Source organism: Phascolarctos cinereus, unplaced genomic scaffold, assembly GCF_003287225.1.
Source record: "Phascolarctos cinereus isolate Bilbo 61053 unplaced genomic scaffold, phaCin_HiC Scaffold_726;HRSCAF=1367, whole genome shotgun sequence".
Lineage (NCBI taxonomy): Eukaryota > Metazoa > Chordata > Mammalia > Diprotodontia > Phascolarctidae > Phascolarctos > Phascolarctos cinereus.
The window spans coordinates 413,616,779-413,738,423 of NW_027556098.1; the positions used below are offsets into that span (position 1 = coordinate 413,616,779).

A 121,645-nucleotide genomic window follows, 5' to 3' on the forward strand; every position below is an offset into this window, starting at 1 on the left:
TTTCAAATGCCCTAGGAAGAACAGTAATTATAAAAATAATTCTCCCTTATCAGCTAAGGCACACTCTGTGTCAGCTCTAAGAGTAGGCACAAGCTTAAAATAATATTATAGTGAGGAACATGTAAGGAGTACAGATGGTCAAAATAACTTCATGATCTTGGTACTGAAGGGCCCTGATGCCATTTTTTTCTGCATACCACCAACCTTGATCCTTAATGATCAGGAGTAGTTTTTTTACACCATTACTTTGATCATCAGCTAACATACTGCTGTGTCTTTCCAGGAAGAACAGAAACTTAGTCTAGGAATGGTAAAAACATACCTAGATGAGTTGTCTCAGACACTTAACTCTGAAACCTGATATTTCTTCAAGGTCTCTTAGGAAAAGGTTTAAGCTTTCTTTTTGACAAAACTCCCCATTTCAGGGGTAGGTCCCCCCCAGTGAGAGATATCATACTAATGTATGGTGATCATACTGCACATTTCTCAAATCTTCATCACAGTAGGCTAGGTTATAAGTAGGCAATAGACATTTTCCTAATATTACCAAATATGTCTGGGAGTATGGGTTCAACAGATTTTTAAAAATTTCTATCCTATTGGTCAACCTAAGCCATAGGGGCTATAACATTGTTTCTGTTGGCCTTTTCACATACAAATGAGACACTCAAAGCCTTGGATCCTTTACTAGATATAGAATAAGTCACCTTTGAAAGTACCTTGCCATTAAATCTTATTTTTTCCCTCTTTGATCCTTCTGAACTGTAAATTTGCTGAAGTCTAAAAGGGGCATATTCATATAAAATAAAGAGGTTGGACTGTTGTGGTTTAGGGGTGCTGGGAACCCCAAAATTCAAAGGCGAAAGACATGAGTCCTGCCTCAAAAGAATTCAACTCAAATCTTCTTTCAGTAAGAGACAAGGTTTATTGTTTTGCCAATAGAAGTGGGTGGGACTTTTAAGAACTTGTGCTATCCTGACTCTTGTATTGACAAGCAGGCCAGACTCTTAAGGAATATAGGCAATTTGGTAGATGAGACTGGCCTTTTTTATAGTGTAGCCAATAACCTGGGGTGACCGGGAGGTAACAGAAAAAGGTTCTAGGTGGAATGAAGGAGTGTCAAATAACCTGAAAACAGAAAAAGAGTCTGGGGTGGGGCCAGGTGCAGACAAAGAGGGCCACACTGAAAGAGCAGTTGAAAGGATTATTAACTGAGAAGGGCCAGGTGCCCCAGGCAAAAGTCAAGGACCTGGGCCAAGTGGGAAAGTCCAGGGCGTTTTAGGGGTCCATCATTAGCAGCCCATCATTTAATGAAGGAGACCCCACATACAGAAGGATGGTGGCCAGGGAAGAGTATTTTGGATTGTTGGTGAGTGGAACCAATAGGGGAGTCAATTGGCACACCCTTTCAGAAACCAAGGCAGTATTCATTTGATTAGAGTGTAAGCTAATTACTAGTAGAGGTAGTTTCACTCTTAGCACTTAGTATCCTTATCACCTAAAACAGTACCAGTCTTGAAGCTGTTCACCCTTCATTTTCAAAGAAGACCAATGACATCACAGAGTGATGTCTTGACTTGTGAATGAATTGGATTTAAGTGAGGCAGAGTTACACAAAGTCATCAGCCTCACTCTTGTCCAGTCACCAAAGTTCAGTGGCAAGACATAAGTCAAGAGACTGTTTTGTAGTAGGAGCTTAATAAATACTCATTGATCAATTATGCTTCCAGAACTGGACATGGGGGTGGGGAAAGGGAAAATTGATGTGCCTGTTCATAATGGCAGATGGTGAGTAAAATCAAGTAAGACTGGGGCAGCTGGTAAATCATGTAAAGCACTCAAAATAATGCCTAATTACTTATACCTCTCTGTTCTAAAGCCTTCAAGATAATTTCCTTATCTCTTCCTTTAATTCTATGCTGAAGGGTATTTACAAGTTGCTCTGGGGCATCAAGACTACTGAAACCCATAAGGCTTTTCCTACCAATAACTGAATTTTAAGTTTTAGTTTCTTCCATAAGACAACATTTTTACTCAATTCTCTTATTCCGATTATTGCTTCTCCTAATCCTAGGATAGCATGTTGTAGATTTCCTCAGGTCAATCTACAAAATTTAAACTTTCCATACACTTACTGACTGGGGGTTGGGAATCTTCCAAAGTGGTTATCCAAGTCTGTTTTTGTTTGTTTTTTTCATTTTTTTCTTACTGAGTCTGGTCACTTGTGAACCAGTATCTAACAGTGTCCATATGTGATCATCTCTGCCCTTGAGTATGCCAAATGTTTGTTGTTGTTGTTGTCTGTCCTTTGTTCTTGAAGAGGACCATGACATCAGGAAGGTGACGTCATTGACTTGCAAGTGACTTGGATTTAAGTGAGGGAGGGCTGTGCAAAGTCATCAGCCTAACTTTTTCCTCTAGAGCCATCTGGCAAGATATAGATCAGGACAACTGGAGATGGCTCCCTTGTGCCAAATAATTAGTTCTAGAAAGGGGCATTTACTAAGTGCTTACTATGTGCCACGTACACTTTACAAATATTATTTATTCTTCACAACCTTGGGAAGTAGAGGCTATTATTATCCTTATTTTATGATTGAGGAAACTGAGGCAGACAGGAGTGAAATGACTTGCCCTGAGTCACACAATACTGTATGAGGCTGGATTGGTACTCACGTGTTCTTGACTGGAGATCCATTGCTCTATCCACCGTATCCCCTAGCTGCCTCAAAAGACAAGGCAAAAGGCAAAAGATAGTCCCTGCCCTTAAGGAGCTCACCATTTAATGGGGGAGACAAATTGAAAACAACTAGACACAAACAAGATATAGACAGAATAAACTGAAGATAATAAATTCAAAAGATATTCTTCTTTGTCTTAATTTGTACCATAGCTCTGCCCAGCAGGATCTTGTTCATTTCATGACCTATCTTGTTCTTTCCATAATTCCTAAGACTGCCTTGCTTACTATCATTTCACCCCTGAAAGACATTATTCCACCTGTTGGGTTTCCTATTTTGTGAATATTTAGCTTCTGAGCTAACATCCTCACTTAATCTTAAAGTTGTCATGGCTTGTTCTACAATATCTGCTCCTCTCAAAGTGGAAAAGGAGGAAAGTTTTGTCGCTGTTCAGACCCTCTCTAATTTAGATTCTCTTCATCTACTCAGAGAAATATATCAGTGCTGGCCTTTCAACATCCTGGTTTAAACCCATGTACTCCTGTTCTAGGATGGCTGGTTTTTTAAAAAATTTTTAATTAATTAATTAATTTTTTGTTTTCAATATTTGCTTCCATAAGCTTTTAAGTTTTCAGTTTTCTCCCCTCTCTTCCATCCCCCCTTCCCCAAACAGTGTGCAATCTGATATAGCCTCTACATATACATTATTAAATACATTTTCACATTAGTCATGTTGTAAAGAAGTATTAGAATAAATGATGAGAAAGAAGAAATGAAACAAAACAAAACAACAAAAGAAAAAAAGAGAGCAAATAGTATGCTTCGATCTGCATTCAGACTCCATAGTTCTTTCTCTGGATGTGGATAGCATTTTCCATCAAAAGTCTTTTGAAGTTGTCTGAGATCCTTGCATTGCTGAGAAGAGCCAAGGCTATGAAAGTTAGTCACTACACAATGTGGCTGTTACTGTGTACAACATTCTCCTGGTTCTGCTCACTTCACTCCGCATCAGTCCATACAAATTTTTCTGAAGTCTGCCTGCTCATCATTTCTTATAGCACAATAGTATTCCATTACATTCATATACCACAACTTGTTCAGCCATTCTCCAGTTGATGAGCATCCCCTCAATTTCCAATTTCTTGCCACCACAAAAAGAGCTGCTATAAAGATTTTTGTACTTATGGATCTTTTTCCCATTTTAATGAGGATGGCCATTTTTTAATAACAGCTGTACTGCCTCAGGCAGAGTTTTCTACGGCTTAATTGTCCTTTCATTAGTGGGCCATTACTTCTCCAAGCACAAAAAAATCTAATGCAGGAGAGTATCTCCTGCTAACCTCTTGATTATGCTGCTTATTAACAGTTTCTCCTTTCTTAATAGTTTGGGTCAGCCTTTTGTCCTTACTAATCATCCCTAAATTTTTAACCTCAGTCTGAGCTAATGGACTCACCACCTGAGTAATAGACTCTGAATAACTAGGTAAGGCAGCTAGGTGGTCCAGTGGATAGAGTGCAGAGCCTGGAGTTAGGAAAACTCATCTTCCTGAGTTCAAATCTGGACCCAGACGTTTCCTAGCTGTGTGACCCTGGACAAGTCACTTAACCCTATTTGCCTCAGTTTTCTCATCTGTAAAATGAGCCAGAGAAGGAAATGGCCAACTACTCCAGTATCTTTGCCAAGAAAACCCCAAATGGGGTTATGAAGAATCAAACATGGCTGAATAACAACGATAACTAGGTGGCTTCTTTCTCTTTTATAAAGTCTGACCCAGGTCAATTCTGTCATAGGTTCTAAGTTAGTGGCTCTTTCCTCTCTAAACTTAAAAATCTTATGGGTTGATAAAGGGCAAAAGACCTATAAGGCATCATCCATATCCTGAGCTACTTTCAAATAAATCATGATTCTTTCTTTGCCTTCTATTGACTGTTCTGGCTTTCCTATGTCTGAGATCTATTTGGCATAACACCTGTCATTAAACTCCAAATCATAAAGAGAGAGACATTTTCCCCTGTAATCAAGTCTATTCTTTTCTCCTCATTTTTTAAGTAGGAAATTCTCAACATCTTGCAAAGGGGTATTATCAAATTTTATTCTGGTGGTTTTAACTTTATCAAAGTCATATAAGCTTGGACCACTGGTCTAGTATCCTTATCTTTGTCACCCCCACCTCTTGGACCTCTTCCCATATCTATATTCTGTCTGCATCTGCTTATCTCTGTTCCCCCTGGGGACATGGGCTTAATATGATACTTTCTTTTCAAGTTTCCTTTCCTAAGTTTAGACAAGTCTCTTTTTAGGATTAAATATGGGTTTGTTTCCCTCCTTTATCTACATTGAGAGAAACACTAAATCAGACTTACAATCATCAATGTATACAATCATTCTTTATTAATCAGCAGGGTTTAATGATCTATTCAACAATACAGACATCAATCCCATAGGAACAACCACTAACTGGTCCTATCAGTGTGTCTCATACTGGGACTTACAATATTCCCTCTCTGCTCAGATATAGGCAGTATGTCTCCCTTCAAGGTGATATTCTGGTGGCCATCAACACTGCTCTTTGATCAATTGTGGGATGCAGGGAAGGTAGAGGAGTTAATTCTTGTGTCCACCCAGAGGCAGACTGATAGCTGGGACCTGCCATGAGTTTTTATGGTGCTGTAAGGGTGTTTAAAAATTACATCCTCAATTCTGCTTGGTGATCAATTACCTAAGCTTATGATGAAAGGGCACTACTAATTAAAGCATTAGTTTTCTGATATCATTAGCAAGTGCTTATCAGTTGTTTACCAGGTTTGGGGGACAAACACACTACATTACCAAACTATACACAAGGATTTACCTTATTTCAGAAAAATCATTTACATAATGACCACTTAATCACAAAATGGAAACTTAAAACAAAATGGAGTTGTTCACACTAAGTTAATATACTTATTTCCATTTTACTCACCAATCAAAACTTGGTGAGTCTTGATTGGGGGTGGGGCAGGGTGATGAAAGGTTTAAGTCCACCAGGGGACAGTTTCTGGTCCAGGGATCCAGATAGTTGTCAAGGAGATGGCAGGGCAATAAACAGGAAGGACATTGATAAATTGGAGCATGACCAGAAAAAGGTCACTAGGTTAAGAAGAGGCCTCAAGATTGTGACATATAAGAATTAGTTGAAGGAACTTGGGATGTTTAACCTGAAGAAGAGGAGACTTAGGGAGCATGATCATCATTATCTTTAATTATCTTCCCAGATGAGTGGTGTGTCCCTAGACTGGATAGTTTACATTATTTCCCCAAGGGAAAAAAAATCACAGTCCTTGAAATTACCTGGTGTACACTTGAACACCTGTGGACTTCCATCATAAATAACATAAATTGACATATTCTGTTATCTCTGGAAGTCATCTCAATTTCACAGTATAATTCACATGAGTGTACCTAATACATGGTTTTCACATTGGGAACATACATCAAGTTCATATGACAAAGAGATAGATAGATAGATAGATAGATAGATAGATAGATAGATAGATAGATAGATAACCAGACAGACAGGTAGATAGATAGATAGATAGATAGATAGATAGATAGATAGATAGATAGATAGATAGATAGATAGATATAGATAGACAGACAGGTAGATAGATAGATGATAGATAGACATACAGATAGATAGATAGATAGATAGATAGATAGATAGATAGATAGATAGATAGATAGACATAAAGGTAGATAGATAGATAGATAGATAGATAGATAGATAGATAGATAGATAGATAGATAGATAGATAGATAGACAGGTAGATAACCAGACAGACAGGTAGATAGATAGATAGATAGATAGATAGATAGATAGATAGATAGATAGATAGATATAGATAGACAGACAGGTAGATAGATAGATGATAGATAGACATACAGATAGATAGATAGATAGATAGATAGATAGATAGATAGATAGATAGATAGATAGATAGATAGACATAAAGGTAGATAGATAGATAGATAGATAGATAGATAGATAGATAGATAGATAGATAGATAGACAGGTAGATAGATGATAGATAGATAGATAGATAGATAGATAGATAGATAGATAGATAGATAGATAGATAGATAGATATAGATAGACAGACAGGTAGATAGATAGATGATAGATAGACATACAGATAGATAGATAGATAGATAGATAGATAGATAGATAGATAGACAAGTATATAGATGATAGATAAATAAACATACAAATAGATAGACAGGTAGATAGATAGATAGACAGACATAAAGGTAGATAGATAGACAGGTAGATACATAGATGATAGATGATAGATAGATAGATAGATAGATAGATAGATAGATAGATAGATAGATAGACAGACATAAAGGTAGATAGATAGATAGATAGATAGATAGATAGATAGATAGATAGATAGACAGACAGGTAGATAGATGATAGGTAGATAGATAGATAGATAGATAGATAGATAGATAGATAGGCAGAGGTTCTTAACCAGGGTTCCACAATCTTGTTTTTATTTTAATATTCTGCTATTTCAATACAATTGGTTTTCCTTATAATCTTGTGCATTTTACTTGATGTATTTGAAATCATGAGCCTGAGAAGGGTCCATAGGCTTCACCAGATGGCCAAAGGGGTCCTTGACAGAAGCAAGGTTAAGAATCCCTGACATAGAGCATGAATGAATGAAAAACAAACAAATAACAACCAGTTATTAAGCCCTTATGTGAAAAGCATTGTGTTAAGCCTTAGGGATACAGAGAGTAAAGAAAGACATTCCCTGCAATCAGGAAGCATACATTCTCAGAGGGTAAGACAGAGAGCATAGAGGAGATTTCAACTGTAAGTCAGATGGAAATGTCCCATGATCCTTAGGGTGCAGCAGCAAAGCAGATGATAATACATTTGTTCCTGAGATGAAACCATTTGATAATACCAAGGTCTTTGGTGCTGAGAACTTTCTTTTCTGGCAGCTGTTGAGGACAAGGAGGGTTTTAGTCAAGTCAAATCAACAAGCATTTACTAAGCACCTATTATAATAGTAACTAACATTTATATAGCATATATTATGTGCTAGGCACTGTGCTATGTGTGAGGGATACAAAGAAAGGCAAAAATGTGGCTCTACCCTCTAGGAGCTCACAGTCTAACATGCATAACATAGTAGAGATAGGACCCTGTCTGTTTCATTAATATAGGGGAACTCCCAGGTGAGGAAACACCTCCTTCCCAAGACAAGTTAGTACCTTCTCTGCAAGTTACAGAATTGTTTAGAACAGTGGTGCCAAACTGAAGTAGAAACACATGTAAGTATCCCTTCAGGCAAGCTGCATATTGAATTAGAAAACCACATGTTAATATTTTCTGTTTTATTTCATTTTATTTGTTTTGTTAAATGTTCTCCAATTACATTCTAACTTCATTCCATCCTGCACTTGGAAGGGTTGTGGGCTACCTGTGACCCCATAGTTCTCCTGTCTGACACTGCTGCCCTAGATTATTGAGAAGGTACTCGAGCACATTGTCTAGAAAACAAGGGTTATAACTAACACACAATAGTCTACACTGCAGTAACATACAAAGCACATATCACAGGTACTGTAGTAATGTGTGTTGTTTAGCTATGTAACCACTTTTCCCATTTCTCCTAAATATTAATTGTGGTAATAATAGCTAACATTTTTATGGTGCCTTAAGAGTTGAAAGGGCAGAGCCAAGATGGAGGAGTAAGAAGTAAATCACTTTCACCCTCCCTCATTGACCTCTGAAAGCCCAGAAAATATCAACCCAGGAAAAACCCTGGGCCAGAAAAAAGATAGGGCACCCCAGGAAGCTTGAGGGATTAACAGGAAAGGCCCCTCTTGCTCTGAGAGAGGGAGAGCAGTACAGAACCAGAGGCATCTCAGCAAACCAGCGGCAAGCCCCACCTCAGCATACTGGGGGAGATCCTGAGACCCAGATTGGTGGAGCAGGCAAGTGCCAACACCAGGACCTCCTCCCCCACCTCACCCAAAGCCTCAATACAGCAAGGGGAACTAATAGACATCAGCTCAGTAAAACAACCATGGGTGACAGCATTCTCCAGCAGTGAATCACCGGGTGCCTTAACACAACTCTGGGAAGCACAACTCCAGAAGGCAAAGTTCTAGGCTGACAGAAATCCACCAGCATTAAACATCCCTGTGCAAGGCCCAGGTGACCAGAAGCAAAACATTCAAGTGCAAGGCCCTGGTGAGCAGGAAAAGAAGCTTGGGTAAGTGCCCCTTTCTCTCCAGCAGGAGAAATTAACTTTTTTTTAAAAAAAAAGTCAGAAAAATAGGCAAACACCATAAACAAAAAGCAGAAATGGAAAATGACCATAGATTCTTATTTTGGGTAAAGAGAAGATCAAGGCACAAATTCAGAAGAGGATAACACTGTTAATATACCCACATTTGAAACCTCTAAGGGGAATATGAACTGATCTCAAGCCCAAAAAGCTTTCTTGAAATAGCTCAAGAAAGGTATGCAAGACAGAGTCAATAGCTTGGAAAAGGAAGGACAAAAATTAACTGTACAAAACAAGTCCTTAAAAAGTATAACTGGTCAAATGGAAAAAGAGGTACAAAATATAATAGAAGAAAACAACTTCTTAAAAATTAGAATGGGGCAAGCAGAAGCTAACAACTCTGTGAGAAAGCAAGAATCAGTCAAACAGAAACAAAAGAATGAAAAAATACAAGAAAATGCAAAATACCTCATTGGTAAAACAACTGACCCGGAAAATAGATCCAGGAGAGACAATTTAAAAATTATTAGTCTAATTGAAAATCATGATTTAAAAAAAAAAGAGCCTAGACAACATCCTTCAGGAAATCATCAAAGAAAACTGGGCTAAAGTCCTGGGGCCAGAGGGTAAGTTAGCAATCAAAAGAATCCACTGATCACCTCCTGAAAGAGATCCCAAATTGAAAACACCAAGGAATATTATAGCCAAATTCCAAAATTACCATATCAAAGAGAAAATACTACAAGCAGTCAGAAAGGAACAATTTAAGTATCATGGAACCACAGTCAGGATTATGCAAGACCTTGCAGCTTCTGCATTAAAAGATCAAAGGGTGTGGAATACAATATTCTGTAAGGCAAAGGAGCTTGGATTACAATCAAAGATCAACTACCCAGAGAAAGTGAGCATAATCTTTCAGGGGAGGAGATGGAAATTCAATGAAATAGGGGACTACTAAATCTTCCTGATGAAAAGACCAGAGCTCAACAGAAAATTTGACCTTCAAATACAAGACTCAAGAGAGACATAAAAAGGAAAACAGGAAAGAAAACAACAACAACAACAACAACAACATACTATTAATAAGGGCAAAGTGTTTACATCCCTACAAGGGAAGATAACACTTATAACTCTTAAGAACTATAATGTCATTGTGACATTTAAAAGGGGGTATACTTAGACAGAGGGTGTGAGTTTAAGTTGACTTTGATGTGATGGTAAAAAATCTAATTAAGTGGTGAAAATGAATTGTACTAGGAGGAGAAGAAAGGAGGAGGCAGACAATGATAAATTACATCACATGAAAAGGCGCAAAAATCAAATATAGTAGAAGGCAAGAAGGGAGGGAGATGAGCATTGTTTGAACCTTACTCTCATCAGATTTGGTTCAAAGAGGGAATAACATAATCCGTTAGGTATAAAAATCTAACTTACCCTATAGGAAGCAGAAAGGGTGAAAGGAAAAGAAAAGGGAGGGGGCTGATAGAAAGGAGGGCAGACTTAGGGAGGAGGTGGTCAAAAGCAAAACTCTGCAGAGAAGGGAAAGGGAAAAGGGAGAGAAAAAAGCATAAATGGAAGGTGGAGAATAGGATGGAGAGGAAGACACAGAAAGTAATCATGACTGTGAACGTGAATGGGATGAACTCTACCATAAAACTGAAATGGACACCAGAGTGGATTAAGAACCACAATCCTACAACATGTTGTTTATAAGAAACACATTTGAAGCAGAGGGATACACACAGAGTAAAGTAAAACTGAAGTAAAAAAAAGCAGGGGTAGTAATCCTGATCTCAGACAAAGCAAAAGCAAAAATAGATCTAATTAAAAGAGATAAGGAAAGAAACTACATTCTGGCAAAAGGTACCATAGATAATGAAGTAATATCGCTACTAAACACGTATGCAACAAGTGGTATAACAGCCAAATTCATAAAGGAGAAGTTAAGGGAGATACAGGAAGAAATAGACAGCAAAACTATTCCGGTGGGGGACCTCAACCTCCCCCTCTCAGAACCAGATAAATCTAACCACAAAATAAACAAGAAAGAAGTTAAAGAGATCAATAGAATCTTAGAAAAGTTAAATATAGTTGACCTCTGGAGAAAACTTAATGGGGACAGAAAGGAATATACCTTTTTCTCTGTGGTACATGGCACCTACACAAAAACTGACCATGTGCTAAGTTATAAAAACCTCACAATCCAATGCAGAAAGGCACAAATATTAAATGCATCCTTTTGAGATCATGATGCAGTAAAATTTACATGTAATAAAGGGCTGTGGAAAGATAGACTAAAAATTAATTGAAAACTAAATAATCTATTCCTAAAGAGTGAGTGGTTCAAACAACAAATCATAGAAACAATCACTTCATCCAAGAGAATGACAATAATGAGATAACATAACAAAACTTATGCGATGCATCAGAAGTGGTCCTTACGGGATGTTTTATATCTCTAAATGCTTATATGAATAAAATAGAGAAAGAAGAGATCAATGAATTAGGCGTACAACTAAATAAGCTAGAAAAAGAACAAATTGAAAATCCCCAATTAAATACCAAATTAGAAATTCTGAAAACCAAAGGAGAGATTAATAAAATTGAAATTAAGAAAACTATTGAATAAACAAAACTAAGAGCTGGTTTTATGAAAAAACCAATGAAATAGAAAAACCTTTGGTTAATTTAGTTTATTTGTTTTTCTGGGGTTTTTTTGTATATGTGTGAGGCAATCAGGGTTAAGTGAGTTGCCCAGGGTTACACAGCTAGTAAGTGTCAAGTGTTTGAGGTCAAATTTGAATTCTGGTCATCTGGACTCCAAGACCAGAGCTCTATGCACTGTGCACACCTAGTTGCCCCTGGTTAATTTAATTTAAAAGAGAAAGAAGAAAACCAAATTACCAGTATCAAAAATGAAAAGGGTGAATTCACTACCAATGAAGAAGAAATCAAAACAATAATTAGGAGCTATTTTGCCCAACTGCATGCCAACAAATTTGACAATCTTAGTGAAATGGATGAATATTTACAAAAATATAAATTGCCCAGATTAACAGAAGAGGAAATGAAATACTTCAATAACCCCATCTCAGAAAAATAAATTGAACAAGTCATCAATAAGCTCCCTAGGAAAAAATCTCCAGGGCCAGATGGATTTACAAGCAAACTCTATCAAACATTTAAAGACAAATTAATTCCAATACTGTATGGACTATTTGGGAAATAGGTGAAGAAGGAGTCTTAACAAATTTTTTTTATGATATAAATATGGTGCTGATACCTAAACTGGGAAGAGTCAAAACAGAGAAAGAAAATTATAGACCAATTTCTCTAATGAATATAGATGCAAAAATTTTAAATAAAATATTAGCAAATAGATTATAGCAACTTATCACAAGAATAATACACTATGACCAGGTAGCATTTATACCAGGAATGCAGGGCTGGTTCAATATTAGGAAAACTATCAGCATAGTTGACCATATCAACAACAAAACTAACAGAAAACATATGATTACCTCAATAGATGCAGAAAAAGCATTTGACAAAATACAACATCCATTCTTATTAAAAACACTAGAGAGCATAGGAATAAATGGAGTCTTCCTTTAAATGATAGCATCTATCAAAAAAAATCATCAGCAAAATTATATGCAGTAGGGATAAGCTAGAAGCATTTCCAATAAGATTGGGGGTGAAATAAAGATGTCCCATTATCACCACTGCTATTCAATATTGTGCTAGAAATGTTAGCTGTAGCAATTAGAGAAGAAAAAGAAATTGAAGGAATTAGAATAGGCAAAGAAGAAACAAAGCTATCACTCTTTGCAGATGATATGATGGTATATTTAGAGAATCCTAGAGAATCAAGTAAAAAAAATTACTTGAAATAATAAACAAATTTAGCAAAGTTGCAGGATACAAACTAAACCCACACAAATCACCAGCATTTCTATACATTACTAACAAAGCCCAGCAGCAAGAGATAAAAAGAGAAATTCCATTTAAAATTACTGTAGACACTATAAAATATTTGGGAGTCTACCTGCCAAAACAAACTCAGGAACTATATGAACACAATTACAAAGCACTTTACACACAAATAAAGTCAGATCTAAATAACTGGAAAAACATCAGTTGCTCATGGGTAGGCCAAGCTAATATAATAAAAATGACAATTCTACCTAAATTAATTTACTTATTCAGTGCCATACCAATGAATCTACCAAAAATCTATTTTATAGTTAGAAAAAATAATAACAAGATTCATTTGGAAGAACAAAAAGTCCAGAATATCAAGGAACTAATGAAAAGAAATGCAAGGGAAGGTGGTCTAGTTGTACCTGATCTTAAATTGTACCATAAAGCAGCCCATCATTAAAACTACTTGGTACTGGCTAAGAAATAGAGTGGTGGATCAGTGAAATAGGTTAGGTATGCAAGACACAACAGTCAATGACTATACTAATCTACTATTTGATAAATCCAAAGACTGCAGCTTCTGGGATAAGAAATCACTATTTAGTAAAAACTGCTGGGAAAACTGGAAAAATGTATGGCAGAAATTGGGCATAGACCAACATCTTACACACTATACCAAAATAAAGTCAAAATGAGTTTACAATTTAGATATAAAGACTGATACTATAAGCAAACTAGAAGAGCAAAGAATAGTTTACCTTTCAGGTCTATAGAGAAGGGAAGAATTTATGACCAAATGAGACAGAGAACATTATAAAATGCAAAACGGACAATTTTGATTACATTAAATTGTAAAGTTTTTGCACAAATAAAGCACATGCATCCAAGATTAGGAGGGAAGCAGAAAACTGGGAAAGAATTTTTACAACCAGTGTCTCTGATAAAGGCCTCATTTCTAAAATATATAGAGAACTGAGTCAAATTTATAAGAATACAAGTCATTCCTCAATTGATAAATGGTCAAAGGATATGAATAGGCAGGTCTCAGAAGAAGAAACTGAAGCTATCTATAGTCATATGAAAAAATGTTCTAAATCACTATTGATTAGAGAAATGCAAATCGAAACAACTCTGAGGTACCACATCACACCCATCAGATTGGCCAACATGACAAAACAGGACAATGATAAATGTTAGAAAAGATGTGGGAAAATTGGAACACTAATGCATTGTTGGTGGAGTTATGAAATGACCCAACCATTTTGGAGAGTAATTTGGAACTATGCCCAAAGGGTTGTAAAATTGTGCATACCCTTTGACACAGCAATAGCACTTCTAGGTCTGCATCCCAAAGAGATCATAAAAATGGGAAAAGGACCTACATAAACAAAAAAATATTTATAGCAGCTCTTTTTGAGGTGGCCAAGAATTCAAAATTGAGGAGATACCCATCAATTGGGGAATGGCTGAACAAGTTGTGGTATAAAAATGTAATGGAATACTATTGTGCTACAAGAAATGATGAGCAGGCAGACTTCAAAAACACTTGGAAAAGCTTACATGAACTGATACAGAGTGAAATGAGTGGAACCAGGAGAACATTGTACACAGTAACAGTCACATTATGGGATGACTAACTTTGATAGACTTGGCTCTTCACAGCAACACAAGAATCTAAGGCAACTCCAAAAGACTCATGATGGAAATTTCTATCCACACTGCAAAAGATATATGATGTCCAAGGGCAGCTAGGTGACGGAGTGGATAGAGCACCAACCTTGGAATCAGGAGGACCTGACTTCAAATCTGGGCCCAGACACTTGACACTTAACTAGCTGTGTGACCCTGGGCAAGTCACTTAACCCCATTATCTTGCCAAAAAAAAAAAGAAAAGAAAAGAAAAGAAAATGGAGTCCAAATGCAGATGTTTTATAGTTTCATTCTTGTGGTTCCTCCCATTAGTTCTAATTATTCTTTACATCATGACTAATGGGAAAATATGCTTAACATGAGTGTGTATGTAGAACCTATATCAGATTGTACGCCGTCTTGGGAGAGGTGAAGAAGTGGGAGGTGGAGAAAATTTAAAACTCAAAATCTTATGGAAGTGAATGTTGAAAACTAAAAGTAAACAAATCAAATAAAAAAAGAAAAAGATTTGAAAGGGCAGCTGGGTGGTGCAGTTGACAGAGTACTGGGCCTGGAGTCAGGAAGACCTGAGTTCAAATCTGGCCTCAGACATTTACTAGCTGTGTGACCCTGGGCAAATCACTTCACCCTGTTTGCCTCAGTTTCCTCATCTGTAAAATGTGCTGGAGAAGGAAATGGCAGCCCACTCCAGTATCTTTGCCAAGAAAACCCCAAATAGGGTCATGAAGATATGAAAAGTACTTTACACACATTACATTCATTTGAGCTTCACAAAAACCCTGTGGAATAAGTGCTATTAGTATGCCTGTTTTACAGATGAGGAAACTGAGGCAGACAGTGGTTAAATAACTTGACCTTGGTCACACAGCTAATAAGTGTTTAAGGCAGGCCTCAAATTCAGGTCTTCCCAACTCTAAGTCCAGCATTGTATCCACTGTATCACCTATCTGCCAGTAAAACACCATGAATAAGCTTGGTCATTGGCCTACCAGGCCCGGCAGATCTATCTTGAACCTCTTGACCTTGTGAATGGCACACAGTAGGTGCTTAATAATTGCTTGTTGACTCAATGACTAATTTGATTGCTCAGGCATCCAATTATCAGAATCCACAAACCTGCTGACCTGTAGCCCCAATCCTGAGCCTGAGGATTCCTCAGGGTGGCTTTCACACCCTTAAAGCTCTATTCTTAAAGTATCCCCAAAGCTGGAGTATTAGACTGAAAAGACACTGCCTGTGGGTTAAACCTTCAGCCCCTGTTTGAACAAAAATTCCCCTGGGGCCAAGACACTCAACTGATTTCCTTGACCTTCTGAGAAATTGCAAATATTCTATTTCTCTCTCATCCAAAACATTGACTTCTGAGCTATTATCAACACTCTCGGCCTATCTTATAGACTGGCAGGTTGCCCAGTCTTTCAATTACTTGGTATGGGATACCTTTCTATTGCTCTGCAATGTTGTGTGTTCCCTGCATACTAAAATATCTTAGCAAGACTCTATTACCTTGCAGAAAATTTTGACAATGAACTTGTCCCTTAAGACCTTAAGCTACCAGTCAATGGGGAAATGTGGCTCGCACCCAAATACCTTCTTGTAAGCCTGTGGCACCATTCCTAGTATTCCATCCATTGCATAAATGCACAAGGAACGCTAGGTGTGGAGACCACTGAGCCTTCTGCTCAGGCTTCAAGGTCTCCAGCATGGCCAGCTTCACGAAATTGAAACCTCAGCAAGGCCAATGATGTTTCCTCTTCAGATCTTTCCCTTGCTCAGAGTAGAGCCTGGCAAGGAAGCCCCAGAAGGAGAAATGTTTATTCTAGTACTTCTGAACAGTTAGAAAAGCTTTCTCATTCCTGGATGAGTCTGCTGGTCCATAAGGGATGTACAAAGGATCTGTCTACTTTTTTTTTTCTTTCTAGGGATAAAAAGCCTAAGCACCAGAGGTTTGCTAATGCTTATACTCTCTAAATAGAAGAGGTAGCATGGCATAGTGGTGGGGGGAGGGGAACACTGGCTCTGGAGTCGAAAGACCTGGGTTCAAATCCTGCCTCTGATATTTAATGTCTGTGTAGCTTTTGGGCAAGTCTCTCTCTCTGGGTCTTGGTTTCCTGATCTGTAAAACCAGGCAGTTGCATTAGATGGTGTCTGAAGTCCCCTTCAACTCTATGACCCTATGGAGCTGCAATTAGCGTCTCTATCTTTTGGTACACATCTCAAACTTTTTATCAATATTTGATGATTTTGGGGGGGGGTCAATAGAATTTCTTTCTTACTAGTTTTAGAGTTCACTATTGAGACTGTGTCCTAAATCATGGTGTAGAGTTGCCATGGCCATCGAGCCAAATGCCAACTATTTCATGGAGCCATGTGTGGAATCAGGTACAGTCCTTTACCACATTCTGTTGGTGGGGCATAGGTCCACCTTGTGCTATTGTCTTCACTGTGAGGTGCCCTCTGGAGAATGAAACTTGCATCCCTGAGGATCACTCTCTCCTTTCTTGGCTTACCTTGGCCCTTCATCATGCAGCTGCTTGCACTGTCATCCATCCTAGGACAAATGAGGTGAAGAGGAGATGACACAGTTCACTAATACTGATGCCACACTCTGGTGGAAATCTCAGGGTCCAGTAATGCTTTAATGGGACCAATGGACCAGCTCCCTGTAAGTCTTAATTGGCTCCATGTCTTCCTTGAGTATGGAAAGGCAGCATGATGCAGTTGATAGAGAGCTGACCTTGAAGCCAAGAAGACCTGAATTTATGACATGTGCTGACTGTGTGACCCCTAGACAAATAAACTTTTCAGTGCTCTAGGCAACTCTGTATAGGAAGATAGTTTTCTCTTCCCATAGGATGTTGCAATTGAAATTTAAATAGAAGGCAAACTGAGGCAATTCTCCAAGTAAGACAACATTTATTAACAGGGGCATGTTGCCCGTCAATAAATGGGTCAATGGATTGCCTCCATTTATGCCAAACACTTACAGCAAAAGGACAATTCCCTTTATCTAGGTTTTGGGAGTACAGAACAAAGAACAGAACAGGGTAGGTGTCATCATATAATTGAGGGCAACATGATTGGTTACAAAGCTGAGGCACAGGGAACAACATAATTGGTTGGAAATTTGGTAATGAGAGGCTGCTAACAACCCCTTCCACTTCTTCTACGAGTCCAGGTGCAAGATAACAAACTGGACTTTCTGGAAGGATGTCTCGATGGTGTAAAGATATTACATGTTGACCTGCAACCGCCAAGGTCAGCTACATTCCTCGAGGCAAGAATAGGTCAGTGATTAGCAGGAGAGCTTCATTTCTAAAATTAACACCTTACAGGCCAACTGAATTCTGAACTAAGGTCAGAGATTTAAACAATTACAGGACAAAATCAATTAAATAATGTAGGATCAATCTTAATCTGCCCAAGATTTCCCTGTACAAGTAAAACCACAAGGTACAGTTCTTATGCCTCTCTTTCTTTAGGCATTATCACAGTTTCAGATTCAAGATGCCCATTGGGCAGGGAATCCCAGTAGATCTTTGCTGGCTTACGAGGGCATGCTGAACTCATGCTGGCTAGTGTTGCCAGTTTATGAGGCATCATCCAAAAAATGGCTGATCAAAATAGATCAGTGGCTTGTTGTCAACTCAAACTTGAAATTGAACTCTATACATAGTATCATGGAACATCTCAATAATGGCTCCCTTCAAAACTAACAATTGACATGATTAGAATAACAGCCATGCTGGGCAGATGAAAGCTATTTTCTCTTTGTCTTCATTTGCTATGGTGATATGTTAGCATCCACTTCCTAAGTCCAATACTGAAGACTGCTAGCCTCCTACCAAACAACGCAGGGCATCTCAAACACATCCATGGTTTACTGTTCACTTTCATTCAAAATTTTATAGTCTATACACACTTGGATTTCCCCAGTCTTCCGTACCCGCACTATGGGTGACACACATGGACTTCAGGATTCTAAGAGGGTGCCATTGGTTGACATTTCGTTTGGGTGGTTTCTGAGTTCTTCCCTCTCTGAGAAGACGTCTTTCAAATTCTTGAAAGGCTGGGAGTGATTCCAGTGATCAGGGGTCTCACTTTAGGTACACCCTACATTCCACTCATGGAACAATAATGTGGGATTCTTCGTGCTGAGTTTCTTCCTTAAATGATTCTCTCATTCTTCATGCACTGAGCAATCGCCAAAGCCAACCATCTCTGGACACACTCTTGCGTTGGAGAGGTCAGGATCCTCGCCATGATTTTTTACAGGTTTTTTTTTGAGTGACAAGTATTTTTAATCAATCTGTCTTTCCCCCTACTCCCTTATTAAGCAATTAAATAAAACAACAACAAATCCCCCAGCCCATATCTACGTAGTCCCTTGCTCTCTGTGACAACAGTGGAATCATTCTGTCCATCACTGCATTTCTCACCAGGTTTTCCCTGAGCTGCCAGCAAACCTGGGCAACTAGAGGGCAGGAAGGGGAACTCTCCTGTCCTCTTTCCATGGACTATACATGAGAAGATGCTGAGAGGACAATATTCTTTGCCACTCACCTCTCCCTTTCCATGGTAATGCATTCTGAGTATATCTTATCCTCTCTAACACCCGGTTATCCAATGTGATGTTCAGCCCAGTTAGTTCTGTACTGACTTGCAAACCACAGGTCGCCTCTAACAGTTAGGGAGCATCTGCCTTCTCTGGTCCTTTGACTACTAGTCTCTGGGGCTCTCTGTTCACCTGCAGCACAGAACTGAAGAGTTTCCACCCTTGGCACTGAAATGTGTGCAGGAGCCAAGCATGACATCACTGCGGGTGACTCAGCTCGCCCAGCCCAGCCCCTTCCTTCTACAGTTGAATTGCCTGACTGTGTTAAGACCTAAGGGCCCCTTTGCCGAGAAGAGGGGCTATGGGTGTGGAGTGCTGCGTTTGATGACAGGCTTGTTTGATGTATAGATGAGTTTCACTGAGCTCTGTGTTTTTCCTCTTTGTTATAAGGGCTAAGGCCATTGATACAAATTGCTTCTTTAAGCTTTCTAAGCATTTCGATGTAAGAAGGATAGGGCCCTCTAATTGAAGACCATGAACCATGTCAAATGTCAGGCCCTTCAGACTTTCCATCAACCTCCTCTTTTTCCCCACTTGATCCACCTGTCACTGCTATGTTTCTGCCGGCATGGTCCAGGGCATGGCCTTTTCTGGGTGCAAATGGTTCCTCTCTAGATGGACACGGCAACTCCCAAGTGGAGGCCTGGCCCTCACAGGTAGCCCGCGGCATGCACCGACCACTTTCTCTTCACTTGTTTTCATATAATCCTTCCCCTTTGTGGGATTTTTTTCTCTTTCTTGATCTTTGTGTGACTAGAGTGACCAGAGACTAGGTTCCAGACATTCCCCCCAACTTTTATCTCCCTGGGATGCGAGACTGTCCCCCGATTCAGGTAACTTATAGAGCACAGACGAGGCCCTTGCATCATCTATTTCAGAGAGAGAGAGAGAAAACACCCAGGTCATTCATACTATTATATCTGAGAGGGGCAGCTAGGTGGTACAGTGGGTAGAGTATAGGGCCAGGAGTCAGGAAGAACTGAGTTCAAATTCAGGCACTTATCAGCTGTGTCTGGGCAAGTTGTTTAATGCTGACTCAGTTTCCTCAACTGTAAAAATGAGAACAATAAAAGCACTCAACTCCAAGAGTTATTGTAAGGACAAAATGAGATATTTGCAAAGTGCCTGAAACATAGTAGGTAGTTAATAAATGCATATTTCCCCCCCTCCCCTCAGTGTCTTTGACTTCAGTGCCAGGAGGTACTCCTAATGTCATGCATTTCTTATGGTGACACAATTTTAAAACCTCCTGATGATGCTCTGAGGATTCAACAGCCATTCTTCTTTTTAATAAGACAAGCATCAATGCCCAAGTATAAAACCATGTAACCTGTTAAGAATACTGTGTAGGTTTAGCATGGAGGCAGAGGGACAGCAGTGATAATAATAGCCAACATTTATATAGCACTTACTATGTGCCAGGCACTGTGCTAAATGCTATTTGATCCTCATGACAAGCTTGTAAAGGAGGTGCTATTATTGTCCCCCTTTTACAGATGAGGAAACTGAGGCAGGCAGAGATTAAGTGACTTGCCCAGGGTCACACAGCTAGCCAGATCTCACCTCGGGTCTTCCTGACTCCAGGCCCAGTGTTTTATCCACTATGGCACCCCCTGGCTGCCCCTGGAAAACGCAAGTAGACACAACAACTGTCTCTATTTCAAGAGGCTCCTTTGTGGTGGAGTGGATAGAAAGTCAAATGTAGACTCCATACGACCTAAGCTTGAATCCTGCTTAAGGCACTTCCTAGCTCTGTGATCTCCTGTGACTCTGTGAACCTCAGATTTCTGTCAGCCTCAGTTTCCTCATCTGTAAAATGGGGCCAATAATAGCACCTGCTTGGCGAGGTTGTTGTGAGGATCGAGTGAGAAAAGATTTGTAAAGTATTTTGGAAACTTTTAAAAGGAGAGGGAACAAATATTTAATTGATTAATTGATTGATTAAAACATCTACGACGTGCCAGCCACTGTGCTATGTGCTTTACAAATATCTCATTTGAGTTATCTGAAGGAGATTATCAGTATGAAAAAATCCTATTGAACATCCCCTTCCCCTCCACCCCCGGCCGCAAAAAAAAAAATTAAAAATTAAAAAAACTTCTGGGGACATCCATTGGCTGTTCATACATTGACAAAGATCCAGACATAGAAAAATGTTTCTGAGTGACTACTCTAGATGTCACCACCAGGGGGCGCAGTAAACAGTTCGAGCATTTGCAACTTTAGAGACGGAAGGGAGTTGTGAGATCTTGGAGTCTAATTCCTTCATTTTACAGGCGAGTTGCCCGAGCCCATTAAGAAATAACGCCACATTTGGTCCATGTGCTTGTAAGTTTTGTTGAACTGTTTTGGTTTTTTTCTCTCTTATTCTTTGTTATAAGGGATGGCTTCTGAGAGAGGGATGGGAAATATAGTGGAAAATTAGAAAGACAGCAATTCAAATGTAAAATGTTTCTTATTATTGGAAAAACAACTGACCTGGAAGATAGATCCAGCAGAGATAATTTAAAGGAGACACAAAAAATACTGAAGAATGACGTTTTTTAAAAAATAGATTTGTTGATACTTTTTTTTTGTCATTGCCTAGATCTCCCAGCACTTTCAAAGATCCATGTCATCTTTCTTCCCACAACATCACCTCTGCATGTCTCCCCATTCAGCGCCTCCCAGGAATTCTAATTCCCAGAACCCTCAGCCAATCAGGAGGCATCCTGGTCACTGGAGGGCTTCTGGAACTCCAACTCACCTTCCACTTTTATCCTTTCCTGGCCTTCAAGGTGAGCAAGGAGAAAAGACTTCATAAAAGAAGATGGAAGGTAGAAAGAAAGGTCTCACATCCATAATGATAAATGATAGCTAACATTTATATAGTGCTTTAATATAGCGCAAATGTCACACTTTACAAATGTCATGTACACAGGAGATTTCCACATCCTTCTGCACCTTCCTGACCTCCAGCCTCAAGTCAAAAGATGTTCCATTTGACCATGCCCGGCTTCAGTCTCCTGCTGCATATGTCCCTTCAGGAATGGTGTCAAGGGGCCTAGCTTGGCTTCCATCTGCACCAGACCCAGGCAACTTCTACCTCCTGCTGTCTCAGTGAACCTGATCTCCTGCCTCCTACAATAGTGTGAGTCAAATACCCTGGAGGAAAAAAGAAGAAGAGGAGAAAGGGGATGGTGTAGACAGCATGGAGGTTAGCCACACAGAGATTTTAGGTGGCTTTTCCTATGACTGTGATGTAGGAGTAAGTGAACTCCAATTCTCTTAGGTGTCTGGAGTTTGAGAACAGTATCAGGAGGAGACCTCAATGCCACCAGGACATGTGGGAAAACTCACCTACAAAGCATCATGGACTGTTAACTTGCAAGCATGAGTTCTCAGGACCCTGGGACTCAAAGAAGCACCAGATGATGTTGGAGATACCTCAAGGGTCCCTGGTGGGCATTAACTGCTAAAGTTTCCAAAAGTCCTGCCCTTCCTCTCCCTCTTCCAATTTAGAGGATAGGTGCTTCAATATACAGTGAAATTTCTTGTACTCCCTTAAAAAGCAGCATGGAACCTTTACATGTGGGCTGGGAAAGGCAACACCTTTATCTACAATAATGCTACAGTTATGCACATCAGCCAGGAAAAAAAGCAATGATTTGTGAACAATCTGATGGACTGGATAACCTCAGCATCAGGACCTGGTTCAAGACCTCCCTCGATTAGCACAGTGCCGGGAACATAGTAAGTGCTTAATAAATGCTTGTGTATTCATTCATTGATTAACCTCACAGGGCTCCAGGTAACTCACTGACACTGAACCTTGCAGAGAAGGTGCCTATTAAGATCAGTAGAGGGAATCTCCACGTTGACCATTCCCTACACCAACATAATGGTGGGCCTGGTTCAAATCCAGATGGGTAGATACTGTTGACTAAGATCATTTCAAAGCAATCCACAAAGTCTCCACACTTTGGGCTGGACTATGCAACATATTTTATTGAACTCATTCTCTGGAGACCTACCTACCTCTTTTTAATGCCTGGGGATCAGGAAAACAAATTAACTTAGGGTGTAATCTCTGTTTCTGCCTCCAGATGGCACTCCAAGCTTGAGCTGAGCCAGCTCCTACCTTCTGTGAGCTTTTTCCTCTTCCTCTGCAGTACTAAAAATAATAATAACAATTACATAATGCTTACGATGTGCCAGGCTCTGGGCTAAGCATTTCACAATTATTATCTCCTTTGATACAACTGGTAGGAAGGTTGTATTGCTATTCCCATTTTACAGATGAAGAAGCTGAGACAGATAGAGGTTAAGTATTCACAGCTAGTGAGTGTCTGAGTCTGGACTTGAACTCAGGTCTTCCTGGCTTCAGGAGCAGTGCTCTAGCCATGTGCCATCCAGCTGTGTCCATATGTGTATATATGTGAGGACAGGACTTACATTGGTCCTTCAGCTACCACCTTTTCTTATTAATGCCCAAACCTGGATTCCTCATAAATTCAATTTTTATTATATCAACCTACTAAGTGCCATCATTTGTAAAATGCTGGGAGTACAGAGACAAAAGGGAAACAGTTCTTGCCCTCAGGGAGCTTACACTCTAATCAGAGAGACAGCATTTACACACAGAGGTGTATACAAGACATATACAAATCAAGGTCTTACAAGGCAACTTTGGAATGACTGGTCATCCCAACATGGACAAAAGGCTTCCCAGGATATAAGGTGTTGAAGCCAAGGCTTGAAGGAAGCCAGGGATTCTAGGAGGTGAGGAAGGGTAACATTCTATTTTGGCACAGAGGCAGAGTGATGGGTGAAATATCAGTATATCAGTATGGCTGGACAAAGGGTGTGGAGGATGCAATGTGTGGGGAAAAAAACAGCTGGAAAGGTAGGAAGGTGGAAAGGGCCTTACTTTTCAAACAAAAGAGTTTAGTTTTGTTCTTGGGCATCATAGGGAGCCATTGAAATTTGTTCAATGGGGAGACAGTGGAGCGATGTGGATCAGGTTGCTTCAGTAAAATCACTTTGGCAGCTTGTAGAAGATTATTGGAATGGGAGGAGGCTTGAGGCAGGGAAACCAATTAGGAGGCTATTATGATAGTCCAGGCAAGAAGTGCTGAAAGTATGGCATAGGAACTCTTGAGTAGAGAAAAAGGGGATCTATCCAAGAGATTTTGTAGGGGCAGAAACAACATAATTTGACCACAGACTGGATATATGGGGTGAGTGAGAATAAGGAGTCAAGGGTGACACCTAGAGTAGGAACCTGGGTGACTAGGGCAGGGGAAAGAGGAGTGCTGTCCCAAAAAGTAACAGGGAAACTAGGAATTAGGGAGCTGGAGGGGGAAGGGGAGATAAAAGTTCCATTTTGGATGTGTTAAAATGGAGATGCTACAGGAGCCATCCAGTTTGAGATGTCCAAAAGCCAGTTAGTTCTACAGCTAGGGAGATAGATAGATAGGCAGACAGACAGATCTGGGAGTCATCTACATAGAGATGACCACTGAGCCCATGGAAGCTGATGAGGTCACCAGATGAGACAGTATAAAGGGAGAAAAGAAGAGGGCCCGGGACAGAGCCTTAATTAGAGGGCATGACACGGATGCTGATCCTACCATCCTTTTACATGTTGGGGATACAAAGAAAAAAAATACTCCTTGCACACAAGAAGTTCATATTTTATTTGGGGGAAACAACGTGGACATGGAAATTAAATATAAAAGATACGCAAAATAATTTCAGTGGGGGGTGGGGGAGAAAAGGCAAAAATCAGCTCCAACTACTACTGACAATTGCCATCGATGGGCGGGTGCTGCAGTCCCCACCTCCTTAGCAGCCATAGCTACTAAAGATTAGGCAAAGGAAGTTCCCACAACCACAGACCTCGGCCCTAACAAATGGTTCAATAGCAGAAACAGATAGCTTTTTATCCTTGGAAATGACATTAAAGAGGATTCGTTACCATCTGCTTTGCTGTTGCACCCTAAGGACCACTAGTCCTTTCTATCTGGCTTGCAACTGAAATTTCCTCTATGTGTTTTTTCTCCCCAGAGAATATGTGCTCCTTGAGAGCAGACTGTCTCCTATTTTCTACTTATATCCCCAGTGCTTAGCACAATTTTTTCTCTACTGGCTCTCTTCTCATCTGTCTGACCTCCCTGCCTCTCCCACCTTAGTCTCCTTTGCTGGCCATGCATCCAGTTTATTGACTGACTATTTACACATAGTAAGAACCTAATAAATGCTTTTAAAAATTCATTCATTCATTCAATACAATTGGGATACAATACAATTCCCAATTCAATACAATTCATACATTCAATACAACACAATAGAATAGGAGTTCCTGAGGACACAACAGAAGAACACAGTAGGATAAGGACACAGGAGGGGAGCTGGTAGGTGGAAAAGTGGATAGAGGGCTGGACCTGGAGTCAGGAATAATCAAGTTCAAATCCAGCCTTAGACACTTACTAGTGGTATGACACTGGGTGAGTCCTTTAAGCTCTCTCTATCTCCAGTTTCTCACCTGTAAAATGGGTCAAATCATAGCACCTACCTCCCAGGGTTATTGTGAGGATCAAACGAGGTATTTGTAAAGTGCTTTGTAAAACTTAAAGCATGCAATATAAATGTTAGCTATTATTACTATGAGGAGGAAGGAGAGTTGGCTGAGGAAGGAAGTTAAGCCTAGGCTGAATCACAGGAATTTTGAGTGGACCCATAGGTTGCTTGTGACCTTCATAAAAGAAATAGTAATAGTGATTTGATTCTCAGTCCCTGAGTGAGTAACGGAAACCCGGAGTGGGGAAGAGAAGGCTGCAGGTCGGATGACCTGCCTTGTTCTGCCTGGTGATCAAGGGAAGGAATTAATGGAGTCCTGGGACCTTCCACCCAACCGTAACTCATCATTTATTTAACTCAGAACTTTGTCCCCATTCTATTGAGATTTTAATCTTCCCAATTTCACATGACCTCATTCATATGCATATTGTAATATATTTACTAATACAGAAATTATATAGGAAGTAAGATTTGCATCACATTCCTGTCTTCAACTTAACACACCCTATGTTCTGTGCTCAGTTCTCCCATGCCCAACTTTAGTTCAGGACCACGGATAGCTCTAGAGCTGGAAGGGACCTAAGAGTCCAACTTTCCATGAGACAGTCAGTAAACATTTATTGAAGTGCCAGACACAGTGCCATGCTAAGTGCTGGAGATACCAAGGTAAAAGACAGCCCCTGCTTTCAGGGAGTTCACAATCTAATTGGGAAGGCAATACGCAAACAGCTATGTACAAACAAGCTATATATAGGATAAATAAATGAGAAATAACAGAGGGAAGGCACTAGAATTAAGGGGGATTGGGAGAGGCTTCCAGTAGAAGGTGATATTTTAGCTGGGACTTTCAGGAAGACAGGAAACCTAAGACCCAGAAAAGTTCATGCCCAGGATCACAAGTTAATGCTCCCAAATGACTCTTTAGGAAAGCCCTTGTCAGTACCCCAGTTTTTGAACTTTCACGGGGGAAGGAAGAAATTGCCTCACTTCCATCCTGCTCCCGGCTACTCAGTATGGTAAAAGTTCTCTGATTCTGGTTCTAGGCTGGATTTGAACTCCAGTCCTCCTGACTCCAGGCACAAAGCTTTATCCAACTGTGCCACCTAACCAATGTCTCCAAGGATGCGAAAGACCATTATGAGGAAGAAGGGTTCTGTTTGTTCTTCTTGACCCTAGAGAGCAAGACCAGGAGAAATGGTTGTAAGTTACGTGGAGGTCAGTTTATGGTGGCTATAAGGGAGAGAGAATCTTAGACACTAGCTGTGTTAACCTGGGCAAGTCACTTAACCTATTTGCCTCAGTTTCATCATCTGTAAAAATGCAGATGATGATAGCATCTACATCTCAGGGTTGCTGAGAGGATCAAATGAGATCATACATGTAAAGATCTTTGCAAACCTTTAGCATTATTTACAATATTTTATTATTTCAATTGATAATAATAAATCGGTGCTTTGGAGCTGCTGCTTTGAGTCAGAAAGACCTGAGCTCAGACTAGATTGTGACCCTGGGCAAGACCTTAACTCAAATTTCTTGAGTCACCTCAAGCAATTCCCTGGGATTTTTCAGCTTAGTAACAGAAAGGTTGGGTCTACAGTTGATGTAAGTAGTTTTTACACTGGGATTCCAGCACCCTACTGGAAAGGGAACAAGATCCTAACAGCCAGAGCAGTCCCAACCTGATAGTCTAAAACTCTTTGGAAAATTCCACCAGTCAATAATCATTTATTAAACCCCTACTGTGTGCCAGGCACCATATTAAGTTCTGAGGATACAAAGAAAGGTAGAAACATGGGTCACCTCCAAGAAGGTAAACTGAGAGAGATTAAAATACATCAAGATACAAGACACACAGTACATATAAGATACATTCTATACAAACAGAAGATAATCCCAGAGGGAAGGTGGGGCTGGGTCTCCCACAGGTCTTGAAGGAGGTCAGGAAAGCCAAGAAGCAGAGATGAGGAGGCAGAGCATTCTAGGCATGGACAGTCAGTGAAAAGGAACTGAACTGGGGACAGGGAGTGTTGAATGTGAGGAACAGCAAGATGGCCAGTGTAGCTGGATCTCCAAGTATGGGGCAGAGGTGGGACATGAGGTATAAGAAGATTGCAAAGGAGGCTGAGGCAGGTTTTGAAGGGCTTTGAATGTTAAACAGGATTTTTTATTTGAGCCTGTAGGTGATAGAGGTACTGGAGATTACTGAGGAAGGGGATGCCGTAGTAAAATCTGTGCTTTGTAAAAATCACTTTGGCCGCGGAGTGAAGGATGGATTGGAGTGGGAAGAGGACTCGAGGCAGGGAGGCCAAGTATTGGGCTGTTGGAGGTACAGCCCTAATGTGAGCACCCTCTTAGCTCAAGATTGATGATGGGACATAATGAAGCTATTGTGAATCATTGAACATTTAACACAGACGTCCTGGGATAGCAAAAACATTCAACAAGGACACAGTGACACTTTTTGTCTCTGGATGTGCTCCGCCCCCCATCTCCATCTGGAAAGGAGTCTGGCATGTACATCATAAGTCACCAGGATATAGTGGTTTGGGGCAGCTAGGTGGCCCAGAAGATAGGTCGCTGGGCTTGGAGTCAGGAAAACTCCTCTTCCTGAGTTCAAATCTGGCCTCAGACACTCACTAGCTGGGTGACCTTTGGCAAGTCATTGATCCCTGTTGGACTCAGCTGCTCATCTGTAAAATGAGCTGGAGAAGGAAATGGCCAACCACTCCAGTGTCTTTGCCAAGAAAACCCCAAATGGGCTCACAATGAGTTGGATATGACCGGAACAACAAAAACAATTACAGTGACTCATTGGTTCTAGGCACCCACCAAGTCTGAGAGTCCTCAGACTCCTCCTGACTGGGATTTTTTATGTCCCTAAGAGAGAAGGAATCTGTGTCATGGAAGGAGGGGGTGAATTAGGTCCAAGAGGCACTTTTATCTCCTTTTTAACCTTCCCATGTTGTGTGTGGGAAGAAAGACGTTGTGTCAGGAAGATGCTGGTCTCATCCTGTAAGGCTATTGTTATTGTCCATGCATGAGGTGGTGAGGGCCTGCACCAAGGGGGTGGCAGAGTCAGGGGAGAGAAGAGGACATATACTAGAATTGCTGTAAAGGTAGAAATGATGATATTTGACCACAGTTGGTTATATGAGATGAGGAATTGAGTAAATAAGTGAGGAATTGAAGATGACTACTAGGTCACAATCCTGGGTGACTGGGAGGAGGGCGATGCCCCCATAATAACAGGAAAGTAAGTAAGAGGGCACAGTGTGGGGGGAAAGATAATGAGTTCATTTTTGGATATGTTGAGTTTAAGATGCTACAGCGTGAGATATCCAAAAGGCAGCTGACGATGCAGGGCTGGAGCTCAGGAGAGAGGCTAAGGCTAGATACATAGAGGTCTGGGAATCATCGGCAAAGAGGTGATCATTGAAGCCATGGGAGCTGATGAGATCACTGAAACAGACACTACAGAGGAAGATTCCATCCCAGTCTATCCAAGAAAAGACAAAAGTCCAGGACAGAGCCCTGTGGAACACCTACAGTTAGAGGACACGGACTGGATGGAGATCCAACAAAGAGACAGAAAGGGCAGTCAAACAGGAGAGAGGGAGGAAGGAAGGAAGAAGGAAGGAAGGGAGGAAGGAAAGAAGAAGGAAGGAAAGAAGGGAGGATGGAAGGAAGGGAAGGAAGGGAGGAAGGATGGAAGGAAGGAAAGGAGAGAGGGAGGGAGGAAGGAAAGAAGGAAAGAAAAAAGGAAGGCAAACAAGAAGAAGAAAGAAGGAAGGAAGGGAAGGAGGGAGGGAGGAAGGGAAGAAGGAAGGAAGAAGGATGGAAGGAAGGGAAGGAGAGAGGGAGGGATGGAAGGAGGGAGGGAGGGAGGAAGGGAAGGAGGGAGGAAGGAAGGAGGAAACAAGGAAGGAAGGGAGGAAGGATGGAAGGAAGGAAAGAAGGAAGGAAGAAGGATGGGAGGGAGGAAGGATGGAAGGAAGGAAAGAAGGAAGGAAGAAGGATGGAAGGAAGGGAAGGAGAGAGGGAGGAATGGAAGGAGAGAGGGAGGGAGGAAGGAAAGAAGGAAAGAAAAAAGGAAGGCAAACAAAGAAGAAGAAAGAAGGAAGGAAGGAAGGAGGGAGGGAGGAAGGAAGAAGGAAGGAAGAAGGATGGGAAGGAAGGAGGGAGGAAGGAAGGAGGAAACAAGGAAGGAAGGGAGGAAGGATGGAAGGAAGGAAAGAAGGAAGGAAGAAGGATGGAAGGGAGGAAGGATGGAAGGAAGGAAAGAAGGAAGGAAGAAGGATGGAAGGGAGGAAGGATGGAAGGAAGGAAAGAAGGAAGGAAGAAGGATGGAAGGAAGGGAAGGAGAGAGGGAGGAATGGAAGGAGGGAGGGAGGGAGGAAGGAAAGAAGGAAAGAAAAAAGGAAGGCAAACAAGAAGAAGAAAGAAGGAAGGAAGGGAAGGAGGAAGGAAGGAAGGAGGAAACAAGGAAGGAAGGAAGGATGGGAAGGACAGAGGAAGGGAGAAAGGAAGGAAGGGAGGTAGGGAGGAAAGAAACATTTATTGAGCGCTACTATGTGCCAGGCACTACTAAGCATTTTACAAATATTCCTGTATCTGATTAGCACAAAACCCTGGGAGGCCGGCGCTACCATCACCTCAATTTTGCAGTTGACAAAACTGGAAGAGAAGGAGGTGAAATGACTTGTCCTGAGTTGATGTCTGAGGCTGGATTTAAGCTCAGCTCTTTCTGACTTCAGGCCCAGTGTTTTCTCAACTTTGCTGCTAGGAGAGACCAGGGCCACAGAACCCAGAGAGAAGAAATATTCAGGAGGAGAGAGTGATCAATAGTGTATAAGGCTGAGGAGAAGTCAGGAATGATGAGGATTGAGAAAATGATGTTAGAATTAACAATTACGAGATCACTGGAAACTTTGGAGAGAGTGGTTTCAGTTGACTGATGAGGCTAGAAGCCAGACTGCACAGAATTAAGATGAAAATGAGAAGACAGGAAGTGGAGATGGTCTTCTCAAAAGGGAGGGGAGATATGGGAGGATAATTAGAAGGGATGAACAGATCAAGTGAGGGTTTTTAAGGACAGGGGAGACATGAGTATTTTTATAGGTAATAGGGAAGTAATCAGTAGACAGGGAGACAGTAAAGAAGGGTGAGAGAGTGGGGATGGTAGAGGTGCAACTACTGGAGAATGTGGGATAGGATGGGATCCAGGGAGTTTGCCTTCACAAGGAGAATAGCCATCTCTTCATGGAAGTCAGGGATGGAGGAAAACATTGGAGTAATTGATTGTTTTTGGTATTGGTTTGTTTGGTTTTTTGGTGAGGCAATGGGGTTAAGTGACTTGCCCAGGGTCACACAGCTAGTAAGTGTCAAGTGTCTGAGGCTGGTTTTGAACTCAGTCCTCCTGACTTCAGGGCCAGTGCTCTATCCACTGTGCCACCTAGCTGCCCTCTGAGTAATTGAGATGCAAAGGAGAGAAGAGGGAGCTCTCAGTAAATTTTTTTTATAAAGTATGAGGCAAGATCCTCAGGTGAGAGGGTATGGACAGTGTGTGTTATAAGAGGCTTGTAGAAGGATGAAAAAGTTTCAAGTAGCTTCTGTGATGAGCAGGTTAGTTAATTGATTAGGGAGGTATAAAAGCATTGCCTTGCTAGAGTCAGAGCCCTGTTGAGATTTTTACATGAATTTGTAGAGAACTCAATCAGCACACTTTTGTGATTTTATCCAGCTTCATTCAGCAGCATGTGAACAGCAGCAAAGGCAGCAGATGGTGGGAGTAATCCAAAGTTCAGAGTTGGCAAGGCACGAGTGGTGATAGGACAAGGGGCAAGGAGTTAGAGTGTAGAAGATAGTGTGGAGGACAGAGTCCTTGACCAAAAGGTCAAGATGGGGAAGGAAAAAGAATGTAGCCAGTGAAGGGATGGTAGCTTGGGAAACAACTGAGTGGTGGATAAATTAGAGGTTATGGTGAGGATGGAGAACAAGGTCATGAGGCATTGTGATCAGATAAAGGAAGTTCTCCCACAAATTCGCCAAAGGCACTCTCTGTTCTGCATCCAGCTCCCTTAATGCCACATGCCTGGGGGCAGCTAGGTAGCACAGTTGATAGAGGTCTGGCCTTGGAGTCAGGAGGACCAGAATTCAAATGCAGCCTCAAAGACATAACACTCACTAGCTGAGTGACCCTGGGCAAAGTCACTTAATCCCATTGACTCATCAAAAAACAAAAATAAAATTAAAATAAATAAATAAAAATTTAAAATGTCACAAGCTTGAAGGCTATGGCTCCCTCGATGCTCTTTGCTTCAAGATTATTATTATTGCCACAGCATGGAAACCATAACTCTCAGAAACTACAGATCCCACAATGCCTCATGCCATAGGGATCTTGCTCCCACAGCACCCTCCTCACAAAGAAACTCTAGTTCCCATAATGCTGTGCTTGCTGGCACTACAACTCCCGTCATTTCCAACACCACAAACTACAAATCCCACAATTCCCCATGACTCCCACTTCATTATCATCCATCTAGGACTTCCAAAAACAGTACCCCCAAGAAGTCCTCATGACTCAGAATACCACTCCCACAAACTTGACATACCATCCTCAAATTAGTAACCTACTTCTTTTACCAAATGAGTTAGGGTTACCTTTTTTGTTCTGAAGAAAATAACTGAAAAATGGAATTGACCAGATTCTCCCATCCATGTTACTTTCTACTTTTACAAATAAGTGATTTTGTAATTTATTAATTATAACACTCCCCCCCCCCGCCAGGAAGGAAAACAAGCACAGAATAAGGGGAGATTTTAGGATAGGACTGGTCATTGGGTCAAAGAAAAATATTAATACTGTCCTCTGTGTTTTGAATATGTTTGTTAGACACAATGGCATTTTTTTATTAATGTAATTTTTTTGGGGGGGTGAGGCAATCAGGGTTAAGTAACTTGCCCAGGGTCACACAGCTAGTAAGTGTCAAGTGTATGAGGCCGAATTTGAATTCAGGTCCTCTTGACTTCTGGGCTGGTGCTCTATCCACTGTGCCACCAAGCTGCCCCCTTAATGTAATATTTTTCTAAATTCAAGCATCTCTTGTTTAGAGAGAGATATGTTTGAGAGACATGAGGGGACTTGCTGGTTTAGGCATCCTTCTCCAAGCAAGAGATGCTTAAAGCAGATGATTAAGTGACTATTATTCTAGAATGTTAAGCCTCCCCCCTGCAAAAAGAACAATAACAACAAAACAAGACTCTTCTGTATTTTAACATTTCATGACCTTCCTCTTGTTCAAGATTCCTATAAATGTTAACTCAAATTGTCCAGGTAGAGAATGTCTAACAGCACGAAGAAACTCTGCCATTTTGGACGTCTCTCTCTGAGGAAGAAATGTTTGGACTTATAATAATAATAATAATAACTAACATTTATATAGTATTTACTATGTTCCAAACACTGTGCTAAGTGATAATATGGTAACAATAATGTTACACTGTGGTTTTTTTTTCTTTGACAGTTGGAATAGGAAATTCCCAATGAAGAAACTCCCTTACCCCTCTACCAATGCAGACCACCCCTTCTCTGCAAGTTAGCATTACAGGCAAGCCCTTCTATCCCCTGTGCCACTCTAGCTCTCTTCAGTAAATGAGATTTATTGACAGATATTCTTCTCATTCACTAGAAATCTGGAGAAAGCTGGAGATGAAACAGAATGTTCCATAGGTCTGAATCCTGATTTGGTTCTATTGTTGCATAGAAGTCTGCGGTCCTAGATGGGTTTACTGGTGGGAGGAGGGGGGGAGAGCTCAATAGTAACTCCTAGAGGTCTTGGGAGGGCACACATGAATGGGATGTCCCAGTGAAGACTCCTCAGTGTAATTAAATTAAGGTTTGGGATAAGGCTGAGTGGGATGGGGGTCCTGAGAAAACTTCTTAGAAGAATAAATAGAAATTGTATTAGACTCAAGGTAGGCATAGCAGCCTGACAGGCCTAAGTTTCAATTTACTAGAAATCACCTGATTTATGGGAATTCAACCCCAAGTACCCCCCCCCCGCCTTATGCCACTGTTAAGTAGTTAAAGTTTGCCAAGCCTGAAACTCCTGAAGAAGCCCCCCCCCCCCGTATTTTGTTGATGCACCTGTTGCTATATTTCGGTCATGGTGACCTGGCTATACAGTACAGTGTCTAGCTTGCCCGCACATCTTTAACTGCTTCTTTGGTATTACTCCAGCGAACTAAGAAATATAGATATGTATATCGTGTTCATTGTTTTGTTTTCAGTTTCTGTGGACATTGAGAAGGTGAGCCAAATAGTGGCCAGTTGGTGGGAGGGGGGAATTTGCCCATTAGGGTATTTAATCAGGTCCTTTGTTGCTGTCTGTGTCTCCTTTCGTCAGCGTATTCTGGTGGAGGGACACCCAAATCTCGAGGTTTGATATAATAATAATAATAAATTAACTTTCTGTTTCTCCTTGGATACCTCTGTGTGTTCTTTAGTTTGAGTGGCATCCCCCACACACATATAGAGAATACATGTGGCGAGGGCATTTTAACAACTCTGGAACTGTAGACTTTGGTATCTTCTTTCTGTTTCAAGAACTTTCTATAAAAGTTCTTTGCTAAGATAACTCCTGCTCTGGGTTAAACAGAGGCTCCCCTTGCGTCGATGGGATGAACTACCAAGTCCTCATTGAGCACACTGTCTCTCAGACAGACTACTCAACCCACCAGGCAGCTTCTCTGATTCTCTGTTTCCCTGCTGTTCCTCTGCTCAGCTGGACTTTCTCCTGGACAGTACTTCCAGGTTCAGGCTTCCCCTGAATACCTTCCCCTGAAGTAAAGGCAAACACCTTTAACATAATGTCGGCAACACCCTCTCTGCCTCTTGTCCTTTGTAGGATTCTGCTCCTCCACCTCTGAGCGGCCACGGGTGACGATGTGGAGAAGCATCCTTTGCCTTATTCTATTCTTTTTTTAACAGCAAATTCTAATAGAGAGCTCTCAGGAATTCTCTCTCGACTCTACTCCTTCTCAGCAGCAGATGGCAATAGAGAGTTCCCCAACCAATCTGCCTGGCAACAAGCGACGCAGCAGAGTTAGTTTTGTTTTGCTTTTCTGATTGTTCGGAAACCGTTCTTGCTCCTCCCTCTCTTCCATTCCCCCAACCTTCCTGGTTTAGCAGCTAGGTCCTCTCTTCGAAGGACCCCACCTCAGCGTAAGGTTGGTAATCAAATGCTCAACTTCTATCTGGGATCATGATATTACTTTCATCCCACGTGATGATCCAAGGATTTAATGACCATCTCTATGCTGATGCTTCTCAAATCCACCTTTCTGCCCCAGCCTCTCTGCTGACCTCCGGTCTTGAATCTCCAACTGCTTTTCAGACACTTCAAACTGCATTTCCAGTAGACATCTTAAACTTGATATGTCCAAAACAGAACTCAGGATCTTTTCCCCTAAACCCTACCCCACTCCTTCACCTTCCCTATTACTGTCAAGAGCAACACCATTGTCCTCCCAGTCCTTCAGGCATGACGTAGGAGACATCTGACTCCTCCCTACCTCTCACACTCCATGTCCTCATTACCTCTCCAGGACTAAATCCAAACCCCTCTGCTTGGCATTCAAAGCCCTTCACAACCCAGCTGCCTCCTACCTTCCCAGTCTTCTCATACATCATTCCCTTCCATGTTCTCTTTGATCCAGAGACTCTGGCCTCTAGGCTATCCCACTAACAAGAGCCTCCATCTCTCTGCTCTGGGCATACCCTCTTGGCTGCCCCCCCATCCCTGGCATGCTTTCTTTCCTCATCTCCACCACCTGGCTTCCCAGCCTTTAAGTCCCAGTTAAAATCCCATCTTCTACAGCCAGCTCTCCCCAACCCATCTTAATTTCAGTGCCTTCCCTCTGTTGATTGTTTCCTATTTATCCTGTATATAGCTGACTTTGTAGATATCTGTTGTCTCCCCCGTTAGGTTGTAAGCTCCTTGAGGGCAGGGACTGTCTTTTGCCTCTTTTTATATCCCCCGATCTTAGCACAGTACCTGGCACATAGTAGCCACCTAACAAATGTCTATTGAATGATTGATAAAACGGTTTGTGGTCCCATTTCCCCAGTCATTAACCTAAAAGTTCTCCAATTCTTCACCTACCGAAAAACTAAAGCAGACAGTGTGCTTCTTTTGATCCAATATTCTAAAGCATCTTGTATGCAAATGACCAATTGCTGTCTCAGAACTTTAAGTCAGACAACTCAGTAATTGCTTCTTTCAGAACTCCAAGGCAGACATATATCAAGAAACATCCCTTACATACAAAAAAAAAAAAAGTTTTCCTCAAGCTATGCCAGTAAGGTTTTGATATTCTGGACCCCAGTCATCTCAGTGACTGGATGGGATGGGAGGGGGTTAGGTGATGAAAAGGATCAGCTTTCATTTTTCAGTTTAGGATGCTTTAAAAATCTGTTATCTATAGAAACTGGGATGCTACCAAAAATAAATAAACAAGTTTTGTTTGGGCTGAGATGAACATTACCGCAACTTTGAAACTATGATCACAATTTTGAAACAGGTTTACCCAGCACTTTAGGGGTGTCAGGCCAAATAGCCATTAAATGGCTTTTTCTCATTGTCAAGATAAATAGTTTTGAGGGAGAACAATAGAGTTAGTAGGTCAGTCATGGGCAGCTAGGTGGCACATTGGATAGAGCCCCGGGCCTGGAGTCAGGAAGACTGATCTTCCTGAGTTCAAATCTGACCTCAGACACTCACTAGCTGTGTGACCCTGGGCAAGTCACTTAGCCCTGTTTGCCTCAGTTTCCTCATCTGTAAAATGAGCCGGAGAAGGAAATGGCCGAAACCACTCCAGTATCTCTGCCAAGAAAACCCCAAATGGGGCCATGGAGAGTCGGACACGACTGAACAACAACTGTACTAACTGGCTGGGGAGACAAAGATGAAAAAGGTGCTATTATCTTAATGGTGGAGACTAGTAATTTACTAGGTACATATAGATATGCACAGGTAGTTGGGAGATAATCTCAGGGGGAAAGGCACTAGCACCTGGACAGGAGGGGAATGTCGGGGGGGGGCAGGGGGAGAAGAGAGATCAAGAAAAGCCTCCAGCAGAAGGTGGAGTTTGAGCTCGAAGAAAACAGACCCTTTATTCAAGAGTTTTACAGCTTTCTTTTCCGATTATTCCTGTGCATTCATCTACACGGTGGAGGGGCAGCCAGGGCTCTGTCACTGGGAGGAAAAAGCTCCGATGTATCAATGTAACACACATAGTATATTTGCTCACAAGCAACATTCATCTGTTTACATTCACAGAGGATGGGTGGCATCTATTGCTACAAAAATCCCAAATGGCAAAATGTCTATTTACATGTGGCCACGGCCACAGAATAATAGACACCAAATATCATGGAAACTGTTTCAGCAATTACATTTTTATCAGCCTCCAAACACACTCCAGGATTTATGGGACTGTAGAAAAGGCATCTTTCCTTTTCGGACCTCATTTTCTCTATTGTAAAACGAGGTATCGCACTGGATCGATTTTATAGTTCCCTATCCTGTGACTCCCAGCTTCACATCAAGTGCCTCAACACTAAGGCTCCTGGGCACTACAGACCCCACAATCCGATACACGCAGGGGTGTGCTGGGGGCAGCTCATGCCCACTCCAAGAGCTGACTGTTATTTTTTCAGCATGAATATTCACACCTTGAAAATCAGAAAATGCTACAAAGCAGGGCTTGATTGGGTTTTGTTGATTGTTCAGACGTAAGAAAGTGATGGACAAAATGTTAATAGTGAAGATTAGATGTAAATGTATGTTTGGAGTACATTTTTTCAGTCAGTTGTTAAATATTTATCACCACCCACCCCTGTCTAGAGGCCAACTCTGACTCCCACAATGTTCCATTATTATTATTTTGTCAATATCTACGTCAGATGGCCAGAAGTTATGCTTCCAATCATTTCCTTTGGCCCAAGACTACCGCTCCCACAATATACCTTGTGTCAGCCGCAGCTACCTCCCTGCACCTGTGGAGCCCTGGGAAACCAGAGAAGGCCTCTCCAGGGGCAGCTATGTGGCACAGTGGATAGAGTGCTAGACCTGGAGTAGGGAAGACTCATCTTCATGAGTTCAATTCTGGTCTCCCAGCTGTGTGATCCTGGGTAAGTCACAGCCCTGTTTGCCTTAGTTTCCTCTACTGTAAAAAGAGCTGGAGAAGGAAATGGCCAACCACTCCAGTATCTCTGCCAAGAAAACCCCAAAATGGGGTCATGAAAAGTCTGACATGACTGAAGAACAGCAAAGGCCTCTCTTGCCCTTGCCCATTTATAAGATGGAAGAGCTGGACAATAATATCTGTGCTTTACAGTTTGAAATCTTATGACTACCGCTCTTCCAAGAGAGGGGCTGAGGTTCCTTCCACCTGCACTCAATACTAATAGCTAGCACTTGTAGATGCTTTAGGGTTTACAAATGTTATCCCATTTTATTCTTACAACTACCCTTCCAAACACCATACCTAGGAGGTGGGTGCTATTATCATCCCCATTTTACAGATGAGAACACTGAGGCAGAGTGGCTCAGGGTCTGACTTTGGATTTGAATTCAGGTCTGCCTAGTAGAATGCCAGTCTTGAAGCCCATTGGGAAGAAGGAGGAGGAGGAGGAGAAGTAGAAGGAGGAGGAGGAGGAGGAGGAGGAGGAGATCTCTAGTCTCTTTCCTTCTTTGTGTTCTCTTCAAGCCTTGGGTCTCTGGGCTTTGTGGTAGCCTTGGGCACTTCTGGCTTCTATCTTTGATGCTAAACCCCACTTCAGGATGAAGGAAAAGACCGGGAAGAAGCCAACATGAGAAGAGAGGGCAGTCTCCACTGTGGCCTTATTTATCTTCAGCTTGCTACAGGAGAGACTTTGGGGAGTTTCCCTTGGTGAGATCTAGGGTGCTCTCTCCTTTGATCTGAGTCGCCTCTTGCTCCCAAGAGGAGAGCTCCTTCACTCTGTATTGTCTGGTGCGTATTCTCCGATTTGTTTTTCTATGCACTTGGATAAATGGGTCTCTTTGCTACTTCCAATGTGCGTTCATTGTGGACCTGGCATTGGGAAAGGCATCAAGCCTTGGATAGGAAGCTTGGGGCTGCGCTCTCCCCCAATAAGGAGATAGCGATCAGATGTTGGATTGACCCTGACAATCACATTCCCTAGATTACAACACTGAAGGAGCAGGTAGAAGTAAGGCCAGCCTGGTACCCTCTCTAAGAGCAGAGGGGTCAGCCTCTGGCCCCATCCATTTCACTCCTGCGCTCCCCCACCCCCTCCGCCGCCCCCGGCAGGAGTGAAAGGAGGGAAGAAGCTAGAGATAGCTATTCTGTCTCCCTTAGGGCCACCCCCAGACACTCCTAGGCTACATGTGGGGGACACCCTCGCAACACGGGGGCTTGGAATCAGATACGTCAGCCGGCCAGTTCTCACAACCGCCTACCACTACCCTCCTCCATGCCTCTCCATGAACTGCAGCACCCCACACCTGGAGAAGACAACAGCTCTCCAACTACCCTAGTCCTGAGGACTACAACTCCCACAATGCCATCTGCCTGAGGGATACAACCCGCATCCCTATCCCGAATCAGAAGACTACAGTAGCTCCCACAATCCCAATGACCCAAGAGCACATACATTTCTTGGTCCTAAGGACTACAACTCCCACAATGCCCTGCTCCCTAAGACTCAGGGACTTCAGCGGTCCTGTTATCCTGGATCGACTCCCCAAAGTCCTACCTGAGGGATCAGAGAGAGTAACAGAGAACCTACCATTCCCTCGCGCTTCGGGACTACATCCCCCATGATGCCTCGCTCCAACGCTTCTTCGTTCCCCTTGTAATCGACTTTCTAGATCAGCCAAGACCCGGAGCGGAAGAGCTCGGCTCCTCGGAACTACAGCCCCCACCATACCCCCTCGGACTACGACTCCCAGCAGCCTCCTCGTCACGACAAACGATCCCGCAGCCACATAGGATCCGGAGGCGGAGGCGGCAGCAGCAGCGGAAGGTGAGCAAGGTGGGGTCGGGGAGCGGGAGGATGGGGAGGGGGGCGCGCCCCGGGGGACCTCCCGGAGGCGGCGACGAGGCTCTCACTGCTGTCCCCCCGCAGCCGTAGGAGCAGCTGGAGACGATGGCGGCGGGAAGCGATTTGTTTAACCCCGGGACAGAGGTGGAGGATCCAGGGATCAGTGCCAAGTGAGCAGGGACCCAGGGGTCTGGACCTCTATCCCCCGGGACCCAGGAGTCCGGATCCCCATCCTACAGGAACCAGGAATTCAGATGTCCAGTCCCGTCCATCACCACCCCAGCCTTGCATGAGTCCGGACCCCCATCCCTACCCCCTTGCCCAGAAGTCCGGACCCCTATCCCATCCCCTGGCACCCAAGAGTTCAGATAGCTGGTCCCTTCCTAACCCTTCAGGAGTCCAGGCCCCTCACTTCTACCCCTTTACCCGGGAGTCTGGACCCCCATCCTCCAGGAACCAGGAATTCTGATATCCAGTCCCGTCCATCCCTCAACCTTGAATGAGTCAGGACCCCCATCCCATCCCTCAGTATCTAGATACCCAGTCTCTCCCCACCTCTGCAAGAGGCCAGATCCCCCCACTCCTACCCCTTTACCCAGTAGTCCAGACCCCTATCCCATGCTCGGGGACCCAGGAATTCAGATGCCCAGTTCCACGCCCCCTCCCCCCAACCCTACGAGTCCAGCCCACTCCCTAGGACCCAGGAAGGCCATATCACCAGTCCTGTCAAACCCCACCCCCAAGACCTAGGAATTTGGACCCCCATTTCATCTCCTAGGCACCTCGCCGTCCCAGGATCCCGGTATCCTGACCTCCCAAACTCTCCTTTCTGGGACCTTGGCGTCCAGACCCCCAGCTACCACCATCCTCTAGCCCTACCTCCTTCTCAGGTGTCCAGATCCCCAGCTGTGGGGCCAGCGATTCCATCTTCCTGACCCACGCTCCCACCCTCTGGGGAATCCTAGCGTCTTGAACCACCGACTCCTATCACAGACCCAGCTGTCTTGATTCCTCCCGCCCTGCCCCTGGCGGGGGGACTCGGGCATCCTGAGCCCTCAGCTCGGCCCTATTCAGGCATACCTCTCCCATAGTCCCCTCGAGGTCTGCCTCGGGACGCAGATGTCTTGGTCCCCCACTTCCTGCTGCACTCTGGGACTTATCTCCATCCCCTACCGAGCCACTTTCCTTGTCTGCCCCAGGACGCTGCTGCCCAAGCTGCTGCCGGCGGGCTCAGCTGGCCGGGAGTGGCTGGAGCAGCGCCGGGCCACCATCCGGCCCTGGGGCCCCTTCCTGGACCAGCGGCGCTTCTCGCGGCCTCGAAACCTGGGCGAGCTGTGCCAGCGCCTGGTGCGCAACGTGGAGCATTACCAAAGCAATTACGTCTTCGTCTTCCTGGGCCTCATCCTGTACTGCGTGTGAGCCCCTCTCCGCCCCTCCCCCAGATCTTGCCCCCAGGGCGCAAACCCCTGCGAGCCCCTGGCCCCTAGGGCACAGCCTCGGTGCAAGCCCCGCCCCCAGGGCGCAGACTTAATGAGAAGCCTGCCCCTCCCCAATTTGGCTGGAAGTCCCCCCCCCCCACGGTGCCCACTCTATAAGCTCCGCCCTCTGGTCAGGGTCCCAGCGTGGGGCCCGAGCCCTCCGCCAGGCGGCCATTCTCTTCTCTCTGGCCAGCCTCTGAGCCTTCGCCCTTTGCCTTCGCAGGGTCACGTCCCCCATGCTCCTGGTGGCCTTAGCGGTCTTCTTCGGAGCCTGTTACATCCTCTACCTGCGCGCTCTGCAGTCCAAGCTGGTCCTCTTCGGTGAGGCTGCCCCGCACCCCTCAGGGAGTGGGTGCCGGGTTTTGAACCCGGTCTCTGCCTCTCAACCACCTGTGGGACCGGCCACCCAGGGCCTCTGTGGATAAAATAAGGCCCCCAACGCGGGCCTCCCTTTGCTAAATCTAAGACCCACTGCCCCAGGTGTTCCAGCTGGCCACATCTAGACAGCCAGGTGGCACCAATGGCCTGGCTTCCCTCCCAGCTTCCGGCATCACAGGAGGCCTGAAAGGGCCCTTAGGGACCATCTAGGCCCGGAGCCCTTTACAGGCCTCTTCTGAGCTGCCGGGAGCACTTAAAGGGCCAGCGTTCTGCTTTTCACAGAGAGGTTTTAGAGAACAGTCTGTGCCCAGCCTCATGTCAGCTAGGAGTGCTAGATGTGGAGTCAGGAAGACCCGAGTTCAAATTTTGATTCAGACACTTAGTAACCCGAGGCAAGTCTTCTGTAAAATGAGGGTCACTTAGGCCCAGTGCTTTCTTTGGCTCTGGTATTTTCCTCTCGCTCAGTCTACCTCCCCAGAGCAAGGCTGGGGGGAAAGAGCCACATCTTCTATCTGAGCACAGGTTTAGAGCCAGAAGGGGCCCGGGAGGCTTTGAAGCCCATTCCCCTCACTGACAGATCTGATCTCAGACGGACCTCGGGGTGGCCCTGGGAGGGCTTCCTGGAAGGAGGTGCCATGTGACCTTGACCTTGAAGGACAGAGAGCTCTCTGGACTGTCCGGGAGGGCATCTGCAGGAGGGATTATTGCTAATGGACCTTGAGGAAACTCCTAGCAGGAAAGAGATCCCCTTGGGGGAGGGGAGCCAGTGAGGAGTTCCTGGAATTGGGCCTTGAAATATGAAGGGAGAGAAATAATTAAATAAATGAAAAGAAATGCAAGGAAGTGCTTGGAGGAAGGAGTTCTCTAGGGGCCCTGGGGATGGCCTACACAAGGGAGGTGGGCAGCAGTGTAGGAGAAGGGGCCTCTGCCTCTCAGGAGGCCTTCCACAGAAGCTTGGCAAGCACTGGTGAGGACTGTTACAGCAGGAATTCCTTTTTGTGTATGGACTGGAGTGTGGCCATCAGTCTCCTGGTCTGTGATTCTGGTGGGGGTAGGCTGGGCCGGCAGAATCTTGGGAGACCCTGAAAGATGGCCCATCCTGTGTCCCCTCTCCCTGTCTCCACCAGGCCGAGAGGTGAGCCCAGCACATCAGTATGCCTTGGCAGGGGGCATCTCTTTCCCGTTCTTCTGGCTGGCTGGAGCTGGCTCAGCTGTCTTCTGGGTCTTGGGTAAGTATGTTGGGGGGGGAGGGGTGTATGTGTGTGAGGAGAGTGGAATTCTAGCCCCTGACCTTCCTGTCCTCCCCTCTGGCTCCAGGAGCCACCTTGGTGGTCATCGGATCCCATGCAGCCTTCCACCAGCTGGAGGCAGCCACCGATGGGGAGGAGCTGCAGATGGAGCCTGTGTGAAGGCCCCCCACCCAGAGCAGGGAGGCTAGAACCATGGAGACCGAGCCTGCTGGCCCCCCTCCTCTGCCCAACCTTGCCAGCCTTGCCTGAGAGCTCCCCTCAGGAGAGCAGAGGGAGAGTTTGGGAGCCTGGCAGAGGGAAAGCATAGCCTGAGAATAAAGTCCAGCCCTCTACATAGGAATGTGGCTTTGGCCAACACCCCACATTGTGTGCCCATCAATAGCATGATATTTCTGATGACCCCTGCCATGGCGGAGTGGTGCTAACTCCTAGGGACTTCTGAGAGCCCTCTGAGGGTCTTTGTATGGGGCTGGGGTGCAGGGAATGGGAATGCTGGCTGAGCCTTTGGGAAGCCATGAGGGGATGACTCTGAGGGCTAGAGAGACAAGAGTCCTCACAGATAATGTAGCCCAGCCCCTTGTTGTGCAGAAGAAACGGGTCCAGAGCAGGGCAAAGACCTGCTCAAGGCCACCTGGAACAGAATCCCTGCCCTCTGATTGCAAATCCTCAGACCACACTGCCTTAGGGAATTGCTTGAGAGACTTGGGAGATGGGGAACCGCCTTTATTTCAGATGATGGAGCTATTGTACTGGTGTGCCATCTGGCAGAGGCCACAGACTGGACAGCAGCACATGACCAGCCAGTCCTCAGCTATGGATCCCTGGAGGAGAGGAAATGAATGGGAGACCTCTTAGGAGTGGGAGAGAGAGATGATGAGGGGCCCCTGAGGATAGGATGCATCTGGGAGGAAAGAAGATGGAGAGCGAGAAGGGAAGAGCTGGGATGGGGACAGGAGGGCTGTGGAGACGACGTGGGTTTAGATGCAGAGGAAGAGCTCTAAGAAGCAGAGATGGAGGGTCGATGGGGGTGAGGGATGTTAATGGAGATTCACACTGGATGGCTATGGATGATGGGGGGCTCCTGCTCAGAGGACAGGTGAGAAGAATTGTGGAGGTGTTGATGGAGCGAGGGATGGGGGTCCCATGGGAGATGAGTTTGGACAGCCATGGAAAAGGCCCATGGGAACAGATGTAGATTTGGATGAGTGGATTTATAGGAGAGTAGCTAGAGATACAGAGGGGAGTCCTACAGGGACAGGAGCAGCGTGAAGGAGGAGCACAAGAGAACTGGAAATCTGGATGGAAGGCCAGTGGAGAATGAAGATTTGCATGGTAGGCCCTTGGGATTGAGTAGCTCGTGAGGGATAAGGATGGGAAGGCAGTGAGGGATTGTATTAGGGACTTGATTGGGTAAGGACCCATGGAAAATGGGAAGGCCACAAGGGGCAGCTAGGTGGCACAGTGCATAGAGCACCGGCCTTGAAGTCAGGAGGACCTGAGTTCCAATCTGGCCTCAGACCAAACACTTGACACTTACTAGCTGTGTGATCCTGGGCAAGTCTAATTGCCTAAAAGCAAAGAAAAAAAGAAAGAAAATGGGAAGGCCACAGAGGCTGGGGTCCTCCAAGACCAAAGGTAGGGCCCCATGGGGATAGAGTGGCAGACATAGGGAAAGGGATTGGCTGACCTGGATACCTTGAGTAACCCTCAGGGAAGTCCTCATAGCCACCAGGGCCCCTGGCAGGTAGGGGAGACAGCAACATTCTCCCTGGGTGTCAGCCACAAAACAGGCCAGCAGGCAGGGGAGCAGTGCCCCATTCACACCTAGGGGGCAGCCTTAATCAGCCTCCCTCCACCTCTTGAACATCCTTCCCTCCCTCCCCCTAAGTGCCCTCAGCTCACACAAGTTTGTGCACCTGAAGTCAAACAGGGCTCTGTTCCAGTCATTCGTAGCCGGGAGATAGGGGCTTCAAGGGAGGGATCTGTAGAAGACATTCAAGGCCTGGGAAGACACAGGCGGTGGCTGCTTACCCACGATCGGTTCCTGGAAGGAGTAGAGCTCCAAGTGACAAGGCTTTGGGGTGTAGCTGGTATCCAGGGGGTGCAGATCCCTGGAGGAGCCTGCCTCCTGGGAGAAGAAACTGAAGTGGCTCATCTTGTAAAAACTCATTACTGAGGAAGGAGAAAGCTCTCCCATTGGTGTGAATTCCTCTGGTCACCTGTGGTCTAGGCCAGGGATAGAGAAAGGGAAGGTTAAGGACCTCCCTCCCCCCCCCCGCCCAGGCTGCTCCCCTACCCCCATTCTTCTTGGGGTTCCACCTGGGATGAGCACAGGCAAGTGCCACACAGTCCCGTGTGGAGGCAGCCACTCTCCACCACAAGCAGGGACATACTAGCACCCCTATACACCCCCAGAGATCCAACTGGGTCTGAAAAGATTAGACCCAAAGAAAGGAGGTTGACTGGTCCTCTGATTCTGCCCTCCTTGTCTGGGAAGCTTGGGGAGGGATCCACCTGGCAGTCCTCCTGTCCTTAGCTCAGTGCCAGTCAGAATACAAATATAACCTCCCATCTCCTTGTCATGCTAACGTTCCTGAAGTACTTTCAGCCCAATCCCACTCAGAGGTAGGGAATCTAGATGTTCTTGTTCCAATGTTATAGACGAAGAAGCAGGGCTGGAGAGGTTCGTGACTTGCCCAGGGTCACAGAAGGCATGTATAGCATGAGGTCATGGATTTGAACTCAGGTCTCTCCAACCCTATTTCTGCCACCCTGGGCCCTTCCTGAAACCTTGTCTCCAATCCCCTTCTTTGCCCTCCCCTACCCCAGCCCTGCAGCCCTGCTTCCCCCAGCCCTATTCCCAGTCCCCTCCTTTGCCCCCCCCCCAGCCCTGCAGCCCTGCTTCCCCCAGCCCTCCTGTGCTGGTGACCCAGCCTTTTCCCCTACTTCTCCTTTCCATTCATGATCTCATGGCATCTAGAGCTAGAAGGGTGGTTGGAAATAATTGAGCAACCCAACCCCTCCCTGCTCCCCATTTTAGAGAGGAGGAAACAGGCCCAGAAAGAGGTAAGTCTCTCTCCTTAGATCACACTGGTAGGAAGTAGTAGAATACCAAATTTGAACCCAGGTCTTCTGACTACAGTGTTCTTTCCACCATCTTTGAGCCCCTTCCCAGTCTTTGTCCCCTCCATCTCAGGCACAGGAAGTGGTCCAGAGCAGTAGTTCTGGAATCGGAGGACCTGGGTTCAGATCCTGTCTTTGATGCTTACTCCTTGTGTGACCTTGAACAAATCATTTCATCTGCCTGGGCCTCAGTTTCCAAGTCAGTAAATTGAGGGGGTTGGATTGGCTGGCCTCTGAGATCCCCTTTCAGCTCCAGAACCAAGATCCTCTGATGCTCCACCTGTCAATGCCTAGCTCCGGTGCCCCCCCCCCTTCCCTCTTGGACTGCTTAGTGTAGGGGCCAAACCTGTATGTTACAGGAGGGAGAAGGCAGGAGTTGGCCTGGCCAGGACCAGAGGACAGGGGGCCTATGGAGGGTCCTAGTCCTTTTGCTTTGAGGAGTGGGTGAGAAAGGAAAGGGGACATCTCAAGATGGTCCCTATGGGGCCTTTTCTGGGCCCAAGCCCACCAGTCCCCTTGCCCCTCCCTCCACCCTGCACCCCAGTCCTGCAGCCTCTGCTTTCTGCGCCCACGCGTTCTCTCACCACTAGGGGGCCCTTAAATTTTGTTCTCTGCAAGGGTGGAGTTGCGGAAGAGGGCTTGAGCAGGTGGCTGGAGGGGTGAGGGGTCCGACGCCTGGGTCCTTGAGGGAGCCGAGGCGGAGGAACAGTAGCACCACCGAGCGTCTAGGTCTCCCAGGGTCCCGACTCCGGATATAGAATCATAAACTTAGAGAACCTTAGAATGTTAGAACAGGAACGCTCCTTAGAGACCAGCTCCTCCCCACTTTAAAGGGAGAAACTGAGGCGCAGAGAGAGGCTTGCCCAAGGTCCCAGTGAGTGTAAAGAGAAAGCTCGAATCTTGAGGGAAAGCCAGGAGCTAGAGTACAGCACTTGGGGCAGAGAACAGGAGGAGGGGATGGCAGGACGCCTGATTCCTTAAGGGGCGTGGGGACTGGGGTTCAGGATGCCCGGGTTCTGGAGGGGTTAGAGCTGAGAGATCACGATACTGGGGGATCTCAGAGGGATGGGGGTTCAATATCTCTGAGCAGTGGGCTCTGGGAGCAATGGGATCATAAGCCGGGGGTGGGGGTGGGGGCTAGAGTTCGGGGTGCCTGGGTCACAGGGACGACTGGGCCCTTGAAAGTCGCTGGGGGAACTACGCAGACGCCGGGGTCTGAGAGGCGGTGGTGGGAGGCTGGGGTTTAGAATGCTTGGGTCTCCGAGGGCCAAGAGCAGCAGCGAGAGGGGAAAAAAGCCGGGGTCTGGAAGCGCGGCGGTCTGGCCAGGCGGGGGGGGGGGGGGGGGGTGAGCCGAGTGGAAGTGACAGGAGAGGAAGAAAAATGGGCGAAGAAATGAGAGCGGACGCGCGGGCTGCGGCGAGTCCGGGAGAGGGGGCGAGAGTGGCGGCGGCTTGGACTCCCCGAACCCAGGCTCAACTCCCTAGGGACGCCCCAACCCCGAAGCTGCCCCCGCCCCCGCTTATTCCTCCCCGAGGACCCTCGGCTCTCTTTCTTGGCCTGTCCCACCCCTTGGCCCCTCTCCCCAGCCTCCTCACCACGCCTCCCTCAGTAGTCGCATCTACTCCTCCCCTTCCCACCCCACCGTCATTTTCTTCCTTCTCCACATTCCATTCGTCCCTGACGGTCTATCTCCGTCCCCTTGGGTTCTCTTCCTCCTCCACGTTCTGGTCCCCAACTTCTATTCCCCCTTCTTTCATGTTCTCTTCCTCCTTCCTCCCCTTGCCCTTCCATGTTCTCTAAGTTTACGTTCCCCAGTGTTCCCTTGGGTTCTCTTCTTCGCCTTCCTCTGCCCCCTCACAGACCTCTGTGCTCTGAGTGCTCCCCAGAGTTCTGTCCCTTTCCCCCTTCCTTTCATCCTTCCTGCACAATCTATCCCCCTTTCCTCTCCCTCCTCCCAGCGTTGCCCAAGTTCTAGCCTCACATCGGCTTTCTCTCCCTCTCAAGTTCTCCAGTCATCTCACCTCCTCCCCCCAACATATACATCCTCTACTGGACACTTGCGTTCCATTCCCCCCACCCCGCTTTCTGTTATCTACACACACACACACACACACACACACACACACACACACACACACACACACACTCATATTCTCTCCACTTCCCCAGATTCTGTGCCCCCCCCGCCAGCTCCTTTTCCATCCTCACCCCCACCCCCAGTTCTCTCCAGCTGAAGGCCCCGGGGGGCGGATTGGAGGAGGAAATGGGGCTCGCGCTGCGGGGGGAGCAAGGGGGAGGGGGAAGGGAGGGGGAGGGGCGGGGGCGGCGCCCAATGGAGTGGAAAGCAGGACAAATGAGCGGCGGCCCGCGCGGCCGACAGGCCCTCTCCATCTTCCCATTAGCGCCTAATGGCCCCCCCGCCGCCGCCTGATGAAGATTTATCGGCCCCGGGCCCGGCCCGGCCCCCCGCGTCCCCCGCCTCGGCCCGGCCTCAGCCCAGGCCCTGCCCCCGCCCTTGATGAAGTCATCACCCTGGTAGGGAGGGGAAGGATAGCCTCAGAGACAGGGAGACAGAATCAGAGATAGAAACTCAGTGAGACAGATTCAGAGGGACTGAGATGGAGGCCCCAGACTAAGAGAGAAAAATGAAAGCAGAGAGTGAGGCACCGGCTTGGAGAGACACTGACATTCACAGAGACAGTCTCAGAGACCTGGAGGCACAGAGATTTGGAGAGACTCAGAGAATCAAAGATAACAGAAGAGGGGAGGAGGGGAAGTGGGAAAGGGACAGTGCTGGATGCCCTGGACTCCTGTCCCTTGGAGATGGTGCTGGACACCAATGATCTCTGGTAGGTGGGAAGCTATCGTCCCCTCACCCATTTTACAGATGGAGTAACCGAGGCCCAGAGAGATGAACCTTGCTCAAGGTCACACAATGTGTCAGCAGCACAGATGGGCTTGGAATGGAAGTCTATGGATTGTCTCCTGCCCAGTGCTCAGTTCAACACATCAGGCAGGCTGTAGAACCTCCACGGGGGAGTCACCAGGCTCCTAGGAGGAAGAATAGAAGTGGTCCCTGTCACTGGAGTCCCCAGTGAGGTGGTGGGCCCTCCAAATGAATAGGGTCCAGGTCTTGGAGGTGGGATTGACCGGAGATCTGGAGCTGGAGGCTGCACAGCCACAAAGTTCCCTGGGGAAATCGGGAGGGAAGCTAAGTGGGGAAGCTAGTGTCTCAGAGGGGGAGAGAATCTGCTAGGACAATCGGGTCTAGAGACATAAAGGACTGCCTCCTTTTACAGATGAAGAAGCTTGTCCAGGCTTACACAGTAAATGGCAGAGGCAGGATTCAAACCCCAGGCCACTGACTCCAAATACCATGCTCTTTCTGTTATGCCAGTTTCCCCAAAGGCTCCTTGGCAGAGACAACTTGGATGTTGGGGGAGAGAGGCTGGGAACCTGAAAGGGAGAGGAAGGGACCGAGTGTTGGGTGTGGGGGGTCTGGGGGGAGGAGTGAGGAGGCCTTCCTGATTGATTCCTGTTTACCGCCTGTCCCCGCGGGCGGAAGAGCGAATCGGCACCATCCATCACGGCCCCGCCGCCTCCCTAATAAAAACATTTTATTCCTAAATGATCTCGAACTAATTAACTCAAAGTGTTAATTAAAGTTTGCACAGACGGCATTGTCATCCGAGGGGCTGAGGATCCATCTTCCCCCAGAGATGGAGATGGAGATTGAGATGGAGAGGAAGGCCCAGAATTAGGCAGGCTGAGACAGAGACATTCACAGTGCAGGAGACAGAGACGCTGGGAAAGATGAGGGTGTGAGGACAGGAATAGAGACACACAAGGATAGAACAGAGATGAAGCCAGCAGGGAGAGACAGACAGATACAGTGATGGACTCTCTGTGTAGATGGGGGGGGTGGGGAGGAGATTTGAACCCCTGCCCTTTGACTCCAAATTCAGGGCTCTTTCCACCTCTGTCCTACCCTGATTCTCTAAGCATGTGAGAGCATATACATGTAGGTACACCAATCACAGAGCTGGAAGAGATATCTGAGATCATCTGGGCCAGTCCCAAGGCCCAAAGAGGTTAACTGATTTGCTCAAAGTCACACAGGTAAGCATCAGTATCAGGACTGGAGGAAGCAGGGTCTGTGTGTATTCCTGAGCAAAAGGTTCATGTGCCTAGATGTTTATAGAGAAGTGTGTCAGCATGTATATACGGGTAGGTGTGTGCATTGGTGTATACACGTATTACTAGCCTATGTGTCTCTGTGATGGGGTATATTGTATACCCATGTACGTACTTCTTGTGTGAAGGCATACATGCATAATAATGTACATGGAAACATACCCATGTGTTGAGGTTTCTCCTGTGCATGCACACAGATAGACATGTGTATCGAGAGCATGTAAACATATATCTTAAGTGCATTTGTGCACTGCAGGTATCAAGTCTACATGTATGTGTGTATAAATATATATAAAACCTCTCTGGGCCTAGTTTCCTCCTCTGGGAAATAAGGGGATTGAACTAGATGGCCTTAGATGTCTCTTCCAGCTCTGTGACTGGTGTATATACAAGTATATGCTCTCACATGCTTAGAGAATCAGGGTAGGGGAGAGAGAGATAGAAATAAGTAGGTAGATAAATAGATATAGATATATCTGCGTGTATAGCAGGCATATGGAGGGGGAGTGTATCCATGACCTATGTATGTGAACACGTGGGGTTGTTTCTTTGCGCACATATGCTCTAAAGCATACATGTAATATATGTGTTCAGGCACATGCTTGTGTACTGCATCGCCTGTGTCCCTGCCTACAGGTTACATATGTGTGCATGTGTACATTATGTGAGTGCAGGAATTCCTCCTTTTCTGGCTCTATGGTCCCGACTCCTAGGTCCTTAAGGTATGTTTATTGAATTGACTATGTGAGGAGCTTATGACCGTAGTGAAGTCAGAAGACATGGACTCCATACCCTGATGACCTTGGGTGAGTCCTCTCCTTTCTCTTGGCCATGGTCTCTTCATCTGTAAATGCAGGGAGTTGGCCTCGAGGGTTCCTTCCAGTTGTGAAATGTCTCATGTTCTATATCCTAAGGTCTCATCCATCTGACAGGAAAAGATTCTCATAGATATCTACTCAACATGCATGTGAATGGGTGTGGCATGTGCACATGCACACATATGTATGCAGATGTGTGCTGAGCCTTCTCTATATATCATCAGTCAGTCAGCTGTGCACCTTACAAGCTCTTGGGTCCAGCCCTACTCTGGGGAGTGGGGGGTGGGGGAGGGGAGAGTTGCAAAGGAAGATTGGGGCATGGATTTTCCACTTTGCCTCCAGACAATTCTCAGTTTCCACCAGGCTGAATTGGGGGTGGGAAGGAAGGTACATAGCACCCCCCCATCTCACAAATGAGGAAGCATGTTGGGGTGGAGGAGGGCTTACCTAATGGCACAGAAGCAGTAAGTAGCAAAAGTGAGATCTGCACCTTGATTCTGAGACAGTGGTACGTGCTCAGGCTGGGGCTGTGTCACCTGGAGCCTGGGACTGGGGGGTATCGGGCAACAGGTTCTGGATCTAGATGAAGGCCACGCTCAAGGCAGGAACTGAGACAGAAGCAAGAGTCACAGTCTCAGCCAAGGTTGGGGTGGGGGCTGTGGTCAGAATGGGGACCATCCATGGGAAGGGCAGGGGCCGTGGCCAGGGTGGGGGCTGTGGTCAGGGCCAGGGGCGGCCAGGTCGGGGCGGCCCTGGTGTGAGCTCATATATCACGGGCTGACAGACTCAGAAAGTCCCGGAATTAAAACCTAAATCGAATATTGATCACCCGCTCGGGCCGCAGCCCCCCCCAGCCCACCCGGCTCGGGCTTCCCCCTCCTCTCCCCACTCAGCCTTGTCCAGCTCCTCTCCCTCCATTTCTCTGCAGCTTCTCAAGCCCCTTCTCCCTCCTCCTCCCTCTCATCCCCTGGCTCCCCCAAGCCTCCAGATTCACACACACACACACATACCCCACAGAATTTTAAAGTGGAAGCAAGTCCTTAGAAATAATCAGATACAATTCCCTCACTTTACAGATAGGAAAACTGAGGCCCACAAAGAAGAAATAACTTGCCCAAGGTCATATAGTAAAATGTATGAGGACGTATTTGAGTCCGTGTCCTCTGACTAAATCTATTGCTCCTTCCCCTTCACCAACCCCACCCTCCCTGCTCTTGCCTCCTTTTGGGCACCTTCCCAGGACTCCCATCTCCATCCCTCTGTGTGTCTCTGCCCAGAATTTCTCCCTTTCCCATGGCCTCAAGCCCAACTCCTGACACCTCACCTGACCTCCAGGGACACTATGGTGATCACAGAACCCTAGAGCCCGAGCTGGAAGGTCCCTTAGATGGCATCTAGTCCAATTTTTTCACTTCACTGATGAGGAAACTGAGGCCCTGAATTACTTGCCTCAGGTCATCCAGGAGGTAAACATCAGAGTGACATTTGAACCCCTGCCCTTTGACTCCAAATTCAGGGTTCTTTCCACTGAATCATGTTGCTTTAAAGATAGATTCAGCTGCTGCACAGTACCAGGAGGGAGGGAGCTCCCTCCTGCGCAGAAAGAAAGGACTCTCCAGGGTTGGTCACCCAGATGAAGACTGAGAAAGATCTCTGCTCTTGGATCACATGCTTGTGAGATGAAACCAATCTTAGACCTGCATCGACTACAACTGTCTTATTTTCCAAGTGAGGAAACTGAGGCCCAGAGAGGGAAAGAGTCTTGGCCAAGGTCACAAAACAAGGAGATGAGAGTTGGAAGGGCCATAGGGTTAAAACACCTTAGATGGAGGGCTGGGAGGGAATTGGAGAGATGAATCATCAGAGCCAACTCCCTCATTTTACAGATGGAGAAACTGAGGTAGGAAGAGACTGCTCCAACCAAAGCCTCTCTTTGGGATGGAAGGTCCAGGGATGGAATTGTGTCCCCTCTTCGTTCCCACTGAGTACAGATACTACTGGGAAATCTGGCTGAAATGGCAGGAGGGATTTAGGTTAGACTTTGAGAAGAACTTTCCCCAGCTGGAGCAGGAAAACTGGAGACTTCAGGAGAGAAGGCCCTGAAACTCTGGTTAGGGTTTGTGACAGGGTTGGGGGGGAGTAGGATTAAGCAGGTGGGAAAGGAGTGAGGTTTGGCTAATGAGGAAAGTCCTAGGTGGGGTGGGTAGATAGGAGGAAGTTCTATGTTGGGGAAAGGGGGGGAAAGGGGAGGGGTGAAAGTCCACTAGGGGAAGGTGAGGGTGGATGAAAGGAAGGGGATCTGTTGGGGGGGGGTTGGTGAATGGGAGGAGGAGGTGGGAGAGAGTCCCAGGATGAAGGGGGGATAAGGGGTGACTACGCTGAGAGTCTGATGAGAGGAAAAAGCAGAGTGAGGGGTAGGAGAGTAGGGGCCTCAGAAGAGCTAAGGGAGCGGGGGGGGGGGGGGTGTTTGAAGGGGAGACCAGAAAGGGAAAACTGAATGGAGAAAGACTAAGGAGGAGGGGAGAAAGCTTAGGGTGCGGAGGCCCGAGGGGTACAAGAACAGTTTTGGGGTGGGGGCTGATGGGAGAAGGGCCAAGCAGGGGCTAGCTGAGGGGAGAAGGATCCCACTGCAGAGCTGAGGGGAGAAGGCATGGGGCGGGGGTGGGGGGCGGGTAGTGCGGCAGAGAATGCTCCCGGCTGCCCCCTCCCTGGGCCGGGCGGGGAGAAGATGAATCTTTCATGAGTGATTTGCGGCCGCCCCTTCTCGTCCTCTGTTGTTTAATGTTTCAATTTGGGCGAAAGCAAAACATTCAATCAGGCGGATTAACTGCGTAATGCGGCTCATCACTCACCCTGTCGCCTCCGCAACCACCGGCGGGGCCGGGCGGGGCTGGGGCTGGGTAGGAGCCGGGGGAGGGGCAGGGCTGGACCCCGCAGCAGCCCCCGGCCCAGGGGCTCCCGATGGTGACTGGGCTCCTCGGCCCGTCTGGGCCTCTGAACAGCTCCCGTCCTCTCCTCTCCAGTCGGAGTTCTCTCTCTTTGCGCCCCTTCCCCATCTCTCCTTGTCAATTTCCCTGTCTCTGGCTGCCTTTCCCTCGGTCCCCTCCCCATCTCTGTCTCTTTACTCTCTGTCTTTCCGTCAGTCTCTGTCTCTTTTCTCTCCGTCATGGCTCTTTATCATTCACCGACTCCCCACCCACTCTGTCAGTCCTCTCACTTTCCCCGTCTCTGAAAATTTCTCTCCCCTCTTTGTCTCCCTCTCCCTATGTCTATCTGCCCATCCATCCGTCTCCGTATTCTCGGTCTCTGAATTCTGCCTCTGTCTCTGTCTCTGTCTCACTAGCTACCCTGTTCTTTCTGGGCTCCCTGGGCTCTTAACAGTCCTGTCCGCTCTGCCCACCAGGGGGCAGCCGATGGTGAGTTTTCTGGCCTTAGGCTTCAGTCCTGCTCCCAGACCTAGGAAGGCTTTCAGGCCCTGGAGTTAATCACCCACATTTCCATTCCTCCTGACTGGCCCCTGGGGATCTGGATGTCTCACACCCTAGGCCCTACCTCTCAGGGACTCAGGCATCCTAAACCCCACTACTAACCTTCTGCCCTCCCCCTTTCTGACTTCTTAGGAGCCCAGGAGTCCTGACTCCCCCCCCCCCCACCTCTGGGACTCAGAAGTCCTCATTCTCCAACCTCAATTCCCACAAGTGTCCATGTGTCCCTCCCTCCCCTGCTCCTTAGGGGTCTAGATATCCTGGTCCTGCAGTCCCTGCCTTTTCAGGTATCCAGGAATCCTATTCTCCCCCCCCCAGCCTCTGACTTCTCAGGGACCCAGGAGTCCTGAGTCCCAGTTCCACCCCATCTGGGACTCAGGAGTCCTCATCTCCCAACCCCAGTTCCCACAAGTGTCCACGTGTCCCTCCATCCCCTGACCCTTAGGGACTGAGATATCCTAATCCTCCAGCCCACGCCCTATTAAGGACCCAGGCATCTTGCTCCCCCTTTCCCTCAGGGACCCAAGCACCTTGCTCCCTTAGCTCCTTCCCTTCAGGGACCCAGCCATCCTGGCCCTCCATCCCTAGGAAGGCTGTTCCAGCCCCAAAGCCTTCCACACGCTGCTCCTGCCCAGGCTGTCTCTCTGCTACCGATTCCTTCTTCCCTCCTTCATTTTCACTCTCCTGGCTCCCAAGGGCCTGGGCTGTGACCTGTTCTGGGATAAATGGAGATTTCAGCTTGAGGGCCTGACAGGCGCTAAGCAGCCCCCTCCCAGGGTAGGCTGAGACTCAGGGCCCTGTGCACAGACATACAAATTCACAGATGAGGTAGGAACACAGAAGATTCTGAGGCTACACACACACACACACACACACACACACACACACACACACACACAGAAGTGAGTAGCACGAGCACAGGTTGATGCCTAGATATACACATACAAAGTGGCACACAGACAACACAGAGAAACAGGCCCAAATGGACACAAAAACTCACCAACACCAATACACAGCTAATACAGTCAGACCAGACCCAGACATCTACCAAGTCTCACATGCACACAGAGAGACAATCATAGACACACATGGAAATGTTAACACACACACACACAGAGACACATGCTGAGAAAGATTCCCCCCACTCTTTGCCATGTACCTGCTGGTGAGGCACACATGGACACACACCCTGAGACACACAGACATACACACAGATACCCACTAGGACATTTGAATTCTGACATGCACACATAGCAGGACACACAGCTTCAACAATCCCCAAATTCAAACTCCCTCTCCCACTCCCCCAAACATGGACACAACAACCTTACACCTACCCATCCCCAAACCAACACACATACACGAACACACACATCATGGCCTCTGTACTCTAAAACACAGAGGAATGGACACATAGAAGCACAAGCTTACACACAGATCATATCCACTGACACAGACATTTGGTCTCCAGTCCACAGTCGGGGGCTCTGGTGTAGGGAGAGGGGATTTGTGACTTAAGGACTCAGGTGCTAATGACTCTTGTTACCCTTCCTGTGTCTCTGTCTTTCATCTCTGGCTCTGGCTTTGTTGATCTTTTGCCTCTGATACCCCTGTCACTTTCTTTCCATCTGTCTCTGGCATTTTGTCTCTAGAGCGCCATCTCTGCTGTTACTCTGTTTCCTGTTCTCTCCATATTTCTCTGTGTCTCTGGGTCTCTGTCTCCCTGGCCAAGAGCAGAAGAGTTCATCTGTTCAGTCACTCCCTCTGTGGTCCTCCTCTCATCTCTCCATCTCTCAGTCCTACTAGGGAGCCTCTCTGTGACTGTGTCTTCATAGAGACATCTCTTTCCTTCCTTTCCTGGTTCTCTTCCTCCCCTTCCTCACTCTTGTCTCCTTCCTTCCTTCTTTTTTCCTTTCTCTCTTCCTTCTTTCCTTTCCTCCTTCCCTCCTTCCTTCCCTCCCTCCTTCATTCCCTCCTTTTCCCCTCCCTCCTTTCTTCTTTCCTTCTTCCTTCCTCTTCTTTCTCTCTCTTCCTCCTTCCTCCCTTCCCTCCTTTCCTTCCTTCCTCTATTTGCCTCTCATTCTCTGTATCTTCTCTTGTTATCCCTCTCCTTTCTTGCCCTCTTTCCTCCTCCCCTTCACTATCTGCTCCTTTCCTTTCTCCTTTTTCCCTCTTCAGTCTCTTTATTATCTTCTTTCTTTCCTCCCCCCTCCCTTTCTATCTCTTATCTGTCTCTTTGATCTCACAGATTGTTTTAGGTCCCCTTTTCTGTTACCATCTCTCTACCCTATTTGCAGTCTGTTCCTCCCCTTCACTTACTCATCTTTTCTTCTCCCCCTCCCCTCTTTATCGCTTCCTCAGTTTTTCTGCTTACTTCTCTTTACCTCTTTTGTTCTCTTTTCCTCATCACCTCTTTCCTTGTCTCTTCACTTATCTTTCTTTTTTCTCTCTTCTTTTCTATATCCATTTCTCTCCTTTTTTTCTCATCCTCTCTCTTCTCTCCCTTCCTCATCCTCTCTTCTCTATCTCCTCCCTTCTCTTTCCTTCCTTATGTTTTCCTTCTTTCTTCTTCCCCATCTCCATTCTTTCACTTTTCTCTCTCTCTCCTTTCTCTGTGTCTCATTCCTTTCCTCTCTGCCTTTCTCTTTCTCCTTCCTTTCCTTTATGTCTCTCCTTATCTCTGTCATTCTTTCTTCCTACTTCCTCTGTTTCTTTTCTTCTTTCTCTTTCCATTTTCTTCCCCTCCCCCAATCTCCTTCTCTCTCCTTTCCTCTCTCTCTCATATTCTATCATTTTTCTCTTTTATCACTCTCCCACATTCTCTTTGCCTCTCTTCCTCCTTCCCCCTCTCTCACTGTTTCTATCTTTGTCCTTCTTTCCTCCTCTCTCTTTTTTCCCCTTTTCTTGCAACTTCCTTCTGTTTCTCTCACCTTCCTTTTTAACCTGTCTCTCATCTTCCTTTCTTCTCTCTAGATCACTCCCTCTTTTGCTTTTCACTCTTCCTTATATCTTTCCTTTCTTCTTTCTGTTCTTCTCTCCCTCTGTCTTTCTCTGCTTCCTTATTTTTGCTTTTTCTCTTCTCATTCTCTCTTTCCTTATTTTTTTTTCTCTTTTCTTCCTCCCTCTCCTTGCTTCACTCCTTCTGGTTCCTTCCCTGTACATATCTCTTTCTGTCTCTCCTCTTCCCCTCTCTTTGTCTTTTCTTTGCTCTCTCTTTATCTCTCTCTTTCAAGACTCCCTCTCTCCTTCCTCCCCTTTCCCTCTTTCTCTCCTTATTTTTCTCATTTCTTCTTTCTTTTCTTTTTCCTTCCATTCTCTCCCTTTTTCTCTATCTCTTTTCTTCCCTCTATTTCTCTCTTCTTCATTCTCTCTGTTCTCTTTCTCCTTTCTTCCCCCCTCTCTTATTTTTTCTCTGTCTCACTCTTTCCATCTCTTCTTCCTCCTCTGTTTCGCTCTTCCATCTCTCCTTCCCTCTCCCCCTCTCCCTCCCCTGCCCCTCCTTCCCTCCCTCTCTCTCTCCCTCTGTCTCACTCTTCGCCTCTCTCTTTTCTCTCTCAAGTGTTTTCAATTTTATTCTGAGTGGAATTAACTACCCCTGATGTCAAATTGCCGCCGAAATCGATAATAATATCTTTACAAAAGAGGATATTCTTCTCTCGGAGAACGGCCTCTGAAAAATGGAAAATTTAGTCGAAATTGATTCATTACTTGACACTTTATAGAACGGCTGCGTATTGATCGCACCTGTCATGTCCCATCTCCCTTAATCGAAGCTGAAGGCCGGCTCCGATGCCTGCTATTTTTCATAATTCCACCAGAGCCGACAGCTCCGCAAACACCCACTCCGTGTGCCCGCCGCTGCTGCCGCCGCCTCCCGCCGGACACATGGCCCGACTGGCCCAAGCTGGCCCCGCTGCCTGCTGCCCGTGGCCCCTGCCCCTGTCCCCGCCGGCGTCCACCCTGGGGCCGAGCGCCACTGCCCCTCCTCCTCCCAGCTCTGTCGCCCGCGATCCCTGCCCAGCCCCCCACCTCCACCCCCAGCGCCCGCTGCTCCTTCCTTCGTATTCCTCCAGGACTCTGCCCCCGGTGCTCATGGCCCTTGCCCCTGGCCCTGGCCCCGCTGGCGTCCACCTTGGACTGAGCACCATTGCCGCCCCCGTCCGCAGCTCGGCTGCCCATGGTCCCTGCCCTGCACCCCACAAGCACGCTCCCACTGTGTGTGTGCCCAGCACTCACTACCTGCCCCCTTTATGTCTCTGCCCCGGGCTCAGCACCATGCCTTCCCTCCAACTCTGCTGCCCAGTGTTCCTACCCTACTCCCCCTCCCCATTCCTACCAGGCCCAGCCTCACTTCCCACTTCCCACTTCCTATGACCCCTGCCTCTGCCACCACAAGCAAATACACACACCTAGCACATATGCAACCCACTTACTCATAACCCTTGCTCCTCCATACATTGCACCAACCCACAGCCCTCCTGGACCCTAGCCCTGTTGCTTACAGTCTCTGCCTCTACTCCCACAAGCAACTCTACCCTCCCCATCCAGACCCACCAACCACCACTACATGCCCCCTAGACCTATCCTTCAATCCCAGCCACTCACTGTTCCCCCTCCCCCTCCCTCCAGAGAAACACTGTCCCAATGCTCAGCACCTGGTCCAGTTCCCACTCTCACTCCCACCTCAACCGCCTAGAAGCTCTCCCAGCTCAACCCATCGACACATTCTTCCTCCCTTCCCAGCTTCCCAATCACCGAAGAGAAACATAGACTAGTAGGCCCAGCCTGGTCCCACAACTCACAGTTTTCCATCTCCCAGCTTTTGTCCTTCCCCTCACAAACCATGTTCCCAGCCATGGCACCTACTGGTCTCCCCTCCCTTCCCCCCCCCATATGCATAGACATCTTTCCTAGACATATAGCTCAGCTGTCACTCCAACTGCCTACAGTCCTTGCCCCCACCATGCACTGTCCTCTCATCTAGCCAAATGCAGTCCAATTGGCCCAGCTTCCCCCCACCACCAAGAATCTCTCACTTCTGTCCTTGCCTCTATATCTACCAGTCCTCCCTCATCTGCCTACTACAATCCCCCATCCCCCCTAGACATATTATCTAACTTCCAAAGCCTGGCCCTATTACCCTCACCCCACCTCTGTCGTTGCCCCTTTATCCAACAGTGCCTCCCTCCCAACTTCTTTGACATGTCCCTTCTAGACACATGGCTCAATTCATCCCGACTTGGCTCATCCACTCACACCCCCTGCACCTGCCCCAGCCCCAACACTCACATCCCTCAGCCCTCCCCCACTTACCCCAGTCCTGTCACTCACTTCCCCCAAGTCCTCCTACTCCCTCCCCCAGCACCACCACCCACTCCCCCAACCCTACCATTCCCCCACCCAGCCCCAGCCCCACTATTCCTCCCCAGACACATAGCTTGGCTGGTTTCACCACCTATGGCCCTTTTTTCTAATTCCTCCAGCATCCCCAGCCCCCCTAATCTCCCCACATTGCTTCTGAACATGCTCTCAGCCCTACTTTTCAGTTCCTCAGTTATTGTTTCACACCCAAGACCTCCTTAGCCCTGTTTCGAATTCTAGCCTCTTGGCCAAATTTCAGCCCCTTCCCACCCCCAGCCTCTTGATCTTTCCTCCCAAGCTAGGACCTTGGGTGGTCCCATCACTCTTCCTAGGGCTTAGCCCCTGCCCCCACTGCCCCTATTCTCCATTCTTCAGTGCCCTCTCCCAGATACATTCCCTCCTTGATACATAACTTGCCTCCCAATCCCAGCTCCATTGCCCAAAGATCTTGCCTCTGCCCCCCAATCAGCTGACACTGCCCCTTCACATTCTTTCTTGTCACATGAATCGGCTCCCAACCTTAGCCCCATTACTCAGAGCTCTTGCCGTTTGAAATATTCTATGCTAAAGATAAAGCTGGCCCCAGCACCCCCTACACACCTCTGCTCCTGTCCCTGTGATCCATCAGTCCCCATCCCAGGACAAACACCCAGTGTCCTCTCCAACATCCTTCCTTGATCCAGCCTAGATGTATTCCCAGCCCTGCTGACCATACTCCAGCTTCTGTCCCCCAATACACATGCCTCCCATCCTGCTAGAGTGACACAGCCAAGTCTGATCCCATCCTCCTTGGGATCTCACATCTCTGTCTCAGACCACACCTACCAACATCCCTTGTTCCCATCATCCCCACTTATTGCCATCTTACACATGTGGCCCAAGCTGGCTTCATTGCTCATAACTCCCATCTCTGTACCCTCCCCTGCCTCATATTTCACTGCCCTCTCAAACACCTTAGACCATCTGGCTCCATCATCCATGGCCTCTCCCTATATTTCCACCAGCTTCCACTCTGGACTGACCACTGACCTTCTCCCACCAATCTCTCCCAGATATATTTCCAGTGGCCCCCGCCCCAACCCACCCTCTGCTCCATGACTGTTTTGTGTCTACGGACTTCAATTCTAAACCTAACAAGGTAACCTATGTGACTGTGGACAAATCACAACCTGTCTAGGCCTCAGTTTCTCCACTAGATGACCTCCAGTCACCTTTCATCCTCACACATGATCACAGTCCCAACTTCTGTCCCCCATCCCTGCCTCCTGACATCTAACCCAGATTTATAGCCCAGTTTGGTCCCCCTCCTTGGGTCTTCTTGGCCCCCACTTCCAGACCCAGGACCTAGCCAGGCCTCTTGTCTGCCCCTGTCATATCCCTCTGGGACCTAGGCTCTTACTGCCCATCTATTTGGCTGACATTCCCCAGATGGTCTGGGGTCAGAGATCTGGGTTTGAATCCCAGCTCTGCCATTTACTCCTTATGTAACTTAAGAGTCCTTCAGTAGCCTTCTGCCTCAGTTTCCTCATTTATAAAACAGGGGCCCCAAGATTCCTTCCACCTCTAAATCTATGATCATATGATCCTGTTCTTCTCTAGAAATTCCTTGTTGGGGGGCAGCTAGGTGGCACAGTGGATACAGCACCGGCCCAAGAATTAGGAGGACCTGAGTTCAAATCTGGCCTCACACACATAACACTTACTAGCTGTGTGACTCTGGGCAGGTCACTTAACCCCAATTGCCTCACTCAAAAAAAAAAACTTTCTTGTTGGTTTTGTCCATCTGTCCTACCTTGGGAAAAGGGATGAGGGCTAATAGAATCACAGACAGGTAGATAAAATCAGGGAGGGGATTCCTGGCAAAGGGATAACAGAAAGAGTTTGAACTAGAGGCTTTAGAGCTAGATACCCAACCTCCTTTTACAGAGGGGGAAATAGAGCCAAAGAAGGGAAGGGACTTGTCCAAGGCCATAGGGAATCGACAACAAAGTAAAGATTTGAACCCAGGTCCTTAGGTTCTAAATTCAATGTTCTTTCTGAGGGACCACAATTCCCCTGAATCCCCTCTGACTCAGCCTGAGGCTCTTCTTAGACACCCTTGCTCCTTCTGCTTCTCTCTGTTCCCATCAGGCTGTCCCTCACTGATTGTCCATTTGTCTGTCTGACACTCCCCAAAGACATCTCCTTGTCTGTCTCCCCACCCTCATCTTGGGAGTCATTACTCTGTCTGTCTTGTCACTTGTGGGGACCCTCCAATCTGTCTGGATTTCTCCTGGGGCCTCCTTTTGTCTCACTGCCCACGTGCCAGGCCTAGTTCATTGTGGGGATCCCCCCTCCTTATGGCCCTTTCTGTCCCGCCGGGATTCCCTTATGCATTTGATACTCCCCTCTCTTCCTTCCTGTTTACCCTGCCCTGCTAAGCACCACCACTTTCCCTCTTTTTCCCCCAAGTCTGTACCTAAGTCTCCCATGGAAGGTCTCTTTTGGCCTTCCTCCCTTTCCCTTTTCCCCCTTCTGTCCTCATCCTCTCTTTCTCTTTTCCTCTCCCAACCTGCTTTATCTTTCCTTTTTTTTACCCCTGGTAAAACCAGCCCTGAGAGGTATGCCTCTCCTGAGCAGTTGAAGTGTGCATGTGTGACTCTGTGTGTGTGTGTGTCTGTCAATGTGCATCAGTGTGTCTGTTTGTACATGAATGTGTGAGTCCATGGTATCATGGTATTTCTCTCCTCTGTGTGTGTGTGTGTGTGTGTGTGTGTGTGTATGAAGATTTGAGACTTCTGAGGACAGGTCCAGGAATGAAGGAACCTTAGATTCCTAGGGGAGCTCAAGATGTATTTGCCTATCTCCCTAATAAGAGGAATTTCCACCACTGGCCAGTTCTACCTATTCCATGTAGAGCCAAAGGAAGCCAGTGGTGGGTGGGGAGGTTATTTGGGCCTAGGCTGTCTCAGGGGACATGAATTCAATGCAAGGTGGAATTATGGGGAGGAGAGGAGACTCTCCTCTCCTATGGGGGAGTGGGGCTAGTAATCTTCACCCTGGGGTAGTCTGAGAATGATTGTGATCCTGACAGGAAGAAGGGAGAAGGATCTTTTTAGGAGTGATACAACTTTAAATGAAGGTTACACTTACTCTCAGAAATCTCAGTCATATCTTTAGGGGTGTGTGGGTACCCCAAAAGTGTTCTGTTCATCCGAAGCTATGTTATCTACAGCCTAGAGGGTATGTCCTTTTAGAGAGTGCTAGCTATAGTCTGTCATGTTGTTTCTTCCCCCTCCTCCCCGCCCCTTCCATTCCCTGGGGATGTCATCTACAATCCAGCATATGTAATCACCAGCCTGAGTGTTACTTACTTGTTACCTACAGTCTAATAAGTTATATTTATTCTATGACCTCTTTAAATAGTCCAGTGGATGTTGTGTCCAGCCTGAGGGGTGTTAGCTACAACCCAGTGGGTGTTATACCTACCCTGAGGGTGTTAGCTACAGTCTAATAAGTTATATTTATTCTATGACCTCTTTAAATAGTCCAGTGGGTGTTGTGTCCAGCCTGAGGGTGTTATCTACAGTCTAATGGGTTATATTTATTCTGTGAGTGTTATAAACAGTCCAGTGGGTGTTAGATTCATCCTAAGGGGTGTTAGCTACAGTCCAGTAGCTTATATTGATCCTGAGGGTGTTATATACAGTTTAGTGAGCTGTATATAAGGCTGGGTGTTATACCTATCCCAAAGGGTCCAGTGGTTAGGGTGTGATATCCATCCTGAGGCTGTTGCATACTGCCTGATAGATTTTCCTAACCCTCAGGTGGTGTTATCTACAGTCTAATGGGCCCTGTGACCGTTCTGAATGGGTAATACCTACAGTCTAGTGTGCATGAAGTCCATCCTGGGTGATTAGCCTGACTCTGTTACAGCCATCCTTTGAGGATCTGATATGGCCTCTGAAGTGATAGTTCAACGATTCTTGTCTACATCCTTTGGTGTATTCACCTCATCCCGGGAGCATCATCAGAATCTAAGGTGGACACCTGTTCGGGGTGTTAGACGCCCTTTTGAGAGAACAGAGGTACAGGGGGAGATTGGAGGAGAAAGGATTGGGAGAAGGAAAGGGGATGTATTCGGGTGACAGGGGCAGCGAACAAAGAGAAAGGGGCAGAACGGAGGGGAAGGAAGGAGAGAGCGCCAGACTGGAGGAGAGAGGAGAGGAGAGGGGCGGGAAGAGAGGGGAGAGGGAAAGGAGGGAGAAGGTACTGGAGAGGCAGAAGCCTAGCTCGGCGAGGCTGGGCTTTGGGCGCAGGAGGGCGCGGGCGGCGAGGGCGGCTGGCCTGGCCAGGCGGCAGCTCCGGAGGCGGCGAGGGCCGGTCGATATTTAATTGTTCTTTCAGTGGGAGCGGAGCCGGCGTCGGGGCTAGGGGCCCGTCCCTGTCACTGCGTGTGTGAGGGTGGGAGTGTGTGAGTGCGTGTGTGGCCGCGGGCCCCGAGAGTGTGTGCGTGTCCTCCGCTCCCGGACCGACCGCCTCAGTGCGTGCGTGTGTGAGTGCCTGTGTCCCTGGGTGAGATTGTGTGGGTTTGTATGTTTGCGTGTGTGTGCTGTCTTTATGTGTGTCTGTGCGAGAGAGGCAGAGCGATTGTCGAGAGAGACTCTTTATGGGGGTCAGGACCAGCTGTGTCTGTTCATGTGTCTATGTATTTGTTTATTTCTGTGTGTCTCAGGGTGACTGGGCGTGCATCCGGGAGTCCGTGTGTGTGCCTAGATATCTGTGTCCCTGAGTCTGGGTGTGCGGCCAGGTATCTGTACATGCAGGGGTCCGTGTGGCCAGGGTCCGTGGGTCCCTGAGTCTGACTGTGTGGCCAGGGGTTCGTGTGTCCCTGAGTCTGGACGTGTAGCCATGGGTTTGGGTGTGCCCAGGGGTCTTGGTGTGTATCGGGTGCTGTGTGCAAGGGTCGGCACGCCAGAGTGTAGTCGTGTGGGTGGGTGTGGGCGCTCTCCCCGAGCCTCCCCAGCCTGGCTAGGCCCCCCCTCCCCATTCTCCACGCCGGCCCGGGGATCGAACCTTATTTAGAGTCGCGATTCGACATCTGTTTTCAAATTTGATCAGCTCTGAACTTTATTTTCCGAGTTTGAGCAAAATTATATTCCATCGATCGGCTCCGTCCCCGGCCGGGCCGCTCCCCCGGCCCTCCCTCGCCCCCCCCTCCTTCAGCCACCCTCCCCTGCCGCTGCCGCCTCCTCCCCTTCCTCCTCCTCGTCCTCCTCCTCCTTCTCCTCCTCCTACTTCGCTCCCCTCCCTCCTACTCCCTCCTTCCCCAGCCGCTGCCGCCGCCTCCATATAGCTGCGGCCCCAGAGCGGAGCGGCCGCCGAGCCGCCGCGGGCAGCCCCAGCCCAGGCAGAGCAGCGCGGGCGGGCTGGCAGGCGACGAGCCGCAGCCAGAGCCCCGGTCTAAGCCGGAGCCCCAGCCCCAGCCCGAGGAGGCGGAGACAGCGGAGGGGCCCCGAGAGCCCGCCCCCGGCCCGGCCCCCCACCCCAGCCAGCCCCCGGGCTCCTGCTTCTCTCCCTCTCTCTCCCTGTCTCTCCGTCTCTGTCTTTCTCAGTGTCTATCACTCTCTTCTCCTCTCCCCCCCCCCCCGGGTGCTTGTGTTTCTCTTTCTGACTCTCTGCATCTCTGTGCCTCTGTCTCTACGTTTGTGTCTGTATCTCTGTCTGAATCTCCTTCTGTTTGTCTCTCTGTGTCTGTGTGTGTATCTTTTTCTGTCTCTGTCGGTCGGTCTGTCTCTCTGTTTCTCTCACCCCCCCCTTCTCTCTCGCTCTCTCCCTCCGTGTCCCGCTCCCTCCCTCTCTCCCTCCTCCCTCAGGCATCGTCAGGGAGCCATGTCCGCTGGACCCAAACTTTAGACGTTCCCTACTAGCTCGCCTGGCCCTGCCAACTCCCCAGAGATCCGGAGCCCCGGAAAGTGAGTAGAGGGGGCAGGGTATGGGTAGATGGAGCTGTGGGGTCAGGTCCCTTGGCCCAGGACTTTGGGCCTTTGGGTTGCAGGGTGGGTGAATGAGGAACGTGGGAGACTGAGGGGTGTTTCCAAATGAGAGTTGGAGAGACTGAGGAACACCCAGGGGAGAAAGAAACACTGAGGGGAACCAGAAGACTGCTGAGAACTGAGGGACTGGGGTGTATGGGAGACTATTCTTATTCTTAGAGTAGGGACCTAGGGACAGAGAGAGGGAAGACAGGGACAGAGTAGAGGAACAGAGAAAGTGGGGAAGATAGAGGAAGATATGTACAGTAACAAAAAGGGAAACTGAGGGACTCTGGTAGGGGGGCACTGAGAGACAAAGAAAATGGGAAACTAAGGAACATACAGAGAGGTGGAAAGTAGGGACAGAAGAGGAGATTGAGAAAGAGGAGAAAGAGAAAGACAGGAACAGAGTGGAGAAAAATGAGAGATTGAAGAGACAGGGAGACTGAGGGACATGGAAGGAAGATTGAGATGTGGGGTATTCTAAAATGCAGCTACAGAGGTAACAGGCTAAGAAATACAGACAGTAGGAAGACAGCCAGGCAGAGACAGGAATCAGAGAGAAAGGGGAGTCAAAGTCATGGGGATCAGAGATAACGGAGTGGTGAGAATGAGAAAGGTCAGATACCCAGAAGTTAGAGATAATGGGGGTGAGATAAATGGGGAGTCAGAGGTAAGGGAATGAGACAGAGTTAGAAATAAGGGGGTGAGAGATAAGAGAGGACCAATGACATGGGGGCCAGAGATGGTGGAGTCAGACCTAAAGAGGCATCAGAGATAAGACAAGGCCAGTGACCTGGGGTTAGAGATCACAGGATGATAGATCTGGAGATGGAAAGGACTTCACAGGCCTTCTACTCCAGCTGGCCATTTTACAGGGGAGGATTCCAAGGGAAGGGGAGGTTCAATGACTTGCCTAAGGTCACATAGGAGTAAAACCCAGTAGGGAAGGAGATGTCAAAAATACAGATGTCAGAGGTGTGAAGGTCAGAGATAAGGAAAGATATACCATAAGGGTAAAAGGTTTGAGGATTGGAGGTAAGTGGACTAGATGTAGACTGATGGGCTGATTCAAGGTTGGGGGACAGGGCTTAGGGCCCCTAGATCTATGGTATCTAGAGTCATAGGGACTGGAGAGAGAGAGAATGAATGAGGGGATGGGGCCCACTGAGGCAGGGAATCTACCACTGCTTTGTGACTCTGTGTGTGTGTGTGTGTGTGTGTGTGTGTGTGTGTGTGTGTCTGAGAGTTGGTCTCTGTGAGTCTGAGCCTATCTGTGGATCTGTCTCTGTATGTAGTGTGTGTGTGTGTGTGTGTGTGTGTGTATGGTGAGAGAAAGAGAGAGAGAGAGAGAAGAGAGAGAAAGAGAGAGAGAGAGAGAGAGAGAGAGAGAGAGAGAGAGAGAGAGAGAGAGAGAGAGAGAGAGAGAGAGAGAGAGAGAGAGAGAGAGAGAGAGACGGTTTCCCTCCAGCGCTGTCTCTCCCATTGCTCCTAAAGAGCCTAAAGCCAGTGGAGAGCTCCTTCTGCCTGAAGCTTGGGCAGAGAAAGCACTTTCCCCACTTTCCATGTTGTCTGTCAGTGCTGGCTCTGTCTCTGTGTCTGCTCGTTGACTCTGTGACTCAGTCTTACCTGTTGGTCTCCCTCTCTCTGCACTTCCCCAGGTCTATGTTTCCTCACTCTTGGCATCTCTGTCTCTGCGTGTCTCTCAGGCCATCTCTGTCTCTGCCTGTCTCTCAGGGCATCTCTGTCTCTCCTCACTGCTGATGTTTCTATCTGGCTGTCCCTTTGGTCACTGTCTCTCCCTCGTCCTCATGCGGCTTCAGTTTCCTTGTCTCTCTTCATCTCTGTCCTGTCTTCTCTTCTATGGGTGTCTGTCCCTCCATATCTCTGTCTCATTCTGGTCATGTTTTCTTATTCATCCTTCCTTCTCTGTGCCTCAGTCTCCCTCTTTATGTGTCTCTCCCAGTGGCTATCTCTCTTCTTGTCTTTCTGACGGTCTCCCTCTTCATGTTTCAGGTGTCTCTCTGGGTTGGCCTCTGTCTCTCTCCGTGTCTCTGTCTCTCTGTCCTTGTCACTTTGCCTCCCTCTCTCTGGGGGTCTCTGCCTCCCTCCCTGTTTCGATGTCTTATCTCCCGCTGTCTCTCACTGTCTCGGTCTCCCTCTGGCTGTCTCTCCTAGAGTCTCTGGCTCCCTCCCTCTCTGTGTCTCTGTCTCTATTTGTGTCTCCCGGTGTCTCTGGCTCCGTGTCTCCTCCTGCCGGTTTCCGCTTAGATTAAGCCGGGGACCTAATTCCAGGGCCAGGATCGAATTTTCTGGCAACAAAGGGAAATAGCGAATCGATCGGTCGCTCCGGAGATTAAGAGACAAGCGGCGCGCGGATCCATCATAGCTAAACGGCCCCCCCGCCCCCGCCCCCGCCCGGCCCGGCCCGGCCCCCTCCCCCCTGTGCGCCCAGACGCGCTCAGCATCGCAAACAGCCCGGCCGGCCCGGAGTCGCCCGAAGCCCAGCAGAGGAGCCGCAGAGGGGAGCTGGGGCCGGGGGCAGCAGGATCCCCAGTCACACCCCTCCCTCCTACAGTCTTCCCCCCAAAACCTGGCCTCTCCCTCGCGGGCTCTCAGCAGCAACCTGTACGTGTCCCCCCAAACCCTAATTCAAATAGCGTTTGGCCTCCATATCTGTTCCCTCACAAGTCTTGTCATACCTTTCCTCCACGTTGCAGCACCTGTATCTCCACATACCCTTGGCCCCTCCAGTAACACTTGCCCCGCGCCCCATCTTGATCACCTGGGTAGCATCCGTGCCAAATTCTGCCTTCCCTTCCTCTCCCTAACCTGTCCCTCCAAACACCTGTTCCCTCACATTTGCATCCAAAGCACCTTCTCCCCATATAGTTACCCCAATATCTCCCCCAACAGTTGTACATTTCCCCACACCTGTGCACAAGATAACATTGGCTCGAGCCTCAGGTAACACCTATTCCCCACAAGTGGCCTGTCTCCATAGGTAACATCTATCCACACAAGTTCTTCTGCTCCCGTACTTGTCACTTTGGGGAACAAATGTGCGCCCACAAGTCAATTCCATTAGTACTGGCCAGCCACCAAGTTGCCCCTCCTTGTACAGAGACATCGACCTACATGTCTATAGCCTCAGCTAGCACCTATTCATGGGTAACATTTCATTGTCCTATACCTATCCCATATTACTCATGCCTCACGTCTATCCCTGTAAGTAACACCATTCCCCCACATCTACTTGTCCTTTCCATTAATACCTCGTATTCCTTATTTGTCCTCAACCTACCTATTGCCTCAGGTAGTATCTTCACTTAAACATACGCACTTTGCAAACTTTAAAAGGAAATGCCATTTATTATTTGTGTACATACCTGTCTCTTTTGGCAATATCTCTTCCCCCCAAAAAAACACATTTCTCCCTACACACCTGCCCCCTCAGCTAGTACCTCTTCTACCTTTTCATCTCTATTCCTTGTATCCTGTACCTTACTTAGTATCTGTTCTACCATATCTGTCCCACTAATAGGTCTCGAATCTATTCATCTACCCTCCCTCTCAAGGTAATGTTTGCCTTGCACACAACTCTGCCCTCAAATAATACCTGTCACCCCCACAAGTCACTCAAATAACACCATTGCCCACATCTGTCCATCCTGTTCACCTTCCTCCAAAGGAAGCACCAGCCATACATCTGAGGCCTCAGATACCACCTTGTCAGCACACCTGTCCCTACTTAAGCCACGCTGAGTCCTTACACCTACCTCACATAACACTGCTTCCCATTTTGCCCCTAGTCCCTTCAGGTAGCACCTGCCCTCAGGCATTAATTGTTCCCACAAATCTATTCTCTCTCAATTCTACATTTGTACTTTATCACAGGGAACCCACCTACAAACACACACTCACACACACACACACACACACACACACACACACTTAACTTCCTCATGCACATGTTTATATTCTCAGAAGGTGAAGTAAATGTGGGGAGCCCCAGAACAGGAATCTGGAGACCTGGGGTCTAGTCTAAGCTCTGCCTTTAATTGTGGGCAAACCTATTCCCTTCTCTTGACCTCAGTTTCCCTTTCTAGACTAGAGGCAAGCTTCTAGTCTAGAAAAGTTCTTTCCCAAGCGTGCACATGCATGTGCGTGCGCGCGCGCGCACACACACACACACACACACACACACACACACACACACACACCCCTCCCGTGAAACAACCCACCTTCTCCATATCTCTTCCTCCTCCTCCCCCTTACAAGTGCCAAATTCCCTCTTCTGGCCTCGCTTCCTCTCCTTTTCAGGGCTCTCCTGTCCTTCAGTATTTGGGGTGTTCACATGTTCTCTGCAGCGAAGTTTCTTCCACTTTTTCTCCATACTTTCTCAAGTTTCATTCGTACCTCCTTTCTCTCCAGAGCTGTGAGCTTGGGTAATTGTGTGTGGGTGAACACACACACACACACACACACACACACACACACACACACACACCCCTGTGTTTTGAAGAGGAGGGAATCTTTGTGCCCAGGTTTGGGGGTATAAGGGGAATATAAGAAGAAGTGGTACTATGAGGAGGGAAATGCAGCCATGAAGACACTGGAAGGGCACTCCAAAGTGGAGGGAGGGATCTTTGAAGGAGGAAGCATCACTGAGATTGGAAGGGAAGTCTCTGAGATGGGGAATGGAGGCTCTGAATAGAGGAGACCAATCTGAGAAAGGAGGAGGGGTCACTGAGTGAGGGCTACAAGTTACTGAGGAGGAGAAGATGTCTCTGGGAAGGAGAAAGGGGTTTCTGAGCTGAGAAAAGAGTAGAAGAAGGAAAGGTCTCTGACTTGAGAGAGGAATCTCTGAAGAGGGATAGGGTCTCCAAGGAGGGGGGAGGAGACTTTGACCTGGGAGAGGGCTCTCTGAGGGAGAGGTAGGGGCTCCTGACCAGGAAGAAGGGTCTTTGACCTGGGAGAAGGAGAGGTCTCTGACCTGTAAGAGGTCTTTGTGGTAGGGGTAGGGTCTATGAGGAGTAAGGAGAGGTCTTTGGCCTTGGAGACAGGTCCCTGAGGTGAGAGAAGTCTCTGAGTTGGGGGAGGTAGTCTCTGAAGAGGAGAGAATGGTTTTTGACCTGGGAAAGGGGTCTCTGAGGCGAAAGTCGGGTGGTTTGAGGAGGAAGGAGGGGTTTTTGACCTGGCAGAGGTGTCTCAGAGGAGGCCTCTGACCTGTGCTCCGGGTCTTGGAGATAGAGGGCGGGGTCTCCGAGTTGGGGGCGGGGCCTCCTCTGGAACCCCCGGGAGGGCCCCTGGGCGGGGGCGGCGGCGGCAGTGGCAGCGGCGGGGCCCGGGCTGGGGGATCGATCGGCGGCGGCAGAGGCGCTGGGCCCGGGATTGCATCTTGTCACAATAATTTATGGCCTCATCCCGCCTGATCGATGGCGCTGAATTAGCACCTCCCCCGCCCGGCCGCCCACCCGGGCCGCCTCAGACCTGCACCCCCCAGCCCCTAGCCTGTCCACGCCCACCGGTCTGGACCCCTCTATCCTCCGGACCTCTACGTCCTGATCTCTGTCTCTTCTGTGCCATCCCCCTGCCTCCCATCCTTCTGTCCCCATTCCTATAGTCTTCATCCCTGTCCCTCATCCCTCTATCCTCCTTTCCCTCATCATTCTGTCCCAGTTTCTCTCTAACCTCCAAGGACTCTGTTTCTTTTTTCCATAACACCTATGTCTCTGTTTCCCCTCCCCCAACCCTCTCTCCCCATCTTCCTCATCACCCTAAGGTGCTGTTCCTCTGACTCCTATCTCTCCTTCATCCCTCTATCCATACATGGCCCTGTCCCTCCAGTTTTCCATATTCCCGATCCTGGGCCATCCGTTCTTTCCCCTCTTTGTCCCTCCACCCCTATCTTCCAGTTCTGCCCCCTAAACATCTTCCCATTCCTCTGCCAACCAGCTCTCTGTCCCTCCATTCTTCTGTCACCATCTTTTACTCTCTAGACCCCTCCATCTTTCCCCAGTCTTTTAGCCCCCTGCCTTCTGTCCCTCTGTCCTTCTGGCCACTCTTCCCTCTCTCACCTCAACCTTCAGTTCCCTTCCTTCTCTTCAAAATTCTCTAACTTTGTTCCTCATCCTTCTGTTTTTCCATCCTTCAGATTTCCATCTTCAAGCTCTTCAGCCATGTCTTCTCATTTTTTCTGTCCTTTCATCCCTTATCCCCATTTCTCTGTCCCCATCCCTCTACCCTCATATCTCTCTCACAGGAATTGTTTCCACTTCTCTATCCCCCTTCCTTTTGTCTTTCCATGCCTCTGTCTCTTCATTTCTCTGTCCTCCCATCTCTGTCTTCCATCTCTCTATTCCAAATCTGTCTGTCCTCTGTCCTCCTGTTCTTTAGCCCACCTTCCTCTGCTCTTCAACAGTACCTCCTCCATTCCCATTTTTACTCTAGGCCTTTACTTTCTCTATCTCTTTTCCAGTCTTTCTCTTTCTGTACTTTCCTTTCTCTCTTCTGATTTCAGCATCTCTCTTTCCTCTATTCCTGTCTCTTACACATCCTTCTGTCTTTCATTATCTCACTTCAAGGGATTTCACTAGATGACCTCTAAAGTTCCTCCTAACTTTAAAATTCCAGAGGATCTGGATGCCCATTTTGTTTCTCCTTCCTTTTATCCCTGTTTCCTTTACTTCTACACCTCTACCCCTCATTTCTATCCTCATTCCCTATCTCTCTGCCCTCTATTTCTCAACCCCCTCCCTCTTCTTCCATCCCTTTCCCCCTTCTTTCTGTCCCAGATCCCTCTGTTCCACCATCATTGTCCCCTCCCTCTGTCTTTTGCCATCCCTCAGTCCTCCATCCCTCTTTCTCTAGAGGTTCAGAGCAAATGAAGTCTAAAGTCTCTTCCAGACTTAAAATCTTATGGTGTCTTTGCCCCTCTCCTTCCTTGGCCCTGTTTTATTGGAGTAGGAATAAGGATTATAATGGAGTTTCAGAGAAGGATGGAGTTGGGATGGGGATGGCTTTGGGGGTGCAATTGCAGTTTAGTCTGGAGCTATGATTAGGATAGGGATAGAGATAGAGATAGAGATAAAGTTAGGGATGAGGATGGAGATGAAGCTGGAGAAACGGATGGAGATGGGGATGGAGATTATGATCATGACAGATACAGTGATGGAAATGGCATGGAAACAGTGCCAGGGATTGGGGTGGGGATGAGGCTGTGGGTTATGACAGTAATGAAAATGGGGATAAGGGGGATAGAGATGGTGATGATACTCAGCTACCCTAATACCCACTGGACTTTCAGGCTTCTCAGTTCTTTAGTCTGTGAGGTTGGGCCCTAGCAGTGCAAGGTTCTCTCCTTTCCCCCTCAGGGGGACTGACCTTACTTCACTAATTAAGAGCCTGAGATGGGATATCATGGTGATGAATTAACAAATGATCTCTTTGCTGTCGCTAAGCACTGGCCTTCCTACTGCTACTGAGCACTCTTCTCTTCTCCCCACTCCCGTGTCCGCCTCTCCCTCCCTTCTCTTCTTTCAGCCCTTTAATCCCTCAATTTTCCACATCTCTGCCATTCTCTTTCTTTCCTTCTCCTCATTTCTGGTCTCCTCTGACAGATTGCTCTGTCCGCCTGTCTGTCCTCTATCCCTCACCATTCTCTCTCTTGAGCTCTCTGCCGCGGTCTCTGTTTGTTCTCCCTCCCAGGCTCTTTCTCTCTGACTCCAGGTGTCTCCATCACCAGCTCGCCTCCACGTCTCAGGCTCTCTCTGTGTCTTTTTCAATCCTTTCCCTCGGTCTTACCACATTCTGAGTTTTGCCTTAGTCGCTCTCTGTTCAGGGTCTCTCTGCAGTTCTAGGTATCACAGTCTCTCTCACCATCTGTCTCTCATTCTTCATTTCATGATCTGTCTCTTACCTGTCCTGGGTCTCTCAATCTCTGTTTTCCTATCTCCTCCTATCTCCCTTTTTATATCTCTCAGTCTATCTCTCTCTCCTGTTGTCTCACAAGCTCTAATTTTCTGAATATCTGTCTCTTCCTCTCTCTGTCTCTTGACTGAGTCTGTTCCTTTCTCTTATTCCTGCTCTAGTTCTATGTCTGTCTCTTTCCCCAGCTCTGGGGTTCCTGGCCTTTGCCTAGGTCCCTGGCTGAGGCAGAAGGAGACCAGATGGGTCAGAGCTCCCAGATTTCCAGTTCTCTATCTCCAGCTCTGCTTGGTAGGCGGGGCGCGTGGCACTGCGGCTCCCACCTCCCGGGGGACACTCCCCTCCTTTCCATCCTCCCCCTCACCCCCCCCCCGCACTGACAAGGGCTCCGTGTTCATGGTTGTCCTTCTCCCCTCCCCTCAATGGCCCACTCAGTCCAGGGATATCAGGGGAGAGACAGGCAGACACACAGACAGACGGACAGAGCAGAGCACAGAGATGTAGACAGACACAGTACAGCATACAGACAGTTCAGAGCAGAGCAGAGCAGAGAGACAGAGATAGAGCTTTTCAGAGATATACAGAAAGAAGAGACAAGATGGAACAATGTAGACAATTTTTCCTGCCCCTCTCCCAGCTTTTCACTGCACCTCTGTCAAACACAAACCTTTATCTCCAGAACCCGACGCTCAATGGCTGAATCACACTGGAACCCCATGACACCCCCACAGAGCTCTCTTTCCCATAAAAGCTTTGGTCCTGAGAAGTGAAGTTGTCTATCTGCAGTGTGTGTGTGTGTGTGTGTGTGTGTGTGTGTGTGTGTGTGAGAGAGAGAGAGAGAGAGAGAGAGAGAGAGAGAGAGAGAGAGAGAGAGAGAGACTCAGGTTGAGAACAAGGAAAGGGTGTCAGACAATGGCTAGAGAAACTTGGGAGATGAGGGTCAGGATGAGAGCCCGGGAGATAAGGGAGGGGTTGTCATGAGGATCTAAGTGTACGTGTATCTATGCTGACACATGCCATTTTATACACCAGTGACTGGGGGGACCTCATAGTATGAACAAGAGGTATGAGTTTCAAGGAATGATTGTGCCTCTTCTCATGTCTCTGTGTTTATTGAATGAATAACTAAACATGTGTGTGTCCAGGGTCTAAATATATCTGTGTCTATGTGTGTGTGTGTGTTTATATATGCTTTTCCTTTATTGAATGAATAATTAAATGCATGGGGGGGATCTAATGTGGTGGTGGTGGTGGGGTGTGTGTGTGTGTGTGTGTGTGTGTGTGTGTGTGTGTGTGTATCTCCACGGGATTCTGAATGAGGTAGAACTATGGTCAGGCCAAGGTTGGGTTTTTTCAAGTGGGTGTGGGGTAAATAAATGTGTGTGCATCTACCATCTGGGGCCCAGGAGCAGAGAGACTGAGAGTCCAGTGGTGAATGGGTGAGGGTCTGAGGCCAAGCAGATGAGTGGGCTTTCTTCTTTAGGACTGAGTGGAAGAGGTGGGCTTGGGAGATAGGGAGGGTATGTGTGTGTGTGTGTGTGTGTGTGTGTGTGTGTGTGTGTGTGTGAGCAGTGGGGGACAGGCTGTACATGTGAGGCTCAATGGGTATCTGAGGGCACAGGGCAATGTGAACTAGCTAGATGGATCTGTATGTGAGTGTGTGTGTGGGGTGTGTGTGTGTGTGTGTGTGTGTGTGTGTGTGTGTGGCTGTGTGTGGCTTGGGGGCCTGGGCCATGTCTCGGTGCCTCCTTCTTAGACTGAGCCTGAAGACGATATGAAATTTAAAAAAAAAATCAATTTTCATTCCACTTGTGCAGACAGTGTCCTGGGGAGGAGGGGGGAAAGGGAGGGAGGGAGAGAGGGAGAAAAGGAAAGAGGGAGGGGTCCGAGGGTGAAGGGTGGGGAGGAGGGAGTCAGGCCCGAGGCAGCTCCAGAGGCAGCTGCGGGAGCTTTAAGGAATCAAAACAGCTGGGTAAATCCCAGCTCCAGGGGAAGGGTGGAAACAGGGGACCCAGAGACAGGCAGAGACAGAGACAGAGATAGATGAAGCGGGCTGGGGGCACCCATGGAAATGATCAGTAAATCTCCACCAATTTTTACAAATTGTGAAGTGTGTTGTATCTGTATATTTTTTGTGTTTCTATGTGACTATGTCTAGGCATGAGTACAAATGGGTGATCGCATACCTTGTGAATCTGTGTATGATTGTGTGTCCATGCTACAGGCCTGTGTGGGATTCTAGTTAACTGTATGTGAGTGAGTCTGTGTGACTGGGAGTTACACATATCTGTGTGTGCCTTTAGTGTGCCTAGGACTGTAGGTCTCACACTCTTGGTCTCCCCCCCTTCCCCCTCCCCTCAAATCTCAGTTTTTCTGACCTGGCCACTCTCAGCCTCTGAGGCTGTGTGCCCATGACTGTGTATCTGTTGTGTTTGAGTGTGTGTGATCTGTGAATGTGAATCTGTGTGTGACTGTGTAGTTGAGTGTTTCTCTGTGTGTGTCCAATCTGTGCACACATGGACCTGTGCTGGGGGCTGTGGGGCTGGGGGGGGGCAGAGGAAGCAAAATAAAATTAAAAATTAAAACTTGCCCGAAGCCCCCATCCCTGTGTGAGTGAGTGAGAGAGAGAGAGAGACGAGAGAGAGAGAGAGAGAGAGAGAGAGAGAGAGAGAAGGAGGGGGGGAAAGAGAAAGTATGAGTCTGAGACCTAGGCTGGAGGAGGGGTGGGGGAAACAGAGAGCAAGAGACTGAGAAACTGAGACAGTGAGCCTCAGAGGCTGAGAATGGCCAAGTCAGAGAAACTGAGATTTGGGGGGAGGGGACAGGGGGAGGGACAGGGGAAAGACCAAGAGTGTGAGACCCAGAGGCAGAAAAAGAGAGAAAACATAAGTACCTCCGAAGCAGAGACAGAGATATCCATGGAGACAGAAGAGACAAGAAGAAAGAAAGAGAGAGACAGACCCAAAGACTGCTTGGTCTCTGGTCCCAGCTCTCTCTAGCCCTCTGCCCCAGTCCCAGCCGGACCCTCAGCCTTGGCCATGCTGGGTTGCCCCAGGCTCCTTCCTGCTCCTCTGGGTCGATCGGGAATCAATGGGGCTGGAGGGGAGCCAGGGGCGAGAGGCAGATCAAAGCCAGAGGTTGGGGGTGGGAGTAGCTGGCAGAGACAGAGACAGACCTAGGGAGACCATTGGAGAGATAGAGAGATATGGAGGGGTAGGCAGAGAGAGAGACAGAAACAGAAGCAGAGGGAGATGGGGAGAGAGGCATGGCCACAAAAATTCAGACAGGGATTGGGACAGAGACTCAGAAATAGAAGCAAGTATGGGAGAGTGAAAGAGACATGTCCAGGAAAAAGAGACTGAGAGGGATCCGCAACAGATACCCAGAAAAAGAGAGAGAGAGGAGGGGAGAGAGCGAGAAGAGAGACGCCGGAATGTAAAGAAAAAGAGAGGACGCGGGCAGGAAGATAAAGAGATACCAACTCCACAGAGATATCCAGATGGGTAAAGACACACAACAGATGCAAAACAGAGATGCAGAGACTGAGAGATGGAGAGAGACAGAGACAGAGACAATACACACATGTACCTGGGCCTGGAGAAAATGACAGAGTAAAGAGAATGGGGAGACACAAAAAGACTGACAGAAAAGCCAACGGAGGGCCCAGAGATGGAGACAGAGAAAAGACACACACACACACACACACACACACACACACACACACACACACACACACACACCCACCCGGCCAGGCCTGAGAAAAAGGACAGAGGAAAGCGACAGAGACAGAATCAGTGAGGACACTGGGAGAAACAGAGACGGAGAGAGATAAGAAATGAAAATGGAGCCACAGCCGCACAGAGCCAGACCCGGAAAAGAATAGTGCAAGAAAAGAGAGAGACAGAAACAGAGACAGAGAGACAGAGGGAAGAGTGCGATAGAGGCAGAGAAGAAGAAACAAAGAGGGGCAGAGACAGAGACTGAGGCAGAGAGACAAGGGAGGGGGAAACTGAGGGTTGGCAGCAGTGGGGGAGGGCTTGGGAGGGAGCGGGCGGGCGGTCCCCCGGCTCCTCGTTATAACGTGTCCGGAGGAGGCGGCGGGGAGTTGAAAGCGTCGGGAAGAGAAATCAAAACCAACACGGAAATGAGCTGGCCCAGGGAGGGGGAGCCGGGGGGTGGGGGGGCAAGGAGAGAGATGGGGGAAAGCGAGAGAGATGGGGAGAGATGAAGGAAAGATGTGGGAGAAGCGGATAAGAGATGGAAGAGAGATGAAAGAGGGGGAGAAATGGGGGAGAGATGAGGGAGAGATGGAGAGAGATGAGAGAGATGAGAGATGGGAGATGGGGGAGAGATGAGGGAGAGATGGAGAGAGATGAGAGAGATGGGGAGAGGTGGGAGAGAAATAAGGAAGAGATGAGAGCTGGAGAAGAGATAGGGGGAGAGGAGATGGGAGAGAGAAGAGGAAGAGATGGGACGAGATGGGAGAGAGATGAAGAAAAGATGGGGGAAGGATGAAGATAAGATGGAGGGAGATGAGAGATGGAGGGAGGAGGGGGATTGGGGACAGATATGAAAAGATGGAGATGGGTAGGTGGAGGGAGATGGAGATACAGAAAAATGCCATGAGGAGAGCTGGGGAAGAAGAGAAGATGGAGGAAGATGGAGGGAGAAAGGGAGGGAGCCGAGTAGTAGAGGAAGGGGGGAAAAGTGAGGGGAAAATAGATAAGACTGGGTGCTGAGGGGCTGTTTGCAGAGACGTGAAGAGATCGGGATAGAAAGTAAAGATATGAAGTGGGGAGAGATGGATGAAGAGGGCAGAGATGGGGTAGCAGGGGGAAATTCAGAGAGATGGAGAAATGGAGGATGTGGAAAGAGATCTGGGGCAAGTGGGGAGCACTAGGGAGACTGGGGGAGATGGAAGATAGATTGAGAGATGAGTGAAAGAGGGTGTAGCACTGAAGCCAGAAAGAGTGTATGGGATGGGTTTGCAAGGGGTGTCCTAAGTGTCTGAGGCTGTCTGTGATGGGTCTCTAGGTGTGGGGGTCTGTGAGAATCTGGTGTGTGTGCGTGTGCACGCGATGTGTCTGTGAAGGTGTCTGTGTTTGCTCTAGCTGGGGGGGGGGGAGGAGGATGAAGATAGTAATCAACACAAGGACTTAGAAGACAGTGAAAGAAACAGTCATGATAGCCCCGGAGGAGACCAACTCAGAGAAAGAGAAAGATAGAGACAGTTACATGCAGAGACAGAGAAATAACACAGAGACAGAGAAAGATAGTTACATCCAGAGACAGAAGCAGAGCTAGACAGGGCTTCCTGAGCCCAGAACAGACGGAGGATGTAAGGGTAGCTGTGGTTTTAGCGATGGGGAAGGAGGCAAGCTGGGGGAGAGCCGGCGGGGCGAGACACTGAAAGCTAGTCTGGGGCCTTGAGAGGTGGGAGGGAGACGTTTGAGGATGCAGGAACCAGGGGCAGGGAAGGGAGAGGAGGCCGGAGGAGACTGGGGGAGTCTGGGCACAGGGGCCAGAGAGGGTGGGGGAAGGGCTCTCGGGCCCAAGGGCCGCCTCGCCTCACCCCCTTCTCTCTGTCTCTGTCTCTGTCTCTCTGTCTCCGCGTCTCTGGCTCTGTATCTCTGGCTCCCTGGCCTCTCTGCAGCGCTCCCGACATGGACTGTAACTGCGTCTCGGATCTGCTCTTCACCCCGCCGGTGCCGGCACTCTGGACTCCGGGTAACTCTCCCGGCCCTGCCCCAGCGCCGCTGTCCACCTCCCCTTTTCTTTCTGCTACTCTGCCGCATCTCCGCCACTCGGTGTCAGGCTGTCATGCCCCTTGCTAGATGTCTGTCTCTGCACAGCTCTGTCGCTGTTTCTGTCTCCCCTTTCTCTGTCTTTCATTCTTTCTCTATACTGCTTTGGTCTCTGTCTCTCCCAATTACTATCTCTGTCTCTGTCTCTGTCTCTGTCTCTCTCTCTCTCTCTCTCTCTCTCTCACTCTCTCCCCCTCCTCTCTCTGTGTCTCTCTCCCCCCCCTCCCTCTTCTCTCTATCTCGGTCTCTCTCTGCCTCTCTCTGTCTCTGTCTCTCTGTCCCTGTCTGTCTGTCTCTCTCTTTTCCTGTCACTGTGCTCTCTCAAGGAAGAGTATCCACATTTCCCTCCCAAATGAAAAACTTGGATGGCAAACTTCCCCCAAAGACCCCAACACTTTGGCGGTGGCCAGGGGGAGGGTTAGCATTCAAGAGAGCAGGAGATGATGGGGGATTGGAAGATGGAGATGATGGGAACTGGAGGGTAAGATGAGAACCTGAGAGATGGAAGAATGGTCCAGGGAGAACTGCAAGGCAGGGGAGGGGAAGAATGTAAGGTGAGGATTGGGAGATGGGCCTGAATTGGGAGATTAGAGGGACTGGGAGATGGAGGCATTGGGGGAATGTGGGATTGAGAGAGGGAGAGATTAGGAGATGGGACATAAGGAAATTGATAACTAGGATGGGAGGGGGGCAAAGCTGAGGGTCTCCAAGCTGGCAATTAAGAAAGGTTCCCCTTGCATTTTTCCTGAGATTCCCTTTCACCCCACCCCACCCCACCCCAATCATTCCGAAGGGGAGAAGCCAGTAGAAAGTGTGTGTATGTGTAACTGGGACCATCACAGGCATTTCCTTCTAAGAGCATCTCTGTCACAGTGTGTGTGGTAGGGTGGGGTGACCAGCCCAGTCTTCAAGGGTGATTGAGTCTGTGTTTGTATTTCCCTGGATCTGTATGTCTGTCTTTGTATCTGGTTGTGTCAGTACATTTGGGCAGACAGGACTAAGGCGAGGAGAGAGGCCAAGGGTTTGCCTTGTACATTCCTCGCCAACTCCTTTCTTTCTCAAAGGTTCCCACTCTGGGCAGATGGGGCAGGAGTGGCTAGTGGTCTGGGCTGGCAAGATGGGACACAGGGATCTGGCAGATCGTAGTTGGGGTGGACATGCAGGAATCAAGGCCTGATGCACCTCAGGCATAAGAGGCCAGTGTCATGCAAAGTCCTCAGCTGGTGACTGCCTTGACCTTGGCTTTAGGCTCCATGTGAGAGGTGAGGGGAAGTATAGAAAGACCTCCTTCCCCTAATTCCAATCCCACACCATGGCCCATAAAGTCATTCCAACCTGAGGCACTGGGATGCTTTTGTCCTCCTCAGGGCTGGGGGTTCAGAAAGTCTGGGACTCCAAGGTGGAGGAGGTTGGGGGACCGGAACACCTGAGGCCCCAAGTGGGAAGAGGTTAGGGGATCAGGACACCTGGGTGTCTGAGGAGGAGGGTGGAGGATCAGGACTCCTGGGTCTTCAAGTGAGAAGAGGTTGGGGGATCAGGACTCCTAAGTCTTCAAGAAGGAGGATATTAGGGGATCAGGATTCCTGGGGCCCCGAGTTGCAGGAGATTGAGATGCTTGTGTCTGCAAATGGAAAGAGGTTGCGGGATCAGGATGACTGGGTCCTTCAGTGAGAATCTGGGGGATCGAGACACCTGTGTTCCCAAGTGGGAGGAGGTTGGGGAGTAAGGATGCCTCCAGCAGAAGCAGGGTGCCGGGCCCCTTTGTCCTGACTCCTGCCTGCCCTTCTCTCACCCTGTCTTTCCTTCCTTCCCACAGGCTTTGCCTTCCCGGACTGGGCCTACAAGCCCGAGTCGTCCCCGGGCTCTCGACAGATCCAGCTGTGGCATTTCATCTTGGAGCTCCTACAAAAGGAGGAGTACCAGGGCGTCATCGCGTGGCAGGGAGACTATGGCGAGTTCGTCATCAAGGACCCTGATGAGGTGGCACGCCTGTGGGGCATCCGCAAGTGCAAGCCCCACATGAACTATGACAAGCTGAGCCGGGCCCTGCGGTGAGCCAGGATGCCAGAGTCACTGAGAGCAAGGATGGGGGCTGTAGAGGTTGAAAAGCTTAGGTCGCAGAGGGATGGGGCTGGGGAGATCAGGATGCCTGGGTCCCCAAAAGGGTGTGAGGGGATTTAGGGTGTTTGGGACTGAGCGGGGAGTAGCTGGGGAGGGGATTCAGAACACTGGGATTCCAGGGGAGGGGGAGGATCCAGAATGCCTGAGTCCTTGGGGGGCAAGGAGCTGAGGGGATTGGGATGCCAGGGAGGATGAAGGGTGGAGGATGAGGAAGTCAGGACATCTGGGTCCCTGGGAAATGGGGCTTCAGGATACTTATTCCAAAATCTAACCCCAGTCCAGAACACTCCCCTTTCCCCCTTGTTCTGTGATATAGTGCCACAGGCATTGAACCCAAGTCCAAATACCAGCTCTGCCATTCGCTAGCCGTGTGACCCTGGATAAGTCACTTAACTGCCCTGGGCTCAGCTTCCTCATCCGTAAAATGAGGGCATTGGACTAGATGATCTGAGACCCCTTCTCTCATCTTCTCTGAGCCTCAGTTTCCCCATCTGTGGTGAATGGGGAAGATGACTCCTGTGGGGTGGTACCCTCATCCCCCAGAGCTGTTAGGGGGCGCAGGTGAGATGTGTCGCTTGCCTCCACAGTTATTACTATAACAAACGCATCCTTCACAAGACCAAAGGGAAGAGGTTCACGTACAAGTTCAACTTCAGCAAAGTCGTGCTGGTCAATTACCCCCTGTTGGACATGGCCGCAGCCCCTCTGCTGCTCACCCCGGGGCCCTTTGGGGGGGCAGCCGGGCCCGACGGCCCTCCCCTTACTCCAGAGGTAAGCCAGGCTCACGGGGAATCAGGACACCTGCATCTCCAGAAGGGGCAGGGGCTGGGATATCAGGATTACTGAACCCCCAGAGGGAGCTGGGGGTCAGAACACCTGCGGCCCTGGGAGGGCTACTGAGCCACACAAGAAAACCGGACGTCTAGGGTGAGGGTTAGACGTCAGGGGGCTTTGGGGGTGGGAGGGTCCCCCAGGAACTAAAGAGGGAACTCATCAGTACTCCTGGATTCCAGAGGAAGCTAGGATCAGGTTAACTGTGTCCCTGGGGGTGCGGAGGGATTCAGGATGCCTGGGTCTCTGAAGGATTGGGGGTCAGGATATTCGAGTTTCGGAGAGGGAGGGCAATCAGGGCACCTGGCTCCTTGAAGCATAAATGGGGAAGCTTAGTCTTCAATTCTACACTGCCCCTAGGCATTACAGACCCTGTTCTCCACACCACGCCTGGACACAGGAAGCAGGACGCCCCTGTTTGCCCAACACCTGTCTGCCCCAGACACAGACAAACTCCGGCTGGATGGGCCATTTCCCTTCCTGGGCCCTGGTGAGGCTCGGGGAATTGAGGGAGGGAGATGTTGGACAGGGGAAGGTTTGGTACTGAGAGCAGAGATAGGAGAGATGCTCTGAGGGGTGAGGTGGGGGGAACCACCTCACTTCGACCTTCAATTCTCCTTCCCAACCAGGTACTGCTGGCTACTCGAAACCCCCTGCCCTCCTGAGCCCCTACGGCCGCACCTTTCCCGAGTATCCCTGGAACTTTAACCCCTACCTGGCAAGCCCCTTCCCCAAGCTGCCTGCCTCCCTATATCCACCACATTTCTACCCCAACCCCCTGGCTGGATCCTTGGGGCAGCTGCCCACAGGGCCTGGGGGAGGGGGCCCTGCCACAGCACCCCTCCTGGCCGGCCCCACTGGCGATGGACCTGGATCCCAGCGCACAAGCCTGGCCCCAGGTGCCCGTCTGACTCTGCCCGGGACAGGGGTCCCCGAGGTTCCCTCTCTGGGGCCCAAAGAGGAAAGCGACTCTGAGCTGGAAGTGACTGATGTCAGCGGCTGCAGCTCAGACAGTGAGGGCGATGATGGTGCTCCAGGGCCCCCTGAGGGTCAGGGAAGCCGAGGTGGGGCAGGGAGCTGAGGGGACAGGGAATCTTACCTCCCCCTTTCCCCCTCCGGGGGGCCTAGAGTCTCCTCCCCCAGATCAAAAGGGGACATGGTATCCCCAGGGTCTCCCTCAAAGCTCACCCCCCCCTTCCCAGGGCCAAGGGAGGGACCACTTGTCCTTTCCAAATCCCAGGAAGCTGCCCCCACATATTGCCCTTCATCCCAATCAGAAGGGGGCAGAGACCAGAAGGGATCATTTCTCCTTTACAAGCTGGTCTTGAGTCCAAACCCCAGGAGTGCCCTCCCTCCCCAGGCTAGAGAGGGAAAGGGACTTGGGCATGGACTTAGGACCCATCCCTTCCCCTCTCTGGCCTCAGTTTCCTCATCTGCAAAATGAGGAGAGGGATGTTGGACTCAATGACCTTCAAGGTCCTTTCCAGCTCTAAATCCCTCCTCCTTCCCCTCTCCTAGGGTCAGGGTTTCCCCCACACCCACGACTAAGTCAGAGAACACAGTCTCTTCCTTCCACTCCCCCTAGCCCACAAGGAGGGGAGGACAAGGTAGTTTCCCCCCACAAAAAGGGGCACTGTGCTCCTCCCCCAGACCAGCAGGGTACTCAATCCCCTCCTCCTCAACCCCAGGGGTCCAGCTCCTTCCCTCCCTTCCAGCCCAAGTAAGGGACCAAATGTGGCCCTCCCCTTTGCCCTGGCTTCTGAGGGGCACCAGGTGCGATGGAAATAGGGCTTTGTTATCTGCGGATTCGAGGGGCAAATCCTGGCTTCCAGGAAGGCCCCGACCAGTGCCCGGCATGCACTGGGAGGGGGGGGCTAAAGGAGATGGATCCTTCTCAAAGGCCCCCTCTGGTTCTCCAGTCCACAAGCCCCCACCCCCACCCCGGGAAGGGACAGTTTCCCCTCCCCCTGCCCCACGAGTTCCCAGCTGTGCTTCACCCCCTTCCAAAGTGCAATATGGTGTTGCCCCCCCCACTTCCCATTCCTGATGTGTTTGTGAGCCCCCCTCCCCAACCTAGTGCGTGATGTGCTTGTGTCATAAAGGGGAAGCCTCCTTCTTCCCACCCCACCCCCAGCCCGAGGCCAGGGGGCTCAGAGCAATAAATCCGCCCCACCCCCTACCCCCCACGGGAAGAGTTTATTACAAAAATAAAAAGGGAGAAAAAATCCATCCTGGGACAAGGACTGAAGAGTCATGTGTTACTGGGGGTTGGGGGGAGGTGAAGAGGGCCTGGTGAGGCCAGAGGGCAGACGGTCGAGCCACGGGTCAGAGGGCCAGGCTTTCCCCATGTAATGCCAAGGACTCTGGGTATGAAAAGGGAGTGTGAAGGTTTCTTCTTCAGGACGCTGAGTGCCAGGGCAGCGCTTAGAGTCCCACCCAACCTGGGAGAGGAGCCTGGGGCCTCAGTGGCCCCTCAGTCAAAGGGTCAAAGGCCGGCTGGGCTTGCTCCCTACGTGGCCAGCTCTACCTTCAAGGACTCCAGGCTCAGGCAGGGTGGGATGGAGACATGAAGACACAGCGACAGACAGACTCAAGGGGCGGGGGCGTCTGGCCCCCCCCCAACTCCCGGGTGAGGTAGGTAGTGCCAGCAGAGCTCTTCCCCATTCCCCAGAGGAGAAAACTGAGGGAAGGGAACTGTCCAAGGTCACACAGGTAGTAAGTGGCAGATCCAAGACATAATACATACATACATACATATATACATACATATATATATATATATTAAAAATAAACCTCAGAATATAAAAACAATGCATAACAGGTAAGGCACTGGAGAAGGAAGGGCTGGGGAAGAAGGCCCCCACGGGTGGGGGCGGAATACTGACACATCCCATCAGTGAAGGGGAGCTGGGTTAAAGCCCTGAGATCCCCCAAGGGGCCGGGGACAGAAGAGAAAGAGCAGCCTGGGGGGCCCCGCCTGCCTGCTGGCCCCCTCTCTGCAGACATGGGCAGTGGCTGATTCGCTGGAGGGAGCATGCCGACATCTCCCCCTCCCCCTTCCCATCCTCCTTTGGAGAGGGCCCTGGGGGGCAGGGGGGCATGGTAAGAGGGGGCCTTGTTCCCTGAAGGAGCCGGCCCACAGCTCTGGAGGGCGCCCCCATGTCCTGGTCCCCCAGGGCCACCCTCCACGGTGGGGCTCACCTGCCCGGCCCTCAGGTGCAGCCGGCCTAGCTAGGGGAGGCCCCATTGAGCTGGGAAATGACGAGTCTGAGCCGACAGAATTCTTCCTCTACTTCCTGAGGACAGAGGAGGGGAGCTCTGTGAGGGGAAGCCCCCCCAGTCCCTCTCCCCGTCTCCACCTGCCCTGGCCCTGGCTCACCTCCAGTCTCTTGATGGTGTCTTCCAAGGTCAGAAGTCTCTCCCGCACCTCCTGGGTCTGGGCAGCCCCAGGCACCCCCTCACCCTCCGGGGCTGGCCCAGGCCCGTTCTCCTCCTCTGCTGGGAGCAGGATTTGCTTAAGCGAAAGAACTGAGGGGCAGAGAGAAGGCGGGTCAGGAACGTGGGGACAGATCTGGGACCCGGGCTGGAGAAAGGTCAGGCAGTGACGAGGACAGGGATGGCCAGGCGAGGCGGGGCAGGGACGGGGCCCCTCGGTTACCTTCTCGGAGGGCAGAGGCCGCCAGCTGTCCCTCCGTGTCCGGGCAGGAGAAGGGCAGCAGGTCAGACAGGATGCGCTCACAGCGGCCTGCTGCGGGTAGGGAGCCAGCTCAGACAGCCGCCCCTGTGGCCCCAGCCCAGCCCCCTCCTCTCCAGCGCCTCCCTTACCTTCGGCCTGAGGGGCTTCTCTGCTGCTGTTTCCATTCTCAGAGATGCTGATCAGGGGCTCCCGAGTACTGAGGGGAAGGAGACCCAGCATGGGAAGGGCTGGAAAAACACAGGGGGCCCGGAAAGAGGGGGACGCACCTGAGGAGGGGGAGGGCAGTGAGGGAGGGGAGAAGGGGGCAGCAGGGGAAGGGGACACACAGGGAGGGGGAGGCCTCTCACCTGGTGGGGCTCGGGCGGGACCTGAGCCTCCCGAGAGGGGCTGGGACCTTCAGAGAGCCGGCAGTGTCGGTGATGAGGGCACACCAGCTAGGACAGAGCAGAGCAGGGGACAGCAGCTGGGGGGCCACGCCCGTCTCCCCACTCCTGCCCTAGGCCAGGCTGGAAGGGCCCTCTTCCAGAAGCCGGGGGAACCCACCCAAGGTGGGGTGCAGGGTACTCCCAGCCAACACCCCCACAGTCACCCGCTGCTCACTGCTTTCTCTCCGACACTGTCTGGGCCACCAGTTCATAGATATGAGCCTCCTGGTCCCAGGTAAAGATGACGTAGAAAGCCCTGTGGTCTGTGCAGGGGGGGAGCCACAGTCAGCCCCGGGATGGCGCCCACTCCTGCGGGTCACCCCTGAGATCCCACCCTCCCTCAGTGTCCCCCACAGCCCCACAGCCTCTGCCCTCTTTCCCAGTGGCCTCCAGGGGCCCTGCCCCTCCTCCCCAGAACGTCCCTGCTGTGTCCTCTACGGCTCCACACGCCTACTCCCATCCTCTGCAGGGGCCCTGAGGCTCGTGGCAGCCCCCTTGCTTTCCTGGGGGCCCATTCTGTCCCTCACTGCCCCAGAAAGCCTGGGTCCTGCCCCGGGGCTTGGGGTGTGTGTGTGCGCACACTCACACACACTCACACAAACACACACTCACCACCTCCTCCTTTCTCCACCTTGCTCTGTGTCTGTCTCACACACACATACACACACACACACGTACATACACACACATGTACATACACACACACCCCACCCTCTTCTTTCTCCACCTTGTTCTGTCTGTTTCCATCTTTCTGTCTCTGTCTTTCTCTCACTCTCACACACACTCACATACACACACTCTCTCACACACTCACACATCACTCCCTCCTTTCTCCACCTTGCTCTGTCTCTCACACACACACACACATACACACACTCTCATACACGCTCACACACACTCTCACACACACAACCCACCCCCTCTTTTCTCCACCTTGCTGTCTGTCTCACACACACACTCTCATACACGCTCACACACACTCTCACACACACAACCCACCCCTTCCTTTCTCCACCTTGCTCTCTGTCTCTGTCTCTCACACACACACACACTCACACACTCTCTTGCACACTTTCTCTCTCTCTCTCACACACACACACACACACATATACACATTCACACACATCACCCCTTCCTTTCTCCACCTTGATCTCTATCTCTGTCTCTCTCTCTCTCTCTCTCTCACACATTCACAGCAGCCCAGGTTCCCCGCCCGCCTAGCCGCAGCCCCAGCTCACCGGTGGCCACCTCACGGGTCATGGCCGAGGTCAGGCGCAGCACGGGCCGCAGCATGGTCTTGCCGTCGGGCGTCGGGGTCAGCGTGCGGCTGTGGGACTTGAGCAGCAGCCTCTCATCCTGGCGCTGCAGCAGGAGCAGGAGGTCGTCCAGCAGAAGCACATGCACCTCTGGGGGGGGAGGGGCGGGTCAGGGCCTGCTGGGCTCCCCTGCCCCTCCCCACCCCGTGGCCCCCACTCACCCACAGCCTTGTCCTTGGTCACTCTCCAGGTCAGGGGCCCTTCATGCACCAGCTTCTTCTTGGTGATGTCCAGGTTCTGGTGCAGGGAACGTGGCCAAGGTCACGGTGGAAGGGATGGGAGGGAAGGGAGAGGGAGTGGTCCGGGGGCTGGACTGGACCAGAGGGGGCAGGGGCAAGGAGAAGACCCACCTTGAACTCACTCAGCATGGGGTCACTGCTCTGCCGCAGGTGGGACAGGTCCAGACGGCGCTGGTAGTCCTTGAGGCGCTGCAGACACAGGCGGACTCTGGCCCGCTGACCCCTCCCCGCTGCTCTCCTCCCAAATTCTCTCCTCCCCTTCCCTCCCCCCAGCTCTCTCTCCTCCCCCCCAGCTCTCCCACCCCCCAAGCCCTCCCTTCCCCCTCCCCACCTCCCCAGCTCACTGCATCCTTACCAGCAGGTCCTCCATATCTCTCACAGACTGGTTCACATGATGCAGAATCTCCTTACAGCATTCAGCAGCCTGCTCCACCTTTGCCTTCTCCTTTGGCTCCTCTAGAGGGATGGGGAAGGGATGTGTCAGGAAGAGGCCTCAGCCCTTAGCAGGCAGCCCTCTCTCTGACTGATACCACAGCATATCAGAGCTAGAAGGCCCTTTGGAAAGTTAGCCACAACCCCATTTTACTTAGGAGAAACTGAGGCATCACATGGCAACTGAGTGGTAAAGTCAAGGCTACACCCCAGGTCTTGGGTCTCTGATTCTACCTTCTCTCTGCTGCATCATAACTAGGGCAAGACCCTGCCCCCTCTCTGAGCCTCAGTTTCCTCTTCTGAACAAAGTGATCAGAGCAGGTGGTCTCTATGGCCCAAGGAGAGAGGGCTCCTCGATCAGGATGGAACTTTAGGCCAGAGAGAGGATGGGTTCTGGGAGCCAGGAGGCTTTGTCCCCTCCTTGCCCACCACCATGTTTCCCTCCCTGATCAGTGGAGGGAGGCCCTGCTCCCTCCCCCTCCCCCTCCCTGCTCCCTCCCTTCTCCCCTCCTCCCCTCTCACATGCTCACCTGTGTTCTGCCAGATGCTCTGCAGAAGCAGAGGGTACTTTGTAAGTCGCTGCATCTCTGTGGGGATCATGTCTTTGAGCTGTAGCCGCCGGCAGCGGGGCCTGCTCTCTGCTTCCTGGGGGTAAAGGCAGAAAGGTGACCCCAGGGACCCGAGTGTCCTGACTCCCAGCCCCTGCATCCCTGGCCCCTTGGGCCCCACCTGCACAAAGGTGCAGAATCTCGGCTCCTTTCTCTGCTTGGCCTTGAGCTGCTCCAGAGCAAAGGACTGCCGGCTACAGAATCGAGAAGAGATCTTCTGGAACCAGGAGCCCTCAGGGCCATCAAACTGCGGAGACATTATTGGGGAGGGGGTGTGTGCACACCATGCCTCCCCTCAGACGCTCCTCACAGAACTGGCTAGGAAGGAGGACTAAGGGCTGGATCCTGAGAGCCACTGGGGAGAGAAACCGAGTCAATGAGGGGGCCAGGGCTGGGAACAGGGAATCAGGAGTGGCTAAGGAGGGGAGGGGGCAGTGTAGTTCAGCAAACCGGTCCACCTGGGTCCCAAAAGGGAGGACACTGGGTGACCAAGGACACCTGGGGCCACGAAGGGAGGACGCTGGGTGACCAGGGACATCCGGGGCCTGGGCAGGTTGGTCCAAAGGGACTGGAGGAATCCAGACACTTGGGTCCCTCGGGGGGCTGGCAGTACATGGAGGAATGAGGACACCTGGGCCCCTGGGGGTGAAGGAGAGATTGGGGCACCCTGGCCGCTGGGTTGGTGGGATCTGGGCACCCAACTCACCCTGGCCAGCAGCACATCTCCAATCTCCTCGATGAGGTAGCCGCTCTCCTGCCGTAGCTTCATCAGGCTCTCCAGGAACAGAGCTGGGGCAGCACAGGGAGTTCTGTCACAAAGCCCATAAATACCCAGGGCCTGGGAAGGTGAGTGTATGTGTGGGGAGGACCTTCCAAGGGATGGAGCAGGCCCCAGGATAGGGACGCTGAGTGAAAGGAGGGAGTGGGAGAAGGCCTTGGCTGGTTAACCCTACTCACAGTGCACGTCGATCAGCTCATCCAGGCTGGGAAAGATGTTCTGTAGCTCGTCCATTGTGAAGAAGCCCCCATCAGCCATGGGCTGGTAGAAGAGGTCATGGAGAACCCGAAGCATGCGCACGTGGGCCGCCTCCGTCACCAGCAACTCTAGAGGGGAGAGGCAGAGGTCGTAGATCCAGGCACCTGTCCTACCAGGGGGTAGATAGCACAGGAGAGCTCCCCGGGAAGGGCAGTCACTACAACGGATAGCGGTCAAGCAGGGGCAGGGTGCCACCAGGGGTCACTGGAGAAAGGGGGAGGCCATTAGTCACCAGCGGTGAAAAGTTCAGTTCAGTCGTTTCTCAGTCACGTCTGACTCTGTGTAACCCCTTCCAGGGTTCTCTGGGCCCTGTATTTATTATAATAATAATAATTATTAACAATAATAATCCAATAAGATAAAGCGCTTAGCACAGTGCTCGGCACACAGCAGGCACTATATTGTAGTTTAGCTGTTCAATTGCGTCCTATTCTCCATGATACCTTTTGGGTTTTCTTGGCAAAAAATAGGGAAGTGGTTTGCCATTTCTTTCTCCAGCTCCTTTTACAGAAGAGGAAACGGAAGCAAGCAGGGTTAAGTGACTTGCCCAGGGTCACACAGCTAGTAAGTTACTGTAATTCAGGAAGATGAGTCTTCCAGACTCCAGCCCAGCACTACATCGACTGCGCCACCTAGCTGTCCTAGGTGATAAATTCACCAGTGGTCAATCAAGTACTTATAATGTGCTAGGCCCTGGGCTAGATGCTGGGCAGAAAAAGATAAAAATGAAACAGTTCCTGCCCTCCAGGGACTTACATTCCATCAGAGGAATTATAAACACACACATGTATACACATATTTTATACATACACACACACAAACACACATATATACACTTAGGGGAGGTGGGCAGGTGGAATAAAAATGCAATAAATCTAAAACTGAGGCTGCAGCCTGACTGTAAAGGGCTTTAAATGCCTGAAGAGTGTGTGTTTGGCCTCACATGCGATATCTTGGTATCAGCCAGAATTTTCATAGCAAAGTGCTTTACAAATATTATTTATCTCACGACAACCTGGAAGGCAGGTGCTATTATTACTTCCATTTTACAGATGAGGAAACTGGGGCACAGATGGGCCAAGTCAGGGATGGGGAACCCGCAGCCTCGAGGCCACTGTGGCCCTCTCGGTCCTCAAGTGCGGCCCTTTGACTGAATCCAAACTTCACACAACAAATCCCCTTAAATAAAAGGATTTGTTCTGTAAACCTTGGACTCGGTCAAAAGGCCATACTTGAGGACCTAGAGGGCCTCATGTGGCCTCGAGGCTGAAGGTTTTCCACCCCAGTAAGTGACATGCCCAGGCGCACAGGTTCTGAGGTCCAAGTGCCTGGGATGAAATTTGAACTCGGGTCTTCCTGAGTCCAGTCCACTGTGCTACCCAGGTGCAGGAGACTGACATGGTTAGGCCCATGTTTGGGGAAAATCATTGGGCCAGCTGTGGGGGAGGATGAAAGATGGACGTGAGGTTAGAGAGGCCAGTCAGAAGGCTACTGCACCAGTCTAGGGGAGAGGTGATGAGGGCCTACACCAGAGATGGACTGAAGAAATGTTGGGAATCAAGGGTGACTGCCGGGCTCTGTGGCTAAGGCTGAGAGCCTGGAGCTCTTAGGAGGCATGGGGATGCTTGGAAGAGGGGTAGGTGGGGCAGGGATAGGGAAGAGAAGTCCTATTCAGACACGCTGAATTTGAGTTGCTGACAGGACATCCGTCTGGAAGCATCCTCCTCCAGGAGGGCAGCTGGGTGTTATGGGGCTGGGGCTGAAGGAGAGGCACTGGGGCTCTGCGAATCACACATAGAGATGATCACTGAGCCCCGGGAGCCGATGAGATCCCCAAGTGGAAGAGGGAAGATGGGAGGGCCCAGGGCAGAACCGTGGGGACCAGCCCCAGAGAGGACGGAGGAGTGGGCAGACAGGCAGGGGGGGAAGCCCAAGAAAGGAGAAAGTGGTCAACAGGTGAAAGGATGCGGACGAAGAGGGAGAAACATCCTTGTGTTTGGCAAAGCAGAGATGGGGGGGGGGGGTTGACCAGCTCTGGAGGATAATGGGAGAGGCCAGATTAGCTGGGGTGGAGTGAGAAGACAGGGAGGAGAGTACAGGCAGAGAGCCTGAGGGCATGGGAGAGATGCAGGCTGGTCTGTAGGTGGCAGGGAAGGAGCCAAGAAAAGGCTGAAGGGTAGAGAAGAGAGATGGGCCATCGCTAGGCTTAGGGGCCTCACATAAGAGAGACTGGGGGTGGGGGGCCCGGAACCCCAAGAGCCGGAGGAAAGGCCGGGTGTCCCCAAGGGAGGTGGCTTTCACCAAGGAGCTGTGAAGGTCACCAGAGACACCAGGGCTGGGTGCAGCGGCCCTGCAGGGACTGGGTGGGTTGGGAAGGTCCAGGGCGGGGGGGGGGGGGGGGGGCGCACATCTGGGACTCACCACTGATCACCTCTTGTCGCTTCACCTGGTTCTTGTGCATCCCACTCAAGGTGTCAGGGGGGACCAGCTCCCGCCAGCCAGGCGGCTCCTCAGGCTCCAGCTCCAGCCCCCCGCGGCCCGGCTCCCCCTCCTCACCTGGCTCAGGGCTGTGGGATGGATGGCCGTGAGGGACCCTGGTGCTCGGTCCCCTCCGAACCCCTTAGCCTGGCACCCTAAGCATCCAGCCCCCCCCCAGTCCCTGCCCCCGCCCACCACCCTGCCAGAGCGGTACCTCGGCCGCCCCCTCAGGCTCTGTGACCAGGGCACCCTCCGTTCTCCTGCTCATCCTGAGGGGGGGTGGTCAAGGGAAGGGTGACGTACGTGGCACGTCGGGCGGAGCCAAGGGCCGCCGTGGCAGAGCCAGGGTCTGTGTCCACGTCGCTTCGGGAGCGGCCCCCTGCTCGGCCCTTGCCCCCAAGGCTGCCCCGGGATGGCCGGCGCCGGTCGGTCACCCGAAGGCTCTCGGAGCGCCCCAATCTCCCAGACAGTCTGGGCCCCAGGTGAGTGAGACATACCAGAGTGGGGGAGAGGAGACCAAGACAGCCAGGACGGAGACCAGGGGGAAGCAGAGACCGAGGACAGAGATGGAGGGGAGACAGAGACCAGCACAGAGACCGAGGGGAGGCAGAGACCGAGGACAGAGATGGAGGGGAGACAGAGACCAGGACAGAGACCGAGGGAAGGCAGAGACCAGGACAGAGACCAAGGACAGAGACCGAGGGCAGGCAGAGACCAAGGACAGAGATGGAGGGGAGACAGAGACCAGGACAGAGACCAAGGACAGAGACCGAGGGGAGGCAGAGACCGAGGACAGAGATGGAGGGGAGACAGAGACCAGGACAGAGACCAAGGACAGAGACCGAGGACAGAGATGGAGGGGAAACAGAGACCAGCACGGAGACCGAGGGGAGGCAGAGACCAGGACAGAGACCGAGGGGAGGCAGAGACCGAGGACAGAGATGGAGGGGAGACAGAGACCAGGACAGAGACCGAGGGGAGACAGAGACCGAGGACAGAGACCGAGGGGAGACAGAGACCGAGGACAGAGATGGAGGGGAGACAGAGACCAGGACAGAGACCGAGGGGAGGCAGAGACCAGGACAGAGACCGAGGACAGAGACCGAGGGGAGACAGAGACCGAGGACAGAGACCAAGGGGAGACAGAGACCAGGACAGAAACCGAGGACAGAGACCGAGGGGAGGCAGAGACCAGGACAGAGACCGAGGACAGAGACCAAGGGAAGGCAGAGACCGAGGACAGAGACAGAGGGGAGACAGAGACCAGGACAGAGACCGAGGGGAGGCAGAGACCAGGACAGAGACCAAGGGGAAACAGAGACCGAGGACAGAGACCGAGGGGAGACAGAGACCAGGACAGACACCAGGACAGAGACCGAGGGCAGGCAGAGACCGAGGACAGAGATGAAGGGGAGACAGAGACCAAGGGGAGACAAAGACCAGGACAGAGACCGAGGGGAGGCAGAGATGATGTCAGAGACCAAAGAATGGGAATGGACATCAGGCAAGGAGAAGAGGCAAGAAGAGAAATCAAGGTAGGAGACAGAGGCGAGGGGAAAGACAGGACAGGGATCCAGGGGGGAAGAACATGCAACAGGGAGAAGACAGAGTCAGCACTACAGGCCATGCTCCTGAGGTCGGGGAGGCTGGGGAAGGGGAACAGGCCATGAGGGACTCTGGGAGCCTGGGATGGAGGCAGGGAGAGGGACCCCAGGGGAAGAGAGGAAGCAGGAACCCGAGTCCCACCCTGGGCTGCAATGGATTCCAGAAGGCATCCCACCCCGCACTTCTGAGGGGCAGGGGCGGCAGGGCAGGGGGCAGGCTTCAGAGAGCCTGAGAGGGGGCATCGGATACTTAGCTGTTCCCAGGATAGGTGGGGTGGTGCATGGGGAGGGGGAAGGAGGCCGAGAAGACATGGGGGAGAGGGATAGACCCCTTCCCCCACCCCAGGGCCCAGGCACCCACCTCTTCCACTTTCTGGGGAAAGAGCAGGTTCAGGGTCAGAGGTGCCCCAGATGGGCCCCACCCCCCAGGTCTCCCAAAGCAGCAGCACGAGGACGGGCTGGGGGCTGTGCCCGTCCCCCCCAACCATGAGGGGGGCGAGGCCCCCGGGGCAGCATGTAGCAAGGTGGGGGTAACACTGTAGGGAGGCAGGAGCTGAGTGTGGTGAAATGGAGAGAGAGAAGGGAAGAGGAGAAGGGGAAGGGGAAGGGAGAAAAAGGAGGGGAGGGAAAAGAGTAGGGGAGGAGGGAGAAAAGAAAGGGAAATGAGAAAGGGAGGGACAGAAGGGGAGGAGGGAGATGAGAAAGGGAGGAGGGAGAAGAGAAGAAGGAGGGAGGAAGAAAAAGGAGAGAAGGGAAAAGAGTAAGGGAGGAGGGAAAAGAGTAAGGGAGGAGGGAAAAGAGAAAGGGAGGAGGGAGAAGAGAAAGGGAGGAGGGTGAAGAGAAAGGGAGGAGGGAGATGAGAAAGGGAGGAGGGAGAAGAGAAAGGGAGGGAGAGAAGGGGAGGAGTAAGACAAGAAGGGAAAGAGGGAGAAGAGCAAGGAAAAGAAAAAGGAAGAAAGAAAAAAGGTGGAGTGCTTAGAGGTCATCTGGTCCAACCTCTTCTTTTGACACATGGGACAGCTGAGACCCAGAGAGGGGAAGGGAGTGGCCCAAGGGCACATAGCCCACGAGAGAACCACTGATGGAATGGAAGGGGAACCAGAGCCCATCAGAGCCATGCTTATGTAAGAGAGCGACCTCAAGCTCAGGGCGGGGGCGGCCGTGGCTGGCCCCTCAGGGACAGGCCAGGCCTAGCCCAAGTCCAGCTGGAATTGTCCGGGCCCTCTGAGGTCCACTCACGGCTGCCTCCTTGTGGAGGCCCAGAGCCGCTCGGCCCAGGGGGCCTTCCATCCTGGCCCAACGTCCCCCAGCCCCATACTCTGGCTCTCATCCCGCTCCCCACCGTCTCGGCTCTCTGAGGCCCCCGAGCCTTCTGGCCTCTGGCCTTGGCACACCAGAGGGCTCAGAGCTGACAGACACAGCGAGCCGGAGCTCGGAGAGTCCTCAGACTTAAAGCAGCAGTTACCGAAGCCCTGAGGGGCCGTGACCTGCCTAGGGTGGAAGAGCTGGTGAGTGGGTGAGCTGGGACGTGGCCCCGGCCTTCTCCGTCAAGGCTAAGACTCTGTCCACCATGAAATGGAACAAATTCAAGTGGGAGGGGATAAGGGTGGAGGGGGAAGCGGAGAGGGGAAGTGGCAGGAGGATGGGCTGGCGGCTGGCAGGCAGGCAGGCGGCAGGCAGGACAGCTCTCTCCCTCCCCAAACAGACGCCCCACCTGCTCCCATTTCCCCTCTTCCCATCCCCACCTGAAGCCCCTACTCAGCCCCGGCCCCCTTCCTACCTCTCCGTGTCGGCCCCATCCTCTGTGCTGCTCTCTGGGAGATGGGGGACTCTGAGCTTGATGGGCCTTGGGGGGGTGGGTCCCCCACTTCTGAGGGTGGATCAGTACCTGAAGAGAGAGAAGACATTTGTTTCCTTCGGGAATGAAGGCAGCTGGCCTTCCAGCCTGCCTCGGGTCCCAGATCTGGCCAGCCCATGGCCAAGACCTCGGCACTCAGAGCCCCCCTCACAAATGGGGCACCCCCTCCCCAAGTCCAGTAACAATGCTGTCATGAGGGTGGAGAACAGACCGCTGGCCCAGAGCAGCTGGGACTCTCTGAGGTCCGGGGCGGGTGGGGTCAGTCTGGAGGCAGCCCTGACACCCTGCTCAGCAGGCCCAGGAGGGGGGGCTGCGAGGACAGCTGGGGGGGCCAGACAGAAAGGACCCTGCCCGGAGGCCAAGGGTGAGCCTAGGCCCCAAGAAGAGCTCTGCCTCTCACACCCCAACACACACACACAGCACACGTGCACACAGACACGTTACACATATTACCCATGTGTACATACATCACACATGCACATATCATGCATACACATATACACACACACACACAACACCCCCAGACACCACCCAATCTAGAGTGAGTTTGTGGTCTCCTGATCTGAAGGCGCAGCCCCCCTTTCTGGGGGCCCTAAAGGAGAACCCGAGATCTTGCATGGGAGCCCCCTGGGGATCTTTGGGTCTTGGAACCCAAGACTTAAACAAATGACAGCTGCAAGGGGGGACCCAGAGCCCAAGAGTCTCAGAACTGGGGACTCCCATGAGCTGGACTACGAGAGGGGGTTCCCAGGGCAGACCACGGAATCTCATACTCAGAGCCTGGAGATGTCTGAATCATGAGCTGGTGAGAATCACGGGGCCGCTCCCACATGGGAGGACTGTCCCTGGGCCCAGGAGCAGCTATCTGAGGGAGAAACCCCTTCTCACCTGGCTCCTTGTCCGGGCTTTCACCTGGAGGGGGATGCACAGTGACTCCTGGGGCATCCGGACCGGGAGGCCCAACGATCCCCCTTGGGGGAGTCACCTGGCTGATCTTCCGCTCGGGAAGCCCCGACTTCTCACCTGGGGGTGGAAGGGCAGGATCAGGGCCACTGACCCCTTGTCCTTGGGAGCCCAGGCCCAGCCTCCCTCAGACCCCAAGGGCAGGGGACCCCAAGGTTAGGGCAGTTACCGTCACTCTCAGCTTTCGGGTGTCGGAAGTCAGGAGCTGAAAAAAACAAGAGGGGCCGTGAGGAACTGTGAGGGCGGAGGTGGGGAGCGGGGCCTGGGGGGGTCCGGGGGGTGGTGCTCACCCTGTGCCTCTCCGCGGCTCCAGAGGGCCGCATCCAGCATGCCTATGAAGCTCTTCTTGGTCTTGGTGGGATCATCTGTGCGGCGGTTCATCTGTGGGGGAATGGCGGTCAGAGTGGTCAGCAGCCTCCTCCCTCCCCACACTGGGCAGGCCTAGGGGAAGCGAAGGAAGGAGGCACCTTTTTCCGGAAGAAGTTCCCTCGGGCCTTCTTGTCACCACTCTTGGTCCGAACGCCGAGGTAGCGCATGTAGGTGCTGATCGCGTTCACTATCGCCACGCTGGGGGCAAGCGAGCAGTGAGCCAGGCCCCTGCCCGCTGGGCACCTCTCAGCACCCTCCCCACAAGCTGGGGTGGTTCTGATCCCCACCTCCCTTCACCCCAAGGGACCCAGGGGCCCTGGCCCCCCAGCCCCCACCCCAGAGGGAGATCCCAGGAATCACCTCTTTTCCTCATCCATGGAGCTGGTCGGGCTGTGGGGAGAGGGTCAGGGAAAGGCTGGTCAGCTGCTTCCTGGCTAGCCCTTCCACTTGGGGAGCCCCCCCACCCCGCCGGAGAGCCGGGAGAGGCAGAGGAGACAGCCCACCCTCACCCCCAGGAAGGCAAAGGTCCAGGTCGGCAGGGGGCCTGGGTCACTCACTGCACGTCCTCCAGCCGGTTCAGGAGCCTCTCTGCCACGAGGCGCTCCCGGCCCTCAAAGCTGACCCTGTCCCGGGCTGCCCAGGCTTCCAGCTGGGACAACTCTGGCTCCCCAGGGGTCATTCCCATGAGCCGCTTAGACCGGAAGTCCTCGAGCTGACGGGAGACGGTGTTCTGCTGGGCCCGAACCACCTCCTGGAGGAATCGCCGCTGGGTCTCCTCAGGGAGCAGTTCTGGGCGCGTGCGGTCTATGGGATGGGCACGGTGGGCATGGTGGCCCTAGAGCCTGGGCTGGGCTCCCCCCTCCCGAGGCCCCCTGCTACAACTTACCGAGCTCAAAGGACACTGACGGGGGTACGGGCACGCGCAGGACCTGCCCAAAGGAGAAGCCTCATGAGGGGTGGAAGTGGGCAGGAAGGGGCTTCCTCACACCTGGGTGGGGGAGGGGAGTCTGGGGGCAGGGAGGGGGAGAGGGCCTTCCTCACCGCCGTCTTCTCTAGGAAGTTGTGGTAGAGATCCAGAAAGCCTTTCTTGGCCTCCTTGGGGCCCAGCGTGGCCAGCATGTCAGCATGGAGACAGCACAGCTTGGGGGCGGGAGGTGGGGGAGAGAAGAGGTCACCGTCGTCCCCTGAACCCCAGCACCCAACCCCCCCAAGACTTCCACCCACGGAGCTGCCAGCTCTGCCCCGGGTCCCTCAGGATGCCTGGGGATGCTCGCCAAACTCTAAGGGGATCCCTTTCCACATCACCAGGCTCTCCTCATTCCAGAACTGTCGGGCTGGGTGCTCAGGTCCTGGTGCCCTTGGCCTAGGTGACCCTACTGCCAGCTGTGCTAACACATTCTAGATCAACAGAGTCTAAGCCCTGTCCTGGGCCCTCCGGCAGCCGGGCCAATGCACAAAATAAAATACAGAGGATCACAAAGAAAGTTCTATGGATATATGGGGAGGGGAGAGGTAGATTTTTAAAAAAATTTCACAGGCTCCAAGTTAAGACTCCCTATTCCCATGCCAAAGCCAGGTTCTACACTCCAGATAGCAACACAGGTTCTGGATGTCACAGGCCACCATCCAGGTGGTAGACGACCACAGTTCATGCAGTCTGGTTCTAGACACACACACACACACCCCCCCGGCTGCTCCAGGCCTGGTTCTAGATCTCTCCAGCAAGGCATCCTCTGATTCTAGATTCCTCCTGGCCTATGAGGTCTCTGCCTTTTAGATCCCCTCCTAGGCTGTGCACCCTACTCTAGACCCTACCCCCCAGGCTCTGCACTCTGGTTCTGAGGCCACCTAGGCGTTCCCAAACTGCTGTGAACCAAGCCCAGGCCTCACCAGGGGTCCCGGATCGAACTGCAGAGCCACGTGGTGCAGGAGGGCCATGACGTGGGCGGGGCGGCGCTTCACCTGCTCCAGGCTCTGGAACTCGCTGCTCCGCTCCTCTGGGTGCTAGGGAAGGGAGTTATGGAAGAACAGAGGCCGTCAGCCCAGACACCAGGGGTGGAGTCCAAAGAGCCCTGAGCCTGAACCCCAGCTCTGTCCCTGATGCTAGGCGGTCTCAGCAAGTCCCTGCCCCTCACTGGCCCTAGACTTCCCCAGCTGTCAAATGAGAAGGTTGGACGCAACTCACATTCTGGTTCTTCTCCAGAGAACCAGGGACAGTTTCCCCCAGTTCCTGGAGGGAGGAGGAAGAGAGTGCAAGAGCCCTCCTTAGCCCTTAGGTTCCCCATCTAGAACACGGCCAGCTCAGACCTTTCCAACTCTGACATTCCATGTTCTAGGTCCCCTCCCAGCCCTGACTTTCCCTGTTCTAGGGCCCTCCCAGCTCTCATGTTTTCTACTCTAAGGGCCCTCCCAGCTCTCATATTCCATGTTCTAAGGGCCCTCCCAGCCCTGACATTCAGTTATGGGACACTGGGATACACATGGCAGGGAGGGGAGGAGGAGACAAGAGGCTGTGTTGTGATGGGGGAGGGGGTCCTGGTGTGCCAGCTCACCGTCTCCAGCTCATTCTCAAAGTCCTCATCTTCGGCACCAATGATGCTGACCGGAGCTGGCCGGGTCGGGCCAGGGGCCTGGAACAAGACAGCGGGGAAGGAGGCTGGGTGATCTGGGGTGCCCCTCTTGGAGGGTCCCGACCCCCCGCCCTCTCCCCATCAGCACACTTACCCCTCGCACTGCATCTTCCATATCCATGCCAAGCTGAGGCTGTGGGGAGAATCCCGGCCACAATGAGACCCTGGGCCCGAGATAGGAGGCCCGGACGCCTGGGTTACTCACACATTCCTGGCCCAGGTGGGGAGGTGAGTAAACAGAGCCTCCCCTCATCCACCCATAACTCAATGGAGCCTCTGTCCGGCCCACAAAGAGCCCTTCAGAAGCCCGGGGCCTTGGCCAAGCTAGGGGCGGGGTGAGCCAGGATGCCTGGGCCCCCAAGGGCATGGGGATGAGAAGCCTGGACACCTGGGTCCCTGAGAGGAGCTGGGATGGGGGACAGAGGAGAGGTGGGACAACATTCTGGGGGGATGAGGGGGCCCTGACCTGATCAGAACAGGGCTGGGGGCCGGATGTCGCCTTCTTCACCCACCAGCCCCACTTCCTGAAACAGGAAGTCACATGGGCCCCCAAAGCCATGGGCCCCCGCCCCATAGGGAACCCAGGCGTCCACGCCTGTGATCACCCAACCCCTCAGGGGCCTAGGAGTGTGGGCTCCCAGCCCCCATTCCCATCAGGCTCCTGGCTCCCCCACCCAAGGGCTCAGGTTTCTGGACCCCAGCAGCTGGCTGTGGGGCTGAAGGTGGGGTCTCCCCATACCTCTCTCTCTCTCCTCCTCTCCATCCCACCCAGGCTGACTCTGCCTGCCTGTCTCTGTCTCCACCACACTGAGCCCCACAACCCCCCCCACATACTCCCAAGTCTCTCTGTCTCTGTCTCTCCTCCCTCGTGGTGTTAATTAGTCTGTCTAATCGGAACATTAATCACAGACAAGTGGTCCCTATGTGTGTGTGTGTCAGGGGGGCAGAGCCCAGAGGAGGGGAGGGCGGGAGAAGGGGTGGGGAGGCCCCGCATCCCCAGGGAAGGGGAGGAGGAGGAGCGGCCTTGGACTGCTGACCCAGCAGCTATTTTTAACAGCTGGCATCGCCCAGGCTCTGCCCCGGTTCCACCCAACCCCTCATCCCGCCTGCTGGGGGGGGAGGGGGGCCTCAGCCTTCTCCCTCCCACACCCCCCATCCCCATAGCTGGGCCTTCTCCTTTCACCACCACAGCCCCCAAACTCGGCCTTCCCCCCTCCTATCCAGTGGCCCCCCCAGGCCAAACCGAGGTCTTCTCCCCCTATCCAGACCCCGTACTCTCAGCTCGCAAGCCAACACCTTCTCCTCCTATCCCCCATCCAGTCTTGCCTAAGCCTCTCCCACAGCTCCCAGGCCTGATCACCCAGTAAGCCCACCTCCTCCCAGTACAGAGACCCCAAAGGAAAAGGGGTTCCCTAAGCTATGAAGGAAGGGTGGGAGGGGTCTGGCAAGTCTATGCAGACAGGGGACCTGTAGGAGGCCAGCAAGTTCAATCGGGGCTAGGTGGCTCTTTGGGAACTCCAAAAGAGGGCTCTGAGAGGGCTCCAAAGAGGATGGGGCCCTGGGGGGCAGCATGGTACAGCAGAGAGTGGGGGAGCTTTGGGGGCAGAGACCCAAATCCTGGAGGCAGCCTCTGCCACCTTCGTAACGGAGGCAAGCCGCTTACCCTCTCTGACCTCAGTTTCCTCATCTGTAGAAGAGGAGTGAGGCTAGACAATTCTGAAGATCCCTCCGACCCTTACTTAGTGTGCAGGGAATAGGGGCTTTACAGGCCCAGGGGCTGGGGAGGCCTTGGGGAGCCTGAGGAGGTTTGTGCAGGAGCGGAGGCTACGCTCGGGGCTGGGGGGGGGGGAATGCCGGACAGGGAACCAGAGCTCTACAGTGAGCAGAGGCTCACTAGAAAGAGGGATGCTTCGTAGAGGGAACAGGGGGTCCATGGGAAGCAGCCTAGAGAACAGGGAGAGTCACACCAGTCAGAGAGCTGGTTCTATAAGGCACCCATCCTCACAGGCAGCCACAACATTGACTGGCTGCCATCTTTTATCTGGAGGGTTTAAGAGATGGAATATTAAAGAATCCTATATAAAACAGGCACCCTCTACCTTTCTGTGTGTCCCAGACCCCTGGAGCAGGCAGTCTGCAGATGTCTAGAGACCAGTTATCAAAGTATTAAAAACCAAGTTCCCAGGACCCAGGCTAAGAACCACTAGCAGCCCTACAGAGGGGCTCTCTAGGGGCCAGAGTTGGGGGTCTGTGGGAGAAGTCCCTACAGGGGAGTGAGCACCAGATAGGATTCTCCCTGGAGACACTACGTCATCCTAAGAGCATCTTCTACTAAGGCCTCCAGAAGGGGCTGTTTCTGAGCAATCGGGGGTGGGGGTCTACTGGCACAGAAGCCGATAACGGGCGTGGAGGGTGCCATCTCTCGGCTGAAAGTGCTCTCTTTAGAGTTACCGAGAATCTCGCCTGCTCAATCGCCAGTGAAGCTTTGGCCAGGGTGGACCGCCCCCCTCTCCTGGATCCGTCCACCTGCCCTGCCTAACTTTCTCCCTGCCTGTCTGTCTGCTCTGCCGGCCTCCTGCTGGCCTGTGGTCCACTGCGGGTGTCCCCTGAGGCTCTGTCCTTTCTCTCTGCTTTCTACCTGCTCTGACTGGGTGACCTCACCAGCACCTAGGGCTCCATGCTCACCTTTAGGCCTCTCCCAACCACACATCTAGCCTGAGTGCCAATCACACATCACCAGCTGCCCCTAGCAGAAGGACCCACGGCCACTGACAACAGGGCCCCGAATGGGGCTCTTGCTCCTCCTCCAGACTTTTGCAGAGAGCACCATCATCCTTCCCATCACCAGCCTCAGAATCTTTCAACCAATCAAGCCATTCTTCTGAGGCTCAGCACCTGCTCAAGACCCTTTGATGGCTCCCCAGTACCCACAGCCTGAATTTCTTGGTCCTTCTCAGAAACCCTGGCGGGCTGCCGTGCACAGCCTGGCTCTGAGCCCACCTCTCTGGAGCCTTGTCTCCCTCCCTTCCCCTCCCCTTCACACACTCTACATTCCAGACAATCTGGTCCACTTGGCTGTTCTGAGAACTCGACATTCCATCACCCAACTGCGCTCTTTTACTTAAGCCTCCCTCACCTTCCCGTCAGAATCCTTATCTTCTTCCAAATGAGGCACCTCCAGGTACCACCTCCTGGGGAAGCCTTCCCTGCTCCCCCTGCCCTCCACCCTCCAGTGTGCACCTCCAAGACCCTCCCCAAGAAGGCCGGAAGGTCCTCAAGGGCACTGACTCTGGGTAGACTTTGTCTCATCCTACAGAACTCACTTAAAGAACATTTATCTTTCAGAGGACAAAAACAGCAGAGGGAGTTCCATGAAGATTATAATGGAGGCCTGTCACTAGGCTGAAGATTTCTGTGGACAGAGAGGTTTCTAGGGCAGGGGCCCCCCACAGAATAACTTTTGGTGATATTCTTATGAACTCAGAAATTGTGTGACTCTCCCTAGGGACAGAAAGGTGCCAGAGTGGGCAATCTACAGGGGTCAAGATTACTTGGGTTGGCGGGGGTTCCTGGGGATTTGGGGTCTATAGGGACTGAGGGGCATAAAGGGTGGAAAAGGCAGGGGCAGGTTGTCCTGAAACTTCTCTGGTCATCAAGGTTTAAAAAGGGGGAAATCTGTAGGGTTCGGGGAATCCAGGGGGCATAAGAGAGCCTATTAGGATCCTGCAAAACTATGGACTTCAGAGAATCAACAGAAGACAAAGCCTATGAGGCCTGGAGGAGTCTAATCTAATGGGACCAGGGAGAGTCTATAGGGCTGAGGAATTTATAGGATGAGGAAGACTATATGGTCCAGGGATTCTACAGGATCCAGGGGTGCCAGAGGCTGAGGGAGGTCTATATGGAATATACAGGTTGGGTATCCACAAGGTCAAAGGAATCTATATGGTGGGGGTATCCATGGGACTGGAGCGGGGCTACATGGATTATACAGCCTAGTGGGACTTTAGAAAACATGGGGAGGGTCTCTGCAGTGTAGGACAGTATCTATAGGGACCAGGGATGCTATAGAATGGGGAAAGGTCAATAGTGTGTGTGTGTAATACAATAGTAGTAGTAGCAGTAGTAATATTAGTAGCAGTAGTAATAGTAATAATGATAGCTAACATTTATATAGTACCAGGTACTGTCCCAAATGCTTTACAATTATTATCTCATTCAATCTTCATAACCACCATGGAAAGAAAGTGCTATTATTATCTTCATTTTACAGAGGAGGAAACTAAGGTAGACAGAGGTTAAGGGACTTGCCCAAGGTCACACAACCAGTAAGTGTCTGTGGCCAGATCTGAACTCAGATCTTCCAGACTCCAAGGCCAGTGCCCTATCCACTGGGCCACCTAGCTACCCAAATACATAGGGTAAGGGTGTCTACAAGGTCCAGAAGTTCTATAGGGTGGGGACATCTATAGGGTCTGTGGGCTACATAGATTATATAGGGTAGGAATTCTACAAAGTCTGATGGTCTACATGAAATACACAGGATGGGAGTCCAGGGATGCTGGGGAAGGGGAGGAATCTATGGTCTTCCATCATGTAGGGTGGGGATGTCCACAAGGTCCAGGAAGTCTATATGGGGTAGGCATCTTTGGCAGGAATTGTACATGTCTCCATGGTCCAGGGATGCTGTAGGATGCAGCATGGTGGGGTGGGGAGGAGGGTAGGTGGTCTATAGGGTCTGCACGGATTATATAAATTAGGGTGTCTACAAATTTCAGGGAGTCTATATTGTCTTGGTTTCTACATAAATGACATGGAGGGATGTGTCCAGGAAATTACATGGTGGGGGCATCTATAGGATCCAGGAATCTACATGTATTATCCAAAGTGGGTGTCTACTGGGTTTAGGGACAGTATAGGTTAAGACTTGCTTAGAGGGTCCACGGAGTCTGTGTGGTAGGGGTGTCTATATGGTCCAGGGGGTGTGAAGAGGGTCTAAGGACTGTGCAGTGTGGGGCGTGTCTGCAAGGTCCAGGAGTATCTACAGGGTCCAGGGGTCTACATGCATTATATTGGGGCGGGGAGAGTCTGTAGGGTCCAGGGATTGGACAGGGTGGGGCGTGTCTACAGGGTCCATGGAGCCTACGTGGTCGGGGTGTCTATGGGGTCCAGGGTCTGTGCAGGGTGGGGCAGTGTCTGCAGGGTCCAGGGAGCTGTGTTGTGGGGGTGTCTACAGGGTAGGGGTGGGGGATGGGTGGGTATAAGATCCCAGTGCCTAAAGGGCGGGGCTGGGGGGGGGCACCCTCACCTGCTCGGCAGCCTCGTCCTGTCTGTCCGGCTCCCGGGCGCCCCAGCCGCCTCCCCCTCCCTCGGCGGAGCCGCTCTAGCCGCACCCTGGAGCCTTTCCTCTGCAGCTTCACTGCTCCCGGAGGCCCGGCCCGGACCTCTCTAGCCCGCCCACGGTCCGCGCCGCAGCCCCAACTCCACTGCTCCCCACGCTACCACCTGGGGCCGCTCTAGGCCGCCACCACTCGACTGCTCCCGGGGCACACATGAGGCCTCTCGTGCCAGCCTGGAGGACCCGCCGCTTCCGTGCTTTCTACTGCTCTGTCCTGCAAAAGCCCCTCCCCCCACCCCCTCCCGCCAGGGCCTCGCGTGTTGTCCAGCCCGCCCCGCCCGGCCCTGCCCAGCCCTTGGGGCTCCATCCAGGCCACCTCGTGGTCCAGGGACCCTCTCCCGAGCAGGAGGCGAACTTCCCTGCAGCACCACCACCTTTCTTCTCCATTGGCTCCCGGGGCCAGAACTTTCTGCCATCACCTCACCACCTCACCTCCCGCTCCCACCTGGGCCTTTGTCCTTCAGTCCCTGCCAGGCTGGCCTCCCACCATGAGCTATGTCCTTCCCCCGCAGCTGCCCCTGCCTGGTGGTCCTGCCCTTGGGCATCCCTCCTCCTCCTACCTGGTCCTCCCTTCATCCCTTCCTGTCCAGCCTCCCCTTAGCTACCCCTCCTCCTCTTCCTCCTCCTATGTGATCCTCCCTTCCTATCTGATCCTCCCTTCCTCCCTTCATCCCTTCCTACCTGGCCTCCCATTAGTTACCCCCTTCCTTTCCTCCCTTTTCTGGTTCTTCTCACCTCAGCTCCCCCTGCCTAGCAGTCCTCCCCTTAGGGACCCCACCTCCTCCTCCTCCTGTCTGGTGCCTCTCCCTTCATCCCTTTCTGTCTGGCCTCCCTTTAGACACCCCTCCTCCCCCTCCTCCTGTGTGGTCCTGCCTTCATCCCTTCCTGTCTGGTCCTCTCTTCATCCCTTCCTACCTGGCCTCCCATTAGCCACCCCCTTTCGCCTTCCTCCCTTTTATGGTTCTTCTCACCTCAGCTCCCCCTGCCTAGCAGTCCTCCCCTTAGGGACCCCACCTCCTCCTCCTCCTGTCTGGTGCCTCTCCCTTCATCCCTTTCTGTCTGGCCTCCCTTTAGCCACCCCTCCTCCCCCTCCTCCTGTGTGGTCCTGCCTTCATCCCTTCCTGTCTGGTCCTCTCTTCATCCCTTCCTACCTGGCCTCCCATTAGCCACCCCCTTTCGCCTTCCTCCCTTTTATGGTTCTTCTCACCTCAGCTCCCCCTGCCTAGTAATCCTCCCCTTAGGGACCCCACCTCCTCCTCCTCCTGTCTGGTGCCTCTCCCTTCATCCCTTTCTGTCTGGCCTCCCTTTAGCCACCCCTCCTCCCCCTCCTCCTGTGTGGTCCTGTCTTCATCCCTTCCTGTCTGGTCCTCCCTTCATCCCTTCCTACCTGGCCTCCCATTAGCCACCCCCTTTCGCCTTCCTCCCTTTTCTGGTTCTTCTCACCTCAGCTCCCCCTGCCTAGTAATCCTCCCCTTAGGGACCCCAGCTCCTCCTCCCATCTGATGCCTCTCCCTTTATCCCTTCCTGTTTGACGTCCTTTTAGCCACCCCTCCTCCTCCTCCTAGCTGGTTCTCCCTTCATCCCTCGTTGTCTGTCCTCCCCTTAGCCACCCCTTCTTCTTTTCCTGTCTGGTCCTCTCCCTCAAGTTCCCCCTGCCTGGTGGTCCTTCTGCCCTTAGCCACCCCTCTTTCCCAGGTGATAATCTTCTGCAATCAAAGGAAAACAGGGGGGACTCAGGAAGTATAGCCCAATGGGTGCTAAGGAAAGGAAGGAGGTGGGAGAAGATGTACCTGGGGTTAGGCCGGGGAGAGCCCCAAAGGTCTTGGGGGTACGGGGATTTGGGGATCCCGGGCCCTGGGTCCCAGCTTGGGTTTTCTGGCTCCGGCAGGGCAGGAAGCGGCGCTGGGCCGGCTTTCCGGAGGCCCTGGCCCTCCTGCCCCTCCCTGCTTCCTGCCCTGACTGGGAGGGGTCCCCCCACACCCCACACCCACCTCCTCCCCTCTGCTTCCTTCCCCTTCTCTGCCAGTGCCTCTGAGCTCCTCCTCCCTGGGAGGCTCAGCCCAGCCAGAGGTGCATGGTGGCCCCTTCTTCTCTTCCTCCATATCACCATTTCTTTGACGCTCTCTTTCTGTCTCTCTTCTTCCCTCCCCTTTTCCTGGTCTCTGGTCACTGTCTCGACCAGGAGGCCTCCTTGGATTTGTCCCTCTGCTCCTCAGTCACTGTGGAGCTCAAATCTGCCCAGCATGCATCTGCCACCCCAAGCCCCTCCCTTCCTCTGGCTCTGCTGTGGGCTGGCTGGCTGACTGTACTTTGGTGCTCCTTCACCTGTGTCTGTCTCTCTCCCTGTCCGTCTGCCTGTCTACCTTTTCTGCTTCTCTATCTCCCTCCTGCTCTGTCTGCCTGTCTCTGCCTGTTTGCCTCTATGCCTGTTTTTGTCTCATCACGCTTTCTGATAGCTCTCTTGTCTGTCTGTCTTCTGCCTGCCTGTCTCTTCCTTTCTCTCTGACCCCCTCATCTCTCTCTGTCTGTGCCCTTCTCTCATCTCTCTTGCTGTGTCCTTTCATCTCTCTATTTGTGTATTTGTCTTTCTCATCTCTGTCTCTCTGTCTCTCTCTCTCTCTCTCTCTCTCTCTCTCTGTCTCTCTCTCTGTCTCTCTCTCTCTCTGTCTCTCTCTGTCTCTCTCTGTCTCTCTCTCTCTCTCTCTCTCTCTCTCTCTCTCTCTCTCTCCCCCTCTTTCTGTGGGCAGCTAGGGGGCGCCGCAATACACAGAATGCCTGGCCTGAAGTCAGGAAGACTCAGCTTCGTGAGTTCAAATCTGGCCTTAGACACTTATGACCTGTGTGACCCTGGGTAAGTCACTTCACCCTGTTTGCCTCAGTTTCCTCAGCTATAAAATGAGCTGAGGAAGGAAATGGCAAACCATTCCAGTATCTCTGCCAAGAAAACCCCAAATTGGGTCACTAAGAGTCAGATACAACTGAAAAAAAACAAATCTCTTTCTTTCCGTCATCCCTCTTCTCTCTCTATGTATGTCTCTCTCACTGTTTTTCTCTCTCTATCTGCCTGTCTCCCTCTTCATCTGCTTCTCTCTCCCTTTCTCTCTTTCGTGTCTCTCATCTTTGTTTCTCTTTCTCTTGTCTTCCTGTCTCTCCCCCAACGCTTTCATTCTCTCCCTCTGAGTCTCTTCCTTTCTGTCTTGTCTTTTTTCCTCTCTATCTCTCTGCCTCTGTGTCTCTGTCTTTGTCTCTATCTAATTAATTTTAATTCAGAAAACTTTTTTTGTTTGCCTTTTTGGCTAGGCAGTGGGGTTAAGTGACTTGCCCAGAGTCACACAGCTAGTAAATGTCAAGTGTCTGAGGCCAGATTTGAGCTCAGGTCCTCCTGACTCCAGGACCAGTGTTCTATCTGCAGCACTACCTAGCTGCTCCCTCAGCAAACTTTTTTTTTTCCAGCCAAAGACAAGGTTTATTAAAGATCCACCGTAGTGGCCAGCCTCTTAAAGAATCTGAACACTGTGAGCTATTGGCTAGGTTCTTAAGGAATATGAGCTCAGCAAACATTTATTAAACTCCTACTATATACAAGGCCCTATGCTGGATTCCTGAGGGAAGGAAGGAAGGAAGGAAGGAAGGAAGGAAGGAAGGAAGGAAGGAAGGAAGGGAGGGAGGGAGGAAGGGAGGGAGGGAGGAAGGGAGGGAGGAGGAAAGAAAAAAAGAAAAAAAAAGAAAGAAAGGAAGAAAGAAAGAAAGAAAGAAAGAAAGAAAGAAAGAAAGAAAGAAAGAAGAAGAAGAAAGAAGAAAGGAAAGAAAGAAGGAAGAAAGGAAAGAAAGGAAGGAAGAGAGAAAGGAAGAAGGAAGGAAGGAAGGAAGGAAGGAAGGAAGGAAGGAAGGAAGGAAGGAAGGAAGGAAGGAAGGAAGGAAGGGGAAGGAAGACATTATTTGCCCACAAATAATAATAGTACGCCTGAAGACATAAAATGCTCTAAAATGCATTTGAGGGGGGTGAAATCACTTGGTAGGGAGAAGTTCAGGAAGGCTTCACAGAGGAAGTGGCACCCTCCTCTTGAGAGTTTTGAGAGAAGAAAAGGCTTCTGAGAGGCCCAGGGGCAGAGAGAGGGCATGACAGGTATTCGGGCTCACGTATATAAATGTGCTTATGTGGGTGATAAGAAGAGTGGGTAGGGCCTGTTTGATGGAAAGGTAGAATATGTGGAAGGGAGAAATGTAGGGGGAAAAGTGTGAAAAGGGAGGGTGCAGCCAGTTCGTGAAAAGCTTTCAACTTCTCAACAGAGTGCGTATTGTATCCTAGAGGTAAGGGGAGCCCAAAGTCCCTTGAGCTAGGCAGTTGATACAGTCACACACTCACCTTGGATTATAATTGGCAGCTATGCAAAGGATGCATTGGTGAGACAGAGGCGGAGAGCACAATTCAAAGACAATTAAAATAGTATGTGCAAGAGGCAACAAGGCCCTGAGCTAAACCGCGAGGGTCTGGTGGAGGGAGAGAGGTTGCAAGCTTGACAGTTGGCGGCTGAGGAGAGGGAGAGGCAAGAGTCCAGGACGCCCCTGAGCTTGGGATCTATCTCGCTTCCTGTTCGCCTCAGCCTCTGTTTCCCTGTGTGTCTGTATTTCTCTGTGGTCTCTGGGTAGCTTGCTTTCTGTCTTGTCTGTTCTTTCTCTGTCTTTTGGTCTCTGTCGCTTTCTCTCATTCCCCATGCCAGGTCTCACCCCTCCTTCCATCCCTCCCCATCCCTCCAGATAATTGAGTTCCCCATCCTGGGGCTCATCTCTTTCTCACCCAAGCACCGTGGCTGGAAAGGTCCCCTCCAAGCCAGGAGAACCTGGATTCATGTCCTCTTTCTGACACATTCTGACTGTGTGACCTTGAACAGAGACATAGTGCCCCCCTACATTACAGAGAAGGTATCCGAATGCCTTGGTAAAGAGAATGCCCTAGGCCAGCGATCCCTAACCCCCATCCCTCATAGCCGAGGGAAATATGGGATCAGCTTGCCCAGGGCCCTGGTCACAGAAGCCTGTTCTTCTGGCCTAGGTGAGGGAAGAGGTCATCTGGGGATCCACATGGTATACCCCCACCCCCTATAGATGAACTTCCGGAATGTGGAGCCTCTCCTTCTGAGCCGCCTTCTTCTTTCATCATCTTTCATCACCTGAGAACTTATCTTTGGGCTGCACCTGGGAAGGCATTGCCCTCCTCTCTCCCCTGGAGCTGACAGGACCAAGGAGGTTGGCCCTCAACCCTGAGGACCCTTAGGAGCCCCCTAGTCCAAATTCTTCATTTTACAGGAAGTGGAAACTGAGAGCTAGACAGGAGATGGTACCAGAGAGACGAGCATCGTGGTCTTAGGAGAGAAATAAGGGATGGGGTGGGACAGGAGATGCTTAAGCATGCTTGAAGGGAATCAGGATGCCTGAGTCCCTGAGTAGGGCAGAGATCCATCCCCATTCAATCTCTGAGCACCTCTCTTCTGCTCCCTCCCATATGTACTTCCTGTTTCTTCCCCACCCCCACCCCCACCCCCAAGGGAGGGGTAGAGCAGCAGGTGCTGAGAGAGGGGAAGGGGGATGGGGCTTGTTTACTTCCCAGCTTGGGGAGATTTAGCTACAGCTAGGGAGGACACCCGAGACCTGCCCAGCTGGGTGGATTTCCAAAGAACTGGGGACTCAGGTCCTGGGAGAGGAGGCAGACGTGGCGATCAGACACCTGGGGTGCTGGGCGAGGAGGGGCTAGACAGTGAGGACATCTAGGGCTAGGGGATGAGGATGCTCAGATCTCTAAGGGGAGGGAGGTACAGTTGGGCTTCATGACCCCTGGATTCCCATGGCAAGGTGTTTTACGTGCAGGCCATCAGTCCGTCTCCCGCTGGGAATGGAGCCTTCCTTCCCAGTGGGCCACAGATTTATTATCTTAGTAGGTATGACAAAGCTTGGGGGAAGGGGGCCTTCCAGAGATCCTGCTTCAGGCATCTCCTGAATTACTGGGGAGTAAGTTACAAGGGGTCAGGAGTTAAGGCATGAGTGGGACAGAGAAAGGGGTGTATCATGGGAGAGGGGAACAGGTATCAGAGACTTAGGAAACAGAACAGGGAATGTCAGAGCAGCTAGGGGAGACTTAGAATAAGAAACGTCAGGGCTGGGGGGGACCTTTTATACCATCTAGTCAAAGCCACTTCTGAGGAAACTGAGAGTGGGACAAAGTCAGAAAAACCTGAAGGGGGCAGTTGGGGGAGGGGGGGTTGGGGCTTTGGGCAGGGCCCTCATGGCTTCTCCAGCTGGACGTCTCCCACCCTGAGGGTGGTGGCATCTTGGTAGGTCCCCTGCAGGCCCCTGGAGATGTCCTCATACATGGCACAGTCGTCGAGGTTAAGGCCCTAGAGGAAGAAGGAAGCTGGAGGTCAGCCTTGGGGGAGAGGGGTGGGACATGTCTCCTAGGGCCCTCCCTCCATCTTGGGTCAAGGGAGAGAGTCTAATCCCACCTCTGTCCCTAGTCTCTCCATCCCTAAGGGGCCTCACCTCATAAAGGTTCTCGTCATCATAATAGTCCAGGTGATCCTCAGCATACCTCTCATTCTGCCAACGCTTCTAAAATCGAGAAAAATGTGGGAGTGGGGAGAAATCAGCCAGAGAAGTGGGGAGTGGGGAGAAATCAGCCAGAGAAGTGGGGAGAAATCAGCTGGAGAAGTGGGGAGAAATCAGCCAGAGAAGTGAGGAGTGGGGAGAAATCAGCCAGAGAAGTGGGGAGAAATCAGCCGAAGTGGGGAGAAATCAGCCAGAGAAGTGGGGAGAAATCGGCCAGAGAAGTGGGGAGAAATCATCTAGAGAAGTGAGGAGTGGGAAGTAATCAACCAGAGCCCCACGGTTATGGGGCTGTGGGATTTAAAAGCTGGAAGAGACCATGGGATTCAGCTCACCTAGGCCTCTCCTTTAACAGAAGGAGAAGTCAAGGCCAGGAGAGGTACTGTGCCCAAAGGCAAAGATCAGAGCTGGGATCCAAATCCAGGCCGCTACCTGAAAATCCAATTCTGTCTCCAGAAGATGCCAGCTGCTTCCCCATACACTCTGCCTCCAGGAAGCACCCCCTGACTGACATCCACACACACTTCCTATCCTGAAGTGGCCTGTCCCCTTTCTCCTTTCCCATTCATCTCTGCTAACTAGATTCAAGGAGACCTTCCTAACTGCCAGAAATGGACAATCAGACAGTGGGCCCAAAGAAGCTTGGGCAGGGGGGAATCAGGTGCACCAGAGCAGAACTGAAGGCCCATGGGGAAAGAAGTAGTGGTGAGAAACCTGGATGCCCAAGGGGAAGGCAGGGGAGCCTAGGGGATCAGGAGGGCTTAGGCCCCTGGGGAAATGAGGGCTTGGGGATCAAGGCTCAGGTCCCCAGAGGAGCCTCACCCTGAAGAGCAGAAGTGTGCCAGGGACGACAGCACAGAAAAGCAGGATGATTCCCTCTGCAGTGATGATTCTGTTCTTCGTGCCTTCTCCCATGTCCAAGAAGGGTCTGGGTATTGGCTCTAGGAGAGGGAGGATGGTGGGGAGGGAGGAAAGGAGAGATCAATGAGACATCAGCCCTGCCAGCCCAGCCAGGCTGAGTCCAGCTCCGAGCTGCTTATGTCTTCCAAGGCAATAGCCAGCAGGCAAGGATGGAGCATGGAGCTAAGGGGTCAGATTGACACCAGCTCCCCCCAACCCTTTAGGGTTTGCACATTGTATTTTTCACAGCAGTGGGAAAAAAATATAGCAGAGAGGCCCAGCCTCGGTCCTGGCTCTGTCTCCTATCAGGTGGTGTAGTAGATACAACGCTAGGCTGGAGTCAGGAACACTCATCTTCCTGAGTTCAAATCTGTCCCTCAGACACTGACTAGCTGGGTGACCCTGGACAAGTCACTTCATCCTGTTTGCCTCAGTTTCCTCATCTGTAAAATGAGCTGGAGAAGGAAACGGCAAACCACTCCAGGATCTTTGCCAAGAAAACTGCCTCTTTATCATGATCTACGTGACCCTAGGCAAGTGCCTTCCCTTCTCTAGGCCTGTTTCCTTACCTGTCAAATGGGGATAATGGTAGTCTCAGTACTCAAGATCACAAATTCAGAGCTAAAAGACCCATGAGATCATGGAGTCTCCCACTCCTCTGTATTACAGATGAGGAAACTGAGAGGCCCAAAGAATTAAGGTGACCTACCCAAGGTCACATGGGAAGTAAGTAGGAGATTCAGGGTTCAAAGGGGCATTCTCAGACTCCCAAGTCTTGGGGACATCCATTTGTATCATCTAGTGGGTGATTGTGAGGAAAGAATTGTGAAGAGCCATGTGATTACTCAGATGGACAGATGTCATTGGCCCCATTTTACAGAAAGAGAAGCTGAGGGTCCCCAAGAGGGGTCAGGGGCAAAGCCGGAACTTTAAGTCAGACCTCCTCTGGACCCTCTATCTGCAAGGAAATCTGATGCCCTTTGCCATCTCCTTGCCCTCCTTGGGGGTTCCACATCCCCAGACTCCTGGGTCTAAGAGAGAACAGGGCTGAGGAATTAGGAGAACTATGTCCATGGGAAAAAAGGATGGGGGAGAGGACAATCGTGACAATTAAAATAATAATTACTGACTTTTATAGAGAGCTTTGGGGCTTGCAAATCACTTTCTACTAATTAATTCCTCAAACCTTGTGGTTTCCCAGGGAGACTGGACTCCACAGGTCGCTTTGGTGCTGGGGGTCTAGGACCCCTGAGCCCCTAAAGTGGGGTTGGGGAGGTGCACTGAAAGACATAGCGATCAGGTCTGAGAAGGAACTAACTCACCTCGAACCCTGAGGTAGGTGCCGCAGGACTCCAAGACCGGTTCCCTTGGGACAGAGACCTGACATAGATACATGCCTGCATCACTCTTGTTCACTTCCCGGAAGACCAGAGTCCCGTTGGGCTGAGTGGGCTTCTCCACCTGGACCTTGGGCCATGTGAAGTTGCCCATGATGACACGCCACCAAGTCACGTTGGCATTGGTGCCCCCGTCGTGTTCGCAGGGCAGGTGGGCCGTACCCCCCACGGGCGCAGTCACTGAAGGTGGGCCAGAGGTCACATGCAGGCCCCAGGTCTGGGAGCCTAGGGGTGGGGGCAGGGTGAAGGAAGAACCCCGTCAGGATGATCTCCGAGTGTCTAAACTCTAGCTTTCCCTGCTCTGACTTTCTATAGTCTGTTCTAAGGGCCCTCCCAGCTCTGATATTGCCAGTCGTAAGGGCCCTCCCAGGTTTACATTCTCTGTTCTAAAGTGCCCCCATCCCCCACTCTGTTAGTCTCTGTTCTAAGGCCTCTCCCAGCCCTAACATTCCCTGTTCTAAGGGCCCTCCCAGCCCTAACATTCCCTGTTCTAAAGGCCCTCCCAGCCCTAACATTCCCTGTTCTAAGGGCCCTCCTAGATCTGACATTCTATGTTCTCAGGGCCTTACCAGCTCTGACTTTTTTTTTTTTTTGGTATCCCAGCATTGGCTGGGATCACAGAAAATTAGAGCCAGAATTTGAGACTTTAATCTAACCAATCCTGATGAGAACAGGACCGAAGAGGTCAGATGAAACTTTGAATCACTGGCCTGTATAATGTCAGAGCAGGAAGGGCCTGTTGCAGCTATCAGCCCAACCCCCTCTGATTCCCAAGAGGGGGAAATGAGGGCCCAGAGGGCCAGGTTTTTACCCAAAGTCACAAGAACAAAGCAGTGGAGAGAGGAAGGTCTCAATAAACATTAATTAAGTGCTTACTATGCCCAAGTCACCTGGGTGGTTTCATGGGGTACTTTCTACTGTATCTGAGTGAGAGAAGTAATTTTAAAAGTTGGGGAACCCCTCCCCTCAATTCTCCTTCCCCAAACCTATTGGGGGGATGGGGAGGGAGGGAGTACTTTCATTTCTTCATTTGAACCAGGGTAAATATAGATGGGTAATAGAGGGGCAGATGTGTCCCTAATGTGTCTAAGGGACACCTTTCTCTCTGCTCCACTGCTATCTCTGGCTTCCTCAGACCGCTTGGACCAGCTGTCTGCCCCAATTTCTTACTATCCCCAGAGTTCAAGCTGTTTTCCATGTTCCTGCTGAAGGGTTTAGTGGAGACCCAGGCAGAAGGGGAGGAGGCCTGAGCTTGGTGTCAGGCGATGTGAGATCCAGGCCTCTGTCACTCACTTGACATGGAAGCCTAAGTGAGTGCCTTGCCTCAGTTTCCTCATCCCTAAAATGGAGGTGATGGGCTCTGAGTTTTGTGGTTTGACGTTTGCCCTTGGACCTTCTCTCCATCTCCATCCCTCCCTCTATAAAGTGATGGCCATCTTGATGTTCCATGAGTCCTGCCCTCCAAAGGCCCCATGTCTGGACCTGTCTGGGCACCCCGTGCTTCCCCAGGGATATTGCTCCGGCTCCTCCCCATGCCAGCCTCACCCCCAAACCTTGTCTGTATCTCAGTCCCACCCCAATCTCTAATCCCCTTTCCCCATTCAAACACCTACCAGGGCTCAGGGCAGAGATGAAGAGAAGGGTGGAAGGCAGAATCAGGCCAGACATCGTCCCCAGTGGGTCCCCGACGCTGCCTGAGCTGTGCTGCAGGAAAGGAGCGCTGTCTTTGCCTATCAGGGCGTTGGCTCCTGCTGTACCCCGATAGGAGATGAGCTCCACCGCTCCCCACTGCCAGCCCTCCAGGCCTCCCAGACCGAAAACAGAGCTGGGCGGGCCTTCGGGGCAGAGGATGTCAGAGCTGGGAGGGGCCTCGTGCAAAGCAAGGCAAGAAGCTGCCCACACAAATTCGAAAACAGACCTGTAATCCTAACCTTCAAGAAGATTCCCTTCAAAGGGGAAACGCGATGCAAGAAGCACCCGAAAAGGGGGCAAGGAGGGATGCGGAACGCTAAGGATTAGAAATAGGCCTGAGAGGGTAATGAGGCATGGTCAGCCCAGGCCAGCCCCCAAAATGGAGACCCCCGGATGAAGCGCACGGATGGGAGAATAGGATGAGGGAGAGTAAAGGATGTGCCAGATTAAGAGGGCCCTCAGGTCCTAGGGAAAGTTTTGGTGTGAGAGGCAGGGAGGGAATAAGTGGTTTAGTGCCTACTGCTTGCCTTTAGGCAGAAAAGACTTCCCCCTTTCCACAGGAATTGATTATTACAGGAAAAGGATTCTAAGAGGTTAGGAGGCCGTGGGCACCAGGCGTCACTTTCCCTGCGCTTAGGGGAGCCTCCTCTCCAAGGCCCTCGGTGTTTGGGCTCCTCTAGTGGGCTCTGTCAGGCTCACGAAATCTTTTTAAAAAAGGATTGTAATTGTCGGAGAAATCCTGGCTCTGCCACCTATTGTGTGGCCCTGGGCGTCATCTCCCATCCCTGGGTCTTTGCTTCCTTTGCTATAAAATCAGGAGATTGGACTAGATGCAGGGTTCTTAACCTTGTGTGTCATGAAGCTTTTACTGACCAAGCTTGGCCCCAACTGGGCAGCAGAGTGACTGGGATTGCTGCAGCTACGGGGAACTCTTCCCCCTGCATCAAGACAAAAATGGCCTCCAGCACCTCCACCCATTGCCACTAGTTCTGCCCCTGGGGGCCAAGCTGAACAAGGCTATGTGCGATCTAGTAGAACCTCAGAATTCCTCTCTTTGAGCACATCTTCCATTTCTGCCTGTCTGTCTCTGTCTCCTCCTCCTCCTCCTTCTCTTCTTCTTCTTCTTCTTCTTCTTCTTCTTCTTCTTCTTCTTCTTCTTCTTCTTGTTTTCTCTCTCTCTCTCCTCTCTCTCTCTTCTCTCTCTCTCTCTCTCTCTCTCTTTCTCTCCCTCTCCTCTCTCCTCTCTGTCTCTCTCTGTCTCTGTCTCTGTCTCTCTCTCCCTCTCTCTCCTCTTTCTCTATCTCCTCTCTCCCCCCTCTCTCCCTCTCTCTCTCCTTTCTCTCTCTCCTCTTTCTCTCCCTCTCTCCCTCTCTCTCCCCCCCTCCTCTCTCCTCTCTGTCTCTGTCTCTGTCTCTCTCCCTCTCTCTCTCTCCCTCTCTCCCCCTCTCTTCTCTCCCCCTCCTCTCTGTCTCTGTCTCTCCCTCTCTCTCCTCTCCCTCTCTCCTCTTTCTCTCCTCCTCTCTCCCCTCTCCCTCTCTCTCTCTCTCTGTCTCTCTCTCTCTCTCCCTCTCTCCCTCTCTCTCTCTCTCTCTCCTCTTTCTCTCTCTTTCTTCTCTCTCTCCCTCTCTTTCCCCTCTCTCCCCCCTCCTCTCTCCTCTCTGTCTCTCTGTCTCTGTCTCTGTCTCTCTCTCTCTCTCTCTCTCTCTCTCTCTCTCTCTCTCTCCCCCCCTCCTCTCTCCTCTCTGTCTCTCTCTCTGTCTCTGTCTCTCTCCCTCTCTCTCTCCCCTCTCTCTTTCTCTCCCCCCTTCTCTCTGTCTCTGTCTCTGTCTCTCTCTCTCCCTCTCTCTCTCTCCCTCTCTCTCCTCTCTCTCTCTCTCCCTCTCTCCTCTGTCTCTCTCTCTCCCTCCCTCTCCCTCTCTCTTCCCCCCTCTCCTCTCTCTCCCTCTCTCTCCTCTCTCTCTTTCTCTCCCCCTCTCCTCTATCTCTTTCTCTCTGTCTCTGTCTCTGTCTCCCTCTCCCTCTCCCTCCTCTCTCCTCTCTCTCTCTCTCTCTCTCTCTCTCTCTCTCTCTCTCTCTCTCTCTCTCTCTCTCTCTCCCCCTCCCTCAGTCCTCCCACCTAGTCTCCATCCTCATTATGATCTTCAGCCCTTCAGTCCCTCCTTGTACTCCCTGGTCATCACCCTTGCTCTGGGCATCTTCCATCACTTCCCCATCTTAACCCTTGACCATTTCATCCACCCATTATTGCCTCTTCATGGATCCTTTGCCCCTTGCCATGGTCATTCATGTCTTACCAATTCCCCTCCCCCAATCTATGGTTACCCCAACCATCCACATTTCCTTCAAAACTCTGCTCAAACGCCCCCTCCTACATAAAGCCTTTCCTGATTTCCCCCTCCCTACCTGCTAGTGCCTCCATCCCACCAAAAGTGCCCTGCATTTATTATAATTATTTGTAATAATAATCAAATTACGTAATTATAAAGTTCTTAGCACAATGCTTGGCACACAGTAGGCACTGTAATGTTGTTGTTTAGTTGTTTAATCACGTTCCCACTCTTCCTGACCCCATTTGGGATTTTCTTAGCAGAGATACTGGAGTGGTTTGCCATTTCCTTCTCTAGCTCATTTTACAGAGGAGGAAACTGAGGCAAGCGGTGACGTGATTTGCCCAGGGTCACATAGCTAGTGTCTGAGGCCTGATTTGAACTCGGGTCTTCCTGGCTCCAGGCCTGGTACTCTGTGCACTGTGCCACTTAGCTGCCCCCAGGTACTATATAAATGTTAGCTATTATTGTCATTATTAATAAATGCTTATGTTCTTCCTGTGTACATGCATGTTGTGTCCCTTGCAAAGAATGCAATCTTCTTCAGGGGAGGGACTGCCTTACTTTTGTCTTTGGAGCTCCCAGGGTCTGGTACACTGTAGGTGCTTAATAAAAGCTTGTTCGCTTGATCCCTGACCTAGAGTCATTGAGCAGTAGTAATAACCTACATTTCCTTATCACTGTAAGCTTTGCAAAGTGCTTTACAGAAATGACCTCATTTGAGCCTGGAAGCAACCCTGGGAGGTAGGTGCTATGATCATTCACATCATCTTCATGATCAGATGAGGAAACTGAGGCTCAGGAACTCGCCTTAGGTTACATAGCTGGTGTCAAGATGGCGCTCCCAGTTCTAGGATGCTACGATGTTACCTCTCAGATTGACCCTGGGGGAGTCACACCATTATTCTGTGTAGATTCGCTAGTAAGTTACATTCTCTAGTGTCAACCGGGTCCTCCCTACTGCGTGGCAATCCTTCCAACCTTGTTTATTCTCACTCTCTCTGGCCATCCCCCATGCCTGGAAGGCTCTCCCTCCTCTGCCCTGCCTGCTGACCTCTCTGACTGCCTTTAAGTCCCGGTTAAAACCCTGTCTCCTACCAGAAGGCTTCCCCAATCTCTTTTCATTTTTTAACCTTCCCTTTGTTAATTATTTCCTATTTATCCTGGGTGTGGTTTGTTAGTATATGTTTGTTGTCGCCACTAGAATATGAGTTCCTTGAGGGCAGAGACTATCTTTTGCCTCTTATTGTATTCCTAGAGCGTAGCACAAGTGCCTGGCATGTAGTAGGTGCTTGATAAATGTTCATTGATTTTATTCAATGTTTAAGTTCAGAATAAAAAGAAATAAAACGCCTTCCCTTAACCCAGCCAGCCCCTCAAGTTATCATCCTGTAGCTTTTCTCTTCCCGGCTCAACTCTAGAAAAGGTCATCTCTACTCCTTTCCTCACTTCCCATTTCTCAGTTCCAAGCAATCTGATTTCTATCCCCACTATTCAGTGGGAAAAGCTCCCTTGCGGGTTACAAATGGTCTTCATTACCTGACACAGTGCCCTTTGTTAGCCCTCATTCTGCCTGACTTTCTGAAGCTCTGGGTACAGATACCCATCCTTCTCCTCCTGGGCACTCTCATTTTTCTTGGCTTCCATGACATTGCTCTCTCCTGGTTCTCATTCCTGTCAGGCTGAGCTTTCTCCGTCTCCTCATCATCCTCTCCCTAAGTGTGAGCATCCTTCAAGGCTCCATAAACTCATTTGGTGATCTCATTGATTCCCACCGATATAACCATTTCTATGCCAATGGCTTCCAGATTTAGAACTCTAGTCGCACATCGCCAACTGTCTCCTGGACATCTCAGCCTGGATGTTCTGTAGCCATCTCAAACTCAACATCTCCAACCCTGCCGATTTCTGTGGAAGGCACTAGAGTTGGGTTCCCAATTTGGAGGCATCAGCAGCTCTTCACTTTCCATCCTATTCTTATCTAGCCAGCCACCAAGTCTTGTTAACAACTCTTCTATCCAGCTCCTTCTTAGCAGAAGTGTGCCGGTAAATATTTAACCATCAGCTCTGGGGCTGTCCATCAGACAGCCTAATATGTATTATTAACTTTTTCCTCCATTACTTTCTTAAGTCCAGAAAATCAACAAAATCATAAACCAAGCCCTAACTTGTAGAGGTTTCCTTTTTCTCTTTCTTTCTTTCTTTCTTTCTTTCTTTCTTTCTTTCTTTCTTTCTTTCTTTCTTTCTTTCTTTCTTTCTTTCTTTCTTTCTTTCTTTCTCTTTCTTTCTTTCTCCAATATCCGAGGTGTAAATACCACACTGAAATTTAACAATTGGCTCCCTTCAGTCCCTTGTAACTTTCCATCTAGATTCTTGCAATTACCTCCTAATTAGTGCCCCTGTCTCCACTCCCTTCTCAATCCATCCTCCCCATTGCTGCGAAACCAACATTGCAAAGAGGAAGATGGGACTGTGTCACCTACCCTCTCAAAAATATTAAATGCCTTCCTATGGCCTCCAGGACAAAATAGAAACCCTTTAGCTAGGCATTTTGAGCCTCCTACATTATGGTTCCTACCTATCTTTCCAGTCTTACTTCTTATTTCACCTCTCTCTCCAGTCACACTAGGCTGCTAGCTACAGCTGGAACATGACCTTTCATCTCTCACCTCAATGCCTTTGCTTAGGTGGTAGCCCCTGCCTGGAATGCCCTCCTTCCTCACCTCCAGCTGTTAGAATCCTTAGCTCCCCTCAAAGCCCAGCTCAGGTGCTACCTTCTCCAAGGGGCTTTTTCTGACCCCATCCCCCACTGTTGGCACTCTCACCTTCCTGAAATTACTGTGCATTACTTGGTATGCAAATATCAGTGTATATTTTGGATCTCCCTCAGGAGAATGTAAGCTCTCTGATGTCAGGGTCTGCTGAGCTTCTAGCATGATGCTGACGCACAGCAGGCAGTTACATGCTCAACATTTGCTGACATGAATTGAGTATATCCCAGGAATGAGGAAAAGCTAATATGAATACACAGAGGTGAGAGATGGAACACCCAGTGCAGAGAACACCTGCGTGCCAGGTTTG

At 50.4% G+C, this 121,645-nt stretch overlaps 4 protein-coding genes, 1 long non-coding RNA gene and 1 pseudogene across 7 annotated transcripts; 2 read left to right on the top strand and 4 right to left on the bottom strand.

The window, feature by feature from the left end:
- Positions 1–22,015: 22,015 nt before the first annotated feature.
- LOC144454270 (uncharacterized) lies at positions 22,016–39,648 on the bottom strand. Its single transcript, XR_013482622.1, has 2 exons — positions 39,557–39,648; positions 22,016–22,302 (listed from the first exon to the last, which is right to left on the bottom strand). It is a non-coding gene; the product is annotated as an uncharacterized LOC144454270 (long non-coding RNA).
- Positions 39,649–39,693: 45 nt separating this feature from the next.
- RABAC1 (Rab acceptor 1) lies at positions 39,694–43,274 on the top strand. 2 transcript variants are annotated; one of them, XM_021003921.2, is made up of 6 exons: positions 39,694–39,802; positions 39,896–39,981; positions 41,011–41,226; positions 41,513–41,610; positions 42,795–42,896; positions 42,985–43,274. In XM_021003921.2, exons 2-6 carry the CDS (start codon positions 39,917–39,919, stop codon positions 43,074–43,076), a joined length of 573 nt encoding a protein of 190 aa, XP_020859580.1. In that variant the 5' UTR covers positions 39,694–39,802; positions 39,896–39,916; the 3' UTR covers positions 43,077–43,274. The 2 variants fall into 2 exon arrangements, with proteins under 2 accessions (XP_020859580.1, XP_020859579.1); XM_021003920.2 differs by having other exon boundaries at positions 39,694–39,793.
- A 351-nt stretch (positions 43,275–43,625) lies between these two features.
- LOC110220076 (uncharacterized) lies at positions 43,626–47,550 on the bottom strand (annotated as a pseudogene). The gene is made up of 4 exons (XR_013482621.1): positions 46,625–47,550; positions 44,820–45,143; positions 44,526–44,741; positions 43,626–44,366 (listed from the first exon to the last, which is right to left on the bottom strand). The product of XR_013482621.1 is annotated as an uncharacterized LOC110220076 (transcript).
- Positions 47,551–79,505: 31,955 nt separating this feature from the next.
- Positions 79,506–83,745, top strand: ERFL (ETS repressor factor like). The gene is made up of 5 exons (XM_021003862.2): positions 79,506–79,569; positions 81,463–81,697; positions 82,355–82,538; positions 82,959–83,088; positions 83,228–83,745. Exons 1-5 carry the CDS (start codon positions 79,506–79,508, stop codon positions 83,677–83,679), a joined length of 1,065 nt encoding a protein of 354 aa, XP_020859521.1. The 3' UTR covers positions 83,680–83,745.
- A 1,612-nt stretch (positions 83,746–85,357) lies between these two features.
- Positions 85,358–107,781, bottom strand: ARHGEF1 (Rho guanine nucleotide exchange factor 1). Its single transcript, XM_078145897.1, is given in 30 exon segments — positions 85,358–85,894; positions 85,978–86,126; positions 86,257–86,343; positions 86,424–86,491; positions 86,643–86,729; positions 86,896–86,983; positions 87,959–88,126; positions 88,198–88,273; positions 88,387–88,464; positions 88,631–88,731; positions 89,238–89,352; positions 89,437–89,562; positions 90,022–90,104; positions 90,273–90,419; positions 92,773–92,918; positions 93,133–93,300; positions 96,214–96,257; positions 96,260–96,321; positions 97,180–97,314; positions 97,424–97,459; positions 97,545–97,635; positions 97,722–97,821; positions 97,984–98,013; positions 98,181–98,427; positions 98,510–98,552; positions 98,665–98,763; positions 99,514–99,627; positions 100,176–100,253; positions 100,348–100,386; positions 107,643–107,781. Coding segments are annotated over 30 exon segments (2,985 nt in total). The 5' UTR covers positions 107,754–107,781; the 3' UTR covers positions 85,358–85,825.
- A 3,723-nt stretch (positions 107,782–111,504) lies between these two features.
- Positions 111,505–116,463, bottom strand: CD79A (CD79a molecule). The gene is made up of 5 exons (XM_021004022.2): positions 116,159–116,463; positions 114,471–114,770; positions 113,071–113,189; positions 112,186–112,254; positions 111,505–112,043 (listed from the first exon to the last, which is right to left on the bottom strand). Exons 1-5 carry the CDS (start codon positions 116,211–116,213, stop codon positions 111,930–111,932), a joined length of 657 nt encoding a protein of 218 aa, XP_020859681.1. The 5' UTR covers positions 116,214–116,463; the 3' UTR covers positions 111,505–111,929.
- Positions 116,464–121,645: the final 5,182 nt, after the last annotated feature.

Excerpts from the sequence above, each read along its gene's own strand:
- ERFL (XM_021003862.2), top strand. The coding sequence starts at position 79,506 with ATGGACTGTAACTGCGTCTCGGATCTGCTCTTCACCCCGCCGGTGCCG. Across the intron at positions 82,539-82,958 it reads GCCCTCCCCTTACTCCAGAG|GCATTACAGACCCTGTTCTC; the intron begins GTAAGCCAGGCT and ends CACTGCCCCTAG. Across the intron at positions 83,089-83,227 it reads ATTTCCCTTCCTGGGCCCTG|GTACTGCTGGCTACTCGAAA; the intron begins GTGAGGCTCGGG and ends CTTCCCAACCAG.
- RABAC1 (XM_021003921.2), top strand. The coding sequence starts at position 39,917 with ATGGCGGCGGGAAGCGATTTGTTTAACCCCGGGACAGAGGTGGAGGAT. Across the intron at positions 41,227-41,512 it reads GGCCTCATCCTGTACTGCGT|GGTCACGTCCCCCATGCTCC; the intron begins GTGAGCCCCTCT and ends TTGCCTTCGCAG. Across the intron at positions 42,897-42,984 it reads AGCTGTCTTCTGGGTCTTGG|GAGCCACCTTGGTGGTCATC; the intron begins GTAAGTATGTTG and ends CTCTGGCTCCAG.
- CD79A (XM_021004022.2), bottom strand. The coding sequence starts at position 116,213 with ATGTCTGGCCTGATTCTGCCTTCCACCCTTCTCTTCATCTCTGCCCTG. Across the intron at positions 114,771-116,158 it reads CATCTCTGCCCTGAGCCCTG|GCTCCCAGACCTGGGGCCTG; the intron begins GTAGGTGTTTGA and ends CCCCACCCCTAG. Across the intron at positions 112,044-112,185 it reads ATGACGAGAACCTTTATGAG|GGCCTTAACCTCGACGACTG; the intron begins GTGAGGCCCCTT and ends TTCTTCCTCTAG.